The sequence below is a fragment of the Salvelinus fontinalis genome, chromosome 40 (genome assembly GCF_029448725.1).
Source record: "Salvelinus fontinalis isolate EN_2023a chromosome 40, ASM2944872v1, whole genome shotgun sequence".
Taxonomy (NCBI): domain Eukaryota; kingdom Metazoa; phylum Chordata; class Actinopteri; order Salmoniformes; family Salmonidae; genus Salvelinus; species Salvelinus fontinalis.
The window spans coordinates 19840662-19952871 of record NC_074704.1 but is presented as its reverse complement, the minus strand read 5'-3'; the positions used below and the strand labels follow the sequence as shown (position 1 = coordinate 19952871).

The following is a 112210-nucleotide window of genomic DNA, read 5'->3' as shown; positions in this document are numbered from 1 at the left end:
AAATTTATGGGTCTAACATGACTGCCAATGTGTGAAGGATGGATGTAGCTTACTAAGGTAGGTCACAGCTCAACTCTACATTTATTTTTTCTTTATAATTGCATACAAAAAGCAGTAATATCTACATATTAGGCCTACTTTATGCCTCGTTGACAGAAGGAAAGATGTTAGAATTTCAGCAAAGCAATTTTTTTTGCCACAAGCCCTAAGCATTGCATATGTTTTTCTCTGGCTGGTGCTCCAAATACTGTCTAAGAAGCTTGAAGTATGGATAGTTAATCCGATATTCTCCGGCTGTAAAATAATGTTTTGTTCTGAACATTAGAGCCAAATTGGACCTTTAATTAAGAGACAATACAATGACGTCAAACCTAGACGTCAGTCCAACGACAAAACCCAAACAAAACGAAATTTACATATGTATGATGAAAGAGGATTTCGATTAAACTGTCCTTTGTGAGGGCAGACGGCGCCATCACCGGTATAGAGGCCTCATAGCCGAGCGCTTGTAAATGTCCATTGGGATAGAGAAACGAAATGTTGAATAGTGAGGTATTTAGCGCCTCGTTTAAGTACACTAGAGTTAATTAAGGTAAGAATGATAATAGAAACTGTCAATGTTATTGCTGACAAGTTAATAAGAAAAATGCGTACATTTTATACGACGGTAATAGCTACGTCGAAAATGGATCTCAACGGCGCTCCACAAAGGCAACCCACCACCTCGTTTCACTCGAATAAAATGGCAAACGGCAAAGCCTATTTCATTTCGTATACACCTTTGACATACCGTTAATCATAGGAAAAACTCAGATGTATCAATTTCACAAAGACAACAAAGCATGTGTCGAAGAGGCCCGAGATTTAACATTTTAAAAATTGAAGACCAGTTGATACAGAATTACAACACGAGTAGCTACAATGTAACAAAATATTGTTATATGAAAATTGACACTTACTGGGATATGCTTACTCATTGAAGATTGTAGCTTAATCATACAGCCGGTTCCTAAAAATAAGTAAATATATTAAATGGTTTTGCACCATACAGTCAAGGCAATTCCTCCGTGCGGAGTCGGCGTCTACTCGACTAGTACGACGCAAGGCAAATGGGCAATCACTATTCAGAGCTCGAGCTCTCTTGAAACCCCACCCTAGAAAGCCTACAAACTGGTCATGTTCTCTGGGATCAAGTTGTAGTCCTGCGCAAAAGAAGCCAACTATTCAGTTTTATTCACCTCTGTTTGAATACTTAATAAGGATTCCTGATTATTGACTATGAAGTGCTTATCATTTAGGGTTTCCACTAGCTTTCACAGCCACAGTCTAAATAAGCAATTTTTTTGTTGCTTTTTGGTCTTAATTTAAGGGATTTATTTTTATTTTTATTTGACCTTTATTTAACTAGGCAAGTCAGTTAAGAACAAATTCTTATTTTCAATGACAGCCTAGGAAAAGTACTTTTTATCTCAAGGCTAACTACCAGGAAGTTTGAAAAGACAGGCTGAGTGGGGTGGATTTATATTCATGAGCTTGCCTTGACTGACAGCTCTTTGAAACACCTATGTCAAGCAACTTGGATGCACTGCTCACAGTGAGCAGTGTTGCAGTAAAATAATCTCAAGCTAATTTGGTGATACACAAAGCAACAACATTGAAATTGCAACAACACTGAAATTGCATCAAAGATATATATTTGTATTATCCCATGTGGCATGTCTCTTGTGATGCGGTTCACAGCAGCACTGACGGATGTGAACAGCTGCGTCAGAGTTTTGAACAACCCTCGCCCCTTTTGTTCCATGCTGGCGGAAGACCCAGCTAGCCAATAACTAGCTAACACCAGACACAGATGAAAGGGGAAACGTATACTAAACAAAAATATAAACGCAACATGTAAAGTGTTGGTCCCAGGTTTCATGAGCTGAAATAAAAGATCCCAGAAATGTTTCATACGCACAAAAAGCTTATTTCTCAAAAATTTTGTGCACACATTTGTTTGCATCCCTGTTAGTGAGCATTTCTCTTTGCCAAGATAATCCATCCACCTGACAGGTATGGCATATCGACAAGCTAATTAAACAGCATGATCATTGGACGGGTGACACCTGATGAACCTGAGGAATATTTCTGTCTGTAATAAAGCCCTTTTGTGGGGAAAAATTCATTCTGATTGACTGGTCCTGGCTCCCATGTGGGTGGGCCTACGCCCTCCCAGGCCCACCGATGACTGCGCCCCTGCCCAGTCATGTGAAATCCATAGATTAAGGCTTAATGAATTTATCTCAATTGACGGATTTCCTCATATGAACTGTAGTTCAGTAAAATCGTTGAAATTGTTGCGTTTATATTTTTGTTCAGTGTATAAGTATCTGTGCCATAGATGAATAGGGTAAACTTTTAATTATATTTGCTGACACCCTACAGTCATACTTTGGCACCAGTAGAATAGCTATCTAGCTATATAAACCATGCTCTTCTGCAAACACGCCTTCTCCATCGTTGGTTACAAAGCGGTACTTGTTTAAATTAGGTAAGAGAATATCATGTTACCGTTGGTGTACTAAAATGAGAGTTAAGGTGGTCACCTTTTCTTCTTAACAATGAATACAAGTGTTTGACATGGGTGATGGGACCTGTAATTTTATGATCAAACTTTATCAATGTAGCGGCAACAGTCATTTTTCATACTTTGGTCATCAAACTTTGATCTGGTTTCCTTCAAATATCATCCAATTTCATGAAAAACATGATTTTGACGGTTCACCTATAAAGCAGATAAATTGTATAAAAATGTTTATGACTTTGTGGCTATAGAAGCCAATAGTGTGCAACTGTAGCCCACAGTTCGGGACGTTCCTGCATGTGGGCATTCCTGCATTTGCAGGAACCCCCACCTCCCTCGAGCATTCTATTGATTTCTGCATGAACACCCCCTCGAGCATTACATCTTCATCACAGAGTTTCTAAACCCAGAGGCGCAACTTTGCAAGATTTCTGGGAACGCTTGTGAAGCAGACCAGGCCGGGGTTTGAGAAGTCAATGAAAGAAGTGAAAAATGTCTATTGGAGAAGCAGTTTCTGCCTATCTGTAACGCTCGTCGGAAGAAGTGGACCAATGTGCAGCGTGGTACGTGTTCATGATACTTTATTTACTCAGAACACCCAAACAAAACAACAAAAGAATAACGAACTTCACGTTCTGCAGGCTTCTCAGAGCTAACAGAAAACATCCCACAAAACTAAGGTGGCAAAACAGGCTGCCTAAGTATGATTCCCAATCAGAGACAACGATAGACAGCAGTCCCTGATTGGGAACCATACCCGGCCAAAACATAGAAACACAAAACATAGAATGCCCACCCCACATCACACCCTGACCTAACCAAATAGAGAAATAAAACATCTCTCTAAGATCAGGGCGTGACACTATCTTCATACTGTACTGTCTTTTGTATTCATGCTTGTGTGACTCTTCTGAATGTGGGTCAAAAGGGTCAGAAAAGTTTTTCGCCCCTGCCTCCCGGAGTCCTCCTTGCTAGCTAGCAGGACGCGGGGCGACACCGGTAGAGTGTTCTTCGCTCCTGAATGCCAAACACCTGCCCTCACCGTCATTAACAGAACTGTGGTAAAACAGTGCCCGACAGGCGGGTGGGTGAAGGACACTGTCTACCGGTCGCACCCGCCTCCCGCCTGCTGTGTTCTGGAGAAAACCGTTCCCCACAGGTGGGGGCGAAGAACACTGTCTACCGTAGCTACAACCTAGCCTCAGATCATTTCTTATTACTATGTACGTAAATCCGGGACACTCCCTTTAGTATGATATGTTACGTTTTGTATGGTATGTATTAATTTGTGGATGTCCATCATCCATTTAGTGTGATATGTTACGAATTACAATTTGTATATGTTACGAATTTGCAAAATGTACAATATGTTATGAAGAGACCCCCCAAAACATTTTTAAAATAGGCCCATCTTAGCAAAATTATGTTGAAAAGACATGTAAAATATGTATTTTCCAGACGTTAAGGTTTGGTTTAATTTAGGTTCTTATTGAGAGGTGAAAATACATATTTGCATATTTAAAAAACATTTTCCAGGACTTTGAAAATGCATCTTTTGCAGACGTTGAAAAAATACGTATTTCAGTTCTGAATGAATGTTGAAAATACACATTTTCCAGATGTTGAAAATATGTATTTCCCGATGTTGAAATCAGCCTCATTTTTGGGTCTAAATGAAAATTTAAAATATTTATTTAATTTAACACAAGTCTACCATTAATCAGTATCCCAATGACCTTACATTTATTATACAAATGGCCCTCCTATGAGGCTGATCAGACCACAAAGGAAAGCCATGATAGAGGTCAAAAGTCATACCACCCTTTTACAGCCGTGTTGCATACTATATTATACAAATTAAAGAAAAACCATCAAACATTTTCTACATGTTATATCCCAGGTTCCCAGAACATTACCCTTATCTAAAGAAATCACGTGTTTAATTAAAACTCAGAAAATAAACTAATATTCCATGTGTGTACTCCTTTAAGATATCGTCTCTAGGAAACATGGAAATCTCCTCAAACCCAAAGGCTAAAAACAAACAAAACATTTCCAGGTCTTTTCAATTTGGTAGGAACATGCCTCTCTCACTCGCTCCCTTCAAGATTACAGCCCCCAGAAAACATTCCAAAGAAAGACAATGAAGCACTCCTTTTCACAGAAAAAAAACACTTGGTCAGCATTCATTATACTACCCCGATTCAGAAACCCAAACGTTTACTACAAACGAAACCTAATGATAATGATAATTCCATTGTACTCCCTCCAATCATTAGTTTTAAATTACCTCAATGGTTCATTAAACTTAATTGAACGTGGTTACAATACTGTACTTTAAATCCATGAAATTCCCCTACTACTTGACTAGTTTAGCCCAAGCTTGCTTTGCAACATTAAATCCCATTCAGTCTGTCTGCAACAGTCTCTCAAAATGCTTGATATGAATACCCTGCCCTTAGACCCCCACAACTCTGATTAATGTGCACTGTCCCTTTAAAATAAAATTAACTCAACCTGCAATCCACTTAACTAACCTAACATTGTTCCACGTAATGGAAACAGATTATAATGTCAGAGTACATTAACTTCCTGTTCAATTTCACTGGTGTTACCTAAACAATCAAACCAAGAATCAATAACCAGAAACACAAAACTTTAACGATTCGACTATTCAGACCTGAATCTCGTACAGCCAAATATAGGCCAGTGAGCGCGGCTAACTGTCCTTTTCTTACCAGTGGACAAAAATATAACCTCTCCTCCAACAACGTTCTGCCTTACCGCTATCGTACGATTAAAACCAAACTTTACTATCCCTTCTTTCGGCTTCACCCTTATGAATTGTTCCAGCCTTAAATGTAAAATACATAGCCAAAATGTATATGCTACATCAGTCAATCCATAAGAATAAAAACACATTTCGATGGGCACAACTCTATCGCAATTCTCTCTCCGTTATTATTTAGAATTCATTAGATTTAGGTAACTGTCTCTTCTATGATTCAGTCATTTAAATACGACTCCATTCTCAATACGTTATTCCAGCAGACCATTTAGGCAAGACAACGTATTCCATCGAAATCGCCTTGCTATTATTTAGAATGGATTAGTCTTTCAATTTAACCTAAACAATCTATTAAAAAGTTAAATTTATCAATTTTCAAACACTAGCGACCGTATCTTTCCAGGCAAAACATACCAATAGTATGCTGTCCTGCCCATCCCCGGTCACAATGTTTACAGCCTTACACTCCCGGGCGAAATGCCCTGTCTCATCGCAATTGAAACAATTTCTATCGTCTGATCCTGTCAATTTTTTCCCCTTCTCTCTTAGGTCCCTTCCCCTTAAGGCCTCCTTTATGTTTGTCTACAAGTATCTCGAGGTGATCTGCTTCTTTCTTTTCTACTCCTCTGAGTCTCCAGGCATTTTAAGATCTGGCATGCATCTGCAATGTAGTCAGGGAGGAACTTGACCAAAGCCTTCCCATTGACTTCGAGGCTAGGCGTACACCACTAAACGATCCTTCTGGATAATAATGGAAGTCTCCCAAAAAACAAAGGGGCGGTTTAAGGAAAAGGACCAGTTAGAAATGCCAGTGCCGATTTCTGGTTCCAGTCCGCCAGTGGAGGTTGAGGGAAGAACGACGCAAATGGCAAACCATGGGTTTGATACCATTCCGCTGCAGTTACCACAAGCTCGGTCTCCCCAATTAAGGGGCCACCAACCTCCTGTGCAGTCCACCCATTCCTCAGACCCTTTATAGCCAGATTTCACATTGCAAGCCCAATAGCTTACATGCTCAATCAGAAACCTTGGGACAGAGTCACATTAATCCAGGATGTGATGTCTGGCTTACGCAAACACCAATACAGACCAAAGACTAAGCTAGGAAATGTCAGTTGGCCGCAACAGGCACTCACTTTAACAAATGAAGGCAATATTTCAGATTACTCTAGCATGTAGTGCATAATGGTGAAAACAGAAAGTCAGTCGAAGTAGCATTATATAATTTATTTTTCAAATAGATTAACAGGCATATCTTGAGATATCATCTGTGTTGTGGTAGTCCCTTCACTGGTTGAGTTCGCCAGGAACAGATGTGGTGCTTATGTCACTTTGTTGTAGTGTCATCCTCCTTGTGTGCTGGGACATCAGGACCAGCACCAACCTCAGTGAGTTGGAGTGTGCTGCTGCTTGGATAAAGTCTGTTATGGGCCACCACGACAACGCCTTCCAATTCTAGAAATTGGATAGTGGACTGGGAACACACCCCTTCTTTATGAAACCACATCAACAGTTCTGAAGTCAGAGGAAGATATTTAAGTGATTCTGGCAATTGCCATGTGCAGGTTGACATTTATTGAGACGGTATTGTCATGGAGGCAGAACTGAGCGATTTCCACTAGATGTGCCAGATGGAAAGTCAAAATTGGCTACATTGTAACTATGTATGCTTTTTGGTTTTAATTTATTGTTAGGCATTAGGGTTGGCAGTGAGGATAATGTTTAAAAATCCTATTTTATTACTTTGTGGCTGTGCCAGCTAGTGAACATTCTGCAGTGCCATCCCAATAAGTGCTAACCTGCTTGCCATGTGCAGTTTTTTCCCCTCTAAAATAGCAGTACCATCATTCCATACATACCCTTTCAATAGGTTCCAATCTCATACTGATCCTCAGTCAGACCCTCTTTCTCTGTGGTAACCTCAAGGTCTCCATTGGGCTCAGGTGTAGGAATCAACTCAGGGTCTGGAGTGGCCTCCAGCTCTGAGAACAGACTATTTAGCACAGAGCCTACATGCAATTATCATACATGCAAAACAGTAACGTACTGTCATGAACGCTTTGGGCGATTAGTTCTTTCTGCCTGATGAAGCCATCATTTGTTCTAGAGCTAACGAGACCGTGCTTGTTGTTGGGTCTGACCTTCAGACCCAAGGGACTAGCTGCATTTTGGGATTGGGCGAAATAAGGTCCTGGAATTAAATGTAATAGATTAACACAGCCAGTGTTGGCAGAATTGCTAGACTATAGGGATAGGAAAAGACAGGTGTCCGAAGTGGCAACCGATGACCTATAGAGTGCACTACTTTTGACCAGTGCATCGTGGTCTGGGCAATAGCCTAGACATCCTGGTTGCCTCCCACACATGATAAACTGGCTTTACACTTCTGTACGTACTAGAATGCGAATTTGGCACAGAGCAACTAAACTAAGTCTGCCTATGTCACTACCTTATCCGCTTGAATACATACAAAAGAGTAGCTAGCAAGATGGAGATCAGTTATTTTTAAAGAGTGCATTATGCCAGTGGCTAGTTTGCCTCAACTACCTTCACTAAATCCACTGCAAAGGTACTCCCTACAAAATTTGGTTTCAAATCATGACGTTCTGCTATGTCTGCCTCGTGATTTGTTGGGAGAAGTTGCCAAATGAGTCAGTCATTGAAACCAAACCCTAGTCACTACTGTTGCCTAGTTTTGGGTTATCAAGACTACCTGTTCAAAGGTAGTGCACCACATAAGGAATAAGATTACACCATGTCAGAGTCAAATTACCTCTCTTGTAGTCCATGCCACTCCAACGACTGCCAGGTGATACGGGCTTCCTGTCCCCTTTTGAGGCAGGGAAGCCAGGTACATCGAAACCTCCACTCATCCGTGGAGATACAGGTGTACTCTTCTGTTTACTTGGAAGGACCATCACAGGGCCCAATGTAGTATCCTGGTCCCATACTAAAAGGACAACACATTAATTAAACACATGCAACCGCACACTTTCAGTCAAGACACTCAATTAGTCTTCTCCAATATGGTTGAGATGGAAATTGAGGGAAGGTCCCACCCCTGCAATGTGTTTTGAGAAGTTGGTGATGGAATAGAGGGATTAAGATGTCAAATACACCTTTCTTGCCTTTCATCCCAATACTCATATTGTCACCAGAGGCTTTGTTGTGGTAGACACGAGGTTCAAGTTGGCTACCACCTAGTCTTGGACTGAGGGGACGTTGTGCTGGAGCTTGATCAACCCCCTTCTGTCTACTCAGGCTTGGACAACGCCCACATAGCAAATCATTCTCATCAGCAGACCTCCATCTGAAATGTATGAAAGATCTACTCATGGACCAACACACCCCTTTTTTAAAAAGCAATGGTTATTCCAGTGAATAGGTCACAGCCCAGTAACAATAGCTAAGGAAATGTGACTTATCCCACCTGCCATCAATGAAGGAGCATGCCTTGTTGCTAGGCTCTGCGTGGGCCATGACAGGGACTGCCATAAGGTGGCAGGTGACGTACAGCTGTAAAAACAGGATAAGCAAAACAAAGATTCAGAATCACAGTAGCCTACATAATGTCTGTAAATTATGTTACTGTATAATCATTTAACTACAGTACCCAAAATGGCCTCTACAACATCTGTTCTTTTTTTTTTTTTTTTTTTTAAATACCATCCTCACCTCTGCCCTGTCCTCCTGGTAAAACCTAAAGGCATCAATGTGGAACCCGAGCTTGTTGTCCTGGGTTCTACGCATGAAACCAGAGCGGGAACCAGGCAGCTGGGAATCCATCAAGCACCTGGAGGGAGGTAATATTAAAATACATATTGGGGCATCGTCCTTAGTAACCAATTAAGTATCAAAGCCACCAAGCACCAGTTGACTACTTTAAAAAAATGGCATATTCTATCGTTCTCTACGGGCCAGCCGGAGAATAGTCGTTCTAAGCCATTTTCCCCCCCTGCTTACCCATCACTCTCAATGAAGACATATCTGGGGACAGAGTTGCTATCAGGGTCCAGTGTGGCCACGCAGCTGCTAACAAAGACCCTGAGCCCGGCGTGGTGAGCAACCCTGACAGACGCCTCAATGTTGATGGGATCACCCAGGAAGTAGACTCCAGAAGCCCGCTCATAGAGCCAGTCACCTGGAAAGGAAATGGCAATAAAGACAGGATATCCAATAATGAACTAATGGAGCCTAACAATACGCCTTATAGTCCAAGGACCATCTGTTTAGATGTGAAGTGGCCCTGGTAGCTAAAGCGTCTATTGCAGTGTAGTTCAAGAAACAAAGCCCTCTTTCATATCACTTCACAAGTGCAACACTTCATCTGCACCATTTAGTTGTAGCCGACAGTATTTCAGTGACAACACGTTTGTGGCGTCAATCTTCCGTTTATACACAGATAACAAATTAGCACAGGTACATCTCTGTATGTTAACCATTAACAAGCACTGTCACATGGAAATATGTCCGTGTGGGAACCCTATAAAACGTGAAGTAATTGATATTTTTTGAAAATGTAGCGCTGATATGAAAGACCCTTCTGCAAGCGATGCGTTTTAAAGTTACGAACGCGAGTCGCTATGAAAACTACCCCGGCCAGAACATATTGTCAATAGTCACTCAACTATTGAGCATCAAATAATGGGTTTGTTAACAGGGCCATGTTTTAGTAGGCAAACTGTATAACGTTGCAGATAGAAGTTTCACCAATAACAGTTGTCTGATGTGATTCCGTATTTTGCATGTCAGAGGGGCATTTGTGCTACATAGTACATTTTTATCTGCCTGCGGCTATGGAACCCTGACCTGTTCACCGGACGTGCTACCTGTCCCAGACCAGCTGTTTTCAACTCTAGAGACAGCAGGAGCGGTAGAGATACTCTCAATGATCAGCTATGAAAAGCCAACTGACATTTAGTCCTGAGGTGCTGACCTGTTGCACCCTCGACAACTGCTGTGATTATTATTTGACCATGCATGAACATTTGAACGTCTTGGCCATGTTCTGTTATAATCTCCACCCGGCACAGCCAGAAGAGGACTGGCCACCCCCCATAGCCTGGTTGCTCTCTAGGTTTTGGCCTTTCTAGGGAGTTTTTCCTAGCCACCGTGCTTCTACACCTACATTGCTTGTTTTTGGGGGTTTTAGACTGGGTTTCTGTACAGCGCTTTCATATATCAGCTGATGTAAAAAGGGCTATATATTAAAAAAAAAATGTATCTGAACATTCAATTCACAGGTTTTACCAAGCTTCTGGGAGAGCGCCATTGAATCCTTTTGATTGATTATCTGAATGTTCAACAAAATTGTACCCTGCAAAATGCAGCCCAGGATTTATATACCCACTTGTCATAAGCTTCAATGAGAACTGCAGCGTGTCTTCAGCAGGCACTGTGGCGGTGAAAGGGATCCAGGTCGGCTGGAGAGGAGAGCTGTTCAAACTGTACTTCCTGAAACAGAAAGTACAGACCGGTAAATACACCAATAGGTCAACGCAGAATTCCTATGATCGTCATAACAGTATAGCCTTAACTCACCTTTCATAATGACACTCAATTGGGATTACAGCACCAGCCATTCGAATAATGCCATCTGGTGTGGTTCTGGGTGTATATCTGAGGAGGTTTGTGTAGATCAATGAGTCTTCGTTCATCTGTGGAGTCACAAAGCAGCATTTAAGAGAAAGTTGTTTCAAGAAGTCAACTACTGAAAACAAATATATATAAATATATTACCAGGTACTTGGTTCCACAGTCCGAAAGTGCTGCAAATATTCTGTACTCATCTCTGGCTGCTGAAGCTGTAGCCCTACAGTGCTCTTGGTCTTGGTACTGTTCAACTCCAAGTCGCAGGTCATCCACGTCGATTAGATTACCGAGTTTAAACAGATCAGCCTTCACGACTATCTCCATGTAGTCTGAATGGCACGTCACAGCGACAGTTTCTACTCGAACTGGCCTTGAAACTGTTTGTTGGAGTGGAGGCTGTTTAAAGCGTGGCCGATTGTCAAATTGCGGTGTTCGCCTTGGAAGTTGTTGCCATGTGTCAGTGCTATAAGTATATGACAAAGCAGGAGAGATTAAGAAGTTTTCCACAAGTAAAAACCAAACCAGTTGCTTGAACAACAACCTGAGCATGTTTGCCATCATGAGTCCCATGCCAACAACTAATGTGACTCTGTAGGTTAGAGGACAGCGTGCCTCTGCTATGCTACAATTGATGAAACTGAGGTAGCTTTTAACAACCAACCAGACTGCACACCTGGGCTGGATTACGCCCTAATTGGGCCTTGCATCTGATTAGTCAAGATCTTTAATTGGCACGCATGTTCAAATCAAGTCACATTTTATTTGTCACATACACATGGTTAGCAGATGTTAATGCGAGTGTAGCGAAATGCTTGTGCTTCTGGTTCCGACAGTGCAGTAATATCTAACAAGTAATCTAACAGTTCCCCAACAACTACAACTAATACACACAAATTTCAAAGGGGTGAATGAGAATATGTACATATAAATATAAGGATGAACGATGGCCAAGCGGCATAGGCAAGGTGCAATAGATGGTATAAAATACATTACATAAATATGATATGAGTAATGTAAGATATGTAAACATTATTAAGTGGCATTGTTTAAAGTAGCTAGTGATACATTACATCAAGATGACAAGATGCAGTAGATGGTATAGAGTACAGTATATACATATGAGATGAGTAATGTAGGGTATGAAAACATTATATGAAGTGGCATTGTTTTAAAGTGGCTAGTGATACATTACATCAAGATAGCAAGATGCAGTAGATGGTATAGCGTACAGTATTGACATATGAGATGAGTAATGTAGTGTGAACATTATATATAAAGTGGCTAGTGATAAGTTGTTTACATACATTTGTCCATTATTAAAGTGGCTGGAGTTGAGTCAGTATGTTGGCAGCATCCACTCAATGTTAGTGATGGCTGTTTAACAGTCTGATGGCCTTGAGATAGAAGCTGTTTTTCAGTCTCTCGGTCCCCGCTTTGATGCACCTGTACTGACCTCGCCTTCTGGATGATAGCAGGGTGAACAGGCAGTGGCTCGGGTGGTTGTTGTCCTTGATGATCTTTTTGGCCTTCCTGTGACATCGGGTGGTGTATGGGTCCTGGAGGGCAGGTAGTTTGCACCCGGTGATGCGTTGTGCAGACCTCACTACCCTCTGGAGAGCCTTCCGGCTATGGGCGGAGCAGCTGCCGTACCAGGCGGTGATACAGCCCGACAGGATCAAATCAAGTTTATTTTATATAGCCCTTCTTACATCGGCTAATATCTCGAAGTGCTGTACAGAAACCCAGCCTAAAACCCCAAACAGCAAGCAATGCAAGTGTAGAAGCACGGTGGCTAGGAAAAACTCCCTAGAAAGGCCAAAACCTAGGAAGAAACCTAGAGAGGAACCAGGCTATGAGGGGTGGCCAGTCCTCTTCTGGCTGTGCCGGGTGGAGATTATAACAGAACATGGCCAAGATGTTCAAAATGTTCATAAGTGACAAGCATGGTCAAATAATAATCAGGAATAAATGTCAGTTGGCTTTTCATAGCCGATCATTAAGAGTTGAAAGCAGCAGGTCTGTGACAGGTAGGGGTTCCATAACCGCAGGCAGAACAGTTGAAACTGGAACAGCAGCAAGGCCAGGTGGACTGGGGACAGCAAGGAGTCATCATGCCCGGTAGTCCTGACGTATGGTCCTAGGGCTCAGGTTCTCCGAGAGAGAGAAAGAAAGAGAGAAGGAGAGAATTAGAGAGAGCATACTTAAATTCACACAGGACACTGGATAAGACAGGAGAAGTACTCCAGATATAATCAACTGACCCTAGCCCCCCGACACAAACTACTGCACCATAAATACTGGAGGCTGAGACAGGAGGGGTCAGGAGACACTGTGGCCCCATCCGATGATACCCCCGGACAGGGCAAACAGCAAGGATATAACCCCACCCACTTTGCCAAAGCACAGCCCCCGCACCACTAGAGGGATACCTTCAACCACCAACTTACAATCCTGAGACAAGGCCGAGTATAGCCCACAAAGATCTCCACGACAGCACAAACCAAGGGGGGGGGGCGCCAACCCAGACAGGAAGATCACGTCAGTAACTCAACCCACTCAAGTGACGCACCCCTCCTAGGGACGGCATGAAAGAGCACCAGTAAGCCAGTGACTCAGCCCCTGTAATAGGGTTAGAGGCAGAGAATCCCAGTGGAGAGAGGGGAACCGGCCAGGCAGAGACAGCAAGGGCGGTTCGTTGCTCCAGAGCCTTTCCGTTCACCTTCACACTCCTGGGCCAGACTACACTCAATCATATGACCTATTGAAGAGATAAGTCTTCAGTAAAGACTTAAAGGTTGAGACCGAGTCTGCGTCTCTCACATGGGTAGGCAGACCGTTACATAAAAATGGAGATCTATAGGAGAAAGCCCTGCCTCCAGCTGTTTGCTTAGAAATTCTAGGGACAATTAGGAGGCCTGCGTCTTGTGACCGTAGCGTACGTGTAGGTATGTACGGCAGGACCAACTCGGAAAGATAGGTAGGAGCAAGCCCATGTAACGCTTTATAGGTTAACAGTAAAACTTTGAAATCAGCCCTTGCTTTAACAGGAAGCCAGTGTAGGGAAGCTAGCACTGGAGTAATATGATCAAATTTCTTGGTTCTAGTCAGGATTCTAGCAGCCGTATTTAGCACTAACTGAAGTTTATTTACATTTAAGTCATTTAGCAGACGCGACTTACGAATTGGAAAGTTCATACATATTCATCCTGGTCCCCCCGTGGGAATTGAACCCACAACCCTGGCGTTGCAAGCGCCATGCTCTACCAACTGAGCCACACGGGTAGCCGGAAAGTGGAGCATTGCAGTAGTCTAACCTAGAAGTAACAAATGCATGGATTAATTTTTCTGCATCATTTTTGGACAGAAAATTTCTGATTTTTGCAATGTTACGTAGATGGAAAAAAGCTGTCCTTGAAACAGTCTTGATATGTTCGTCAAAAGAGAGATCGGGGTCAAGAGTAACGCCGAGGTCCTTCACAGTTTTATTTGAGACGACTTTACAACCATCAAGATGAATTGTCAGATTTAACAGAAGATCTCTTTGTTTCTTGGGACCTAGAACAAGCATCTCTGTTTTGTCTGAGTTTAAAAGTAGAAAGTTTTCAGCCATCCACTTCCTTATGTCTGAAACACAGGCTTCTAGCGAGGGCAATTTTGGGGCTTCACCATGTTTCATTGAAATGTACAGCTGTGTGTCATCTGCATAGCAGTGAAAGTTAACATTATGTTTTCAAATAACATCCCCAAGAGGTAAAATATATGGTGAAAACAATAGTGGTCCTAAAACGGAACCTTGAGGAACACCGAAATGTACAGTTGATTTGTCAGAGGACAAACCATTCACAGAGACAAACATATCTTTCCGACAGATAAGATCTAAACCAGGCCAGAACTTGTCCGTGTAGGCCAATTTGGGTTTCCAGTCTCTCCAAAAGAATGTGGTGATCGATGGTGTCAAAGGCAGCACTAAGGTCTAGTAGCACGAGGACAGATGCAGAGCCTCGGTCTGACGCCATTAAAAGGTCATTTACCACCTTCACAAGTGCAGTCTCAGTGCTATGATGGGGTCTAAAACCAGACTGAAGCATTTCGTATACATTGTTTGTCTTCGGGAAGGCAGTGAGTTGCTGCGCAACAGCTTTTTCAACATTTTTTGAGAGGAATGGAAGATTCGATATAGGCCGATAGTTTTTTATATTTTCCGGGTCAAGGTTTGGCTTTTTCAAGAGAGGCTTTATTACTGCCACTTTTAGTGAGTTTGGTACACATCCGGTGGATAGAGAGCCGTTTATTATGTTCAACATAGGAGGGCCAAGCACATGAAGCAGCTCTTTCAGTAGTTTAGTTGGAATAGGATCCAGTATGCAGCTTGAAGGTTTAGAGGGCATGATTATTTTCATCATTGTGTCAAGAGATAGTACTAAAACACTTAAGTGTCTCTCCCAATCCCAGGCCCTGGCAGAGCTGTGCAGATCCAGGACAGCTAAGCCCTGGAGGAATAAGCAAATTTAAAGAGGAGTCCGTAATTTGCTTTCTAATGATCATGATCTTTTCCTCAAAGAAGTTCATGAATTTATTACTGCTGAAGTGAAAGCCATCCTCTCTTGGGGAATGCTGCTTTTTAGTTAGCTTTGCAACAGTATCAAAAATACATTTTGGATTGTTCTTATTTTCCTCAATTAAGTTGGAAAAGTAGGATGATCGGGCAGCAGTGAGGGCTCTTCGATACTGCACAGTACTGTCTTTCCAAGCTAGTCGGAAGACTTCCAGTTTGGTGTGGCGCCATTCCCGTTCCAATTTTCTGGAAGCTTGCTTCAGAGCTCGGGTATTTTCTGTATACCAGAGAGCTAGTTTCTTATGACAAATGTTTTTCGTTTTTAGGGGTGCAACTGCATCTAGGGTATTGCGCAAGGTTATATTGAGTTCCTCAGTTAGGTGGTTAACTGATTTTTGTCCTCTGACGTCCTTGGGTAGGTAGGAGTTTGGAAGGGCGTCAAGGAATTTGTGTTGTCTGGGAATTTATAGCATGACTTTTGATGCTCCTTGGTTGGGGTCTGAGCAGATTTGTTGCGATTGCAAACGTAATAAAATGGTGGTCCAATAGTCCAGGATGAGGAAAAACATTAAGATCTACAACATTTATTCCATGGGACAGAACTAGGTCCAGAGTTTGACTGTGGCAGTGAGTAGGTCCAGAGACATGTTGGACAAAACCCACTGAGTCGATGATGGCTCCGAAAGCCTTTTGGAGTGGGTCTGTGGACTATTCCATATGAATATTAAAATCACCAAAAATTAGAATATGATCTGCTATGACTACAAGGTCCGATAGGAATTCAGGGAAATCAGAGGAACGCTGTATATGGCCCAGGAGGCCTGTAAACAGTAGCTATAAAAAGTGATCGAGTAGGCTGCATATATGTCATGACTAGAAGCGCAAACGTCATTTTTGTAAATTGAAATTTGCTATCGTAAATGTTAGCAACACCTCCGCCTTTGCGGGATGCACGGGGGATATGGTCACTAGTGTAACCAAGAGGAGAGGCCTCATTTAACACAGTAAATTCATCAGGCTTAAGCCATGTTTCAGTCAGGACAATCACATCAAGATTATGATCATGTGAGGAATGTGAGGTATCACTATCTTTCAATAATGGCAGGAATTAAGGAGGTCTTTATCCTAATGAGATTTCCTGGCGGTGTTCGCCTTAGCACTTGACCAAAGCCTTCCCATTGACTTCGAGGCTAGGCGTACACCACTAAACGATCCTTCTGGATAATAAATGAAGTCTCCCAAAAAACAAAGGGGCGGTTTAAGGAAAAGGACCAGTTAGAAATGCCAGTGCCGATTTCTGGTTCCAGTCCGCCAGTGGAGGTTGAGGGAAGAACGACGCAAATGGCAAACCATGGCTTTGATACCATTCCACTGCAGTTACCACAAGCTCGGTCTCGCCAATTAAGGGGCCACCAACCTCCTGTGCAGTCCACCCATTCCTCAGACCCTTTATAGCCAGAGTTCACATTGCAAGCCCAATAGCTTACATGCTCAATCAGAAACCTTGGGACAGAGTCACATTAATCCAGGATGTGATGTCTGGCTTACGCAAACACCAATACAGACCAAAGACTAAGATAGGAAATGTCAGTTGGCCGCAACAGGCACTCACTTTAACAAATGAAGGCAATATTTCAGATTACTCTAGCATGTAGTGCATAATGGTGAAAACAGAAAGTCAGTCGAAGTAGCATTATATCATTTATTTTTCAAAGAGATTAACAGGCATATCTTGAGATATCATCTGTGTTGTGGTAGTCCCTTCACTGGTTGAGTTCGCCAGGAGCAGATGTGGTGCTTATGTCACTTTGTTGTAGTGTCATCCTCCTTGTGTGCTGGGACATCAGGACCGGCACCAACCTCAGTGAGTTGGAGTGTGCTGCTGCTTGGAGAAAGTCTGTTATGGGCCACCACAACAACGCCTTCCAATTCTAGAAATTGGATAGTGGACTGGGAACACATCCCTTCTTTATGAAACCACATCAAAAGCTCTGAAGTCAGAGGAAGATATTTAAGTGATTCTGGCAATTGCCATGTGCAGGTTGACATTTATTGAGACGGTATTGTCATGGAGGCAGAACTGAGCGATTTCCACTAGATGTGCCAGATGGAAAGTCAAAATTGGCTACATTGTAACTATGTATGCTTTTTGGTTTGAATTTATTGTTAGGCATTAGGGTTGGCAGTGAGGATAATGTTTAAAAATCCTATTTTATTACTTTGTGGCTGTGCCAGCTAGTGAACATTCTGCAGTGCCATCCCAATAAGTGCTAACCTGCTTGCCATGTGCAGTTTTTTCCCCTCTAAAATAGCAGTACCATCATTCCATACATACCCTTTCGATAGGTTCCAATCTCATACTGATCCTCAGTCAGACCCTCTTTCTCTGTGGTAACCTCAAGGTCTCCATTGGGCTCAGGTGTAGGAATCAACTCAGGGTCTGGAGTGGCCTCCAGCTCTGAGAACAGACTATTTAGCACAGAGCCTACATGCAATTATCATACATGCAAAACAGTAACGTACTGTCATCAACGCTTTGGGCGATTAGTTCTTTCTGCCTGATGAAGCCATCATTTGTTCTAGAGCTAACGAGACCGTGCTTGTTGTTGGGTCCGACCTTCAGACCCAAGGGACTAGCTGCATTTTGGGATTGGGCGAAATAAGGTCCTGGAATTAAATGTAATAGATTAACACAGCCAGTGTTGGCAGAATTGCTAGACTATAGGGATAGGAAAAGACAGGTGTCCGAAGTGGCAACCGATGACCTATAGAGTGCACTACTTTTGACCAGTGCATCGTGGTCTGGGCAATAGCCTAGACATCCTGGTTGCCTCCCACACATGATAAACTGGCTTTACACTTCTGTACGTACTAGAATGCGAATTTGGCACAGAGCAACTAAACTAAGTCTGCCTATGTCACTACCTTATCCGCTTGAATACATACAAAAGAGTAGCTAGCAAGATGGAGATCAGTTATTTTTAAAGAGTGCATTATGCCAGTGGCTAGTTTGCCTCAACTACCTTCACTAAATCCACTGCAAAGGTATTCCCTACAAAATTTGGTTTCAAATCATGACGTTCTGCTATGTCTGCCTCGTGATTTGTTGGGAGAAGTTGCCAAACGAGTCAGTCATTGAAACCAGACCCTAGTCACTACTGTTGCCTAGTTTTGGGTTATCAAGACTACCTGTTCAAAGGTAGTGCACCACATAAGGAATAAGATTACACCATGTCAGAGTCAAATTACCTCTCTTGTAGTCCATGCCACTCCAACGACTGCCAGGTGATACGGGCTTCCTGTCCCCTTTTGAGGCAGGGAAGCCAGGTACATCGAAACCTCCACTCATCCGTGGAGATACAGGTGTACTCTTCTGTTTACTTGGAAGGACCATCACAGGGCCCAATGTAGTATCCTGGTCCCATACTAAAAGGACAACACATTAATTAAACACATGCAACCGCACACTTTCAGTCAAGACACTCAATTAGTCTTCTCCAATATGGTTGAGATGGAAATTGAGGGAAGGTCCCACCCCTGCAATGTGTTTTGAGAAGTTGGTGATGGAATAGAGGGATTAAGATGTCAAATACACCTTTCTTGCCTTTCATCCCAATACTCATATTGTCACCAGAGGCTTTGTTGTGGTAGACACGAGGTTCAAGTTGGCTACCACCTAGTCTTGGACTGAGGGGATGTTGTGCTGGAGCTTGATCAACCCCCTTCTGTCTACTCAGGCTTGGACAACGCCCACATAGCAAATCATTCTCATCAGCAGACCTCCATCTGAAATGTATGAAAGTTCTACTCATGGACCAAGAACACACCCCTTTTTTAAAAAGCAATGGTTATTCCAGTGAATAGGTCACAGCCCAGTAACAGTAGCTAAGGAAATGTGACTTATCCCACCTGCCATCAATGAAGGAGCATGCCTTGTTGCTAGGCTCTGCGTGGGCCATGACAGGGACTGCCATAAGGTGGCAGGTGACGTACAGCTGTAAAAAACAGGATAAGCAAAACAAAGATTCAGAATCACAGTAGCCTACATAATGTCTGTAAATTATGTTACTGTAGAACCATTTAACTACAGTACCCATAATGGCCTCCACAACATCTGTTCTTTTTTTTTTTAAATACCATCCTCACCTCTGCCCTGTCCTCCTGGTAGAACCTAAAGGCATCAATGTGGAACCCGAGCTTGTTGTCCTGGGTTCTACGCATGAAACCAGAGCGGGAACCAGGCAGCTGGGAATCCATCAAGCACCTGGAGGGAGATAATATTAAAATACATATTGGTGCATCGTCCTTAGTAACCAATTAAGTCTCAAAGCAACCAAGCACCAGTTGACTACTTTAAAAAAATGGCATATTCTATCGTTCTCTACGGGCCAGCCGGAGAATAGTCGTTCTAAGCCATTTCCCACCCCTGCTTACCCATCACTCTCAATGAAGACATATCTGGGGACAGAGTTGCTATCAGGGTCCAGTGTGGCCACGCAGCTGCTAACAAAGACCCTGAGCCCGGTGTGGTGAGCAACCCTGACAGACGCCTCAATGTTGATGGGATCACCCAGGAAGTAGACTCCAGAAGCCCGCTCATAGAGCCAGTCACCTGGAAAGGAAATAGCAATAAAGACAGAATATCCAATAATGAACTAATGGAGCCTAACAATACGCTTTATAGTCCAAGGACCATCTGTTTAGATGTGAAGTGGCCCTGGTAGCTAAAGCGTCTATTGCAATGTAGTTCAAGAAACAAAGCCCTCTTTCATATCACTTCACAAGCGCAACACTTCATCTGCACCATTTAGTTGTAGCCGACAGTATTTCAGTGACAACACGTTTGTGGCGTCAATCTTCCGTTTATACACAGATAACAAATTAGCACAGGTACACCTGTCTTCTGTATGTTAACCATTAACAAGCACTGTCACATGGAACTATGTCCGTGTGGGAACCCTATAAACATGAAGTAATTTATCTTTTTTGAAAATGTAGCACTGATATGAAAGACCGTACTGCAAGCGATGCGTTTTAAAGTTACGAACCGAGTCGCTATGAAAACTACCCCGGCCAGAACATTGTCAATAGTCACTCAACTATTGAGCATCAAATAATGGGTTTGTTAACAGGGCCATGTTTTAGTAGGCAAACTGTATAAAGTTGCAGATAGAAGTGTGCCCAAAAAACGTTGTCTGATGTGATTCCGTATTTTGCATGTCAGAGGGGCATTTGTGCTACATAGTACATTTTTATCTGCCTGCGGCTATGGAACCCTGACCTGTTCACCGGACGTGCTACCTGTCCCAGACCAGCTGTTTTCAACTCTAGAGACAGCAGGAGCGGTAGAGATACTCTCAATGATCAGCTATGAAAAGCCAACTGACATTTAGTCCTGAGGTGCTGACCTGTTGCACCCTCGACAACTGCTGTGATTATTATTTGACCATGCATGAACATTTGAACGTCTTGGCCATGTTCTGTTATAATCTCCACCCGGCACAGCCAGAAGAGGACTGGCCACCCCCCATAGCCTGGTTGCTCTCTAGGTTTTGGCCTTTCTAGGGAGTTTTTCCTAGCCACCGTGCTTCTACACCTACATTGCTTGTTTTTGGGGGTTTTAGACTGGGTTTCTGTACAGCGCTTTCATATATCAGCTGATGTAAAAAGGGCTATATATTAAAAAAAAAATGTATCTGAACATTCAATTCACAGGTTTTACCAAGCTTCTGGGAGAGCGCCATTGAATCCTTTTGATTGATTATCTGAATGTTCAACAAAATTGTACCCTGCAAAATGCAGCCCAGGATTTATATACCCACTTGTCATAAGCTTCAATGAGAACTGCAGCGTGTCTTCAGCAGGCACTGTGGCGGTGAAAGGGATCCAGGTCGGCTGGAGAGGAGAGCTGTTCAAACTGTACTTCCTGAAACAGAAAGTACAGACCGGTAAATACACCAATAGGTCAACGCAGAATTCCTATGATCGTCATAACAGTATAGCCTTAACTCACCTTTCATAATGACACTCAATTGGGATTACAGCACCAGCCATTCGAATAATGCCATCTGGTGTGGTTCTGGGTGTATATCTGAGGAGGTTTGTGTAGATCAATGAGTCTTCGTTCATCTGTGGAGTCACAAAGCAGCATTTAAGAGAAAGTTGTTTCAAGAAGTCAACTACTGAAAACAAATATATATAAATATATTACCAGGTACTTGGTTCCACAGTCCGAAAGTGCTGCAAATATTCTGTACTCATCTCTGGCTGCTGAAGCTGTAGCCCTACAGTGCTCTTGGTCTTGGTACTGTTCAACTCCAAGTCGCAGGTCATCCACGTCGATTAGATTACCGAGTTTAAACAGATCAGCCTTCACGACTATCTCCATGTAGTCTGAATGGCACGTCACAGCGACAGTTTCTACTCGAACTGGCCTTGAAACTGTTTGTTGGAGTGGAGGCTGTTTAAAGCGTGGCCGATTGTCAAATTGCGGTGTTCGCCTTGGAAGTTGTTGCCATGTGTCAGTGCTATAAGTATATGACAAAGCAGGAGAGATTAAGAAGTTTTCCACAAGTAAAAACCAAACCAGTTGCTTGAACAACAACCTGAGCATGTTTGCCATCATGAGTCCCATGCCAACAACTAATGTGACTCTGTAGGTTAGAGGACAGCGTGCCTCTGCTATGCTACAATTGATGAAACTGAGGTAGCTTTTAACAACCAACCAGGCTGCACACCTGGGCTGGATTACGCCCTAATTGGGCCTTGCATCTGATTAGTCAAGATCTTTAATTGGCACGCATGTTCAAATCAAATCACATTTTATTTGTCACATACACATGGTTAGCAGATGTTAATGCGAGTGTAGCGAAATGCTTGTGCTTCTGGTTCCGACAGTGCAGTAATATCTAACAAGTAATCTAACAGTTCCCCAACAACTACAACTAATACACACAAATCTCAAAGGATTGAATGAGAATATGTACATATAAATATAAGGATGAACGATGGCCAAGCGGCATAGGCAAGGTGCAATAGATGGTATAAAATACATTACATAAATATGATATGAGTAATGTAAGATATGTAAACATTATTAAGTGGCATTGTTTAAAGTAGCTAGTGATACATTACATCAAGATGACAAGATGCAGTAGATGGTATAGAGTACAGTATATACATATGAGATGAGTAATGTAGGGTATGAAAACATTGTATGAAGTGGCATTGTTTTAAAGTGGCTAGTGATACATTACATCAAGATGGCAAGATGCAGTAGATGGTATAGCGTACAGTATATACATATGAGATGAGTAATGTAGTGTGAACATTATATATAAAGTGGCTAGTGATAAGTTGTTTACATACATTTGTCCATTATTAAAGTGGCTGGAGTTGAGTCAGTATGTTGGCAGCAGCCACTCAATGTTAGTGATGGCTGTTTAACAGTCTGATGGCCTTGTGATAGAAGCTGTTTTTCAGTCTCTCGGTCCCCGCTTTGATGCACCTGTACTGACCTCGCCTTCTGGATGATAGCAGGGTGAACAGGCAGTGGCTCGGGTGGTTGTTGTCCTTGATGCTCTTTTTGGCCTTCCTGTGACATTGGGTGGTGTATGGGTCCTGGAGGGCAGGTAGTTTGCACCCGGTGATGCGTTGTGCAGACCTCACTACCCTCTGGAGAGCCTTCCGGCTATGGGCGGAGCAGCTGCCGTACCAGGCGGTGATACAGCCCGACAGGATCAAATCAAATCAAGTTTATTTTATATAGCCCTTCGTACATCAGCTGATATCTCGAAGTGCTGTACAGAAACCCAGCCTAAAACCCCAAACAGCAAGCAATGCAGGTGTAGAAGCACGGTGGCTAGGAAAAACTCCCTAGAAAGGCCAAAACCTAGGAAGAAACCTAGAGAGGAACCAGGCTATGAGGGGTGGCCAGTCCTCTTCTGGCTGTGCCGGGTGGAGATTATAACAGAACATGGCCAAGATGTTGAAAATGTTCATAAGTGACAAGCATGGTCAAATAATAATCAGGAATAAATGTCAGTTGGCTTTTCATTGACGATCATTAAGAGTTGAAAACAGCAGGTCTGGGACAGGTAGGGGTTCCATAACCGCAGGTAGAACAGTTGAAACTGGAATAGCAGCAAGGCCAGGTGGACTGGGGACAGCAAGGAGTCATCATGCCCGGTAGTCCTGACGTATGGGCCTAGGGCTCAGGTCCTCCGGGAGAGAGAAAGAAAGAGAGAAGGAGAGAATTAGAGAGAGCCAAGATTTTCAAAATATTCATAAATGACAAGCATGGTCAAATAATAATCAGGAATAAATCTCAGTTGGCTTTTCATAGCCGATCATTAAGAGTTGAAAGCAGCAGGTCTGGGACAGGTAGGGGGTCCATATCCGCAGGCAGAACAGTTGAAACTGGAACAGCAGCAAGGCCAGGTGGACTGGGGACAGCAAGGAGTCATCATGCCCGGTAGTCCTGACGTATGGTCCTAGGGCTCAGGTTCTCCGAGAGAGAGAAAGAAAGAGAGAAGGAGAGAATTAGAGAGAGCATACTTAAATTCACACAGGACACTGGATAAGACAGGAGAAGTACTCCAGATATAATCAACTGACCCTAGCCCCCCGACACAAACTACTGCACCATAAATACTGGAGGATGAGACAGGAGGGGTCAGGAGACACTGTGGCCCCATCCGATGATACCCCCGGACAGGGCCAAACAACAAGGATATAACCCTACCCACTTTGCCAAAGCACAGCCCCCGCACCACTAGAGGGATATCTTCAACCACCAACTTACAATCCTGAGACAAGGCCGAGTATAGCCCACAAAGATCTCCACCACAGCACAAACCAAGGGGGGGCGCCAACCCAGACAGGAAGATCACGTCAGTAACTCAACCCACTCAAGTGACGCACCTCTCCTAGGGACGGCATGAAAGAGCACCAGTAAGCCAGTGACTCAGCCCCTGTAATAGGGTTAGAGGCAGAGAATCCCAGTGGAGAGAGGGGAACCGGCCAGGCAGAGACAGCAAGGGCGGTTCGTTGCTCCAGAGCCTTTCCGTTCACCTTCACACTCCTGGGCCAGACTACACTCAATCATATGACCTACTGAAGAGATAAGTCTTCAGTAAAGACTTAAAGGTTGAGACCGAGTCTGCGTCTCTCACATGGGTAGGCAGACCGTTACATAAAAATTAAGATCTATAGGAGAAAGCCCTGCCTCCAGCTGTTTGCTTAGAAATTCTAGGGACAATTAGGAGGCCTGCGTCTTGTGATCGTAGCGTACGTGTAGGTATGTACGGCAGGACCAACTCGGAAAGATAGGTAGGAGCAAGCCCATGTAACGCTTTATAGGTTAACAGTAAAACTTTGAAATCAGCCCTTACCTTGACAGGAAGCCAGTGTAGGGAAGCTAGCACTGGAGTAATATGATCAAATTTCTTGGTTCTAGTCAGGATTCTAGCAGCCGTATTTAGCACTAACTGAAGTTTATTTAGTGCTTTATCCGGGTAGCCGGAAAGTAGAGCATTGCAGTAGTCTAACCTAGAAGTAACAAATGCATGGATTAATTTTTCTGCATCATTTTTGGACAGAAAATTTCTGATTTTTGCAATGTTACGTAAATGGAAAAAAAGCTGTCCTTGAAACAGTCTTGATACACTGCTCAAAAAAATAAAGGGAACACTTAAACAACACAATGTAACTCCAAGTCAATCACACTTCTATGAAATCAAACTGTCCACTTAGGAAGCAACACTGATTGACAATAAATTTCACATGCTGTTGTGCAAATGGAATAGACAAAAGGTGGAAATTATAGGCAATTAGCAAGACACCCCCCAAAACAGGAGTGATTCTGCAGGTGGTGACCACAGACCACTTCTCAGTTCCTATGCTTCCTGGCTGATATTTTGGTCACTTTTGAATGCTGGCGGTGCTCTCACTCTAGTGGTAGCATGAGACGGAGTCTACAACCCACACAAGTGGCTCAGGTAGTGCAGTTCATCCAAGATGGCACATCAATGCGAACTGTGGCAAAAAGGTTTGCTGTGTCTGTCAGCGTAGTGTCCGGAGCATGGAGGCCCTACCAGGAGACAGGCCAGTACATCAGGAGACGTGGAGGAGGCCGTAGGAGGGCAATAACCCAGCAGCAGGACCGGTACCTCCGCCTTAGTGCAAGGAGGTGCACTGCCAGAGCCCTGCAAAATGACCTCCAGCAGGCCACAAATTCCGGCGCCGACCGAGATGGCCGCCTCGCTTCGCGTTCCTTGGAAAATATGCAGTATTTTGTTTTTTTATGTGTTATTTCTTACATTGGTACCCCAGGTGATCTTAGGTTTCATTACATACAGTCGGGAGGAACTACTGAATATACGATTAACGTCAACTAACCATCGTTCCTACCAGGAATATGACTTTCCCGAAACGGATCCAGTGTTTTGCCTTCCACCCAATACAATGGATCTGATCCCAGCCGGCGACCCTACGCGACGCCGTAAAAGGGGCAAACGTAGCGGTCTCCTGGTCAGGCTTCGGAGACGGGCACATCGCCCTCCACTCCCTAGCATACTACTTGCCAATGTCCAGTCTCTTGACAATAAGGTTGATGAAATCCGAGCACGGGTAACATTCCAGAGAGACATCAGGGATTGCAACGTGCTCTGCTTCACGGAAACATGGCTAACTCAAGAGACGCTAACGGAGTCGGTGCAGCCAGCTGGTTTCTTCACGCATCGCGCCGACAGAAACAAACATCTTTCTGGTAAGAAGAGGGGCGGGGGGGTATGCCTTATGATTAACGAGACGTGGTGTGATCATCATAACAACACACAGGAACTCAAGTCATTCTGTTCACCTGATCTAGAACTCCTCACAATCAAATGTCGACCGCATTATCTACCAAGGGAATTCTCTTCGATCATAATCACAGCCGTATATATTCCCCCCCAAGCAGACACATCGATGGCCCTGAACGAACTCTATCTGACTCTTTGTAAACTGGAAACCACACACCCTGAGGCTGCATTCATCGTAGCTGGGGATTTTAACAAGGCTAATCTAAAAACAAAACTCCCTAAATTCTATCAGCATATCGATTGTGCTACCAGGGCTGGTAAAACCCTGGATCATTGTTATACTAACTTCCGCGACGAATATAAGCCCCTCCCCCGCCCTCCTTTCGGAAAAGCTGACCACGACTCCATTTTGTTGATTCCAGCCTACAAACAGAAACTAAAACAACAAGCTCCCGCGCTCAGGTCTGTTCAACGCTGGTCCGACCAATCTGATTCCACGCTTCAAGACTGCTTCGATCACGCGGATTGGAATATGTTCCGCATTGCGTCCAACAACAACATTGAAGAATATGCTGATTCGGTGAGCGAGTTCATTAGGAAGTGCATTGACAATGTCGTACCCACAGCAACGATTAAAACATTCCCAAACCAGAAACCGTGGATTGACGGCAGCATTCGCGTGAAACTGAAAGCGCGAACCACTGCTTTTAACCAGGGCAAGGTGACCGGAAACATGACCGAATACACACATTGTAGCTATTCTCTCCGCAAGGCTATCAAACAGGCTAAGTCCCAGTACAGAGACAAACTAGAGTCGCAATTCAACAGCTCAGACACAAGAGGTATGTGGCAGGGTCTACAGTCTATCACGGATTACAAAAAGAAAACCAGCCCCGTCGCGGACCAGGATGTCTTGCTCCCAGACAGGCTAAATGTCACAATGGCGTGTATAAGTGGCAGAGGAAGTCAGGCGCAGGAGAGTCAAATAGAGTGTAGAATGGAGTACTTTAATTAAAGTCCCAGTAATCTGCTCCATAACACTCACGGAAAAAACATAAAACAAATCTGGGTACGAAGACCCTTCGCACACCTATACACAATCAACACAACACTTGACAACGAACAATCTCTGACAAACACATGAAGGGAAACAGAGGGTTAAATACACAACAGGTAATGAATGGGATTGACAACAGGTGTGTGGGAAGACAAGACAAAACCAATGGAAAATGAAAAGTGGATCGATGATGGCTAGAAGACCGGTGAAGTCGACCGCCGAACACCGCCCGGACAAGGAGAGGCAACGACTTCGGTAGAAGTCGTGACACTAAATAACTTTTTTGCCCGCTTTGAGGACAATACAGTGCCACTGACACGGCCCGCTACCAAAACCTGCGGGCTCTCCTTCACTGCAGCCGAGGTGAGTAAAACATTTAAACGTGTTAACCCTCGCAAGGCTGCGGGCCCAGACGGCATTCCCAGCCGCGTCCTCAGAGCATGCGCAGACCAGCTGGCTGGTGTGTTTACGGACATATTCAATCAATCCTTATCCCAGTCTGCTGTTCCCACATGCTTCAAGAGGGCCACCATTGTTCCTGTTCCCAAGAAAGCTAAGGTAACTGAGCTAAACGACTACCGCCCCGTAGCACTCACTTCCGTCATCATGAAGTGCTTTGAGAGACTAGTCAAGGACCATATCACCTCCACCCTACCGGACACCCTAGACCCACTCCAATTTGCTTACCGACCCAATAGGTCCACAGACGACGCAATCGCAACCACACTGCACACTGCCCCAACCCATCTGGACAAGAGGAATACCTATGTGAGAATGCTGTTCATCGACTACAGCTCAGCATTTAACACCATAGTACCCTCCAAATTCGGGTCTGGGTCTCGACCCCGCCCTGTGCAACTGGGTCCTGGACTTCCTGACGGGCCTCCCCCAGGTGGTGAGGGTAGGTAACAACATCTCCACCCCGCTGATCCTCAACACTGGGGCCCCACAAGGGTGCGTTCTGAGCCCTCTCCTGTACTCCCTGTTCACCCACGACTACGTGGCCATGCACGCCTCCAACTCAATCATCAAGTTTGCGGATGACACTACAGTGGTAGGCTTGATTACCAACAACGACGAGACGGCCTACAGGGAGGAGGTGAGGGCCCTCGGAGTGTGGTGTCAGGAAAATAACCTCACACTCAACGTCAACAAAACAAAGGAGATGATTGTGGACTTCAGGAAACAGCAGAGGGAGCACCCCCCTCTCCACATCGACGGGTCAGTAGTGGAGAAGGTGGAAAGTTTTAAGTTCCTCGGTGTACACATCACGGACAAACTGAATTGGTCCACCCACACAGACAGCGTTGTGAAGAAGGCGCAGCAGCGCCTCTTCAACCTCAGGAGGCTGAAGAAATTCGGCTTGTCACCAAAAGCACTCACAAACTTCTACAGATGCACAATCGAGAGCATCCTGTCGGGCTGTATCACCGCCTGGTATGGCAACTGCTCCGCCCACAACCGTAAGGCTCTCCAGAGGGTAGTGAGGTTTGCAGAACACATCACCGGGGGCAAACTACCTGCCCTCCAGGACACCTACACCACCCGATGTCACAGGAAGGCCAAAAAGAGCATCAAGGACAACAACCACCCAAGCCACTGCCTGTTCACCCCGCTATCATCCAGAAGGCGAGGTCAGTACAGGTGCATCAAAGCGGGGACCGAGAGACTGAAAAACAGCTTCTATCTCAAGGCCATCAGACTGTTAAACAGCCACCACTAACATTTAGCGGCCGCTGCCAACATACTGACTCAACTCCAGCCACTTTAAAAATGGGAATTGATGGAAATTATGTAAAAATGTACCACTAGCCACTTTAAACAATGCCACTTAATATAATGTTTACATACCCTACATTACCCATCTCATATGTATATGTATATACTGTACTCTATATCATCTTACTGCATCTTGCCATCTTTATGTAATACATGTACCACTAGCCACTTTAAACTATGCCACTTTATGTTTACATACCCTACAGTACTCATCTCATATGTCTATACCGTACTCTATACCATCTACTGCATCTAGCCTATGCCGTTCTGTACCATCACTCATTCATATATCTTTATGTACATATTCTTTATCCCTTTACACTTGCGTGTATAAGGTAGTAGTTGTGGAATTGTTAGGTTAGATTACTTGTTGTTATTACTGCATTGTCGGAACTAGAAGCACAAGCATTTCGCTACACTCGCATTAACATCTGCTAACCATGTGTATGTGACTAATAAAATTTGATTTGATTTGATTTGAATGTGCATGTGTCAGCATATGGTCTCACAAGGGGTCTGAGGATCTCATCTCGGTACCTAATGGCAGTCAGGCTACCTCTGGCGAGCACATGGAGGGCTGTGCGGCCCCACAAAGAAATGCCACCCCACACCATGACTGACCCATCGCCAAACCGGTCATGCTGGAGGATGTTGCAGGCAGCAAAACGTTCTCCACGGCGTCTCCAGACTCTGTCACGTCTGTCACATGTGCTCAGTGTAAACCTGCTTTCATCTGTGAAGAGCACAGGGCGCCAGTGGCGAATTTGCCAATCTTGGTGTTCTCTGGCAAATGCCAAACGTCCTGCACGGTGTTGGGCTGTAAGCACAACCCCCACCTGTGGACGTCGGGCCCTCATACCACCCTCATGGAGTCTGTTTCTGACCGTTTGAGCAGACACATGCACATTTGTGGCCTGCTGGAGGTCATTTTGCAGGGCGCTGGCAGTGCACCTCCTTGCACAAAGGCGGAGGTAGCGGTCCTGCTGCTGGGTTGTTGCCCTCCTACGGCCTCCTCCACGTCTCCTGATGTACTGGCCTGTCTCCTGGTAGCGCCTACATGCTCTGGACACTACGCTGACAGACACAGCAAACCTTTTTGCCACAGTTCGCATTGATGTGCCATCCTGGATGAACTGCACTACCTGAGCCACTTGTGTGGGTTGTAGACTCCGTCTCATGCTACCACTAGAGTGAGAGCACCGCCAGCATTCAAAAGTGACCAAAACATCAGCCAGGAAGCATAGGAACTGAGAAGTGGTCTGTGGTCACCACCTGCAGAATCACTCCTGTTTTGGGGGGTGTCTTGCTAATTGCCTATAATTTCCACCTTTTGTCTATTCCATTTGCACAACAGCATGTGAAATTTATTGTCAATCAGTGTTGCTTCCTAAGTGGACAGTTTGATTTCACAGAAGTGTGATTGACTTGGAGTTACATTGTGTTGTTTAAGTGTTCCCTTTATTTTTTTGAGCAGTGTATGTTCGTCAAAAGAGAGATCAGGGTCAAGAGTAACGCCGAGGTCCTTCACAGTTTTATTTGAGACGACTTTACAACCATCAAGATTAATTGTCAGATTTAACAGAAGATCTCTGTTTCTTGGGACCTAGAACAAGCATCTCTGTTTTGTCCGAGTTTAAAAGTAGAAAGTTTCAGCCATCCACTTCCTTATGTCTGAAACACAGGCTTCTAGCGAGGGCAATTTTGGGGCTTCACCATGTTTCATTGAAATGTACAGCTGTGTGTCATCTGCATAGCAGTGAAAGTTAACATTATGTTTTCGAATAACATCCCCAAGAGGTAAAATATATAGTTAAATCAATAGTGGTCCTAAAACGGAACCTTGAGGAACACCGAAATGTACAGTTGATTTGTCAGAGGACAAACCATTCACAGAGACAAACATATCTTTCCAACAGATAAGATCTAAACCAGGCCAGAACTTGTCCATGTAGGCCAATTTGGGTTTCCAGTCTCTCCAAAAGAATGTGGTGATCGATGGTGTCAAAGGCAGCACTAAGGTCTAGTAGCACGAGGACAGATGCAGAGCCTCGGTCTGACGCCATTAAAAGGTCATTTACCACCTTCACAAGTGAAGTCTCAGTGCTATGATGGGGTCTAAAACCAGACTGAAGCATTTCGTATACATTGTTTGTCTTCAGGAAGGCAGTGAGTTGCTGCGCAACAGCTTTTTCAAAATTTTTTGAGAGGAATGGAAGATTCGATATAGGCCGATAGTTTTTTATATTTTCCGGGTCAAGGTTTGGCTTTTTCAAGAGAGGCTTTATTACTGCCACTTTTAGTGAGTTTGGTACACATCCGGTGGATAGAGAGCCGTTTATTATGTTCAACATAGGAGGGCCAAGCACATGAAGCAGCTCTTTCAGTAGTTTAGTTGGAATAGGATCCAGTATGCAGCTTGAAGGTTTAGAGGCCATGATTATTTTCATCATTGTGTCAAGAGATAGTACTAAAATACTTAAGTGTCTCTCCCAATCCCAGGCCCTGGCAGAGCTGTGCAGATCCAGGACAGCTAAGCCGTGGAGGAATACGCAAATTTAAAGAGGAGTCCGTAATTTGCTTTCTAATGATCATGATCTTTTCCTCAAAGAAGTTCATGAATTTATTACTGCTGAAGTGAAAGCCATCCTCTCTTGGGGAATGCTGCTTTTTAGTTAGCTTTGCAACAGTATCAAAAATACATTTTGGATTGTTCTTATTTTCCTCAATTAAGTTGGAAAAGTAGGATGATCGGGCAGCAGTGAGGGCTCTTCGATACTGCACAGTACTGTCTTTCCAAGCTAGTCGGAAGACTTCCAGTTTGGTGTGGCGCCATTCCCGTTCCAATTTTCTGGAAGCTTGCTTCAGAGCTCGGGTATTTTCTGTATACCAGAGAGCTAGTTTCTTATGACAAATGTTTTTCGTTTTTAGGGGTGCAACTGCATCTAGGGTATTGCGCAAGGTTATATTGAGTTCCTCAGTTAGGTGGTTAACTGATTTTTGTCCTCTGACGTCCTTGGGTAGGTAGGAGTTTGGAAGGGCGTCAAGGAATTTGTGTTGTCTGGGAATTTATAGCATGACTTTTGATGCTCCTTGGTTGGGGTCTGAGCAGATGTTGCGATTGCAAAGGTAATAAAATGGTGGTCCAATAGTTCAGGATGAGGAAAAACATTAAGATCTACAACATTTATTCCATGGGACAGAACTAGGTCCAGAGTTTGACTGTGGCAGTGAGTAGGTCCAGAGACATGTTGGACAAAACCCACTGAGTCGATGATGGCTCCGAAAGCCTTTTGGAGTGGGTCTGTGGACTATTCCATATGAATATTAAAATCACCAAAAATTAGAATATGATCTGCTATGACTACAAGGTCCGATAGGAATTCAGGGAAATCAGAGAAACGCTGTATATGGCCCAGGAGGCCTGTAAACAGTAGCTATAAAAAGTGATCGAGTAGGCTGCATATATGTCATGACTAGAAGCGCAAACGGCATTTTCTTTTGTAAATTGAAATTTGCTATCGTAAATGTTAGCAACACCTCCGCCTTTGCGGGATGCACGGGGGATATGGTCACTAGTGTAACCAAGAGGAGAGGCCTCATTTAACACAGTAAATTCATCAGGCTTAAGCCATGTTTCAGTCAGGACAATCACATCAAGATTATGATCATGTGAGGAATGTGAGGTATCACTATCTCTTTCAATAATGGCAGGAATGGAGGAGGTCTTTATCCTAATGAGATTTCCTGGCGGTGTTCGCCTTAGCACTTGACCAAAGCCTTCCCATTGACTTCGAGGCTAGGCGTACACCACTAAACGATCCTTCTGGATAATAAATGAAGTCTCCCAAAAAACAAAGGGGCGGTTTAAGGAAAAGGACCAGTTAGAAATGCCAGTGCCGATTTCTGGTTCCAGTCCGCCAGTGGAGGTTGAGGGAAGAACGACGCAAATGGCAAACCATGGCTTTGATACCATTCCACTGCAGTTACCACAAGCTCGGTCTCGCCAATTAAGGGGCCACCAACCTCCTGTGCAGTCCACCCATTCCTCAGACCCTTTATAGCCAGAGTTCACATTGCAAGCCCAATAGCTTACATGCTCAATCAGAAACCTTGGGACAGAGTCACATTAATCCAGGATGTGATGTCTGGCTTACGCAAACACCAATACAGACCAAAGACTAAGATAGGAAATGTCAGTTGGCCGCAACAGGCACTCACTTTAACAAATGAAGGCAATATTTCAGATTACTCTAGCATGTAGTGCATAATGGTGAAAACAGAAAGTCAGTCGAAGTAGCATTATATCATTTATTTTTCAAAGAGATTAACAGGCATATCTTGAGATATCATCTGTGTTGTGGTAGTCCCTTCACTGGTTGAGTTCGCCAGGAGCAGATGTGGTGCTTATGTCACTTTGTTGTAGTGTCATCCTCCTTGTGTGCTGGGACATCAGGACCGGCACCAACCTCAGTGAGTTGGAGTGTGCTGCTGCTTGGAGAAAGTCTGTTATGGGCCACCACAACAACGCCTTCCAATTCTAGAAATTGGATAGTGGACTGGGAACACATCCCTTCTTTATGAAACCACATCAAAAGCTCTGAAGTCAGAGGAAGATATTTAAGTGATTCTGGCAATTGCCATGTGCAGGTTGACATTTATTGAGACGGTATTGTCATGGAGGCAGAACTGAGCGATTTCCACTAGATGTGCCAGATGGAAAGTCAAAATTGGCTACATTGTAACTATGTATGCTTTTTGGTTTGAATTTATTGTTAGGCATTAGGGTTGGCAGTGAGGATAATGTTTAAAAATCCTATTTTATTACTTTGTGGCTGTGCCAGCTAGTGAACATTCTGCAGTGCCATCCCAATAAGTGCTAACCTGCTTGCCATGTGCAGTTTTTTCCCCTCTAAAATAGCAGTACCATCATTCCATACATACCCTTTCGATAGGTTCCAATCTCATACTGATCCTCAGTCAGACCCTCTTTCTCTGTGGTAACCTCAAGGTCTCCATTGGGCTCAGGTGTAGGAATCAACTCAGGGTCTGGAGTGGCCTCCAGCTCTGAGAACAGACTATTTAGCACAGAGCCTACATGCAATTATCATACATGCAAAACAGTAACGTACTGTCATCAACGCTTTGGGCGATTAGTTCTTTCTGCCTGATGAAGCCATCATTTGTTCTAGAGCTAACGAGACCGTGCTTGTTGTTGGGTCCGACCTTCAGACCCAAGGGACTAGCTGCATTTTGGGATTGGGCGAAATAAGGTCCTGGAATTAAATGTAATAGATTAACACAGCCAGTGTTGGCAGAATTGCTAGACTATAGGGATAGGAAAAGACAGGTGTCCGAAGTGGCAACCGATGACCTATAGAGTGCACTACTTTTGACCAGTGCATCGTGGTCTGGGCAATAGCCTAGACATCCTGGTTGCCTCCCACACATGATAAACTGGCTTTACACTTCTGTACGTACTAGAATGCGAATTTGGCACAGAGCAACTAAACTAAGTCTGCCTATGTCACTACCTTATCCGCTTGAATACATACAAAAGAGTAGCTAGCAAGATGGAGATCAGTTATTTTTAAAGAGTGCATTATGCCAGTGGCTAGTTTGCCTCAACTACCTTCACTAAATCCACTGCAAAGGTATTCCCTACAAAATTTGGTTTCAAATCATGACGTTCTGCTATGTCTGCCTCGTGATTTGTTGGGAGAAGTTGCCAAACGAGTCAGTCATTGAAACCAGACCCTAGTCACTACTGTTGCCTAGTTTTGGGTTATCAAGACTACCTGTTCAAAGGTAGTGCACCACATAAGGAATAAGATTACACCATGTCAGAGTCAAATTACCTCTTGTAGTCCATGCCACTCCAACGACTGCCAGGTGATACGGGCTTCCTGTCCCCTTTTGAGGCAGGGAAGCCAGGTACATCGAAACCTCCACTCATCCGTGGAGATACAGGTGTACTCTTCTGTTTACTTGGAAGGACCATCACAGGGCCCAATGTAGTATCCTGGTCCCATACTAAAAGGACAACACATTAATTAAACACATGCAACCGCACACTTTCAGTCAAGACACTCAATTAGTCTTCTCCAATATGGTTGAGATGGAAATTGAGGGAAGGTCCCACCCCTGCAATGTGTTTTGAGAAGTTGGTGATGGAATAGAGGGATTAAGATGTCAAATACACCTTTCTTGCCTTTCATCCCAATACTCATATTGTCACCAGAGGCTTTGTTGTGGTAGACACGAGGTTCAAGTTGGCTACCACCTAGTCTTGGACTGAGGGGATGTTGTGCTGGAGCTTGATCAACCCCCTTCTGTCTACTCAGGCTTGGACAACGCCCACATAGCAAATCATTCTCATCAGCAGACCTCCATCTGAAATGTATGAAAGTTCTACTCATGGACCAAGAACACACCCCTTTTTTAAAAAGCAATGGTTATTCCAGTGAATAGGTCACAGCCCAGTAACAGTAGCTAAGGAAATGTGACTTATCCCACCTGCCATCAATGAAGGAGCATGCCTTGTTGCTAGGCTCTGCGTGGGCCATGACAGGGACTGCCATAAGGTGGCAGGTGACGTACAGCTGTAAAAAACAGGATAAGCAAAACAAAGATTCAGAATCACAGTAGCCTACATAATGTCTGTAAATTATGTTACTGTAGAACCATTTAACTACAGTACCCATAATGGCCTCCACAACATCTGTTCTTTTTTTTTTTAAATACCATCCTCACCTCTGCCCTGTCCTCCTGGTAGAACCTAAAGGCATCAATGTGGAACCCGAGCTTGTTGTCCTGGGTTCTACGCATGAAACCAGAGCGGGAACCAGGCAGCTGGGAATCCATCAAGCACCTGGAGGGAGATAATATTAAAATACATATTGGTGCATCGTCCTTAGTAACCAATTAAGTCTCAAAGCAACCAAGCACCAGTTGACTACTTTAAAAAAATGGCATATTCTATCGTTCTCTACGGGCCAGCCGGAGAATAGTTGTTCTAAGCCATTTTCCCCCCCTGCTTACCCATCACTCTCAATGAAGACATATCTGGGGACAGAGTTGCTATCAGGGTCCAGTGTGGCCACGCAGCTGCTAACAAAGACCCTGAGCCCGGCGTGGTGAGCAACCCTGACAGACGCCTCAATGTTGATGGGATCACCCAGGAAGTAGACTCCAGAAGCCCGCTCATAGAGCCAGTCACCTGGAAAGGAAATGGCAATAAAGACAGGATATCCAATAATGAACTAATGGAGCCTAACAATACACCTTATAGTCCAAGGACCATCTGTTTAGATGTGAAGTGGCCCTGGTAGCTAAAGCGTCTATTGCAGTGTAGTTCAAGAAACAAAGCCCTCTTTCATATCACTTCACAAGTGCAACACTTCATCTGCACCATTTAGTTGTAGCCGACAGTATTTCAGTGACAACACGTTTGTGGCGTCAATCTTCCGTTTATACACAGATAACAAATTAGCACAGGTACACCTGTCTTCTGAATGTTAACCATTAACAAGCACTGTCACATGGAACTATGTCCGTGTGGGAACCCTATAAACATGAAGTAATTTATCTTTTTTGAAAATGTAGCACTGATATGAAAGACCGTACTGCAAGCGATGCGTTTTAAAGTTACGAACCGAGTCGCTATGAAAACTACCCCGGCCAGAACATTGTCAATAGTCACTCAACTATTGAGCATCAAGTAATGGGTTTGTTAACAGGGCCATGTTTTAGTAGGCAAACTGTATAACGTTGCAGATAGAAGTGTCACCAATAACAGTTGTCTGATGTGATTCCGTATTTTGCATGTCAGAGGGGCATTTGTGCTACATAGTACATTTATCTGCCTGCGGCTATGGAACCCTGACCTGTTCTCCAGACGTGCTACCTGTCCCAGACCTGCTGTTTTCAACTCTCTAGAGACAGCAGGAGCAGTAGAGATACTCTCTGATCAGCTATGAAAAGCCAACTGACATTTAGTCCTGACCTGTTGCACCCTCGACAACTGCTGTGATTATTATTTGACCATGCATGAACATTTGAACGTCTTGGCCATGTTCTGTTATAATCTCCACCCGGCACAGCCAGAAGAGGACTGGCCACCCCCCATAGCCTGGTTGCTCTCTAGGTTTTGGCCTTTCTAGGGAGTTATTCCTAGCCACCGTGCTTCTACACCTACATTGCTTGTTTTTTGGGGTTTTAGGCTGAGTTTCTGTACAGCGCTTTCATATATCAGCTGATGTAAAAAGGGCTATATAAAAAAAAAAAATGTATCTGAACATTCAATTCACAGGTTTTACCAAGCTTCTGGGAGAGCGCCATTGAATCCTTTTGATTGATTATCTGAATGTTCAACAAAATTGTACCCTGCAAAATGCAGCCCAGGATTTATATACCCACTTGTCATAAGCTTCAATGAGAACTGCAGCGTGTCTTCAGCAGGCACTGTGGCGGTGAAAGGGATCCAGGTCGGCTGGAGAGGAGAGCTGTTCAAACTGTACTTCCTGAAACAGAAAGTACAGACCGGTAAATACACCAATAGGTCAACGCAGAATTCCTATGATCGTCATAACAGTATAGCCTTAACTCACCTTTCATAATGACACTCAATTGGGATTACAGCACCAGCCATTCGAATAATGCCATCTGGTGTGGTTCTGGGTGTATATCTGAGGAGGTTTGTGTAGATCAATGAGTCTTCGTTCATCTGTGGAGTCACAAAGTAGCATTTAAGAGAAGGTGGCTTCAGAAAGTCAACTACTGAAAACAAATCTATATAAATATATTACCAGGTACTTGGTTCCACAGTCCGAAAGTGCTGCAAATATTCTGTACTCATCTCTGGCTGCTGAAGCTGTAGCCCTACAGTGCTCTTGGTCGTGGTACTGTTCAACTCCAAGTCGCAGGTCATCCACGTCGATTAGATTACCGAGTTTAAACAAATCAGCCTTCACGACTATCTCCATGTAGTCTGAATGGCACGTCACAGCGACAGTTTCTACTCGAACTGGCCTTGAAACTGTTTGTTGGAGTGGAGGCTGTTTAAAGCGTGGCCGATTGTCAAATTGCGGTGTTCGCCTTGGAAGTTGTTGCCATGTGTCAGTGCTATAAGTATATGACAAAGCAGGAGAGATTAAGAAGTTTTCCACAAGTAAAAACCAAACCAGTTGCTTGAACAACAACCTGAGCATGTTTGCCATCATGAGTCCCATGCCAACAACTAATGTGACTCTGTAGGTTAGAGGACAGCGTGCCTCTGCTATGCTACAATTGATAAAACTGAGGTAGCTTTTAACAACCAACCAGACTGCACACCTGGGCTGGATTACACCCTAATTGGGCCTTGCATCTGATTAGTCAAGATCTTTAATTGGCACGCATGTTCAAATCAAATCACATTTTATTTGTCACATACACATGGTTAGCAGATGTTAATGCGAGTGTAGCGAAAGGCTTGTGCTTCTGGTTTCGACAGTGCAATAATATCTAACAAGTAATCTAACAGTTCCCCAACAACTACAACTAATACACACAAATCTCAAATGGGTGAATGAGAATATGTACATATAAATATAAGGATGAACGATGGCCAAGCAGCATAGGCAAGGTGCAATAGATGGTATAAAATACATAACATAAATATGATATGAGTAATGTAAGATATGTAAACATTATTAAGTGGCATTGTTTAAAGTGGCTAGTGATATATTACATCAAGATGGCAAGATTCAGTAGATGGTATAGCGTACAGTATATACATATGAGATGAGTAATGTAGTGTGAACATTATATATAAAGTGGCTAGTGATAAGTTGATTACATAAATTTGTCCATTATTAATGTGGCTGGAGTTGAGTCAGTATGTTGGCAGCAGCCACTCAATGTTAGTGATGGCTGTTTAACAGTGATGGCCTTGAGATAGAAGCTGTTTTTCAGTCTCTCGGTCCCCGCTTTGATGCACTTGTACTGACCTCGCCTTCTGGATGATAACGGGGTGAACAGGCAGTGGCTCGGGTGGTTGTTGTCCTTGGTGATCTTTTTGGCCTTCCTGTGACATCGGGTGGTGTACGGATCCTGGAGGGCAGGTAGTTTGCACCCGGTGATGCGTTGTGCAGACCTCACTACCCTCTGGAGAGCCTTCCGGCTATGGGCGGAGCAGCTGCCTTACCAGGCGGTGATACAGCCCGACAGGATGCTCTCAATTGTGCATTTGTAAAAGTTTGTGAGTGTTTCTGGTGACAAGCCGAATTTCTTCAGCCTCCTGAAGTTGAAGAGGCGCTGCTGCGTCTTCTTCACCACGCTGTCTGTGTGGGTGGACCATTTCAGTTTGTCCGTAATGTGTACGCCGAGGAACTTAAAACTCTCCACCCTCTCCACTACTGTCCCGTCAATGTAGATAGGGGGCTGCTCCCTCTGCTGTTTCCCGAAGTCCACGATCATCTCTTTTTTTTGTTGACGTTGAGTGAGAAGTGGTTTTCCTGACACCACATTCCGAGTGCCCTCACCTCCTCCCTGTAGGCTGTCTCGTCATTGTTGGTAATCAAGCCTACCACTGTAGTGTCGTCTGCAAACTTGATGATTGAGTTGGAGGTGTGCATGGCCACGCAGTTATCGGTGAACAGGGAGTACAGGAGAGGGCTGAGAGCGCACCCTTGTGGGGACTCAGTGTTGAGGATCAGCGGGGTGGAGATGTTGTTACCTACCCTCACCATCTGGGGGCGTTCCGTCAGGAAGTAGGGGAACCAGTTGCACAAGGCGGGGTCGAGAACCAGGGTCTCGAGCTTAATGACGAGTTTGGAGGGTACTATGGTGTTAAATGCTGAGCTGTAATCGATGAACAGCATTTTTACATAGGTATTCCTCTTGTCCAGATGGGTTAAGGCAGTGTGCAGTGTGATGGCGATCGCGTCGTCTCTGGCCCTATTGGGGCGGTAAGCAAATTGGAGTGGGTCTATGGTGTCAGGTAGGGTGGAGGTGATATGGTCCTTGACTAGTCTCTCAAAGCACTTCATGATGACGGAAGTGAGTGCTACAGGGCGATAGTCATTTTGCTCAGTTACCTTAGCTTTCTTGGGAACAGGAACAATGGTGGCCCTCTGAAGCATGTGGGGACAGCAGACTGGGATAAGGATTGATTGAATATGTCTGTAAACACACCAGCCAGCTGGTCTGCGCATACTCTGAGGATGCGGCCGGGGATGCCGTCTTGGCCTGCAGCCTTGCGAGGGTTAACACGTTTAAATGTTTTACTCACGTTAGCTATAGTGAAGGAGAGCCGGCCGGTTTTGGTAGCGGGTCGTGTCAGTGACACTGTATTATCCTCAAAACGAGCAAAAAAGTTGTTTAGTCTGTCTGAGAGCAAGGCATCATGATCCGCGATGGGGCTGGTTTTTCTTCTGTAGTCCGTGATTGACTGTAGACCCTGCCTCAAACCTCTCGTGTCTGAGCCGTTGAATTGCGACTCCACTTTGTCTCTGTACTGACGCTTAGCTTGTTTGATTGCCTTGCGGAGGGAATAGATACACTGTTTGTTCTTCGGTTATGTTTCCGGTCACCTTGTGTCACGACTTCTACCGAAGTCGATGCCTCTCCTTGTTCGGGTGGTGCTCAGCGGTCGACGTCACCGGTCTTCTAGCCATCATTGATCCATTTTTTCATTTTCCATTGGTTTTGTCTTGTCTTCCTACACACCTGGTTTCAATCCCATTCATTACCTGTTGTGTATTTAACCCTCTGTTTCCCATCATGTCTTTGTCAGAGATTGTTTTATGTTCAGTGTCGTGTTGTTTGTATTTAGCGCATGACGGGTCCTCGTACCCAATTTGTTTCATTTGTATTCATGGTTTTGGAGTAATGTTTTGTTTTATTAAAATACTCCATTTGACCAAGTTTAATTCTCCTGTGCTTGACTTCCCTGCCACCTATACACATGCATTGTAACACCTTTCCCTGATTAAAAGCAGTGGTTCGCGTTCAGTTTTGTGCAAATGCTGCCATCAATCCACGGTTTCTGGTTGGGGAATGTTTTAATAGACGCTGTGGGTACAACATCACCGATGCACTTGTTAATAAACTCGCACACCGAATCAGTGTATTCAACAATGTTATTGTTCGCCGCAATGCGGAACATATCCCAGTCCACGTGATCGAAACAATATTGAAGCGTGGAATCCGATTGGTCGGACCAGCGTTGAACAGACCTGAGCGCGGGACCTTCCTGTTTGAGTTTCTGTCTATGGACAGGGAGCAACAAAATGGAGTCGTGGTCAGCTTTTCCGAAGGGAGGGCGTGGGAGGGCCTTATATGAGTCGCGGAAGTTAGAATAATAGTGGTCTAGGGTTTTGCCAGTCCTGGTAGCACAACCGATATGCTGATAGAACTTGGGGAGCATTGTTTTCAGATTAGCCATGTTAAAATCCCCGGCTACAATAAATGCAGCCTCAGGATATGTGGTTTCCAGTTTACATAGAGTCCAATGAAGTTCTTTCAGGGCCGTCGATGTGTCTGCTTGGGGGGAATATACACGACTGTGATTATGATCGAAGACAATTCTCTTGGTAGATAATGCAATCGGCATTTGATGGTGAGGAATTCTAAGTCAGGAGAACAAAAGGACTTGAGTTCTTGTATGTTATGATCACACCATGTCTCGTTAATCATAAGGCATACACCCCCGCCCTTCTTCTTACCAGAGAGATGTTCATCTCTGTCGGCGCGATGCATGGAGGAGTCCGGTGGCTGAACCGATTCCGACAACATATCCCGAGAGAGCCATGTTTCCGTGAAACAGAGAATGTTACAATCTCTGATCTCTTTCTGAAAGGAAACCCTTTCTCGAATTTTGTCTACCTTGTTGTCAAGACACTGGACATTGGCAGGTAGTATACTCGGGAGCGGTGGGTGATGTGCACGTTTACGGAGCCTGACCAGGAGGCCGCTCCGTCTGTCCTTTCTGTGGCGCCGTTGTCTTGGGTCAGCTTCTGGGATCAGATCCATTGTCCTCGGTGGTGGTCCAAACAGAGGATCCGCTTCGGGAAAGTCATATTCCTGGTCGTAATGTTGGTAAGTTGGCGTCGCTCTTATATCCAGTAGTTCTTCCCGGCTGTATGGAATAAGACTTAAGACTTCCTGGGGTAAGAAATAATACATAAAAAAACTAAATACTGCATAGTTTCCTAAGGACTCGAAGCGAGCCGACCATCTCTGTTGATACCATCAGAGGAATGCGTTCCTGTTGGCCGCGTTCCTCTGCCCAGGCGTCGCTGATACGTGGCAGATCTTAAAACGCCTGGATAGGTATTTTACATATCAGCTTACACATCATATGTTATAGCAATCTGTAATGATGGGAAACTGAATCTTTCTGTAGGCTTCGGCGCTTTCACCAAATTGGGCCGAAAAACAGTTAATTACTCGGTGCTTCATTGTCTGTTCACAATGCACATTAGTGACATCTGCTGGTCAGCAATAAATATTTTAGATTTTAGATTCTAGCCACCCTTTGCCTTGATGACACCTTTGCACACTCTTGGCATTCTCTCAACCAGCTTCACCTGTATGCTTTTTCTTGAATAAGTCTTGAAGGAGTTCCCACATATGCTGAGCATTTGTTGGCTGCTTTTCCTTCACTCTGTGGTCCAACTCATCCCAAACCATCTCAATTGGGTTGAGGTCGGGTGATTGTTGAGGACAGGTCATCTGATGCAGCACTTCATCACTCTCCTTCTTGGTCAAATAGCCATTACACAGCCTGGAGGTGTGTTGGGTCATTGCCCTGTTGAAAAACAACTGATAGTCCCACTGAGCGCAAACCAGATGGGATGGCTTATTGCTGCAGAATGCTGTGGTAGCCATGCTGGTTAACCTCTCTTGGGTACGTGAGACGTTAGCGTCCCACCTCTTCAACAGCCAGTGAAACTGCTGGGCGCCAAATTCAAATATAGAAATACTCATTAGAAAAATTCAGAAAACAAAACATATTTTACATAGGTTTAAAGTTAACCTCTTGAAGCTAGGGGGTAGAATTTTTATGTTTGGAAAAATAACGTTCCCAATGTAAGCTGCCTATTTCTCAGGTCCAGATGCTAGAATATGCATATAATTGACAGAGTAGGATAGAAAACACTCTAAAGTTTCCAAAACGGTCAAAATATTGTCTGTGAGTATAACAGAACTGATTTTGCAGGCAAAAACCTGAGGAAATCCAACCCGGAAGTGACTCTATTTAGAAAAATCACTGTTCCATTGCCTGCCTTTCGTCCATTTAAAGCGATATCTACCAGATTCCTTTTCCTATGGGTTCCTCAGGGTGTGAACAGTCTGTCCATTAGTTCATGCGCGCAAAAGTTGTAGCTCGACATTTTCTTTATCTCTGTTATTGAATAGTTTACCGTCCGGTTGAAATATTATCGATTATTTATGTTAAAAACAACCTGAGGATGGATTATTAAAAACGTTTGACATGTTTCTACGAACTTTACGGATACTATTTGGAATTTTTTGTCAACCCTTGATGACCTGCCTAAGTCTGTGGAATACTGAACATAACGCGCCAAACAAATTGAGTTTTTTTTAATATAAAAATCATCTTTATCGAACAAAAATAAAATGTATTGTGTAACTGGGAGTCTCGTGAGTGCAAACATCCGAAGGACATCTGTAACGGTCCTGACCTGTTTTCTGTTGTTTTTGTATGTGTTTATGGTCAGGGCATGTGTTTTGGGTGGGCAGTCTATGTTTTCTGTTTCTATGTTGGTTTTGGGTTGCCTGGTATGGCTCTTAATTAGAGGCAGGTGGTTTGCGTTTTCCTCTAATTAAGAGTCATATTTAGGTAGGGTGTTCTCACTGTTTGTTTGTGGGTGATTGTCTTCCGTATCTGTGTTATGTTTGCACCATACGGGACTGTTTGGATGTTCGTTTCGTTTTGATGTAGTCTGTTCCTGTCCGTGAGTTTTACGTTTTAGTTAAGTAAGTTCATGTTCAGTTTTTCGTCTACGTCGTTTTCTTGTTTTGTAATTTGAAAGTGTTTTGTTTTCGTGTTGCCGTCGTTAATAATAAAGAGATGGCTTATTTCCCTAATGCTGCATTTTGGTCTGATGATCCTTCTCTCCTCTCCTCGTCCGAGGATGAGGAGAACGACAGCCCTAACAGAATCACCCACCAAACTAGGACCAAGCGGCAAGGGAAAACTCAACGGAGTAAGGGACAGGAAAAGAAGGAGCAATGGACATGGGACAATATATTGGACGGAAAGGGTTGCTACACATGGGAGGAGATCCTGGCTGGTAGGGATCGCCTCCCATGGGAACAGCTGGAGGCACTGAGGAGAGCAGAGGCTACCGGAGAGAGGAACCGGAGTTATGAGGGAACACGTCTGGCACGGAAGCCCAAAAAGCCCGTAAGTAACACCCAAAAATTTCTTGGGGGGGGGGGGGGGGGGGGCTAAGAGGTAGTGGGCCAAGGGCAGGTAGGAGACCTGCGCCCACTTCCCAGGCTTACCGTTGAGAGCGGGAGTACGGGCAGGCGCCGTGTTACGCAGTAGAGCGCACGGTGTCTCCTGTACGAGTGCATAGGCCAGTGCGGGTTATTCCACCTCCCCGCACTGGGAGGGCTAGATTGGGTATTGAGCCAGGTGTCATGAGGCCGGCTCAACGCGTCTGGTCTCCAGTGCGTCTCCTCGGGCCGGCATACATGGCACCTGCCTTACGCATGGTTTTCCCGGTTCGCCTACATAGGCCGGTGCGGGTTATTCCACCTCCCCGCACTGGTCGGGTGACCGGGAGCATTCAACCAGGTAGGGTTGGGCAGGCTCAATGCTCAAGAGTGCCAGTACGCCTCCACGGTCCGGTATTTCCGGCGCCACCTCCCCGCCCCAGCCTAGTACCTACAGTGCCTACACTACGCACTAGGCTACCAGTGCGTCTCCTGAGCCCAGTTCCTCCTCCACGCACTCTCTCTGTAGTGCGTGTATCCAGTTCGGTGCCTCCAGTTCCGGCACCACGCACTAAGCCTCCTGTGCGTCTCCAGAGCCCTGTACACACTGTATCTTCTCCCCCTACTAATCCTGATGTGCTTGTCCTCAGCCCGGTGTCACCAGTGCCGGTACCTCGCATCAGTTATAGAGTGGGCTTTGAGAGTACAGTGTGCCCTGTCCCTGCTCCCCGCACTAGTAGGAAGGTGCTTATCCTTAGCCCGGTGCCTCCAGTTCCGGCACCACGCACCAGGTCTACAGTGCGCCTTATCCGGCCAGAGCCATCCGTCTCACCAGCGCCATCTGAGCCATCCGTCTCCCCAGCGCCATCTGAGCCATCCGTCTCCCCAGCGCCATCTGAGCCATCCGTCTCCCCAGCGCCGTCTGAGCCATCCGTCTGCAATGAGCCTGCAAAGCCGCCCGTCTGCCATGAGCCTGCTAAGCCGCCCGTCTGCCATGAGCCTACAGAGCCGTCTGCCAGACAGGAGCCGCTAGAGCCGCACGCCAGACAGGAGCCGCTAGAGCCGCCCGCCAGACAGGATCCGCCAGAGCCGCCAACCAGACAGGATCCGCCAGAGCCGCCAACCAGACAGGATCCGCCAGAGCCGCCAACCAGACAGGATCCGCCAGAGCCGCCAACCAGACAGGATCCGCCAGAGCCGCCAACCAGACAGGGTCCGCCAGAGCCGCCAACCAGACAGGATCTGCCAGAGCCGCCAGCGAGCCATGAGCAGCCAGAGCCGTCAGAGAGCCATGAGCGTCGAGAGCCGTCAGCCTGCCATGAGCGTCGAGAGCCGTCAGCCTGCCATGAGCGTCGAGAGCCGTCAGCCTGCCATGAGCGTCGAGAGCCGTCAGCCTGCCATGAGCGTCGAGAGCCGTCAGCCTGCCATGAGCGTCGAGAGCCGTCAGCCTGCCATGAGCGTCGAGAGCCGTCAGCCTGCCATGAGCGTCGAGAGCCGTCAGCCTGCCATGAGCGTCGAGAGCCGTCAGCCTGCCATGAGCGTCGAGAGCCGTCAGCCTGCCATGAGCGTCGAGAGCCGTCAGCCTGCCATGAGCGTCGAGAGCCGTCAGCCTGCCATGAGCGTCGAGAGCCGTCAGCCTGCCATGAGCGTCGAGAGCCGTCAGCCAGCCATGAGCGTCGAGAGCCGTCAGCCAGCCATGAGCGTCGAGAGCCGTCAGCCAGCCATGAGCGTCGAGAGCCGTCAGCCAGCCATGAGCGTCGAGAGCCGTCAGCCAGCCATGAGCGTCGAGAGCCGTCAGCCAGCCATGAGCGTCGAGAGCCGTCAGCCAGCCATGAGCGTCGAGAGCCGTCAGCCAGCCATGAGCGTCGAGAGCCGTTCAGTCAGGATCTGCCTGAGTATATCAGCCGGGACCTGCCCCTTGTCCCGGTGCTGCCCCTTGTCCCGGTGCTGCCCCTTGTCCCGGTGCTGCCCCTTATCCCGGTGCTGCCCCTTGTCCCGGTGCTGCCCCTTGTCCCGGTGCTGCCCCTTGTCCCGGTGCTGCCCCTTATCCCGGTGCTGCCCCTTATCCCGGTGCTGCCCCTTATCCCGGTGCTGCCCCTTGTCCCGGTGCTGCCCCTTGTCCCGGTGCTGCCCCTTGTCCCGGTGCTGCCCCTTGTCCCGGTGCTGCCCCTTCTCCCGGTGCTGGCCGTTCATTTAGGGGATGTTAGTTTTAGGGTGGTCATTGGGAGGGGAAGACAGAAGCGGGGAGTGACTATGGTGGTGTGGGGACAGCGTCCAGAGCCTGAGCCACCACCATGGTCAACTGCCCACCCAGACCCTCCCCTGGACTTTGTGCTGGTGCGCCCGGCGTTCGCACCTTGAGGGGGGGGGTTCTGTAACGGTCCTGACCTGTTTTCTGTTGTTTTTGTATGTGTTTATGGTCAGGGCTTGTGTTTTGGGTGGGCAGTCTATGTTTTCTGTTTCTATGTTGGTTTTGGGTTGCCTGGTATGGCTCTTAATTAGAGGCAGGTGGTTTGCGTTTTCCTCTAATTAAGAGTCATATTTAGGTAGGGTGTTCTCACTGTTTGTTTGTTGGTGATTGTCTTCCGTATCTGTGTTATGTTTGCACCATACGGGACTGTTTGGATGTTCGTTTCGTTTTGATGTAGTCTGTTCCTGTCCGTGAGTTTTACGTTTTAGTTAAGTAAGTTCATGTTCAGTTTTTCGTCTACGTCGTTTTCTTGTTTTGTAATTTGAAAGTGTTTTGTTTTCGTGTTGCCGTCGTTAATAATAAAGAGATGGCTTATTTCCCTAATGCTGCATTTTGGTCTACTGATCCTTCTCTCCTCTCCTCGTCCGAGGATGAGGAGAACGACAGCCCTAACAACATCAAAGGTAAGTGATTCATTTTTGACTTTCGTGACCAATCTACATTGCTGCTAGGTGTTTGTAATGTTTTGTCTAGTGATCGATAAACTCACACAAACGCTTGGATTGCTTTCGCTGTAAAGCATATTTTCAAAATCTGACACGACAGGTGGATTAACAACAACCTAAGCTGTGTTTTGCTATATTGCACTTGTGATTTCATGAATAGAAATATTTGTAGCAATTTGTTTTGAATTTGGCGCTCTGCAATTCAGCGGTTGTTGGTGAAAATGATCCCGCTAAAGCGATCCGTGCGTCAAGAAGTTAACTTCTTGTGAATCCAACCATGGTGTCAGATTTAAAAAATGCTTTACGGCGAAAGCATACCTTACGATTATTTGAGAATAGCCCACTAGACAAATCATTACAAACAGTAACCAGCCAAGTAGAACAGTTACACAAGTCAGAAACAGAGATAAAATTAATCCCTTACCTTTGATGATCTTCATATGGTTGAACTCAGCAGACATTTATTTACTCAATAAATGTTCCTTTTGTTCGATAAAGTCTCTTTATATCCAAAAACCTCAGTTTTGTTCGCGTTTTCTTCAGTAATCCACAGGCTCAAAAGCAGTCAAAACAGGAAGACAAAAAACAAACAAATTGTATCTGTAAAGTTCATAGAAACATGTGAAACGATGTTTATATTCAATCCTCAGGTTGTTTTTAGCCTAAATAATCGATAATATTTCAACCGGACAATAACGTCGTCAATATAAAAGGTAAACAAGAAAGGCACTCTCTCGGTCTCGCGCATGAAAAAGCTCTGTGACACGTTAGGGTCCACTCATTCAGACTGCTCTTACTTCCTTATTTATCAGAATACAAGCCTGAAACAATTTCTAAAGACTGTTGACATCTAGGGGAAGGCATAAAAACTTCCATTTGAGTCCTAAGTCAATGGATACTGTAATGGCATTGAATAGAAAACTACAAAATAAAAATAAAATAAATTGTCCAGTCCGGACAATTTACGGATACAAACTTGAAACCTCTGATCATGACAATGGGGTGGAACTCCAGGACAACAGTTGTGATTGTCCATTCCATATTGTCCATTTTACTTTGAAATGTCCTGTTTTTGGAATATGTTGCTTGTTAACATGACAGTGCATTTTTTGGGGGGGAAGTTGCCTCTTTTACAATGAGGGTCAATAGGAAATAATGTTTGTTTCCCTCAATTTGTGAGCGTGGTCGAGGGGAATTCCTTATTATTACTTGAATACCGACTGAGACTATAGTTTAAAAATGTACAAATAGAAGTATAGAGAGGGTTTCCTGCAGATGCAGAAATGCCCACATCCGATTTGCAGGCTGGAATAGCGTCCTTCTCATAGAAGCTAGTGACGACCATCATTTAGGCCCTATTAGGCCTATGTGGAAACAAATAGGCTATTCTTTCAAAAGTCGAGTGACCGGAATTCTACACATCATGATGCACACATCTTAGCAGGTAAAATGCAGTATTTTGTGGGTATTTATAAGTAGGCTATACTGTACTGCAGTCTATATTACTAAAACATTTATCTTATTAGGTATTTCAGTGAAAAGTATTTTGGGATATAATATAGTTGTATTGTTGTTCTTAATAATATTGTAATTAAGTTGTTATCAAGTTGTTACAGTGTCTTGGATGAGCACTAAATTCAATCTAGGTCCTATGCCAATGTTGCGCAAGCTAATCTAAATATAAATTAATCTCACTATAGAAATTATTCTAGAAAAGAGAACATATTTGGTCCCAGTCTTGATATAAAGGTTTTGTGAAGCCATACCAAATCTATTTTTTTTTCATACAGACAGTAGCCTAATCCTTTACCATCAAAGAGTTTATATCAGCAAAAAGTTATAGTTGGAACATCTATTGTAGATGCCTGATAAATATGTTAATGTTTCTCATCATTCTAGACAAAGTACTTTTGAACGAAATGCATCTTTCTAGAAACTGCCTGAGTGTCATGATTGGAGGCACAAACAAAATAGCTGAGCTGTGTGTTTTTGTCTCCACCTCCCTTTGCAAAGACAAAGAGGGATGTTGAATTGTCAATGTTAATAGCCACTGGGGTGAAAGCAGACGTGTTTCAGTCTCTACCAGTTGTCAGTGGATACCAGTGTCCAACAGGAGTGCTCATGGGTGTGGTGAGAGAATTTTCCAATCCATCACCATTGTGCCAATTGTCCATAAAAGAAATGTGCGAGCATAGCTCTGGTTTCAAATGAAGGCACTCAAATCTCAGGTCAAAACTCACAAATGAGTATAAAAGGAATGCATGACTCAGAGGATCTCGTTCTCGAGGTAACATCTCTAGCTCTTTTACATTTTTTAGACCTGTAAATCCCAGTATGGTGTTTTGGATTTGGACACGACGTTGTTGTTGTTTCTTTGCTCATGAATATGGTAACTGAATTGAATAATCTTAAAAAACATCACTATTGAAAAATAAAATGTTTTTGTTTTAATATGGTGTAACAAATGCATTGTTCATTTAATTGTAATCTATTTGTTTTAAGTATAAAAATGTATATATATATATATATATATATATATATATATATATATATATATATATATATATATATATATATATATATATTTATTAATAAAAATATATTTTTAAAAGTACTTAAAATACTGTATATTTTTGGTGGTTGGGTGGTGTTTCCAGGAGGGCTCAAGTAAGCTCAGAGACCAGGTAGATGGCAGTGGAATGAGCCTGGGCAAGAAGAAGGGAGTGAAGGTGAGTGGGAAACACGTAGCCCCAGTGGACTGGGACAGAGGGGGGCCGTCCATAGTCCACCAATCCGACTACGTGAGCAGCCCCAGACCCTCAGAAAGCAACCCCACCATCATCTCTATCAGCCCCTCTACCCACTCCCACAGGCCCTCTGGGTCTCCAGAGAGGGACCGGCCCAGGCAGGATGAGGGCCCCCCCTCCAGGGTTGAGTGGTCCAGAGAGGGTTGCACCTACAGCCAAAGGGCGTCCAACAGCGAGGTGGGGGTCTCCAGACAGACCATGGATGAGTTGAAGAGTATCCTGAAGGATAGTTCCATGCTTGGTGCCCGGGGCAAGGAGGAGGGGAGGCGTCCTGGAAGCCCAGCCCCTTACACCTACCTGCATGGGACCAACAGGGGAGATGGACGTCCGGAGTCCCAGTCCTCCTTCACCACTTTCAAGCCCCACTCTGATGCTTCCAGGAGGGTGTCCACCAGGTCCAGGGACAGCAGCTCCCTCCAGCTTGGCTCCGGTATGGACTCGTCAGATGTGACTGGAGCAAACAGGCAATCCGGAGTTCAGTCGTCCACGTTCGAGAACAGTAGTGCCAACTGTGGAGAGACCTGGAACTCACAAACAGGTTAGTCTGGTTTGGGATTAGTTTTATCAAAAAGCTTTTATTACAGTTTTTTATAAACCTATAGCTAGTACAGTAGTTCCATCACAGGCGAACATCTTTTTTTACAGACATGGTAGTTGCTTTTGGCTCTTGTTCTCATAGATAACAGTAAAGACAACATGGATAAGTCTGGGACTCAGAGCTTCTCCGCCATGGAGCACATCAAGCAGCAGATTACCCGGGAGAATATCAACTTTGTTCGCTTCGAGGCCACAGATCTCCATGGGGTGTCCAGGTCTAAGACAGTGCCAGTCCGCTTCTTTCATGTAATCATCCCACACACAGTACACAAACATCCTGAAACGTACTAGCTATAGTGTATTGAGACAACCCACAATGTTATAATGCTATTTGTTTAAATGGTTGCTCAATGGTTATGCTTGCCTATAGGAAAAGTCCCATGATGTAAACTTTTTTTTATCTATACAGGAGAAAGCAGTATATGGGGTGCCGATGCCAAGAAGCTACCTAGAGCTGACCCTGAGCCCTAAGAGCTGTGAGGTGGACCACGCCAACAACCCTGCCAACTTCAGCAGCGACGTGTTGCTTATCCCAGACCTGTCGACCTTCAGGGTGCTGCCCTGGGCAGAGCAGACGGCCCGGGTCATCTGTGACCCCTGCATGATAACAGGCAGCCCCCTGCGCACTGCACCCCGCATCATTGCCAAGCAGCTGATGGGGCAGCTCCAGAGCATGGGTTTCTCCCTGTACTCCTCCTTCACCTACGAGTGCTGTGTCCTGGGCGCGCCCGACAGGGTGGGCCCCAAGAGCATGCTGTTCCCTGCCACCACCCTGGCCAGCAACCACGACCTGCCCTTCTTCCAGCAGCTGGTGAATGGGATGTACTGCATGGGGGCCGACGTGGACAGTTTGGCCTCAGCCATGGTGCCCGGCCAGATGGAGATCAACCTAAGGCCGGAGTTTGGCATCGCGGCCGCCGATACCGCCTTCACGTTTCGTACCGGCATCAAAGAGATGGCGAGGAAACACAGCTACATCGCCAGCTTCTTCACCGACGACAGCCTGTACAATGCCGGGGTGCTTTCCCACTCTCTCTGGGACGCCAACGGCCGCCGTAGTCTCTTCCACACCGGGGACCACGGCGGAGGGGAGCTGTCGGAGATTGGCAGGAAGTGGCTTGCGGGGCTCCTGAGCCACTCGGCCGCCCTGAGCTGCTTGCTCTCCCCTGGGCTGGGCTGCCGCAGCCACATCGCCAAAAAGGTTAAAGACCCCAAGCACAACGTGGTCTACGCCACCTACGGCTACAATGACAACAGCAGCGCCTTCAATGTAAAATGCCACGGCGGGCGGGAGATGCATATCGACAACAAGCTGGGCTCGGCCATGGCTAACCCATACGTTGTGCTGGCGGCCACCGTGGCGGCAGGACTGGACGGTATCAAACGCAACCTGGGGGCTGAGACGGGTCTGACCAGGGCCTCCACCCACACCCAGCTAGGGAAACAGCAGTTTGCCATCCCTGTGAAGCTGGAGGACGCTCTGGTGGCTTTGAGCGAAGACCATGTGATTCGCGGAGCGCTGGGAGAACCATTTGTGCAGTATTTTATTGCTCTGAAGCAATTTGAGATTGAGACTGAAGAATTGGATGCAGAGAGGAACAAATGTCTGGAATATTTCATATAGAAGTGCTCAATATTGTACAGTCGGATTCCTGTTAAACAAATGGATTGATCGAATTCACACAATGCTTTCTTTCAATATATATCTTTTTTTATTCCATATTTGACAGAAAACAATTAAAACATGATTGAAATATCAACATCTGTGTGCAGGGCCCAAATGAATTGAAAATGAATTATCACATTTAAAAGAGAGTAGGAAACATCTGGTGTTTGGGTCGGGAATGATGATGCCTTACAGTAGATAGTGGTCAGCATGGTACACAAACATAAATAACATTCTCAACCCATTACAATGCTATGGGAAAATGTATGAAAGGAAACTGGCCACTTCACACTGAATACTGACATTGAAACTTATTTTACATGTATAGCTGAACACACAACACAGGGTACCTTATATTGAAGCAATTAGTTTCCTATGCATGTATGCACTTTGAACTCAAAACAAAGGACAGTAATATACTCACGTTTGGGGTATTCAATTGACAACTAAGGGACAATCTAAATGACCATTTCACAAGTAAGGAATAAAAAGGATATTGCTTTATCAGAATTCGCACACTTGCCATATTAGAACATTCCAATATATAACAATTTTTACAATAAAATGTTTCCCATAACCATTGCAAAAAAATACATGCAAATTCCCTAAAGACTTAACAGTCTAATTTACAATACTAACCCTGTCATAGAACAGTGCTGTTATTGCCTTGATCGTAGACAACATTTACACATTCACTTCTTGCTGATGAGATTCCCCACCCGTTGTATGAATCGGCCAAGCTTATTTTCATTAGGCGTAGTTTCAGTCTGATAGCTGTGCATGGAACTAATAGAGGGATGTCTCACATATCGGTTGTCTGAATCATATCGGTTCGTAGTAGTTGTTTTCGGTTTATCAGAAGGCTTGTTGTCAAATGAAACAAAACTCTCAAACCGGCTATATGCTCGTTTCCGCCCGGTGTCTGAATTAATTGATGCTTGACTCCCCACAGTGTTTGCGGAGCTCAGGGAGTCCTGGTGCGGTTCACATTTCTTTCTGAAGCTCCTTCTAACCCAGCTAGTAGTTAACCCAGGAGATGAGGATTTACCTGCTGGGCTGAGAGAATTATGTTGTTGTTCCTTTTCGGTTTCAGTGCCAGCCGCAATGTGTGATGACCTGGAAGGGCTTGGAGAATGACCTTTGGGTGATGTAGTAAGTTGCACAGCTGACGGTTTTCCAGGAGGGTCTGAGATGGTTCTCTGCTCTGCTGAAATGTCAGCCTGCACTAAATGCTTTGGTCTTTCTGAACCTATCCTTTGAATTGTGGATCTGAATGAATTCTGCCTTTGGAGTTCTGCTCCTTCTTCCTTGTGTGACGTTTTCTCCACCATCTTCTCCACTGAAACATTGGCATGCACTATATTCATTATTGATTTCACAGAAGTTCTGGGTTTCAATGGATTCACACTTTGGCATGTTTCCTCTTTGTCTGCGGAGAGCACCAAGTCGGAGCTGTTGGCCAGCTGGTCAGTGGAGCCATGGCTCTTCCTGGTGGAGCCCTCCTTCTCCTCTGGTATTCCAATCAAAGATGTTAGGGCTTTAGAGCTCTCCACATTAAGTCCTGTTGGTCTGAAGTTGGAGGGCTTGAGCAAAGGTTCCTGTAGTTGTATTCCCAGTTGGGCTGCCGACATCGTCCTGGAGAGAGGCTCTTGCCAGTCATCAAGAGGATTCCTCTCTGTCTTTGTCGTGATATCGTATTGTGAGACAGACCTTTGTGCATCACTAAAGTTGGTTAGTTTATATTTTTGGTCTTCAATTCTGTTTTCCTCTTCCTGTTGACCTCCTGGGGTGAGTTCCTCTCTGCGGCTAGATGGCACTTGATTAGAACTGTGTTCTGAGCTGCCTGCTAGCTCTGCCGCACTGTGCCTTTTATCCAGGCCTCTCTCTGACGACCTTCCTTTAGCTCTTTCGAGAGTAGAGAAAATAGACAGCCGGAGAGAATCCTGGCTCTGCACTGGCCTTAAGTTGCTGACAGGTTCCTCATACTCATGTAAACTGAGCCTTTTTCGTCTGATCTCTTCCAATCTCGTCTGACTTTCCCTCAATCTAGCAGGGGTCAGTTGGGTTTGGAAGTTGCTTAGGCCACCTAGACTGCCCTGTGGAGATGTCACTCCTAGACTGCCCTGTGGGGATGTCACAGAGTGCTCAGACATATAGTTAGGAGTTTCAGACTGCTCTGCCAGAAGGCTGTTGAAGAGGACTGATGTTCTCATCCGGGATGATGTGGTTGGGTTCTGCGTACTGTCAGGCGGATGCAGATTCTCAACTGGCTCCCCTAGGATCGCATCACTGTTATTGAGGTACGAGTCGATCTTCCACCTGTTAAGAGAGTTCTCACTGCTGTAAGGGAGTAGATGCTGTTGGTCAATGCCGTACCTCTTCTGCGTGTAATGTAACAGTAGATCCTCGCTGTGTCTGACTCTCTCAGGCGCGCCGTGAGCGCCGCCAGCTTCATCTCTTACATTCCTCAAGTGAGTTGTGGAATTCCCTCTCCGCGGCAGCTCTCCGGCGTAGCTGTGTCCCCTCACAAGTTTCCTCGTATCGGTGCAGTGAGATTGATTCAGTCTGTCCTGAAAGCTCAGTCCTCTTTTGACCATCTGTCCATTGTTGTATCGATCGTCCTTCTGTTGACCGGTAGAGCTCATCAAGCCAAGCTGTCTCCCACGGGATCTCATGTGAATCTGGTCGAGAGAGAGTCTGCTCTCGAAGAGCCGACCGGAATAAGGGTCGTATGTGGACGTTGCCGGCTTTTTCCGGAAGTCTCTCTCCTGAGAGAGAGTGGCGGGAAGAGTGGATCGGGCGAACAGACGTCTGAACTCCTCGTCGTAGGAGCCCACCAGCTGCCCTGTGACCACCAGGACCATGCTGAGGTTGATCTTCTCAAAGGACCACATGAAGCTGGAGAAAAGGGAGACCAAAAGAAAGGTGTTATAATAAATAAATGCAGTCATCCGGTTAGTAATATATAAAACTTGATGAATACTTTAGAAAATGTTAGTATGTTATATAATGTATAATACTATATTTAACATACTGTATTTAGCAAGTATAAGGAAGAGTTTGGGAACAGATTTACGTTTTCAATGCAATAGAGGGGACATAATTGGTTGTACTAGGTTAGACAAACCTGTATGTGCCGTACAACACTGTTTTGCAGTCCACCAATAGAAACCTCTGCTCCAAAGATCCATGGAACTTTGCTCCAGATCGACACATGTACTGCTGTCCTTTCACTGTCCGAACTCGCAGGTTCTGAACAAGACAGAAGAACCGAGATAAAATCTCTCACCATTTATTTTTCGCACACACACACACACACACGCACGCACGCACGCACGCACACACACACACACACACACACACACACACACACACACACACCACTACTACAACTCTAACCGTAACAAACTTGTGACAACCATCCCCAAAACCATTGACAGGAGGCCAACCAGAACATTGGTTTGGAATGATTAAGCGTTACAGCGAGATAACAAAGACATTTCATCTTTCATCGGGAAACTTTCTTTTTGCTCAAAAACAAGTTCTCGATCTATCCAATAGAGACAAAGGGTAAAGACACTGCGTAACAGGAACAAGCCTGGCACTGTGCTATAAACCTCATGAAATAAACCCACTGATGACATCCAGCATGTTAATACACTGATGATGCTTCAGGGGAAATAGACACACCGGTAAATGACTACTGCATTTCCACCAAGGGTGTGGAGCAAATGTCATTGCTAATCCGCGAAAACTCCTGCCAATAGTTAAAAGGTCATGCCACTGACAAACTCCTGCTATGCATTTAAAGAGACCTTGGTCTCAGTATGATGCCCTGATAAAATAAAGGTTAAATAAATAAAATAAATACAATTTAATCAGGACTTTAAGCTGTTACAGTTCCTTTGTGAATATACGCTGAGTGTACAAAACATTAGGAACGCCTGCCCTTTCCATGACATAGACTGACAAGATGAATCCAGGTGAAAGCTATGATCCCTTTTTGACGTCACTTGTTAAATCCACTTCAATCAGTGTAGATTGAAGGAGAGGAGACAGGTTAAAGAATGATTTTTAAGCTTTGGGAGAATTGAGACATTGATTGTGTACTGTATGTGTGCCATTCAGAGGATGAACAGGCAAGGCAAACTATTTAAGTGCCTTTGAACAGGTTATGGTAGTAGTTGCCAGGCGCACTGGTTTAAGTGTGTCAAGAACTGCAATGCTGCTGGATTTTTTGAGCTCAACCACTTCCCATACGTATCAAGAATGGTCCACCACCCAAAGGACATCCAGCCAACGTGACTTTAACTGTGGGAAGCATTGGAGTCAACATGGGCCAGCATCCACGTGGTACGCTTTCGACACCTTGTAGAGGCCATGCCCTGACTAATTGAGGCTGTTCTGAGGGCAAAAGGGTGTGCAACTCAATATTAGGAAGGTCTTCCTATTTTTTTATACACACAGTGTAATGGGATACACAAATGATGTGTAGATAAATTGTGGTATTTCATTGGACGAAGCAGAAGTTTTTGTTGTAGTTCATTTACATTTTGCGAAGTATTTCAAATATAATTCCTTACCTTGAGATCTTGGATTTGGACACCTGCGCTCTTAGCCATATTCAGAAAGCTTTTGAATTGGAAGTCATCAAGAAGTATGTAGACTATCACTCCCCTAGTAGTCGCATTGACAATCTCCTTAAAAATATCAACGTCAGTGAAGACATCCATCGCTATAGCAATAACCTATAATAAAAAGGAATGAAGAATACACTTCATTATCAGTTGTGTGAACAGCAGAGGTTTATTGAAAGTAGAAGTCTCAGAACTTGGTCACCAAATCTGAAAAGGTGCCTCATGTCTTTTTCTGTGTAGTAATTGCTGTGTTGGGGAGTAGTGAACTACATGTAGTTCAACTAGTAATTTAATTACATTTTTCAGTAGCTTGGTGGTAGTTGAACTAAATTCAAACATTTTCAGTAGTCAAGTCCTTGTTTTGCAATGTAGTGGTGTAGCTACCTGCTGGAACTACACACTACTTTTTTTCTCAAATAAAACATGGGTGAAGTAGGCAAGAATTTCATTTCTTTTTCTGCATCAGCCCTACCTAATTCTCACAAAACACTTTTCGTGTGACTTATTCTCACTTTTTGTGTTTTTATAGGCTAAATTACACATCTGACTCCAGAACAATCTGTTCTTACAATTTGGGGTCAATGACATTTCAGATTTATATATGATCATTTTTCACAAAGTAGTGAACTACTTTTTCAAAGTAACTTTAGATAAGTAATCTATATTTTTCTTAAGGATTGCTTCAGTGTAGCTTAACTTCTTCCAGTGTGAAGTAATTGGTAGCTTGGTAAACTATATTTTCAGAGTAGCTTCCCCAACATTGAGTAATTGTAGTATTCAAAAGTGCACTTTTGTCTGCACAGCACAGTATGTGCTGTTTTGAGAAGTAACAATGACTTTTGTTATCCGCACACACCCTTTTTTAACCTTCTGCAATTACATATCCAATTGTAAGGATGATAAGTGGAAACCTTTCAGAACACAATAAGTCTGGCAAGCAGCCATGACGTGTGAAGCTAACATTTCAGTAGGCCTACGTTGAAACCGGTTCAAGTTGAGACAGGCTTAGGTGGTTGATATGCCACAGACATTTAACTGAACATAAAAAAAAATCTCATCATGGGCACTTGTGGGAAATGCTACTCTGTGAGAAAGACAATTCAAACCGGGAGGGTGAATTTGTACAAACCATAACAGTAAATAACAGACACTGCAAATGATTGATGGGAAATTATATTATTGTGCCTCCTTACCTGTCTTGCGTCTTGGATTTGTTTACGTATCATCTCTTTGATGGTCGGTGTGTTGTGTCTGGGAGGGTGGAAAAGCAGGCTGATGTTTGTCTCCACGTTCTCATTGGTGACCTCTGGCCAGCCGAGGTCAAGGTCAGGAACCTCCTCATCTGACTCAATGGGGAAGTAAGTTGAGGGAGCTATGACATTTTCTTCACTTTCACGTTTCCCTGCTTCATAATCCTCATCCTCCGGGACTGGCAACTCTGCATTGCCCAAAATGAAGATGACCTCCTCTTCAGAGAGAAAGTCACTGAGTTGTTCGGCTTTGAGGTACTCCTGGTAGGCATCTCTACCCCCACTGACCAGAGCGTAGATGGCAAGCCGGTAGGACTCCTTGTAGTGTGGCTGAATGTATTCCGCTGGAATCATGTCTTCTTTGAATGACAACTGACAGGAGAGCTTGGATTCCATTTGTACGATTTCCCCCTGAGAGGATCTCTGATTTATGTAGAATGGGGTTATTACCTTAAAAAATATACAATATATTATGTGTTATGACAGAACTGATTCAATTGTGACTTGTACTATTTTCATCTTCACTATGTATAATGCCACAACCTAATGCCAAAGCTATTTAAGTGAAACAGTTGACTCACAAACTACCACAGGTGAAACTTCCAATAACTGTTTGATTTTACCATATTTGTGTAGACATTCTTCATTCAGTACATTTGTAGAAAATACACTCCACCTGTGTGGAAATTCAAGTAGACAGTACACCACAAAGGATCTTTTCAAATCTTTCTGAAAATTTCAGGGGAGAAAGACAGAAAAGAGGCCTTGCACTCAATTGAATGTCATAATGTCAACAAACTAGACTTACTTCATGGTCAGCAATGATAGCCAGCTCTTTCGGCTTTTAAAATCCCATTGAATGTGTTAATTTGTCCAGTAAGTTGAACATTGTGAATCACAGCCAGCAAATCAACCCTGACCGGCACCGCTGTCGTATGACTGAAGTAAAAAAAGTGAGCAGTCAATGATGAGTGTGGATCTGATTTTTTTTCTGCTAATAGATCAAACCTGCTGCAGTTTCCACCCCATTCACCACTTTGACAAAACACATCACATGATAGTCCCTGCCTCTCCTTTCAGAGGTTTGGAAGAAGTCAGGCTAGTAGTATCTTGTTTGGGTGAAAGGAAACACAGTAGTATTCTTTATAGGTAGTGTTGTTACTCCAAATATGACCTCTTCTGTGGAGTGTACATTTGTATTAAGGTATAACATGTTCTTAATACATATTTGAGGAGAATATCAAAAGGATATTGTGCGACACAGAAGTCCGTATCGTCTAAAGTTATTGGTAAATGACTAAAAGGTTCTTCCTTAATAAAGGAAAGACAATTAGGAGGTGAGAGGAGACAAGTGAGGGAAATAAAAAGAAAGAATGACAGGAAAAGACAACAGAGGTGATAAATGAGGTTTATTTCTAACACAAAGCAAAGGGGGAAACGCAACACGGTGCAGACAAACGTAACTTCTCTGGTATATAGCGACTGCAGTGCAGACGGCACTGGCTGTGTGTCTTTCCGTCTGCACTCTCTGACATCTATTCACCATCCACAGAGAAATAGACACAGACATTCAGACCTGGGCTCAAATACCATTTGAATTCACTTCAAAAACTTTAGCTGTGCTTGATTGAGCTTGCCTGTTGCAATGGAAAATTCCGCCCACCTGGCACCACCTGGCACAAACCCTGCCCACCAGGCACTTTAGGCAGGCTGATCCCAGGTCTTCAGACATTCCATTATATAGTACAGTATAGTGGAAGGTGCAGCTTTTTTTATGATTAACACTTAACATCTACTCTGTTCATTTATTTTTTCAAACATTTCTTGCATGTTAAAGCTCAGTGACCAAGCTATATGACACCTAAAATGGACACCTTCATGTAACAGCTTCTGGTTTCACTCAACTCATGCTATAAATCAGTAGCAGGAAATGCCTCAAGCCTTCTCAGGCATCAATATCCCTGGTTACTTTCTAGGGGGGGTTGGTGACTTGAGAGATCTGGCAGGGCTGGGCGACTTAACATGCCTAGGGGGGGTTGGGGATTTGGCGGTTGGGGTGGGGGACCTTAGGGACGGGGTGTGGGACTTAAGGGATGGGGTGGGGGTCTGGGGGATGGGGGTTTGGGCAGGGGTAGGGGTTTGGGCAGGGGTCTTGGAGGCCAGGGGTGCAGGTGTTGCTCCTCTCCCTCCCATTTTGGGCTCGGGGGGGCTCTCGCCTTGCTTGTAGACGCTCACGGTGATCTCCACGAACTCCCCGCCATATTTGTTCCGTACGTTGATGCTGTACTTGCCGGAGTCCTCGGACGTGACGGCGGTGATGGTGAGGCTGGCGAACTTATTGGCCTCAAGCGTTATCTTGGCGTGCTCAGTGGAGACTACCTCATTTTCATTCTTGAACCAGGTGACCTCTGGACTGGGGTCACCCCAGACTGTGCAGGTCAGGCTCAGGGTCTGAAGGTGGACAGAGGGAGGTGTAGAGGAGAGATCAGACGTCAGAGAGATAGAGGTCAGAGAGAAAGATCTCTTGAATATGCACGCAATTCTCTACAAGAGACCATGTATTTTCAATACAATCACAATCTTATACAAGCATATATCATCATGATATAAAGTTTGTTCAGAGTGCATAGTATATCCCACCTTCTGCTCCATAATGGTGACCACATCCGGCAGACCACCAACCACTCTACCACGGTCTGAGGATTAGAACAGTCAATTAGCACTTGTTATCACGTAATCACTAGGATAATATGTATTGTGTAAATATAGTCTACTCACTCTTCTCAGCGAAGGCTGCAGCCCTGAAAGATAAAATAATGACATTGTTATAAATCAAGGACTTGGTGTATTACCAAAACATTTGGCAGTGTGTATACGACGAGGACAAATTTGTGCCTTATAAAACCTGTGGAACTTTTAATTATTTGACTCTTATCTTACGCGTTGCATTTTGCAAAAAGAAACAGCTTTGGACGAAAAACCATAAAAAGAAAAGCACAGCAATAAGTATCTTACTTGAGTCTCAGGTACTCCTCATAGGCATCGGTATATGCTACAAAAAGACAAATTGACATGATAAGACATCATCTACAAAGACAAGCTAAGTGCAATTTAAAACAATCCTAGTGGTCAAAACGTCTGGTTGCAATGACATGATTTCAACATTGTAACATCTTTTTACCCGCTGGGATTTTTTTCTCTCGCGATGCTAACCTTGTCCGGAGAGGTCGAATGTGCGAGTGTGGGACTTGGAGGCATCCATAATCTGGATGGAGTAGTGTCCCTTCTCCTTCTCTGATGGCTCCCTGATCTGCATCCAGGCCATCTCAGCTGTGCCGGCGATCCTCATCTTCTCAGACGACGAGATCTTGCTATCCCTAAACGGACATGGTCAGGTTTATTTGTCTAAATGAAACCCCTGCGTTACTGTCTTTCCACAGTTATATTTAAAGGGTGGATACTTTAAGTTGAGGTAAGACCAACAGACAAATCTACCCTACAGTCTAAACTTAAATAAATAAAAATAGTATCTAGAAACATCCATTGTTTGGCGTAGGTTAAAGTATGCCTTCAAATCTCATCTCCAAAATGGCTGCATACTGTGTAACCGGCCTTGCTGAGTGTGATGTAGATGATGAGATGTGCGTACTTGTGCAACCAGGCAGTCCTGATCTCCTCTGTGTAGTACTTCATGTAGCACTGGAGCCTGATGCCTTCTGGGGTACACTGAAGCACCAGCTCAGAGGCAGAAGACCCTGAGAGGAAAAGGAGAGGCAGAGACACAACCACACCAACACTAAGTACCTTCACAACCACACCAACACTAAGTACCTTCACAACCACACCAACACTAAGACCTTCACAACCACACCAACACTAAGTACCTTCACAACCACACCAACACTAAGTACCTTCACAACCACACCAACACTAAGTACCTTCACAACCACACTAAGTACCTTCACAACCACACCAACACTAAGTATCTTCACAACCACACCAACACTAAGTACCTTCACAACCACACCAACACTAAGTAGTTTCACAACCACACCAACCCTAAGTACCTTCACAATCCAACCAACACGAAGTACCACAACAATGCAAGGGAGAACATCAATATTTTTCCCAGCAGGTGTTTTGATACAAAGTACTTACCAGCAATGTGGGCAATGGCGTTGATAATATCGTCAAATACTGCAAATCAAAAACAGAATATTCGTAGAAAGAGGAATTAAATTTCAATATGTCCTGATAAAGGAAATGATATTGTATCAATAATCAGATTATAGATCATGGAGATCCTGGAGCAGGAGTGTACCTTGGCCAGAAATGTCAAAGACAGAAGAGTCTTTCCCTCTGTCATCACTGAGTTTAGCTTTGTAATGGCCCTGGTCTTTTCTGGAGAACTGAAGAAAAAAGGTACTATTTACTGAGATTATATTATCAACTCAGAAAAATCTTGCAATATTTTAGATAGTATCGTGATCTTGGGGGAAAAAACAATACTGTGGGAAATTGAAAAACAGGGTCAATATTCATATAAGAAAATGTCTGCAAAAAACAGAGTTCCCTTGAGCAGTTGAATTCCTTGTGCAGTCATTGCTTTCAAGGTTCACAGCAGTAGTTACCAAGGAGATGGGGAGAGCAACGGATCCAGACATCACGTTAGGAGGGGTCTCCAGAACAATCTCTTCCTCATCCTTGAACCAGTGGAACACAGTCTCTTTCTTCACATTGGCAACCTGAGACACGAACACATACAGAATACAATCTGTCCTGACACTTTTAAATCACTGAAGAGCTTAGGAAAAAGCATGAGCTGAAGCACACCCAAACATGTTTGTAGAGGTGCTGACTAACAGAGAGTAAACTATATCACAACGAAGTCCCCAAAAACTATATATGCTCCCAAAAAATGTAATGGGTAAACAGCAAAGCCCCAATGATTACAAATGTGTACACAGTTTCAACCTGAAGTAAATTGAAATCTGTAACCGCAACAAAAGGTCCTAGAAAACGTGTTGGTTACCTTGCAGACGAGCAGAACAGTACAGTCGTCATCCACATGGTAGGAAAGGTACTCAGCAAAGTGGGGACCTAAACACGATAAGAAATATTTCATTTTCAAAACTATTATCACAATCTACAGTCCATTTTTACATTTACGTAATTTAGCATACATTTTTCATACTGGTCCCGCGTGGAAATCAAACCAACAACCGTGGCGTTGCAAGCACCATTCTCTACCAACTGAACCACAAGGGACCCGTACAAACTTTATCTACAGCACAGTCTGAAATGTTGAAAATCAAACTAACAGACCAGCTGATTACTAATGTATGATATCAAGACAACAAAGTCTTCACTTTCTTGTTGACAAATTACACATAAACTTTCATACTAATCGATCAAATATGTGCCCATCAATCATCTGTGTACTAGGATAGAATACCTTGTTTCCTGATGTGCTCTGACCTCTGGAACTCAGCCTCCTTCAAGACAGCCTTGAACACTGAGAATAGACCACAACAACGTCAGTACTTAACCTAATACCCAGCCTCTTACACTCTAGCACCATAGCCTTATAGTAAAAAAGAAAATGCTTACTATTATCATATGTGTATATCAGACTTTGGTTCAAACACTATTTGAAATCTATCAAATCATTTTAGTGTTTGCTTTAGTCTACCTGGTTTGCCAGATGGGCTGAGTTTGTGTTTTTATTGACTATTCTATTGGTTCTATTGCGCCAGGACACTGAATCAAGCCCAGATAAAGTATTTGAAATCATTTCAAATAGTATTTGAACCCAGGTCTGACGTACTGTATATTAAATCCCCTCTCACCATCTCTCACCAGGACCAGAGAGCTCTGGTTCTTGGCTCTGCCGTCGTGGATCTGGACGGTGTAGGTGCCCTCGCTGGCCTTGGAGAAGTGATCCACAGTCATCTGGATCACCCCGGTGTTCACGTCATGGCTGAGCTTGTGGCTCTGTGGCACATACAAAACACATACCATCATTACATCAGGCATGTTTCCTAATAACTATTACCTTTATGTTTCACTGTTTATATGTTCAATGTGATTATGTCTCATGTTATTTGTTATGTATATTCACACTGCATAATTGCCCCTTGTGGGATGAATTCAATATTATTGAATTCAATTCATCAGTGAAATTCAGAGTACAGAAAAAAGGCATTGTCACGTTCTGACCTTTATTTCCTTTGTTTTGTCTTTATTTAGTATGGTCAGGGCGTGAGTTGGGGTGGGCAGTCTATGTCTGTATTTCTATGTTTTGCTATTTCTGTGTTTGGCCTGATATGGTTCTCAATCAGAAGCAGCTGTCAATCGTTGTCCCTGATTGGGAACCATATTTAGGTAGCCTGTTTTGTGTTGGGTTTTGTGGGTGGTTGTCTTCAGTCTTTGTGTGTCTGCACCAGATAGAACTGTTTCGGTTTTCACGTTTGTTGTTTTGTATTTGGAAGTGTTCAGTTTATTGTCTTTAATTAAACATTATGGACACTTACCACGCTGCGCTTTGGTCCTCCGATCCTTCTAACTTATCCTCCTCAGACGAGGAAGACGACAGCCGTTACAGGCATCATGTTTACATGCATTTTTAAATATTTTTTCTGTTGCTTTGTTAACTGTGCCATATAGCACACCTTCCTTTTCCTTGATTAAAAAGCAATGTTTGAGGTTGTCGGTTTGGCACGTACGTCACTGCTGGTGACCTCCTTGTCGTTGACAATGAACCTATAGGTGACGGCGGGTGACATCTTGAGGCACTGCAGCCAGAAACGCACGTGGCCCTTCTCTAGAACCTCATAGTTCAGTTGGTGCTTCAGTGGGACAACTGGACGAAGAAACAAACAAAGAAATGATCAATTCTCAAGGGATATTTGTTGTGGTACTGTGAAAAGATTCCTATGTGACACTTCACCACTGACAAAGATGCATATTGAAGCATAATACTCACTTGGATGTCTGATGTTGTAGCTGAGTTCGAGCATGGTGTTCAGGGCTGCAAGATTAAATTCAAGAATGAAGAATATCGGTATAAACTTTGACAAGAAACATATCTATATTTTTAAACCTGAGTCTATGGGCATATCCAAACCTACCATCCTCTGTCACGGTGTGGCTGGCAGAAACTCCATCAGTGTCAGTCACAACCACAGAGAAGGCACCCAAATCACTCACGTCTGGGTTGACGAAAGTCAGCTTAGAGCTGGAAAATAAATAAATGTTGAGACAAATGATGTTGACAAAAATATTTATTATGGTTGTGACAAAAAAAAACTTACTGTTTGCCCTTGGTTTCTATGGCGACTCTTGTACAGTCACTGATTTCTTTGTAGTTCTTAGACCAAGCAAAGTTGGAGGTCTCAGAAATCTCACAGGCCTCGAATGACAGGAAAATATCACCAGTGTCCTCATCCACTCCACACTGGATCTCCTGGGTGCCTTAACACATGAAAACAGACAAAATAATAACCTTTATTGCTGAGTGGTAGAGAGGAAATGTACATATTATGCTTCAGCAAAACTGTTCAAACCAAAAGCTAATGAAAACCCTGTTCAAAACCAATGGAGGTGTGTGTGACATATGTTCCTTTACCAAAACTGTTCAAACACAAATCCAACAGGCTATATCAGACTGATGTTGTCATACAGTAAAAGTCATACAGTTGTCATATAGCTGTCATATAAGTGTTATTACCTGGCAGAGCCTTGGCAACCACTGGCTCAGATGTCTGGGAGGCCTTTCCTATTCCCTCAGCGTTGACAGCCTTCACTTTGAACGTATACTCTGCTCCTGCCTCCAGACCAGTCACCTATACAGCGCCAACAAATCATTACATCCATTAAACATTACATTGTGAATTTGCAGACTGAATCCTAACTTGAGTTACATGAGCACAACATGAAATGTAATGAACCTTTCTATATCAACACATGATTCAAGCTACATTCTTGAGTTTTACGCACACATATTACAAGTTAAGATTCAATATACAAACTCTGCAGAGATGATGTGAATCATCATGTCTGCAGGTCTACATACAGTAGCTGCTTGTTTACCTGCAGGTAACAGTGGCCAATAGCCTCTTCATTCAAGGGGTGGTAGTGATGTCCCTTCTTGGCCATCTCCACCATGTATCCAGTGACGGCACTGGCGCCGGTGTAGACAGGGGCCTTCCACAGGATGACCAGGGAGTCACCTCTGACCTCTCTGAAGGCCAAGTCATAGGCTGGACCTAAAGGTCAAAGGTCAAACAGTAATCTTGCACAATCTCACTGCCCATAGCTGGAACATTATTCAAATTATAAATAACTTCATTTCAAATTAAATAAGTAACAGGGACATTATGCAGTACCACAATACTAATGATAAAAAAATACTCATAATAAGATGGTTACTTTACCAGGTACTGTGGTAGTCCAGGCCTCACACTTCAGAGGTGTGCTGGGAGCAGAGGGCATGCCCACACCTGCCAGGTTCCCAGCCTTGACCTTAAACTCGTAGAAGGTTCCCTCCGTCAGACCGTCGACCTGAAGAGAAGGGGACAATATTGAGACAGGGACCCAAATGTATCCAATATTTTCAACAGTGTTGCTACAAGTAGCTACATATTTGCTATTGATTTTGAATGGCAAAGTTTAATTATAGATCTAATCTATTATTTAGATGCAGAGGGAAGAGTACATACCATTCACACTATCAGCACTGCAGTTATTAAACCATTATGTATGAAGAAGCAAACCTATTTATCCTAATCAGATGCCACTTCTGACACCACGTGACGTACCGTGTAGGTCCTGGTCTTGGTAGCGGCAGAGTTGACCTCCTTCCAGGCCAGGGTGTCTGCATCACGCTTATCGACGTAGTAGGCGTTGATCTTGGAGCCACCGCAGTGCTTGGGGCTCTTCCAGGCAATGATCATGGAGGCTCCGTCACAGCTCAGCATGGTGATGCCATGAGGTGCACTGGGAGTCGCTGTGGCATAGAGTCACACAGGTAAATTCAAAATACCTTTCCAACATGTAAAATTGACCAGTTTTTCATTTCAAACTGATGTGAAAATTCATAGACATTTTTTTTTAACATGGGGTTTGTCATACAGTTGCATGAGGGTTTTTTGTTATACAGTGATATATGTAGTGGTTAAACTGTATGTACAGTATGGCGGGTGATTTGAAAGGAAACACACGATAATACTGTGATACTCTGACAAGCGTTCAGAGCACAGACACAGCAAAAGTTGGGGGAAGGGACAGTGAATAAGTCTGGTGGTGAACCTGTTCAGGAGCAAAACTGTGCATTAAAACACCCCTAGATAACAGAACAACTCAATACATACCATACTCCACTCCCCTCTCTAGATGAAACCATAAAATCTTTCATATTGGACAAAGGAAAATAGTCAAAGTTTAGTATTGATAGTAAGGCAATAGTGCTTGCTCTTTGGGGGTCTAGTTAAGGTTACCGTAAAGCACTGTATGTGACAACTGTTGGTGTAAAAAGGGTTTTATAAATACAATTGTATTAATTGATGGCAATACTGCATTTCTCATATGGCAACATTCTATTGATACTCACTGAGGGCGGGCTCCACAGCAACAGGAGTCGACTCCTGGGACTCATCACTGAGGCCATAGATGTTGACAGCCTGGACACGGAACACATAGGTCTCCCCCGGGGTCAGTCCATGGACCACAAACCTAAAACAGGGAAATGAAACATGATCATCTATACGTCTTGAATTTAAGGTATAATTGCTGACTCTAAGACCTGGACAATATACACGACCGATCAAAAGTTTGGGGTCACTTAGAAATGTCCTTGTTTTTGAAAGAAAATTTAAAAAATTGGCCTTCTTTAGACTACTTGAGTATCTGGAGCATCAGCATTTGTGGGTTCGATTACAGGCTCGAAATGGCCAGAAACAAAGGACTTTTTCTGAAACTTGTCAGTCTATCCTTGTTCTGAGAAATGAAGGCTATTCCATGAGAGAAATTGCCAAGAAACTGAAGATCTTGTACAACGCTGTGTACTACTCCCTTCACAGAACAGCGCAAACTGGCTCTCATCAGAATAGAAAGAGGAGTGGGAGGCCCCGGTGCACAACTGAGCAAAAGGACAACTACATTAGTGTCTAGTTTGAGAAACCGACGCGTCACAAGTCCTCAACTGGCAGCTTCATTAAATAGTACCCGCAAAACACCAGCCTCAAAGTCAACAGTGAAGAGGCGACTCCGGGATGCTGGCCTCCTAGCCATCTGGTTCTTGGTCACCTCCCTGACCAAGGCCCTTCTCCCCCGATTGCTCAGTTTGGCCAGGCGACCAGCTTTAGGAAGAGTCTTGGTGGTTCCAAACTTCTTCCACTTAAGAATGATGGTGGGCACTGTATTCTGGGGACCTTCAATGCTGCAGAAATGTTTCGGTACCCTTCCCCCGATCTGTGCCTCGGCACAATCCTGTCTTGTAGCTCTACGGACAATTCCTTTAACCTCATGACTTGGTTTTTGCGGTGACATGCACTGTCAACTGTGGGACCTTTTATAGACAGTTGTGTGCCTTTCCAAATCATGTCTAATCAATTGAATTTACCACAGGTGGACTCCAATCAAGTTGTAGAAACATCTCAAGGATGATCAATGGACACAGGATGGACCTGAGCTCAATTGTCGGGGGGCTAGGGTCAGTCTGTTATATCTGGAGTATTTCTCCTGTCTTATCCGGTGTCCTGTGTGAATTTAAGTATGCTCTCTCTAATTATTTCTTGCTTTCTCTCTATCGGAGGACCTGAGCCCTAGGACCATGCCCTAGGTCCTGTCCGTGCTGCTGCTCCAGTTTCAACTGTTCTGCCTGCGGCTATGGAACCCTGACCTGTTCACCGGACGTGCTACCTGTCCCAGACCTGCTGTTTTCAACTCTCTAGAGACAGCAGGAGCGGTAGAGATACTCTCAATGATCAGCTATGAAAAGCCAACTGACATTTACTCCTGAGGTGCTGACCTGTTGCACCCTCGACAACTACTGTGATTATTATTATTTGACCATGCTGGTCATTTATGAACATTTGAACATCTTGGCCATGTTCTGTTATAATCTCCACCCGGCACAGCCAGAAGAGGACTGGCCACCCCTCATAGCCTGGTTCCTCTCTAGGTTTCTTCCTAGGATTTGGCCTTTCTAGGGAGTTTTTCCTAGCCATCGTGCTTCTACACCTGCATTGCTTGCTGTTTGGGGTTTTAGGCTGGGTTTCTGTACAGCACTTTGAGATATCAGCTGATGTAAGAAGGGCTATATAAATACATTTGATTTGATTTGAATTTCCAGTCTGATAGCAAAGGGTCTGAATACTTATGAAAATACATTTTTAATACATTTGCTAAAATTTCTAAAAACCTGTTTTTGCTTTGTCATTATGGGGTATTGTGTGTAGATTGCTGAGGATTTGTTTTTATTTAACAGATTTTAGAATAAGGCTGTAATGTAACAAAATGTGGGAAAAGTCGAGGGGTCTGAATACTTTCTGAAGGCACTGTAGGTGTCAGGATTTTGCCAAATCAGTGTCTCGTTTTGCAAAGATTTTATTTCTGGATTATTCTCAAGCCAGAGGCCTGTCACACTACATTCACTGTCCCATCTCCTTTAATAACATATCTAATACTAAATCACTGCCGTAACTTGAATAGATAACTAGTAGACAAACGTATATGTTTAAATGGCTACCTGGTGTGCTTGTAGGGCTTATGGTTGCATGGGGCCCAGGTCTTTGATCCCACCAAAGAGGCGTCTATGTAGTACCCCATGAGGTGGTTGGGGTGTTTGGGGGGGTCCCACTGCACAAACACGGAGGACTTGGTGTTCCTGGTGGCAACCACCTGACCAGGAGCGGAGGGAACACCTACACAGGCAAAACACATGCATGTTGGGGACTGGAGATATTGAGTTGATGTATCATTACTACACAGTAACAGAGTAAAGGGGTTAGGAATTAGAAAAACACATACATCTTCATTATAAATCTTCAAATAAATGATTGTCATCATTTATTAATTTAAGACGTGAAAAATAAAGCATTTCTCATTATGCATAACATACCTGATGTGATGTGATATCTTGGTGCAATGTTATGAGGAGATACAGAAATATAAAGAACAATGGACACAATAACCATTCTGTAAACATGTGGACTATATTCCACAAAACATACCTTCAGCAAGGGATGACAGAGGCATTATTTTCAGTTGTGATACATGATGTCATGCGTCTTTCATGACGGGAGTTCGTGTCAGACAAGAGTGTACCATTATCAATCATGGATATTGTGGGGACGAAACGTATTTTGTGATTGTGACGTTAGGGTGAGGATACTGTAGGATTTGATGTGACTTAATCATGCCCATCATCATTGGTAGTTAGATTCTCCAAAATACGAACAGGGGTGAAAGACCGATTTGTGATTGTGACATTACAGGAGTGTGATAGTCACATTACATAAATCTCAGTATGTTTAAAATAAGGGATAAACGTTGTGCTTTATAGTGTACATACCAACAGGCCGCTCACTACCTGAAACATATGTTAAACATAGTCTCATTTATCAAAGTAGAATTGGAAGGATTCCTTGACTGTCACTGTTTGTAAATGCATGTATCATACATTTTGTGTGTGTATGTGCTCGTCTCTGTGTGTGTGTGTGTGTGTGTGTGTGTGTGTGTGTGTGTGTGTGTGTGTGTGTGTGTGTGTGTGTGTGTGTGTGTGTGTGTGTGTGTGTGTGTGTTAAACCCCACTCTTACCATGCTCATCCACCGTTTCGATGGGATCTGTAGGCTTAGAGGCCTCGCTGGCGCCGTACAAGTTCTCAGAATACACACGGAACTGGTACTTTTTCCCGGCTTCCAAATCGAAAACGGGGTAGCGAGGGGACTGCAGTTTCACTGCTGTGTTGATCCTCTGCCAAGCCCCAGTGCCTGACACGGACTAGTGGATATTTGGGACGGGAGGGCAAATGAAAGGTAAAGCCTTCTACAACATGATTGAATCACTAATCTCATTTGAAAAATGCTTTTAGCAACATACCTGCCAGCTGTTATTTCTGCCATTTTGCAAAAATATTACTGCACTTTAGACAGATTGAAAGTTGTGAAATGATAAATGGACTGTCTAATCCACTACCGTTCCTGTACTGAGAGATCTACATACTGTAGATGGGAAGGGGAAAGGAGCAGCCACACACCTTCTCGATGATGTACCACAGTGGTGCCCGTCCACGAGGGCTGGGGGGTTTCCAGCTCAGCACGATATATGATTTGAATATCTCCGAGGCATGCATATCTGTAGGCTCCCCCGGCAATGTAACGTAACCTATATTGGGATTGAATGGCATTGAACAATACTTCATAACACGTATTATTTGATCAATACTAATTACATAAACTTTAAAGAACATTTAGGGTTCATTTAGTATTTATTATTATGGAATTACATTTGGGGTTAGTTTAGATCGTTTTAGTTACAATGTTTGCGTCAAGAGTTAGATGGTGGGTTAAAAGTTATACAACGATGACGTTTGGATATGAAAAATTAAGGATATAAGTTATAAGGAAAATAAATGTAATCTACCCATGTTAAATCTAAGTTTAAAGAGATGGCTGGTTAGATGCCTATTTATTATGGTGTTCGTCTTACCGTTCGTTCCAGTGTGGTCAATGAAGTTTCTTAGAAAAGTTTTTATTCATTCTTATTATGAAGTTTTGATATTAATATGACTAGTATCATTAGAGTTGTTACTATGGCAATACCAAAGTCCAATCTAAAAGCAGAAGGTGAGCAGGAAGCGCGAGGGTTTATTGATTAATAATGATGAGACAATTAGGAGAGAAATCCTTCAACTTCTCCTTTAAGGTACTGAGAACACAAGTATTTAAGTGTACATACATTCATGTGTATATTATTGTATATTGTAAGGGCTTTCGCCGATACAATATATTCAACAGGTATTTGCTTTGATGGATATTGGTCAGTTATGGAAATGTGGTGGATATGTTGATTGTAATGCTGTGTGGAAGGTTTATTTGTTATCCAGTGTTTTTGTTTAATAGACGAGAGGAATAGAATAGACTCAACACAATATTTTGGTCTGTTACCATTGTTGGCATACTCTACCTTCCAGGTCATCATCTTTAATCACTACTTCATGTTTCCCATCCAGTTTAATCACTGTTTCAACAGAGGAAAAAACAGAAAAGTCATGTATGACACAAAGGTGCATCTGCTGGATGATATTTCACCCAAAAATCTAAATATAAAAGATGTCCTTTGAGTATGCACTCAAGTAGACATCATGAGTGGGTGTGTGGTTATGTACCTTGCAGTCTCTCTCGCTCAGCTGGGTCCAGGGCAGTCACCTTGTCAGACTCCCGGGACGGTCTGCTGATCCCGGCACTGTTGACAGCCCTGACCCGGAAGTGGTAGGCGTGACCCACGCTCAGGCCGTGCACGGGGTACTTACAGATCCGCACTGGGGCGTCGTTACACTGGGACCAGGTAGCACTACCAGACTCACGTCTGTACAGGAGGAGAAGGAATTACATCACAAACCATAGAATGCATTGACGTGTGGAAGTGCTGGTCTGAATGGACGTCAACAATGATAGTGCAGACGTTTCTAGTTCCATCAGTCATTTATCTAGAAATCTAATTCGCATGCCTTCGTCACAAGTCTTTGTTTGGCTCTGTGAGATCCGGTAGCTTCACAAAATCAATTGCTCTACCAGATTAGATCTGAAACATCATGTGAGCGTGAAGTTTCTCACAATCACTCCACTGTCTTACACTCTCAATGGCCATCCTTTATGTCTTCTACATCTTCTAACAACTACAATCATTCCACTGTCTTACACTCTCAATGGCCATCCTTTAGGTCTTCTACATCTTCTACCAACTACAATCAAATCTGCTTTTATTGACTATTGTTGGAGATTCTGGATGGGAGAGTCTAACGTAAGGTCCTAAATGACTAAAACTGACTTGTCCACAAAGTATCCGGTGATGGCAGCCTCGTTGGTGGTGTTGGGGGGTTTCCAGGCAACCAGGACGTAGTCCGAGTTGATGTCAAACGCCTTGACGCTGATTGGTGCACCAGGTGCTCCGGCCACAGAGGGAGCAGCATCTGGGGAATAAGGAAGAGAACAAGGAAGCAAGGTGGGACTGTAGAGAATAAGGAGACAAAGTGGCAACACTGTATAAGTCACTTGGGTTAACACATGCAAATATGTATGGGATTACAAACTGAATACAGTATGTAAAATGCCTAGAGCAAATCTGTGTTGAGTCAGGCCGGAAGTTTAAAGGGCCCGTTGGAACTGTGTCATTTATCACTAAATGTTTCCTAACAACAAACCTCAAACCTGGTATTGTTTCTAATGTATAGAATTATAGTAAACATTCTTTCCTTTCTAATGTATAACATTAAATAATATTTCTCAAATATAAATATGTTGTTTCTACACTCTTAGAAAAAAGGGTTCCAAAAGGGTTCTTCCACATTAGAGAACCGTTTTTGGTTCCAGGTAGAACCCTTTTGGGTTTCATGTAGAACCCTCTGTACAAAGGGCTCTACATGGAACCCATCTGCATGGAACCCAAAGGGGTTCTACCTGGAACTAAAATGGTTCTACCTGCAACCAAAAAAGACTCTTCAAAGGTTCTCCTATGGGGACAGCCAAAGCACCCTTTAAGGTTCTAGATAGATTTCTAAGAGTGTTTGCTGCTTTATTGTCAAATTATAATATTATCATTTAATTATAAGACCATATGACTTTACCTTTCACAAAGAGGTAGGCGCTGTGCTCGGTGGTGCCGTCCTTCGTCCACATGCGGAGGGTGTACAGACCCTCATCATCCTTGGCCAGGTGGAGCAAAGTCAAAGTGGCAGCGCCCCCACCAACCTTAATCTCAGCCAACTTCCCAGCCTTCAGCAGTTTATCTGATCAACAACAGAGACGGAATAACAACACTTTATCGAGTAGTTGGTTGTTGTTGAGAGTTGACCATAAGAACATGACCGTAGAATGTTTTCAAAAACTGTTCCTTCATTCTATGTCATACTGTAATATGCTGGGCTGCGCTGTACGGACATGTGCTGTGAATTAAGATGCACTGTGTTTTCTGCACGATGTACTGTATGGCTCTCCTGTGTGGTGCTGTATTGTGATGATGTACCATTGAGTAATGTTCACTCGCTCACCGTCTCTGTACCACTGGGCCAGTGGTGGTACGTTGGGCAGATCAGGGACCACCACCATGGTACACACCAGACTAATGGAACCTCCCTCTGTTCCGAACGACACTCCAAACCTATCCAGCATGGTGATCTCCAGCTTACTGTGGTGGATCACAGTCAGGTGGGGCACTGAGGAGAAGACAAGGACAACACATGCTAATATAGTAGTACATCTCAAGTATACCAATAATGCCCTATAGTACTTGCTATGATCTGTGTTAACCAAACACTTAAAACAACATATACCGATATCAGTATATAATACATACAGATATTATGCAGCTGTGGATGAAGAAATGTCAGTATGACATGTAAACAAACCAGTTTAGCACAATCCAATATTATCATGGTTGATGTGTTAGTAAAAGTTTGTTGTATTGTGACATTGTAAGGTCCTTCCAGTGTGTGTTGAATATAAGTCACCACTTGTTTTCATTCGTTGACTGTCTCAGGGCCAGAACAACACAAAGTCACGCTCACAATAGTTTCCAGTGCTTATCAGGCCACTTAGATAGAGACTGTTATTTGTGGACTCTGATCTCAAGCAAAGCCTGCCATGTCTGGGCCCCACTCCAGCAGCACTGGGCTGGTTCTCCACCCACCCTCCTCCTCAATCCACTCTTTCTTCTCACCTTGACCAAAAAGCTGGCAGGACCCATAGTCTCCTCCTGCTGGTCCTACGAGGAATACAAATCATTTTTAGAAAGGGAAGAAGGAACATTCTTTTCAAAAATGAAAACCTTCATTCAGATTCATATGCTATGGGTGTTTGTTACGTTGGAGAGTGACATTTGAGGGAACTTTTAATAGCAGTTCAAATCCTTCAGTGCAAATACTTCAAAGACAGAGAGAGAGAGAGAGAGAGAGAGAGAGAGAGAGAGAGAGAGAGAGAGAGAGAGAGAGAGAGAGAGAGAGAGAGAGAGAGAGAGAGAGAGAGAGAGAGAGGGAGCGAGAGAGAGAGAGCGCGGGAGAGGGAGAGAGAGAGCAAGAGAGAGAAAGAGAGAGAGAGAGAGAGAGAGCAAGAGAGAGAGAGAGAGAGAGAGAGAGATAGAGAAAGGGAGAGAAAGAGAAAGAGAGAGAGAGAGAGAGAGAGAGAGAGAGAGAGAGAGAGAGAGAGAAAAAAACTCACTCTTGACAGTGACAGAGGCCTTGCTGGTAGTTGATCCATGGGAGTTCGTTGCCACGGCGCTGTACTCTGCAGTATCACTCACCACGCACCTAAAATGAAGGAAATTAGATATTAGTATATTACGATTTCATTGGCTCAAATAAATGGTACATGTGTATTGTGCTGTTCATCATCACTGTTTATACAACAGGTGGGTCTAATCCTGAATTCGGATTGGTTAAAAACTGTTAATGTCATAGGGGGTTATTGGCATTGTGTTAAGTGACTTCAGGACTGTGTAACATCCAAGAAATGTATTTAGTTCATAACATCCTCCCCTTCACCTTCATGCCTTTTAAAGGACGACTTTTAATACCAGTCAAATGTTTGACGACATGAGTGAGAAGAAGGAGACATTGCGTTTTGGAAAGTGATCTCATGGCTTGAGAGCGCCGTCGAACAGAAGGCGACGTTCTGAAGCAGCAGAAGGCGTTAAGAAGGCGGGACATCGTGAGGACAGACATTCCCAAGGAGAATCCGAGGGTGAGAATAGAAGAGGAGAAATGTGACCGTCCCCCCTGGAAGTACTATTTTATTTGATTTGTTTTCCATATTCCCAGCTGGGGTGATATGGATCTCAGGCCATTTTATTCCCACTGTTACTCTCTTTCTCTTCAAATATTATCAAAGACAACTAATTGATTAAGTGAGGAAAAGAAAAGGGTATGAAAGAGAGCGTGTTGGGGCGGAGGAGGGGAGGGGGGGGGGGGGGCTACCTTAAACTGTGGTCTCCTTTTTGACCTAGTAACGTGATGACGACGTAGGAGAGATTCAGTGCAGAGAGCGAGAGAGAAAGAGGGGGGATGAGGAATGAAAGGATCGAATGACACGGAGGTCAGCACTTCGGTATGAACAGCTGAGGAGTCTTGAAGACCAGGGCCGGGCGGGCCAGCGACATGCAGGCTGTGTTTAGAGGCGGAGCTGGCTTTAGACTAAATAGGAAATGCAACAACCCCCTCCCCCCTTCAGTTTCACTGGGGTGGTATTCACTTCCACTGGCAACAGGGAACAACCAAAGGGGGACAATGGGTACCGCCTGACAACAAGTGGAAAAACAACACCTGTTCATAGAGTAGAACAAGGCAAGTGACAATTTCATTTGACGTCAGTAAGTTCAAGAAATGAAACACAATTTAATGTATGTAATAATGATTTCAAATACTACAGTATGTGAATTTAGGTTCATGTCCTTAATCAAGTTGAAATTAACCCGAACTTGACCTTGGTCAAATTGAACCAATTAACATGAAAAGAGACAGTGAATTAGAGTGAGGCACAGTACCTGCTAATAATCAGACTGTGTACTCCATACTTGTTCTCAATCTTGTACTTTCCTGCGGCACTCAGTGGGTCAACAGGTTTTCCTCCCTTATACCTGAAAAAACAAGGCATCAAATTAGTAAGTGGGTTCTTTTACACCTCAATATTGATGGAATTTTTAGTACTGAAGTGTTTTTAATACATCTGTTATGTGACATATAACTAATATTGCATAATTTTGATATAATTAATATGTTAGCATATTTGCTAGGTCACTATTTTGGTCACTATTTTGAACATTTCTAATGAGGCCGTGTTGACAGGAAACCTTTTTTTCCCTCCCCAATTTCGTGGTATCCAATTGGTAGTTACAGCCCTGTCTCATCGCTGCAACTCCCGTACGGACTCGGGAGAGGCGAAGGTCACAGGAGTCGCTAATGAGCGATGGGACAAGAACATCACTGCCGGCCAAACCCTCCCCTAGCCTGGACGACGCTAGGACAATTGTGCGCCGCCCCATGGGTCTCCTGGTCGTGGCCAGCTGCGACAGAATCTCTAGTGGCACAGCTAGCACTGCGATGCAGTGCCTTAGACCACTGTGCCACTCGGGAGGCCGTTAACAGGAAACAAACAAAATATAGTCTAAATATCTGTGAAGTCCCTCCAATAAACAGTGAAATGTGCAGAGACGTTTATAGCATTAGCCAAGACCAAGAAGCTGGCTGTTAAAGTAGAGATGGTGTAATTGGTGCTAATGTGATCATTAACATGGCGCTAATGAGACCCATAAAGTGAGGAAACCTCACTAAAAAGCTCCAATAGACACCATAATGAAGGCCAGCCAAGTACTGTCCCAGAGGACAAATCTGGTTGAAATGATGTCATTATAACCAGTTTACAACCACAACTGCAGGTAAATGATAATTAAAAGTGCATTTTAAACCATCGTAGGCAAATGTCTCTGAACTATATAAATGATATAAAGCAGATGCTAAGTTGTTGGTGAAACATGTCACATCTCAAGGACTACATGGCTAATCATAGTGGTTACCAGATGCATACCCAATATGGAAACTGATACATAATGAAGCACAACAGTAGTTCAATAAGAGGCGAGCGCTCCTAACCATTTGACAATAGGCCTGGGGTGACCGTCTACAGTGCAAAACAGCTTGACAGGAGTCTTCTCCCACATGGTGTGGGGCCTCAGAGCCACCAGGAAGTCAGGGGCCTTGTCCGTCTCCGTACTTGACGTCACCTTCTTGTGCATCATCTCCTGCACCTGAGGAGAGGCAGTATAGGTTGCATAAGCAAATGAGGGGGAACCTTTCCTCCAGCAGTGATAAGGTTAGTACAGGTAGAAATAGGATAATAGAAACTATAGGCAAAAAGCTATCAAATATGACATATCTGTTTAACTGTGGTATTTGCAAATCACAGGGTTTCATCAATGATATATGATCCTGTGTCAGCAGCACTGTATATAACATGACCCTTCCACAATCCCGTGTATTACCTCTCTCTTAATCGCAATATTCTCCACTTGGGTCTTTGTGGCCACTCTCATCCTGTGGAGCTCCTTCTGAATGGAAGCAAGTCCTTTCCCAACATGACTAGACACTCGCTGGTACTCCTCTATCTCACCGACGTCTCTACACATATTCCACAGCAGGAAAGATAGGAATTTATATACCGGTACAATATACAGTGTTTAATAAAAAACGACGAACACTTCAACGTATTGTCCAGTATTAGGTCAGATAGGTTCGTTATTAACATCTAACCAACTCATCCTGTATAACAGGGTTCCACAACTGGGGGCTTGCTTTTTGTCATCGTTTTTTTATTAATTGTTGGATTTAAAAATCGTCCCGCAGCTGAATCTGGTTGATGATCCCTGCTGTTCAATGAAATACAACACATGTACCAGGACACAATTTGGCATATTTGCTGTGTTTTTCAGTCACCATAGTAGCTCCTGCTAGTTTTTGCCTGCAGTCAGCTCTGACTGTGGTTCATATTCCCTTACACCTAAAACAGCATGACATATCGGCCCTGTCCAGAAACAACCCCTAGCCCCTTCCCCTAGGCACTTCATGTAAACCTGAAAGAATTGAATAGGTATGGTAGTAGTTCCATCTTAGTTAGGTGGAGATTTTGCCAAATTGCTTACGCCTATCGAATCCTTTCAGATCGACACAAGTGTCTAGGGGTAAGAGCTAGGGGTTGTTTTTGTACTGGGCCAATGTAGCTAGGAGACACTGTCCTATTGGACCCACCTCTGCCTGAACGCCGGCACTGTATAGGCTGGTTCAGACATAGCCTCTGTGGCGTGGGTATGCTGCACCTGGTTCACTGACTTGGAGCTTGATTTCCTGTGGAGAGAGAGCAGTCATTAGAGTCATTAGAGTCATTAGAGTCATTAGAACAGGAAGATTAACAAACACAGTGCCAGCACTGTTGTGGTGGTACTGCGGTTTTAAAATGTAAAAACAATTGCAGAATATACTTCATATCAAAAACCAAAAAGGGACATAAGAGCTAATAAAGCAATTAATTTTGTGGTTTTCACCTAGATAGTGAGGTCATTGGTATTGGACAAAAGTTCACTTTTCTACCTCATTTTCAATCTCCAGCACAATACCAGTGTCAACATATGTGAAAATTGAGCATTTCTACATCTTGTAGAAAAAAATAGAGAGTTAAAAACGTCTACCCGATGACATCATCAAAAGTGAAAAATTTTAAAAACATGGATTTTCAAACCCTATGAGATTCGCGGTGACGCGAGGAGCAAGAAAATACCATCCCCTTGGCTAGAAACTCGTTGCAGGTTTAGAAAATCACCGTGGCCTACCCTGTGATGTCACCCATTGTTTTTTGTACCTTTCTTCTTGTCTTTTTAACCACAGATCATAGAAACGTGCTGTTTTCACATATATGGACACTGGTTTGGTGCTGGATATGATGAATAGGAGGTTGAAAAGTTACAGAATTGCCCTTTAATTTCTTAGCAAATATAACTAGTAAAGAGTCCAGTAACTGGATAGTTTTTTCTTGATGGGTTGGGTTCTAGACCAGAGTTCAGCATATGTTTCAGGCACAGTGAAGCAGTGGCATGCACACTAGACATGGGTTGCATAACAACATCAACGTCACAACCTGCTATGACCCGGTCAATAGGTCCCAACACTTTGGCTTCTGCTTGCAGCGTGACAAATTCTGAGGTTGAGGCTTCATTGGGTACGGTTCCATTTGAACGCCACCACTTCAGCTCACCACAGACTCCTATAACCTTGGAATTGCAGTTTGAAGCACAGCCGACGGCGTAACCACCAAAAGGATTGTGGTGGTCTGAGGAGCGCTAAAGCAACATCTAGTGGCCTGCTATGACCCTACGACCCTAAAACAAGGCAAAAATCCATTGTCGCAAGCCGCGTAGCATCAGCATGGGGTGGTGGACATTTGAAGTTGGAGACCATCTCTTGTCCACTCCACTTCCCTCTACACCAGCACTATGTACATCCACACTACTGTGCTCCAGCTGCTGTATTGCCAAAAAACTGCTTTCTATAGTGCTGCAGGTGAGCAATAACACTAATCGCCTACCTTGAAGAGTGCTCCTTGACAACATGCTTAGTAGTGTGAGAGCTGTGATGGCTGAGGTGGCTCACATGCTTCTTCTGATTAAAATGCATGACCTTGGTAGCCATGGCTGGAACACTTCAAAAGAAACCTGGTCACAATACCAGGTAGGAGAGGGAGGAGGGAAATGGATTTGTTTACCTTTACTTCACATGCAACTGAACATTGGAGATGGTTTGCTGTGTTAACGATGTTTTCAACATTAACATCAATGTTTTTAGCATGACCAGACACAATAATGACTTCCCATTGAGCGCTTTCACGCTGCTATTGTCAACTATAGTTGTCAACTGTCTACGGTTGATGAGAATCTGCAAAGCCTTAGTACATGAATATTCCCTATTATTATCAACTTTTCACATAATTAATGACAACATAGCCTAACTGAAGCGCCCGTACTTATAGGCACACAGGTTATCTCTGTCTTGGAAGGCCTCACAAAATGGCTGTCGAAGGACTGATACGCAATGGTTATTATTTCTCCATTAAACCCCAAATACTTTGCCTGAGAATATATCTTTCACAATATCTCCCTTGCATACTAATTCTATGATATTTATCCCACAAATATACATGTTCAGGCATAAGTATATGGTTTAAGAGGGGCCATGAATGTTGCCTCCACATACCACCATATCAACAGGGGTCAGCCCCTCAAATGTTTCCCCTTACAGCGAGCACAGCTCATCTATGAATAGCTGAAAGAAGTTTGAAGGCTACTGCGCTGGAGAAATATGGTCAAAAGCTACAGAAGAAAATTAGTAGCCTGAAAGTTTGGCTGAATGTAGGCCAATTCGCATTAGACAATAAATTGGCCTAACATAAGACAGGTCATCTACATCCTGATCAATCAATACATTCATTATTCAACTGCCTCTAAATAAATTCAATACTAAACTGTTTATGTACCCTCCCTATACAGTACATTATCCAGCTTTCCAGGACGTGTCTTAGGTATACAATCATTAGTTAGGTTGCCAAAATGATGCACCCAATAAAATAGGTTCAGCGACCTCTTCATTCAAAGGCATGCCATTAGCGCACAGTGAAAGTATAACTGCCTTCAGATAAATTCCAACACAACCCTTTATCCCTCACTGGAGACAAATTATCTATCCCCAAAACAACTCGACATGTAAATCTGTCACTCATTCACTTAGCTTACATGTATGACAACATATATGACCATTATCAACGTTAATGTACTGGAAATATAAGGTTCCCCTGAAATAAAAATGTTGGATTTATAACGACCCGCTCAATGTAATTATGATAAAATAACAGATAGAAACGCGACTCACCCCTTGAGATTAAAACAGCGCAAAGCGGTAGCAGACGAGCCTGATGCCGCTTGGGAGGCACTTGCTGATGGTAACAAAAATATTACCCTCTCACTCAAGGAATGGCTTTCCCCGACCACCCCATGTATGGATGCACTTATGACTATATATAGCATTTACCAGCATTTTCTGACCCATTCAACACGTTCAGTCAAAGTTGACGAGAGCAGGTGGCTGTTGAAGTTGTCAAATAATTAACACAAATATTTGCGTCAATTTCGTTGATATTATTGTAGGATTTTTCAACAGGTTCATTTTTGGATAAATTGTTTTTCCTTGCAAAAGATTCGTGATTTTTACATTTTTTTGGTCAATAATGTAATAGGCATATAAAAATGTGTTTTAGCCTATGTTTTGTTTTCGAGAAGATGACAACCGAATGTATAGGTCGAATAGAGAGCTCTCTTGAAGGTGATTTGCTCACTCCCACTTCAACTAGTTTGACCAATTTCCTAATAATGATTTTCTCTCTACAAACTGACACCCTTAACTGTCATTATCTGCAACAGTAGTTGAATTTGACGTGATTTAATCCCTGTGTGATATTAACACTGTTAAGTTTATGAGACCTTTTTAGGGTTCTCAAGATTGCCTCCCACCCAGGACCAAACACTTGCCAGCAGCTATTTTTAACCCGAGATTAAGTTCAGAAACAGTGATACCCTCACCGTTTACAGTAAATGGACTACTGTAGCCCTACAACTATGTTGATCGACATGTTTCTATTTTGAAAATGCTACAATTAAATAGCTGGAATTAAACCTGATATGATTTAGCAGATAAACTTTCAAGCGCCCATGTGCAAAATCTACGGTCATTTTCAATATGGTGCGATTTTCATAAGTGCTTCATAAACCCAGTTGTTTCCAACTTTTTGATGGATGTTAGAGTGCAGGTGCAGTGAATTATGGGACAAGCCTACTCCTGGACTAAAAAGCATTGTCAAGGCAAATCTCCATTGAAAGTGCTTTATTAGTAAATTATGAAATATCCTTATCTGGGTCTGCAGCACATTGAACAATTACCCAGATCATGATGTAAATCAACCTCCATACAATAAACTGTAGATCAGAATGTTCCTTAAAAAGCTACGTATTATAATATGCAATGTCACGATTTGACACCTGAGCTGAGACCTGCATATGAGACTTTGAATATATCTGGAAAATGTCGGCTGTCATGAACTGAAGCTAAAATCCTTAATTGTAACAATAACAAAGCGGTTGCCCCGCCTCTGTTTTGCCAAAAACTGAGGGTTGGGCTTGGAGAAATGCAACCACTCAAATTCATAGAGCTATGGATGCAAGGCCTGACCATCCATGATATCAAAATAATAGTTACAGCCATGTCTTGAGGCTGTACAGTGATTGTTACCGTTCATGTTTTTTTTACAAAGATTGGCATAAACCAAGCTGATATTTGGGGTTCTGATGGGGTACAACAGTTAATCAAAGCTCATCAGGCATATACACTGAGTATACCAAACATTAGGAACACCTTCCTAGTACTGAGTTGACTCCAATGCTTCCCACAGTTGTATCAAGTTGGCTGGATGTCCTTTGGGTGGTGGACCATTCTGGATACACGTGGGAAGCTGTTGAGCGTGAAAAAACAATCAGCGTTGCAGTTCTTGACACAAACCGGTGAGCCTGGCACCTATTACCATACCCAGTTCAAAGGCACTTACATTTTTTTGTCTTACCCATTCACTCTCTGAATGGCACACATACACAATCTATGTCTCAATTGTCTCAAGGCCTAAAAATCATTTTTTAGTCTGTCACCTCCCCTTCATCTACACTGATTGAAGTGGATTTAACAAGTGACATCAATAAGGGATCATAGCTTTCACCTGGATTCACCTGGTCAGGCGATGTCATGGAAAGAGCAGGTGTTCTTAATGTTTAGTATAATCAGTGTATAAGTTGTATTCTTGAAGAATCAATGGGTATATATCATTCATTTATAAGTCCAAAAATGTATTCTAGCTTTACCTTACACTGCTAGAAATATTTGTACTTACATAATAACACAATTACTATTGCGTGTGGAAGCTATGAGCATCTGAGCACCTCGCCCCCTGCTCTCAACAGCAGCCCTATCAGCTGACATTTGACCCGAGCCACCGTGCCTTAGTCCTTAGCAGGGAGCAAAATACAAATGGCTGAAGATCACAAAGTCTTGGTAGTAAGAAAGATTGACTTGAGGGATATATAAAGGAATGAAGGTGGAACACATCTCAGACTCATTTAGCTTTAAACTTTTAGCAAAAGTTATTTTGTTAAATTTGAAATGGGTAGCCTAAGTTGACTGAACTCCATCTGCAAGATTCAGTGCATTAAGGTATATATTTGTTTTATACATCTTTCTGGGTATTGATCATTGATCTTCTGGGAACAGATCTGTGTAATAGGTGACTAGTAAAGTACTTATCTTCAATAGAAGATGTTTTACTGTACTTATCTTCAATAGAGACCCTGTAAAGTACTTTGAGACAGAAAGCCTTTAGCCTTCCTAAACTGCATGAGAGAGTTATTTGACCAATACATCTCAGACACCCTCAGCTATGTCCACACAGTGAAGGAATTCTGTGACAGGCATCCAAGGTGGATCCTGCAGAGAAAGGAGGAACAATCCAAGATGAAGAACATCAAGGAAATGCTAGACAGAATCAATCTTAAATTCTGCCAAGTCTTGAATGCAGAAGACAAGACCAAGGCATTAGGAGAGTTCACGAAAGACTATCTGACCCAGGTGACTGCAAACCGTATGCTTAAGAAGCTGGAGAAGGAGCTGGAAGCTGTACTGAAGGACACTCTCAAAGGGCTGGAGGAGCTGGACTACTTCATGGATGCTGTGTAGAGGCTGGTGGTCACTTCTGTGTTTGTATTTGCTGATGAAAACCGGTTGTGTCCTCTGCCTCAGGGGAGGGAACCATCAAGTGTCCGAGCTGTCATCACCTCTGCTAGAATGGCCTGTCCTCTCCTCATCCACTTTAAGAGGGACGCTTCAGCCTTCTTTTCCCCATGCCTCCTCAATGTGGAGGTGCTGTACGTGTACTTGGAAAATTACATACACATCTCTGAGCAGCTGTGTGAGAGAATGAGATTGGGAAATGTGTAAGCGGAAATCAGTTTAAATTATTTAACACAATATTGGTTTCCGACATACCAGTAAAATACTTTATATTATTATGTAACATTATAGCAACTTCTGCTGTAGCTGAAAAGTGCTTTATAAATAGTTTTTTATTATCAATATTAGAAAAACATTTTGCCGAGAGAAGAATGACAACTTGTTGATTGACACCAGCACTGAAGTGAATGAAAAGTCCATGCAGACCATGTTTAACCATTTATGCCATTTGAGTGATATCAGGTAAACCTTTACAGTTTTGTTTTGTTACATTTGCAAATACTAGCTTACTAACACTGAGGGCAAGCATTTCTGATCATTCATTCATCGATTCCAGCTACATGTTTCAATGTCTCTGATGGAAAAAGTGGAATATGTTTCCCCTGCTAGGATGAACCAGCACCTCAGACTGACGTTCCTGTTCCAGGAGTCTGCCCTGCACTTCATTGATCTGTTCAGTCAGCGCCACTCCAGAATGCTGGACTTTCTAAAAGAGCTGGAAAGGAGAGCTGTCAAACTAGAAGAGATGAAATTTGGGTCTGACATCTCCAGTGTGGCAGGCAGTGCAGTGGGGGCGACAGGAGGGGCTCTGACCATAGCAGGCCTTTGTCTTGCCCCTGTTACTGCTGGGCTGTCACTGGGGCTCACCATCGCAGGGATTGGAAAGGGTGTGACCAGTGGGGTCAACGGTGTAACCACCGGTGTTACAAAGGTGGTGTTTAAAAGCTACCAAAACAAGAAAGCCAATACAATCTTTCAATGTTTCATGGAGGACATGCAAAGACTCCATGGTAGTCTGGAGAAGGCAACATTTGCCCTTTGGAGCCGAAGGTGGTGGCATTAGTGGTTGGGAAGAATATAGACAAAGGTGGTGCGAGTTTAGGAAAGAAGATCAATGCCATAGTAAAAAATACCTCTGCAATAGAGGCCTTAAAGGGGAAAGGCGTGGTCATGGGTGCAGGCAAGGTGGGACTCGGAGAGGGCAAAAAACTTGCTGCAGATTTACCTGACATTGGGATGTTGGCACAAGGCACTCCACTCGCCCTCTCTGGAACATTAAGGAAATGTGCCGTGGCCTCAAATGCCCTATTCATTGGCCTGTACATCATCAATATCTGTAAAGACAGTGTCAGTCTCGCCAAAGGCAGCAAGAGATCCCAGCTCATCCGAGCCAGAGCAGCACTGGGGCGCACAGAGATCAACTCATGTCAGAGGATCCATGACTCACTGTGCCGAGGCATCCGGAGGTTCAGAAAGAGTCAGCGAATCCTGGAGAAACCATTTTACCTTGTAAAGGAGTTAGAAAGTCTAGAGCCGCTTGTAGAGATGGGACTCATGGACAGCCTGAGGATGATATAGAAACTCTGGGGCAGCCTATGGAGGAGATGAGACTACTGGGACAGCCTATGGAGATGAGACTCCTAGAGCAGCCTATCGAGGAGATGAGACTTTTCGGGAAGCCTATGGAGGAGATGAGACTCCTGGGTCAGCCTATGGAGGAGATGAGACTCCAGGGTCAGCCTACGGAGATGAGACTCCTGGAGCAGCCTATGGAGGAGATGACACTCCAGGGTCAGCCTACGGAGATGAGACTCCTGGAGCAGCCAATGGAGGAGATGAGACTTCTGGGGCAGCCTATGGAGGAGATGAGACTCCTGGGGCAGCCTATGGAGGAGATGAGACTCCTGAGGCAGCCTATGGAGGAGATGAGACTCCTGGAGCAGCCTATCGAGGAGATGAGACTCCTGGGGCAGCCTATGGAGGAGATGAGACTCCTGGAGCAGCCTATGGAGGAGATGAGACTCCTGGGTCAGCCTATGGAGGAGATGAGACTCCAGGGGCAGACTACGGAGATGAGACTCCTGGAGCAGCCTATCGAGGAGATGAGACTCCTGGGGCAGCCTATGGAGGAGATGAGACTCCTGGAGCAGCCTATCGAGGAGATGAGACTCCTGGGGCAGCCTATGGAGGAGATGAGACTCCTGGGTAAGCCTATGGAGGAGATGAGACTCCAGGGGCAGCCTACGGAGATGAGACTCCTGGAGCAGCCTATGGAGGAGATGAGACTCCTGGAGCAGCCTATGGAGGAGATGAGACTTCTGGGGCAGCCTATGGAGGAGATGAGACTCCTGGAGCAGCCTATGGAGGAGATGAGACTCCTGGGTCAGCCTATGAAGGAGATGAGACTCCAGGGGCAGCCTACGGAGATGAGACTCCTGGAGCAGCCTATGGAGGAGATGAGACTACTGGGGCAGCCTGTGGAGGAGATAGAAAAAGGTACAAAACTAGTTAAATTGATTTGCCCTGAAACATGTCACATACATGATGAATAATATTATGTGCATGTATTAGCAAAAATACTCAAGCTCTACTAAGTCTTTGAATTTCACCAATCTGGCATTGCCATTGGTTAATTTGCTGCGTAATTGGTTAATTAATTGCTTTTCCATTAAAAATCCTTTTCTCTAGGTTATTGCGACTGGATGTAGCATTCGGGCATGGTGGTGTTGCTGTTAGCATATGTATGGGCTGAGAACATTTATAAGTAGAAATTGAGAAAATGAAGAAGCCAAAACAATTGCTGTTTGGACTGCATTGTTTCCTGTGCATCACTTCCTGTACGACTTAATTGATTAACATGTCGATTTGAAATGATTACTGTGCATGCTTTTAAAGCTACTTGGATTTGAGAATAGAAGAGAACAGAATTTTTTATTAAATGTATACAAGATTATTAAATATTTTAGTCAAACCACCCCTTTATCTGGGCGGTGTTCTTGTTGTGGAATAGTCCAATCTAAACATTCTAAATATATTATATAGAACAAACATGCCTCTCTGACATGTAGAATATGGAATCCCTATCTTTCTGCAACATTACAAGTTGTACCAACTGAACATAGCTGTTCTACGTCAGATTCTAGAACCTGTCACTGTATATTGATGTAATGTAAAAATTTAAAAAAGAGTTTCAAAAGAGTTTAATCCACGTTATATTGTTGAGAAAATCTAATTGGCCTAAGTAGTTATTTCAGCGTGGTTATTCTACTTCAGAATTGTATAGGTATGTACTGCCCTCTAGTTTATTAGGTACACCAATCTAGTACGGGTAAAGGGGCATTCTACACGATGTTGGAAACGTTCCACAGGGTTGTTGGTCGATATTGACGTAATGGCATTACGCAGTTGCTGCAGATTGGACGGCAGTACATTCATGCAGCGAACAGCCCGTTCCATCTCGTCCCAAATATGCTCTATTGGGTAGAGGTCTGAGGACTGCGCAGGCCACTCAAGTAAACTGAACTCGCTGTCATGTTCCAGGCTATGTTTTTCCACTCAGTTGTCCAGTGTTGGTGTAACATGTAAATTTATATTGAAAATAATATAATCCAATCCTAAAATATATTATCCACCGTTTTTCCAACACATAACCTCTACATAACTATAAAGGAGTTAATAAGAAGACCAATATCTCAATACACAATAAACATATTTATCATACAAACTCCAAGTGACGTTTCAAATGTTTACTCAGGGAAGATGTCCAGCTTAATACCTACATTCAATAGAGTGCACTTATACACTGAGCTCTCGTCCTCTCCCTTCCAGAAAGATGTACTTCAGTACTTTTCCATCACCCATGATTTCTCCATGCTCCCCTGTGCATATCACATTCTCATCAGTCAGGAGGGTCCTTGAGTTATTTTGAGTACACATTCCTACAGTCCACTGCAGTCCACTAAATAATGACACTCTTCAAATACACAAAGAGCTTGAACCTAACACTACTTTCAATCTGTAAGGATATAAAAACAATCTATTCATACTAAGAGGATATCATGATATTAAACAGTAATATAAAACAGTAATTTACAATCTATCAGAGTAAAGAAAAAGTTAAAGAAAGTATCACCCTTATTGTGTGAATTACTCAGATGATTGTACTAAAAAGCAGTCTTTTAACCCTTTCACACATACCATCACAAAGGTGTGATAATTCTACAGTGGTCCCTGTAGCATACGATCACACCAGTGTGATTAGAACGCGTATTTCAAACGGCTAGTTTCGAATGACGCAACAATCAGCATTTCAAATCAAATGAAATTGTATTAGTCACATGCGCCGAATACAACAGGTAAGCATTTCACCTTACAGAGAAATGCTTACTTACGAGCCCCTAACCGACAGTGCAGTTAAAAAAATATGGATAAGAATAAGAGATAAAAGTAACAAGTAATTAAAGAGCAGCAGCAAAAAATAACAATATATACAGGGGGGTGCCGGTACAGAGTCAATGTGCGGGCGCACCCGTTAGTTGAGGTAGTATGTACATGTAGGTAGAGTTAATTAAAGTGACTATGCATAGATGACAACAGAGAGTGGCAGTGGTATGGAGAGGGGAGGGCAATGCGAACAGTCTGGGTAGCCATTTGACTAGATGTTCAGGAGTCTTATGGCTTGGGGGTAGAAGCTGTTTAGAAGCCTCTTGGACCTAGACTTGGCGCTCCGGTACCGCTTGCCGTGTGGTAGCAGACAAAATAGTCTATGACTAGGGTGGCTGGAGTCTATGACAATTTTTAGGGCCTTCCTCTGACACCGCCTGCTATAGAGGTCCTGGATGGCAGGAAGCTTGGCCCCAATGATTTACTGGGCCGTTCGCACTACCCTTTGTAGTGCCTTGCGGTCGGAGGCCGAGCAGTTGCCATACCAGGCAGTGATGCAACCCGTCAGGATGCTCTCGTTGGTGCAGCTGTAGAACCTTTTTAGGATCTGAGGACCCATGCCAAATCTTTTCAGTCTCCTGAGGGGGAATAGGTTTTGTCGTACCCGCTTCACGACTGTCATGGTGTGCTTGGACCATGTTAGTTTGTTGGTGATGTGGACACCAAGGAACTTGATGCTCTCATCCTGCTCCACTGCAGCCCCGTCGATGAGAATGGAGGCATGCTCTGTCCTTTTTCCTGTAGTCCACAATTATCTCCTTTGTCTTGATCACGTAGAGGGAGAGGTTGTTGTCCTGGCACCACACGGCCAGGTCTTTGACCTCCTCCCTATAGGCTGTCTCGTTTTTGTCGGTGATCAAGCCTACCACTGTTGTGTTATCTGTAAATTGAATGATGGTGTTGGAGTCGTGCCTGGCCATGCAGTCATGAGTGAACAGGGAGTACAGGAGGGGGCTGAGCACGCACCCCTGTGTTGAGGATTAGCGTCGAGGATCTGTTGTTACCTACCCTTACCACCTGGGGTGGCCCGTCAGGAGGTCCAGGACTCAGTTGCAGAGGGAGGAGTTTAGTCCCAGGGACCTTAGCTTAGTGATGAGCTTTGAGGGCACTATGGTGTTGAACGCTGAGCTGTAGTCAATGAATAGCATTCTCACATAGGTGTTCCTTTTGTCCAGGTGGGAAAGGGCAGTGTGGAGTGCAATAGAGACTGCATCTGTTGGGGCGGTATGCAAATTGGAATGGGTCTAGGGTTGCTGGGATAATGGTGTTGATGTGAGCCATGACCAGCCTTTCAAAGCACTTCATGGCTACAGATGTGAGTGCTACGGGTCGGTGGTCATTTAGGCAGGTTACCTTAGTGTTCTTGGGCACAGGCACTATGGTGGTCTGCTTAAAACATGTTGGTATTACAGACTCAGACAGGGAGAGGTTGAAAATGTCAGTGAAGACACTTGCTAGTTCTTCAATGCATGCTCGCAGTACACGTCCTGGTAATCCATCTGGCCCTGCGGCCTTGTGAATGTTGTCCTGTCTAAAGGTCTTACTCACGTCGGTTGCGGAGAGCCTGATCACATAGTCTTCGGTACAGCTGGTGCTCTCATGCATGTTTCAGTGTTATTTGCCTTGAAGCGAGCATATAAAAGGTTTAGCTCGTCCGGTAGGCTTGTGTCATTGGGCAGCTCTCGGCTCTGCTTCCCTTAATGGTCTGTAATGGTTTGCAGGCCCTGCCACATCTGTCGAGCGCAAGAGCCGGTGTAGTACGACTCGATCTTAGTCCTGTTTTGATGCTTTGCCTGTTTAATGGTTCGTCAGAGGGCATAGCGGGATTTCTTATAAGCCTCCGGGTTAGAGTCCTGCTTTGCTCTAGCCTTTAGCTCAGTGCGGATGCTGCCTGTAATCTATGGCTTCTGGTTGGGGTATGTACGTAAGATCACTGTGGGGACGACGTCATCGATGCACTTATTGATGAAGCCAGTGACAGATGTGGTGTACTCCTCAATGACATTGGAGGAATCCCAGAACACATCCAGTCTGTGTTAGCAAAACAGTCCTGTAGCTTAGCATCTGCTTCATCTGACCACTTTTTTATTGATCTAGTCACTAGTGCTTCCTGCTTTAATTTTTGCTTGTAAGCAGGAATCAGGAGGATGGAATTATGGTCAGATTTGCCAAATGGAGGGCGAGGGAGAGCTTTGTATGCATCTCTGTGTATGGAGTATAGGTGGTCCAGAGTTATTTTCCCTCTGGTTGCACATTTAACATGCTGATCGAAATTTGGTAAAACTAATTTAAGTTTCCCTGCATTAAAGTCCCCGGCTACTAGGAGCCCCGCCTCTGGGTGAGCGTTTTTTTGTTTGCTTATGGCGGAATACAGCTCATTCAATGCTATCTTAGTGCCTGCCTCTGACTGTGGTAGTATGTAAACAGCTACAAAGAATATAGATGAAAACTCTCTCCGTATCATTTGAGCTGGCCACACTGTTTTTTCATAAACATTTTGCACAAACACAGTCCTTACAAAGTTATGTCCAGAATGTGAGCAGTTTATTTTTGGATGCAATGTTCAGACATTCACAGAAGTATTCTACAGCATGACACAATCATCCAAACCGGGAAAATGTAGGCTACATTTGTCCTAGCGCTAACTGGGGAAAGATTGACGAAACACAAGCGGTCAAATTTGTATAACTCTCGCTGACAAACTACAATATGAATTAGCTAATAGGAATTACTATTTATAATTAATCACATCACGGGTGAGGTCACCATTGATCGAAATAATTGAGTAAAACACTCTACAAATCGAAAGTAATCCGACGATGGGTAGTTTCTGCGCGCTGCCATGATTTTTTCTCTCACAGAAACCAGTTCGCAAAAAATGAGTGAACCCTTACTTAACTCATTTTGTTATAACATCTTTGCTCCGACAGACGATTACGTAAAACCCAGAATGCATTGTATGTCAACAAACATGGCTCAACACACAGTGTTGTAATTAGCTTAGCTCATCATAATCAGTACAACCTTCAAAAAAGTATTTTACACACATAATATGTGCCCATTACAATCTATGCAAGAATCGGAATGCATGATTTGTGAATAAAACAGAAAGTATATAAATCATTACAACACAAAACATTTTCTGATAGTGATTTATTGATACAAGTAGTGCGTGCCGGCAGTCAATCACGTAACGTTAACTTCTCACTCCCACTCTGAGCCATTCAGTGTTGTTGTTTATGTATGTAGCTAGTGAGCTAAGCTGTAACATTAGCAATGTCTTTCAAAAGGAGACAACTCACAAATGCAGAAATTAAAAATTCTGACAATGAGTCTGAGTATGAAGGTCAGGAATCAGATTCTGACAGTGACAGTGAGTAGCTGTCCCCCAACCTTGTAGCCATTGAGAACCCTGAATCTGAGGGCCCCTTATCCACTGACAAAGTCCCATGTCCCTTTGAAGATGCTGGTGGTGATGGAGGCAGACAAACAGTGGATGAAGTACAGGAGTTCTGTGGTAGCTGGAAGGCCGCCAGCCATTTTACCCCTCCTGGTCCTGCTGTTTGCTTTGATGAGTCCCAGTCTGGAGTGCAACGCCCCTTGCCATTTCCATCTGCGGCAGAGTTCTTCAAGTTGTTTCTGACAGAGGTGCTGGCAGTAAAGTGGCATGACAAACGAGACGTACATGTCCTCTCCAATGTCCATACAGCAACCATGTCGGCCACAGGGAAAGTGGACCACCTGAAGGGAGAGAGAAAAATCAAACCAGACAGCGTGCTTGACTATAACCTCAAAATGGGGGCAGTGGATAAGGCAGACATGATAAACAGCTTTGTGGAATGCACTCAGAAAACAGCCAAGTGGTATAAGAAGATATTTTTCCATCTGATCGACACTGCTGCCCTCAATGGCAACATAGTTCATCACCAACTAACAGGTGAGATGATTACTGAACAAGGTATTTTTGTAATTGGATGTACAGTTCACATACAAATCACATACAGTTCCATTATGCAATTATAGTGACAATATCTCACCCACCTACCCACTGCCTCATCATCCTCTCCCTTCCCTCATCCTCCCCACACCCTCATAGGTAAAGTAATTACCTTCCAAAAGTACAGAGAGAACTCATGAGAGAGCTGCTGGAGGAGCACCACACCCCTCGGCGCCCATCCACTGGTGGTTGCCCTGCTGTGGACAATCCCCTATGACTCACTGCACGGCATTTTCCCTGCAAAGTCCCTTTAAACTGCTGCTCAAGGTAGTCGCACATGGAGGCACTGCAAAGTCTGCCTGTCTGGCACCAGAAGGAAGCAGAGGAAGTTGACAAAATACATGTGTTTAGCTTGTGATACACCTCTATGTGTTTCATCATGCTTTGGGGAGTATCATATGCTCAAGCAATATTGAGCACATCTGCAGCAATTAGTGACTGACTGATCTGACAGGTGACTTGACAGGTGACTTGACAGGTGACCTGCCATGATACTATGCCTTTAGAGGTGGGGGTGGAAATGTAGTTGTTGTTCAGTCACTGCGTGAATATTAAATATGGGTTATGCATATTCAGTTTTTTTCCCTCTAGTAAAACAAGTTGTTGTTCAACCAACCATCACCAATACTGCAATAAAATAGACGACTATTACATATTCGCCTATGTGTTTTCTTGCTGTGTTTTCATCCAGTAAAACTGTTAAGGAGTGTACGCTAGCATACAAAAGATGGCCTCAATTTTCAGCTCGAAAGATGTCCAGCTCCAGTTCTAGTTATGATATTGGCAAATACTGTTTGTGGTTTCTGAAAGTACAGAATAAAGAGGAATTATTAATTAGAATACAATACAAGGACATAGCAATAAAACAATATTACAAAGAAGTAACATAATAAACACTGCTATAAAAATAGTATATTGCATTAACAAAATCACAAATTTGAGTTATAACAGTAAGAAACTAACTTTTGAGCTCCACAAGGGGGCAAGGTAGGAGAGAACAGAGCTATGCTAAATAGGCCAAATGAAAACAAACCATGGTCATATTTCTTATTAATTTAAAATACCAAATTCCTACACTAGAGGTGCCAAACTTTGTAAAGTCCTGAAGTGCTCTCGAAGTATGACAGAAACACCTGGGTATTTGCACTCTAATGATGTTTTTTAGTTTATAAAAACAACTAACTACTTTAGTTTGTAAAATGTTTTATTTTCAATGAAAGACCTTTGGACAGCAATGGGTTATGTGGGGTGGTAATTAATATAAGTACCAGAGCCAACTACAAGTACTTATAGGGTTAATGATTGACAGCATAGAATGGAGGTAAATCACATGTTTTACTGTAAAGGAAGCGCGATAAAAATATAATTTGTCAAACCTTTGGCAGATGAGACACAAGTCATCACCCGAAGCCCTGCATTTGTATTGTAATATTTCCTTTGGACTTTACTTAAAGTTTGTAATTCTCATTTATTTTTTGATCGGTAGCCTAAGTCTGGCTGACATCCCTCTACAAGCGTCAGAGCATTTTACGGTATGTTTGTTTGGTCCCGATTTATTTGAAGTGCATCTTATGAAGGATTCATCAAACCTTAATATACATTAGGAAAGTATTCAGACCCCTAGACTTTTTCCACATTTTGTTACCTTACAGCCTTATTCTAAAATTGATTAAATATATATTTTTCCTCATCAATCTACACACGATACCCCATAATGACAAAGCAAAAACAGGTTTTTAGACATTTTTGCAAATGTATTAAAAATATAAAATGTACATAATAAGTACTATATTCAGATCCTTTACTCAGTACTTTGTTGAAGCACCTTTGGCAGCGATTACAGCCTCAAGTCTTCCTGCGTATGACGCTACAAATTTGGCACAACTGTATTTAATCCATTTCAGAATAAGGATGTAACGTAACAAAATGTGGAAAAAGTCAAGGGGTCTGAATACTTTCGGAATGCACTGTAGGCTTCATAAGCACTACATAGATGCTTCACAAATCATCTATAGACTTATATCATGCGCTATAAAGCTTCATACAGTGGCATAACTGTGTGACATAACCATACATAGATTTGTTCACATTTATTAATCCTTTATAGAGCATGAAATACGGTTATATATGATTTGTGACACATTTTGTAGTGCTTATGAAGCCTATATGAATGCTTTATGAAGGCTTCATAAGATGCACTTCAAATAAAGCGGGACCGTTTGTTTTCTAATTCCTTTTTCTTGTCTTGGGATGATATAGGGTTGTTTGGATAGTTTTTAGGTGTTTTGAGCATTGTTCTTCAAAACTTCCAGAATAAAATTGAGTAGTATATCCACAGATAGAGGACAAGACCGGCGAGAGACTAAAGATGCGGTAAGGAGCTGTTTATATTTCAGAACTGCATCTATTTTCGATACTGTTGCCAGGTCTTTTCAGGTTAAATATTATAAGGGGTAGATCAATTAAGTAAGATCCTGTGTTCTTACAGAGAGAAAATAAGAGAGTTATTTGACCAATACATCTCAGACACCCTCAGCTACATCCACACAGTAGAGGGATTCTGTGAAAGGCATCCAAGGTGGATCCTGCAGAGAAAGGAGGAACAATCCCAGATGAAGAACATCAAGGACATGGCAGAAGGAATCGACCCCAACTTTGATAAAGTCATTAAATCTGAGGATAAGGCAAAGGCATTTCAAGAGTTCACAAAGAAGTATCTGACCCAGGTAACTGCAGACAATAGACATAAGGAGCTGGAGAAGGAGCTAGAAGATGTACTGAAGGACACTCTCAAAGGGCTGGAGGAGCTGGAATACTTCATGGATGCTATGGAGAGGCTGGTGGTCACCTCTGTGTTTGTATTTGCTGATGAAAACCGGTTGTGTCCTCTGCCTCAGGGGAGGGAACCATCAAGTGTCCGAGCTGTCATCACCTCTGCTAGAATGGCCTGTCCTCTCCTCATCCACTTTAAGAGGGACGCTTCAGCCTTCTTTTCCCCATGCCTCCTCAATGTGGAGGTGCTGTACGTGTACTTGGAAAATTACATACACATCTCTGAGCAGCTGTGTGAGAGAATGAGATTGGGAAATGTGTAAGCGGAAATTATTTACCACAATATTCTAATCAAATCAAAATACTTCAGTAGTATGACACCATATACATTTTTCTAAAATATTTGTTCTCAGTATAGTTTCACACAAAATATATATTAATATAGTATTATCAAATGTATTACCTCATATAAATAATGTAATAGTCTGAAAGAGATTGAACCATGTTACATGTATGATTTATAAATAATCATTTTAAATCTAATTATCATTAGAAAATCATTATTTGGAGAGAAGTCTGACAAAATCATCATTATTAGAAATCCATTTTGCAGAGAGAATGACAACTTGATGATTGACACCAGCACTGAAGTGAATGAAAAGTCCATGCAGACCATGTTTAACCATTTGTGCCATTTGAGTGATATCAGGTAAACCTTTACAGTTTTGTTTTGTTACATTTGCAAATACTAGCTTACTAACACTGAGGGCAAGCATTTCTGATCATTCATTCATCGATTCCAGCAACATGTCTCAATGGCTCTGATGGAAAAAGTGGAATATGTTTCCCCTGCTAGGATGAACCAGCACCTTAGACTGACGTTCCTGTTCCAGGAGTCTGCCCTGCACTTCATTGATCTGTTCAGTCAGCGCCACTCCAGAATGCTGGACTTTCTAAAAGAGCTGGAAAGGAGAGCTGTCAAACTAGAAGAGATGAAATTCGGGTCTGACATCTCCAGTGTGGCAGGCAGTGCAGTGGGGGCGACAGGAGGGGCTCTGACCATAGCAGGCCTGTGTCTTGCCCCTGTGACTGTTGGGCTGTCACTATGGCTCACCATCGCAGGGCTTGGACTGGGTGTGACCAGTGGGGTCAACGGTGTAACCACCGGTGTCACAGAGATAATCGTTAACAGATACCACAGCAAGGAAGTCAATACAGTCTTTCAACATTTCATAGAGGACATGCAAATACTCCGGGGGAGTCTGGAGAAGGTGGCCAGCAGAATTCTTCCTGTTGTGGGATTTAACATGGTAGCACTAGGGGTTGGGGTGATTATGGGCAAAGGTGCTGTGAGTTTAGGAATGAAGATCAACGGCATAGTAAAAAATAACTCTGCAATAGAGGCCTTAAAGGGGAACGGCATGGTCATGGGTGCAGGCAAGGTGGGACTCGGGGGGGGCAACAAACTTGCTGCAGATTTACCTGACATTGGGATGTTGGCCCAAGGCACTCCACTCGCCCTATCTAAGACATTAAGGCGATGTAATGTGGCCTTAAATGCCCTATTCATTGGCCTGGACATCATCACTATCTATAAAGACAGTGTCAGCCTCGCCAAAGGCAGCAAGAGTGAGGACTCCCAGCTCATCCGAGCCAGAGTGGCACTGTGGCGCACGGAGATCAACTCATGTCAGAGGATCCATGACTCACTGTGCCAAGGCATCCGTAGGTTCAGACAGAGTCAGCGAATCCTGGAGAAACCATTTTACCTTGTGAAGGAGTTAGAAAGTCTAGAGCCGCTTGTAGAGATGGGACTCATGGACAGCCTGAGGATGATATAGAAACTCTGGGGCAGCCTATGGCGGAGATGAGACTACTGGGGCAGCCTATGGAGGAGATGAGACTCTTGGGGCAGCCTATGGAGGAGATAGAAAATTATTTGACCGAAAACATGTCACATACTGTGCCCAACAGATGTTGAATTATATTATTTGTGTGCATGTATTAGCAAAAATGCTCAAGCTCTATTAAGTCTTTGAATTTCACCAAGCTGGCATTGCCATTGGTTAATTCACTGCGTAATATGTTAATTGCTTTTTCATGAAAAATCCGTCTCTAGGTTTTTGCGACTGGACCTGGCATTCAAGCATGGTGCTGTTGCTGTTAGCATATGTATGGGCTGAGAAGAACATTTGTAAGTAGAAATTTTGAACATTTAGAAGTCAGGACACCTGCCGTTTGGACTCACTTCCTGTACGACTTAATTGCTTAACATGGACATTTTAAATGATTACTGTGAATGGTTTTAATAATGGATGTGTTATGATAAGTTACTTAGATTTGAGAATAGAAGAGAACAGATTTTTGCATTAAATGTATTTAAGGTTATTATACGTTTTATTAAACCACCCCTTTATCTGGGCGGTGTTCTTGTTGTGGAATAGTCCAATCTAAACATTCTAAATATATTATATAGAACAAACATGCCTCTCTGACATGTAGAATATGGAATCCCTATCTTTCTGCAACATTACAAGTTGTACCAACTGAACATAGCTGTTCTACGTCAGATTCTAGAACCTGTCACTGTATATTGATGTAATGTAAAAATTTAAAAAAGTTTCAAGAGTTTAATCCACGTTATATTGTTGAGAAAATCTAATTGGCCTAAGTAGTTATTTCAGCGTGGTTATTCTACTTCTGATTTGTATAGGCATGTACTGCCCTCTAGTGTATTTTACTCATGTGACATGTCTTGCTGTTATAGATTGCTACTCACTTCAATTAAGATATGTGCTCATAAAAGTGCATTATTTTCTACATCAGCAATGTTTAGATATCCATACAGAGTTGAATTACAGAACTCCAGAGATTTTCAGAAACAGTGATACCCTCACCGCTTACAGTAGATTAATGTAGCCCTACAACTATTTTGATTTACAACAATTTTGATATAAACTGGCCGTTGAGTGTACAGGTACACCCATCGAGTACGGGGAATTCTACACGGTGTTGGAAACGTTCCACAGGGTTGTTGGTCGATATTGACGTAATGGCATTACGCAGTTGCTGCAGATTGGACGGCAGTACATTCATGCAGCGAACAGCCCGTTCCATCTCATCCCAAATATGCTCTATTGGGTAGAGGTCTGAGGACTGCGCAGGCCACTCAAGTAAACTGAACTCGCTGTCATGTTCCAGGCTATGTTTTTCCACTCAGTTGTCCAGTGTTGGTGATCGTGTGCTCATTGGAACCGCTCCTTCTTGTTTTTAGCTGATATAGCGGAGTGGAACCCGTTGAGGTCGTCTGCGATATGTTCAATAGCATATCCGTGACAAGGATCGACGAGTTGTGCGTTCCAAGATGGCGTTCTGCACACCACTGCGCCGTTATTTGCCTGCTTGTGGCCTGCCTGTTAGCTTGCACGATTCTTGTCATTCTCCTTCGACCTCTCTCATCAACAAGCTGTTTTCACCCACAGGCCTGCCGCGGACTGGATGTTTGTTATTTGTCACACACTGAGAAGTAAACCCTAGACAGTGTCATGTGTGAAACGCCCAGGAAGGCAGACAATTCTAAAGATACTGGATCCGGCGAGCCTGGTACCGACGATCATACCACGCTCAAAGTCTCTTAGGTCACTTGTTTTGTCCATTCTAACGTTCAATCAAACGGTAACTGAAACCCTCGATTTCTGTCTGTCTGTCTGCTTTATATAGCAAGCCGCGGCCACGTGCTTCACTGTGTGTAGGAGCGATCCATTTTCATGAACGGGTGGTGTACCTAATAAACTGTCCAGTATTTATGTTACCGGTGTAATTACAGAGTTGGGAATAAAAACACTGTGACTACATTACAGTACAGTATTAAAACTTCCTCCCATTTAGAATTGTATGATAAGACAACAAATAATTATTTTATCTGAGAATGTAATTTATGTCTATTGATGTACAACAAAGATGTACTTCAGTACTTTTCCATCACCCATGATTTCTCCATGCTCCCCTGTGCATATCACATTCTCATCAGTCAGGAGGGTCCTTGAGTTATTTTGAGTACACATTCCCCCAGTCCACTAAATAATGACACTCTTCAAATACACAAAGAGCTTGAACCTAACACTACTTTCAATCTGTAAGGATATAAAAACAATCTATTCATACTAAGAGGATATCATGATATTAAACAGTAATATAAAACAGTAATTTACAATCTATCAGAGTAAAGAAAAAGTTAAAGAAAGTATCACCCTTATTATGTGAATTACTCAGATGATGGTACTAAAAAGCAGTCTTTTAAAATACCCAATTCCAACACTAGTGGTGTCAAACTTTGCATGACAGAAACGCCTGGGTATTTGCACTCTGATGATGTTTTTTAGTTTGTAAAAACAACTAACTACTTTCTTACTTTGTAAAAGGTTTTATTTTCAATGAAAGACCCTTGGCCAGCAATGGACTATGTGGCATGGTAATTAACATGATTGACAGCATAGAAGGGAGGGAAATCACATGTACTGTAAAGTCAGTGCAAGTCAGTGCAATAAAATATATAATTTGTCAAACATTTTTCAGATGGGACACAAGTCATCACCCGAAGCCCTGCATTTATATTGTAATATTTCCTTTGGACTTTACTTAAAGTTTGTCATTCTCATCTAATTTTCGATCGGTAGCCTAAGTCTGGCTGACATCCCTCTACAAGCGTCAGTGCATTAAGGTATGTTTGTTTGGTCCCGCTTTATTCGAAGTGCATCTTATGAAGGCTTCATCAAACCTTCATAGACATTAGGAAAGTATTCAGACCCCTAGACTTTTTCCACATTTTGTTACCTTACAGCCTTATTCTAAAATTGATTAAATATATATTTTTCCTCATCAATCTACACACAATACCCCATAATGACATAGCAAAAACAGGTTTTTAGACAAACTGAAGTATCACATTTAAATAATAAGTATTCAGATCCTTTACTCAGTACTTTGTTGAAGCACATTTGGCAGCGATTACAGCCTCGAGTCTTCCTGCGTATGACGCTACAAGCTTGGCACACCTGTATTTAATCCATTTCAGAGTAAGGATGTAACGTAACAGAATGTGGAAAAAGTCAAGGGGTCTGAATACTTTTGGAATGCACTGTAGGCTTCATAAGCACTACATAGATGCTTCACAAATCATCTATAGGCTTATATCATGCGCTATAAAGCTTCATACAGTGGCATAACTGTGACATAACCAAACATATAGTTGTTCACATTTATTAATCCTTTATAGAGCATGAAATATGGTTATATATGATTTGTGACACATTTTGTAGTGCTTATGAAGCCTATATGAATGCTTTATGAAGGCTTCATAAGATGCACTTCAAATAAAGCGGAACTGTTTGTTTTCTACTTCCTTTTTTCTTGTCTTGGGATGATATAGGGTTGTTTGGACAGTTGTTTGGGGTTTTGAGCATTGTTCTTCAAAACTTCCAGAATAAAATTGAGTAGTATATCCACAGATAGAGGACAAGACCGGCGAGAGACTAAAGATGCTGTAAGGAGCTGTTTATATTTCAGAACTGCATCTATTTTCGATACTGTTGCCAGGTCTTTTCAGGTTAAATATTATAAGGGGTAGATCAATTAAGTAAGATCCTGTGCCCTTACAGAGAGAAAATAAGAGAGTTATTTGACCAATACATCTCAGACACCCTCAGCTACATCCACACAGTAGAGGGATTCTGTGAAAGGCATCCAAGGTGGATCCTGCAGAGAAAGGAGGAACAATCCCAGATGAAGAACATCAAGGACATGGCAGAAGGAATCGACCCCAACTTTGATAAAGTCATTAACTCTGAGGATAAGGCAAAGGCATTTCAAGAGTTCACAAAGAAGTATCTGACCCAGGTAACTGCAGACAATAGACATAAGGAGCTGGAGAAAGAGCTGGAAGCTGTACTGAAGGACATTCTCAAGAGACTGGAGGAGCTGGAATACTTCATGGATGCTGTGGAGAGGCTGGTGGTCACTTCTGTGTTTGTATTTGCTGATGAAAACCGGTTGTGTCCTCTGCCTCAGGGGAGGGAACCATCAAGTGTCCGAGCTGTCATCACCTCTGCTAGAATGGCCTGTCCTCTCCTCATCCACTTTAAGAGGGACGCTTCAGCCTTTTTTCCCCCATGCCTCCTCAATGTGGAGGTGCTGTACGTGTACTTGGAAAATTACATACACATCTCTGAGCAGCTGTGTGAGAGAATGGGATTGGGAAAACCTAAGTGGATATCAGTTTAAATTATTTAACACAATAATCAAATCAAAATACTTCAGTATGACACCATTAACAGTGCATTCGGAAAGTATTCAGACCCCTTGACTTTTCCCACATTTTATTGTTAGACTTATTCTAAAATTGATTAAATTGTTTTTCTACCTCAATCTACACACAATATGTCACAATACAGAGGCGGATGCAAGATGCAAGCAACGATGGTTTAATGAAAATAGTTTACAGTATCCACAGGACAGACAGAATATACTCAGACAGAATCCAACCCAGGGCCTAGGGCACATCCTCTGATGATAGCGTGCTGAGAAATCCAAGGGAGTGAGTCCGGCTGGGTAGGAAGGAGCACAGCAGATAATCCCCACAAGGGCTGAGAGAGAATGAGCACTGACACACGACACAACCTCAGGGAAGAAACAACGATCTGACAACAAGAAACACAGGTTACAGAACATATAAAGGGGAAGATAATTAATTCCAGCTGGCGCAGACAATCAGGCCAAGATTGGGAACCACGCCCACACAAACACAGGAGAGAGAGAGAGAGAAAAGAGAGAGTGAGGCAGTGGATTCATGAACCGTGACAATACCCCCCCCCTAGGAACGCCTCTTGGCGTTCCCAGACAAATTTACCTGTCGATTGAAATCATCGATAAGGGAGTGATCCAGAATGTCCCTAGCGGGTACCCAACTTCTCTACTCCGGACCGTAACCCTCCCAGTCTACCAGGTACTGGAATCCGCGTCCCCTCCTTCTCGAGTTCAAAATCCGATTGACAGAAAAGGTGGTCTCCCCATCAACAAGTCGTGGCGGCGGGGGAACCGGGACCGGCGGGTTAATGCGTGCCTGAAACACCGGTTTTATCTTGGACACATGGAAGGTAGGATGAATTCTCCTATACGCCGGAGGAAGCTTGAGCCGGACCGCCACCGGACTAATGATCCTGGTGACCCTGAACGGCCCGATAAATTTGGGGGCAAGCTTGTTAGAAACGGATCGGAGTGGAATGTTCTTCGTGGAAAGCCACACTCTTTGTCCAACAACGTATACCGGAGGCTTCGACCGGTGGCGATCGGCCTTAGCCTTGGTGCGCGCCCCCACCCGGAGGAGAGTCTCACGGGCTCTGCTCCATACGTGACGGCACCTCTGGATGAAAGCGTGAGCGGAGGGAACAGTGACCTCGGACTCTGTACTGGGAAAGATAGGTGGCTGGTAACCTAAACTACACTCAAATGGAGAGAGACCCGTGGCTGCCACTGGCAACGAATTGTGAGCGTACTCAACCATAGAGAGTTGTTGACTCCAGGAAGAGGGGTTCTTAGAAACCAAACATCGCAACACTCTCTCCAAATCTTGGTTGGCCCTCTCCGTTTGACCGTTGCTCTGGGGATGAAACCCTGAAGAAAGACTGACACTTGCTCCCAGTAACCTACAAAACTCCTGCCAAAACTTGGACACAAATTGGGGCCCACGGTCAGAAACTACGTCCATCGGCAGGCCATGTAAGCGAAAGACATGATCCACGACCGTTACCGCTGTTTCCTTGGCAGATGGTAATTTAGGCAAGGGAATAAAATGAGCCGCCTTCGAGAACCGGTCCACCACAGTCAAAACAACCGTCTTGCCCTGGGAGGGCGGGAGACCGGTAACAAAATCTAGCGCGATGTGGGACCAGGGTCTCGAAGGGACCGACAGCGGTTGGAGTAACCCATCTGGGGGTCGATTAGAACTCTTCCCAGTGGCACAAACCGAGCAAGCCAAGACAAAACTGTGAATGTCACGAGCCATCAGCGGCCACCAAAAGCGTTGCTTTACTAAAAAGCTAGTACGGCTGACTCCTGGATGACACGCTACGTTGGAGCAATGCCCCCACCGAATAACATCGGACCGACACCCCTCCGGCACAAACAACCGATTAGGCGGACAACCGGGCGGAGGCGTTACCCCTTCTAAGGCCGTTCTGACCCTCGATTCAACCTCCCATATAAGTGTGGAGACCACTAGGGTCCTGGGTAGGATGCACTCGGGAGTGGATGGGCGTTCGGAATGGTCAAAAATACGAGAAAGGGAATCGGGTTTGACATTCTTGGAACCCGGGCGATACGAGAGAGAGAAGTCAAAACGTCCGAAAAAGAGTGCCCACCGCGCCTGCCTGGAGTTGAGTCTCTTGGCTGTTCTGATATATTCCAAATTCTTGTGATCGGTCCAAACTATAAAAAGGTACCCCCGAACCCTCTAACCAATGGCGCCACTCCTCCAATGCTAACTTTACTGCCAACAACTCTCTGTTGCCAATGTCGTAGTTGCGTTCCGCAGGTGATAACCGATGGGAAAGGAACGCGCAAGGGTGCATCTTGTTGTCAGATGCGGCACGTTGGGAAAGTACCGCACCTACCCCCACCTCTGAAGCGTCCACCTCCACCACGAACTGACGCGAGGGATCGGGAGCTATGAGGATGGGGGCCGAAACAAAGCGGCTCTTGAGTTTGACGAATGCAGCCTCGGCTGTATCGGTCCACCTGAACGTCACTCTGGGGGAGGTTAAGGCGGTAAGGGAAGCGACTATCTGGCTAAAGTTGCGAACAAAACGCCGGTAGAAATTGGCGAATCCCAGAAACCTCTGTAGGGCCTTACGGGAATCTGGGCTTGGCCACTCCACCACAGCCTTAATCTTGTCAGGATCCATGCGAATACCTTCAGTCGAGACGATGTAACCTAGGAATGGAACGGATTGTGCATGAAAAATGCATTTCTCCGCCTTGACAAAAAGTCCATTCTCCAACAACCTCTGGAGCACTCGTCTGACGAGCTGAACGTGTTCCTGGAGAGAAGAAGAAAAAATCAGTATGTCATCCAGGTAAACATATATGAACTGATCAATCATATCTCTCAGCACGTCATTGACGAGTGCCTGGAAAACCGCTGGGGAGTTGGATAGCCCAAAAGGCATGACCAAATATTCAAAGTGCCCTCTGGGGGTGTTAAACGCGGTCTTCCATTCGTCCCCCCTCCTTATGCGAACCAAATGATATGCATTACGTAAATCCAACTTAGTGAACACGGATGCTCCCTGTAACCTTTCAAAGGCTGAGGACATCAACGGTAAGGGATAGGTATTCTTCACTGTGATGTTATTCAACCCACGGTAATCAATGCAAGGACGCAGAGATCCGTCCTTCTTCCCCACAAAGAAGAACCCCGCCCCCGCTGGAGAAGAGGAAGGACGAATGAATCCAGATGCCAGAGAATCAGAGATGTATCTCTCCATAGCCTCCCTCTCAGGAACAGAGAGTGAATATAACTTGCCTTTAGGCGGAGACTCACCTGGCAATAATTCTATTGCACAGTCATAGGGACGATGCGGAGGAAGAGAAGCAGCACGGGACTTACTGAACACCTCCTTCAGGTCGAGGTATTCAACGGGCACGTTAGACAAATCCACTGCCTCCTCTAGAAACACAGAATCAGACACAGATGAACAAGCAGACACTAAACAGGACTCAAGACACTTGTTACTCCACATGGATATAGAGTTATGACCCCAGTCAACTCTGGGGTTGTGTTGGGTGAGCCAAGGGTGGCCGAGAACTAATGGTGCAAGGGGTGAGTCCATGAGTAGAAATGATAGTGTCTCAGTGTGATTGCCAGAAGTGATGAGTGTGATAGGTTCAGTGGTGTGAGATATGTTGGGGAGTTCTTGACCATTGAGAGCGTTGACGGATATCTTGTGCGTGAGTGAGGTGATAGGAATCTGGAGCTTGTGAGCGAGCTTGAAGTCCATGAAATTACCCTCTGCTCCTGAGTCCAGTAAAGCTTGGGTGTCGTGCGTGTGGGTGGCCCATCTTAGTCTTACCGGGAGGAGAGTAGATGATGAGGTCTTCTCTGTGGTGACACCACCCGATAGTAGCCTCATACTTACTACCGGGCCTGATCTTTTACCGGGCAGGAGTGGATAAAGTGGCCCGCTCTACCACAGTAGAGACAGAGTCCTTGTGATCTCCGCCTCTCCCTCTCCTCCCGGGAGAGGCGAGCTCTCCCCAGCTGCATGGGTTCGTGAGCGGAGGCTGAACTGACCGTGTTCCCGCCGCTGGTATGCCAGCCCTCCGTGTCGTTATACGGTCTGTTAGGGCATGCTCGGTGGCCAATACGACTCAGACGAGCATCGACCCTCAAGGCTAGTTCCACTAGTCCATTTAAACTCCTGGGAAGGTCCAGAACATAGATCTCCTTCTGGATCCGGTCCCCCAGCCCATGCAGGAAAATGTCCCACTGCGCCTCCTCGTTCCACTGACACTCTGCGGCCAGAGTGCGGAATTGGATGGAGTATTCCGATACTGAACGGTCTCCTTGGCGAAGGTCAGCGAGTAGTCTGGCCGCCTCCCTACCCGCCACGGCCCGATCGAAGACCCTTCTCATCTCCTCGGAGAGTGTCTGGAAAGAGGTGCAGCATGGGTCCTGGTTCGCCCACACCGCCGTTCCCCAAAGAGCCGCTTTGCCTGATAGCAGTGTGAGTACGAATGCTACCTTAGACTGTTCACGGTTGAAGGTCCGTGGCTGCAACGAGAAATACATTGAACATCTCGTAAGAAAAGCTCTACAATAGTCCGGATCACCTGAATAACCCTCTGGTGTCGGTAGTCGTGGCTCTAGCTGAGAATCCAGCTCTGGCGGGGCGTGTGGAACTGCCGGTGTAGGTGGCGCAGCGAGACCCTTCAGATGTTGTAATTGTTGGGTCAGCTGGGATACCTGCGTCGCCATGGCTTGTACTGCCCGACCTGTGCTGGAGATGTTCTCCTCTTGTTGGTCCATTCTCGTGATACTGCGGGAAATGAATTCGGTCAGACTCGTTGAACTCGCTGCATCCATGATATGGTCAGATCGTTCTGTCACAATACAGAGGCGGATGCAAGATGCAAGCAACGATGGTTTAATGAAAATAGTTTACAGTATCCACAGGACAGACAGAATATACTCAAACAGAATCCAACCCAGGGCCTAGGGCACATCCTCTGATGATAGCGTGCTGAGAAATCCAAGGGAGTGAGTCTGGCTGGGTAGGAAGGAGCACAGCAGATAATCCCCACAAGGGCTGAGAGAGAATGAGCACTGACACACGACACAACCTCAGGGAAGAAACAACGATCTGACAACAAGAAACACAGGTTACAGAACATATAAAGGGGAAGATAATTAATTCCAGCTGGCGCAGACAATCAGGCCAAGATTGGGAACCACGCCCACACAAACACAGGAGAGAGAGAGAGAGAAAAGAGAGAGTGAGGCAGTGGATTCATGAACCGTGACACAATACCCCATAATGACAAAGCATAAACAGGTTTTTAGACACTTTTGCAAATTTATTACAGATAAAAAAACAGAAATATCACATTTAAGTATTCAGACCCTTAGTACTTTGTTGAAGAACCTTTGGCAGCGATTACAACCTGAAGTCTTCTTGGGTATGATGCTACAAGCTTGGCACACCTGTTTTTGGGGAGTTTCTCCAATTCTTCTCTGCAGATCCTCTCAAGCTCTGTCAGGTTGGATGGGGAAAGGCAAAGAAGATCAATGGCATAGTAAAAAAAACTCTGCAATAGAGGCCTTAAAGGGGAAAGGCGTGGTCATGGGTGCAGGCAAGGTGGGCTCGGAGAGGGCAAAAAACTTGCTGCAGATTTACCGGACATTGGGATGTGGGCACAAGGCACTCCACTCGCAAACGGTGTTCCATACCTAAGACATTAAGGCGATGTAACGTGGGCTTTAATGCCCTATTCATTGGCCTGTACATCATCAATATCTGTAAAGACAGTGTCAGCCTCGCCAAAGGCAACAAGAGCAAGACATCCCAGCTCATCTGAGCCAGAGCGGTATTGTGGCGCACAGAGATCGACTCATGTCAGAGGATCCATGGCTCACTGTGCCGAGGCATCTGGAAGTTCAGAAAGAGTCAGAGAATCATGGAGAAACCATTTTACCTTGTGGGGGAGATAGAGACTCTGGAGTCACCTTTGGAGAAGATGGAACTCCTGGAGCAGCCTGTAAATGAGACAGAAAAAGGTATAAAATTAAAGTTAAATGCTTTTGCCCTCATTATATAGGGTATCAAAAACTGCCTGCGAGTGGATTTAATGCAGCCCATGTAAAAAAAAAAAATGTAAAAATGTAAATGTATGTGGGGGGGATGAGCGCAATGATGATAATGACAATGGACTTACAGTTGAAGTCGGAAGTTTATAGTGAGGACCAGAAGGGATCTTAAAAGGGTTTTTGCTGGTCTCACTGGCTCAGTTGGCTTTTATGTCTAGTGGGGTCTATATACTGCATATCTAAAATCACCTTCAAGGTGGGAAGTTGGAAACAAAAAATTCTATGTTCTCCTGACCATAGAGAGCCCTCGGGGTTCTCTATAGTGTGTTAGGTCAGGGCATGACTAGGGGGTGTTCTAGTCGATTTCTATGTTTGGGTTTGAGTATGGTTCCCAATTAGAGGCAGCTGATTATCGTTGTCGCTAATTGGGGATCATACTTAAGGTGTCCCTGTTCCCACCTGCATTGTTTTGTGTTTGTGCATGTTGCACCACTGATGTCACATTTCGTCGTTGGTTTATTGTTTTTTTGGAAGTTTCACTGCAAATAAGGATGTGGAACTCAACACACGCTGCGCCTTGGTCCGTCCATTATCACGACCGTGACAAAATATCCCACCAATGCAGGACCAAGCAGCGTGTTATGGAGGTAAAGGAGTTTTGGACATGGGAGGAAATAATGGGTGGATGTGAGACCCTTCCTTGGAACAAGACACCAAGGAATTTGGAAGGACAGGACAGCGACGACGCTGGGGTCCGCGGCCACAGAAACACCAAGATTTTTTTGGGGACCAAGCAGCGTGAAAGGAGGGAACATCGCTTTGTGGAGGAATGGACCCGGGAAAAGGATGTGTGGAGAACAACCTGGGAAGAGAGACAGGTGGGCGATCGATCCAGAGAAAGTGCCGGAGCCCGCCTGGGATTCGCTGGAGCAGTGCGAGGAGGGTTACAGGATAATGGAGTTGGAGAAAGGAGCACGACGGCGCGGTAGGAAGCCCTCGAGGAAACACCAAAAGTTTCTTGGGGAGGGGCACATGGGGAGTGTGGCGAGTTCAGATAGGAGACCTGCGCCAACTTCCCGTGCTTACCGTGAGGAGCTGAAGAAGGAACCAGAGCCAGTCGGGCTGATATTGGAGGTGAGCAATGGGAATGATACAGAGACTGTGAAGGATTTAATGGGGAGTTTGGAGGAGAGTGAAATGAGGGAGCTGCTGTGTTGGTGCTTGAGGCACAACATCCACCCAATAGAGCGTGTGCGGGATGTGATGTTACCTGAGTCAGCTCTCCATACTCGTCCTGAGGTACGTGCTAACCGTCGGGGAATGACAGTGCCAGTCCCACGAACCAGGCCTCCTGTGCGCCTCCCTAGTCCTGCACATCCTGTAGCAGCCCCACGTACTGGCTCTCCTGTGGCAGCCCCTCGTACCAGTCCTCCGGTTCTGGTACCACGCACCAGGCCTATAGTGCACCTCGACAGTCCAATACGCCATGTTCCTCTTCCCCGCACTAACCTTAAGGTGCGTGTCCCCAGCCCGGTACCACCAGTTCCGGCACCACGTACCAGGCCTATAGTGCGCCTCGGCAGCCCAGTACGCCCTGTTCCTCTTCCCCGCACTCGCCCTGAGGTGCGTGTCCTCGGCCCAGTACCACCAGTGCCAACACCACGCACCAAGCTTCCTGTGCGTCTCCAGAGTCCAGTACGCCCTGTTCCTCCTCCCCACACTAGCCCTGAGATGCGTGTCCCCAGCCCGGTACCACCAGTTCCGGCACCACACACTAGGCCTAATGTGCGTCTCCAGGGTCCAGTATGCCCTGTTCCTCCTCCCCGCACTAGCCTTGATGTGCGTTTCCTTAGTCCGGTACCACCAGTTCCGGCATCACGCACCAGGCCTACTGTGCGCATCAGCCGGCCAGAGTCTGCCGTCTGAGCTACCCGTCTGCCCAGCGCCGCCTGCGCTGCCCGTCTGCCAAGCGCCACCTGAGCTGTCCGTCTGCCCAGCGCCACCTGCGCTGCCCGTCTGCCCAGCGCCGTCTGAGCCGCCCGTCTGTCCTGAGTCGTCAAAGCCGCCTGTCTGTCCTGAGCCACAAGAGCCGTACGTCAGTCAGGAGCCGCCAGAGCCGTCTGTCAGTCAGGAGCCGCCAGAGCCGCCCGCCAGTCAGGAGCCGCCAGTGCCGCCCGCCAGTCAGGACCTGCCAGAGCCGCCAGTCAGCCAGGAGCCGCCAGAGCCGCCAGTCAGCCAGGAGCCGCCAGTCAGCCAGGACCTGCCAGAGTCGCCAGTCAGCCAGGACCTGCCAGAGTCGCCAGTCAGCCAGGACCTGCCAGAGTCGCCAGTCAGCCAGGACCTGCCAGAGTCGCCAGTCAGCCAGGACCTGCCAGAGCCGCCAGTCAGCCAGGACCTGCCAGAGCCGCCAGTCAGCCAGGAGCTGCCAAAGCCGCCATCCAGTCAGGAGCTGCCAGAGCCGCCCGCCAGTCATGAGCTGCCTTCCAGTCATGAGATGCCTTCCAGTCATGAGCTGCCTTCCAGTCATGAGCTGCCCTCCAGTCATGAGCTGCCCTCCAGTCATGAGCTGCCCTCCAGTCATGAGCTGCCCTCCAGTCATGAGCTGCCCTCCAGTCATGAGCTGCCATTCAGTCCGGAGCTGCCCCTCAGTCCCCTCAGTCCGGAGCTGCCCCTCAGTCCGGAGCTGCCCCTCAGTCCGGAGCTGCCCCTCCGTCCAGTGGCGCCCTCTAGGATGGTCTTCAGTCCGGGACTCGCTGTAAGGGTCCTCGCTCCAGAGGCGCCACCAAAGCGGGTATTGACTATGGTGGAGTGGGGGCCACGTCCCGCACCCGAGCCGCCGCCGTAAGAAGGCCCACCCGGACCCTCCCCTTCTATGTCAGGTTTTGCGGCCGGAGTCCACACCTTTGGGGGGCGGGGTACTGTCACACCCTGGCCTTAGTTATCTTTGTTTTCTTTATTATTTTAGTTAGGTCAGGGTGTGACATGGGGGATGTATGTGTTTTGTATTGTCTAGGGGGTTTTGTATGTTGATGGGGCAATGTTTAGTCTAGGTGTATGTATGTATGTCTATGGTTGCCTAGATTGGTTCTCAATTAGAGACAGCTGTCTATCGTTGTCTCTGATTGGGAGCCATATTTAGGCAACCATAGTCATTGGGTAGTTTGTGGGTGATTGTCTATGTCTATGTTGCATGTTAGCACTTAGTTTGTATAGCTTCACGTTCGTCAGTTTGTTGTTTTGTTTAGTTTGTAAGTGTTCTTCGTCTACGTTGATGAAATATGTGTTCATTTCACGCTGCGCCTTGGTCCTCCTCTCTTTCACGTAACGACGATCGTGACAGATGGACATCAACTTAACAAAAGTCATCTGCTCGAATGCGCCCATTGAGACAAGCATGATGCAAGACTCACGCTCACACAATCACACAGAGTCTTTGCGCATGTGCACGGGTGCAATTCACGCTACTACAATGAGGGTAGATACAGTACCACAACAGCAGAGAAGTTTAGCCTCATGCTTCAATGACTCTAATTGTTGCAGAAATT

At 44.4% G+C, this 112210-nt stretch overlaps 7 protein-coding genes and 1 pseudogene across 14 annotated transcripts; 3 read left to right on the top strand and 5 right to left on the bottom strand.

The window, feature by feature from the left end:
* Positions 1–6560: 6560 nt before the first annotated feature.
* LOC129839506 (zona pellucida sperm-binding protein 3-like) lies at positions 6561–11574 on the bottom strand. 4 transcript variants are annotated; one of them, XM_055907001.1, is made up of 10 exons: positions 11094–11574; positions 10896–11011; positions 10705–10808; positions 9318–9495; positions 9030–9147; positions 8785–8870; positions 8474–8664; positions 8128–8304; positions 7214–7336; positions 6561–6869 (listed from the first exon to the last, which is right to left on the bottom strand). In XM_055907001.1, the coding sequence occupies exons 1-9, from the start codon at positions 11514–11516 to the stop codon at positions 7218–7220; spliced, it is 1512 nt and encodes a 503-aa protein (XP_055762976.1). In that variant the 5' UTR covers positions 11517–11574; the 3' UTR covers positions 6561–6869; positions 7214–7217. The 4 variants fall into 4 exon arrangements, with proteins under 4 accessions (XP_055762976.1, XP_055762974.1, XP_055762977.1 ...); XM_055906999.1 differs by having other exon boundaries at positions 6561–6828; XM_055907002.1 differs by having other exon boundaries at positions 6561–6760.
* Positions 11575–17197: 5623 nt separating this feature from the next.
* On the bottom strand, positions 17198–22210 carry LOC129839530 (zona pellucida sperm-binding protein 3-like). Of its 3 annotated transcripts, none has more exons than XM_055907041.1 (10): positions 21713–22210; positions 21515–21630; positions 21324–21427; positions 19936–20113; positions 19648–19765; positions 19411–19496; positions 19097–19287; positions 18751–18927; positions 17837–17959; positions 17198–17383 (listed from the first exon to the last, which is right to left on the bottom strand). In XM_055907041.1, the coding sequence occupies exons 1-10, from the start codon at positions 22133–22135 to the stop codon at positions 17265–17267; spliced, it is 1635 nt and encodes a 544-aa protein (XP_055763016.1). In that variant the 5' UTR covers positions 22136–22210; the 3' UTR covers positions 17198–17264. The 3 variants fall into 3 exon arrangements, with proteins under 3 accessions (XP_055763016.1, XP_055763017.1, XP_055763018.1); XM_055907042.1 differs by having other exon boundaries at positions 19106–19287; XM_055907043.1 differs by having other exon boundaries at positions 17293–17451.
* A 12780-nt stretch (positions 22211–34990) lies between these two features.
* Positions 34991–38408, bottom strand: LOC129839596 (zona pellucida sperm-binding protein 3-like). The gene is made up of 8 exons (XM_055907136.1): positions 37944–38408; positions 37746–37861; positions 37555–37658; positions 36178–36355; positions 35890–36007; positions 35653–35738; positions 35348–35529; positions 34991–35169 (listed from the first exon to the last, which is right to left on the bottom strand). Exons 1-8 carry the CDS (start codon positions 38364–38366, stop codon positions 34991–34993), a joined length of 1386 nt encoding a protein of 461 aa, XP_055763111.1. The 5' UTR covers positions 38367–38408.
* Positions 38409–49759: 11351 nt separating this feature from the next.
* On the top strand, positions 49760–52568 carry LOC129839595 (lengsin-like). Its single transcript, XM_055907135.1, has 4 exons — positions 49760–49789; positions 50160–50847; positions 50989–51152; positions 51316–52568. The coding sequence occupies exons 1-4, from the start codon at positions 49760–49762 to the stop codon at positions 52528–52530; spliced, it is 2097 nt and encodes a 698-aa protein (XP_055763110.1). The 3' UTR covers positions 52531–52568.
* A 696-nt stretch (positions 52569–53264) lies between these two features.
* Positions 53265–58855, bottom strand: LOC129839124 (protein FAM83B-like). Its single transcript, XM_055906398.1, has 4 exons — positions 58403–58855; positions 57156–57320; positions 55700–55824; positions 53265–55470 (listed from the first exon to the last, which is right to left on the bottom strand). Exons 1-4 carry the CDS (start codon positions 58853–58855, stop codon positions 53265–53267), a joined length of 2949 nt encoding a protein of 982 aa, XP_055762373.1.
* A 996-nt stretch (positions 58856–59851) lies between these two features.
* On the bottom strand, positions 59852–82310 carry LOC129839629 (myomesin-2-like). Of its 3 annotated transcripts, XM_055907158.1 has the most exons (38): positions 82141–82221; positions 80804–80930; positions 79474–79569; positions 78711–78846; positions 78322–78476; positions 77217–77309; positions 75896–75984; positions 75399–75443; positions 74731–74895; positions 74308–74469; positions 73512–73653; positions 72850–73049; positions 72648–72701; positions 71719–71846; positions 71279–71462; positions 71034–71051; positions 70209–70383; positions 68070–68191; positions 67279–67466; positions 66895–67021; positions 66551–66726; positions 66189–66303; positions 65773–65932; positions 65590–65696; positions 65445–65489; positions 65185–65321; positions 64309–64453; positions 63915–63974; positions 63492–63559; positions 63091–63204; positions 62781–62868; positions 62618–62656; positions 62109–62214; positions 61673–61836; positions 61475–61511; positions 61238–61260; positions 61100–61155; positions 59852–60910 (listed from the first exon to the last, which is right to left on the bottom strand). In XM_055907158.1, the coding sequence occupies exons 2-38, from the start codon at positions 80905–80907 to the stop codon at positions 60425–60427; spliced, it is 4509 nt and encodes a 1502-aa protein (XP_055763133.1). In that variant the 5' UTR covers positions 80908–80930; positions 82141–82221; the 3' UTR covers positions 59852–60424. The 3 variants fall into 3 exon arrangements, with proteins under 3 accessions (XP_055763133.1, XP_055763132.1, XP_055763130.1); XM_055907157.1 differs by lacking the exons at positions 71034–71051; positions 71279–71462; positions 71719–71846; XM_055907155.1 differs by lacking the exons at positions 71034–71051; positions 71279–71462; positions 71719–71846; positions 80804–80930 and having other exon boundaries at positions 82141–82310.
* Positions 82311–84702: 2392 nt separating this feature from the next.
* Positions 84703–86158, top strand: LOC129839594 (uncharacterized; annotated as a pseudogene).
* An 8129-nt stretch (positions 86159–94287) lies between these two features.
* Positions 94288–101383, top strand: LOC129839289 (uncharacterized). The gene is made up of 3 exons (XM_055906599.1): positions 94288–94327; positions 95993–96626; positions 97164–101383. Exons 1-3 carry the CDS (start codon positions 94288–94290, stop codon positions 98146–98148), a joined length of 1659 nt encoding a protein of 552 aa, XP_055762574.1. The 3' UTR covers positions 98149–101383.
* The last annotated feature ends 10827 nt before the right edge of the window (positions 101384–112210 follow it).

Bases quoted from the DNA above. Each gene is read 5' to 3' on its own strand.
- LOC129839629 (XM_055907158.1), bottom strand. From the start codon at position 80,907: ATGGCTACCAAGGTCATGCATTTTAATCAGAAGAAGCATGTGAGCCAC. The intron at 73,050-73,511 runs GTCAGTTTTAGT...CCTCCTGTACAG, and splicing joins ACCGGATACTTTGTGGACAA to ACGTGAGTCTGGTAGTGCTA. The intron at 62,215-62,617 runs GTAAGTACTTTG...TTTTCCTCTCAG, and splicing joins CGCCATTGCCCACATTGCTG to GGTCTTCTGCCTCTGAGCTG.
- LOC129839289 (XM_055906599.1), top strand. From the start codon at position 94,288: ATGTCCAGCTCCAGTTCTAGTTATGATATTGGCAAATACT. The intron at 94,328-95,992 runs GTTTGTGGTTTC...TATAAGGGGTAG, and splicing joins TTATGATATTGGCAAATACT to ATCAATTAAGTAAGATCCTG. The intron at 96,627-97,163 runs GTAAGCGGAAAT...TTCCCCTGCTAG, and splicing joins AGAATGAGATTGGGAAATGT to GATGAACCAGCACCTTAGAC.
- LOC129839124 (XM_055906398.1), bottom strand. From the start codon at position 58,855: ATGGAATCCAAGCTCTCCTGTCAGTTGTCATTCAAAGAAGACATGATT. The intron at 57,321-58,402 runs GTAAGGAGGCAC...TTTTTATTATAG, and splicing joins AAATCCAAGACGCAAGACAG to GTTATTGCTATAGCGATGGA. The intron at 55,825-57,155 runs GTAAGGAATTAT...TGTCTTGTTCAG, and splicing joins TCCAAATCCAAGATCTCAAG to AACCTGCGAGTTCGGACAGT.
- LOC129839595 (XM_055907135.1), top strand. From the start codon at position 49,760: ATGCATGACTCAGAGGATCTCGTTCTCGAG. The intron at 49,790-50,159 runs GTAACATCTCTA...TGGTGTTTCCAG, and splicing joins CAGAGGATCTCGTTCTCGAG to GAGGGCTCAAGTAAGCTCAG. The intron at 50,848-50,988 runs GTTAGTCTGGTT...TTGTTCTCATAG, and splicing joins GACCTGGAACTCACAAACAG to ATAACAGTAAAGACAACATG.
- LOC129839530 (XM_055907041.1), bottom strand. From the start codon at position 22,135: ATGGGACTCATGATGGCAAACATGCTCAGGTTGTTGTTCAAGCAACTG. The intron at 20,114-21,323 runs GTGGGTATATAA...TTTCCTTTCCAG, and splicing joins CTCATTGAAGCTTATGACAA to GTGACTGGCTCTATGAGCGG. The intron at 19,288-19,410 runs GTGGGATAAGTC...CATACATTTCAG, and splicing joins TGCTCCTTCATTGATGGCAG to ATGGAGGTCTGCTGATGAGA.
- LOC129839596 (XM_055907136.1), bottom strand. From the start codon at position 38,366: ATGGGACTCATGATGGCAAACATGCTCAGGTTGTTGTTCAAGCAACTG. The intron at 36,008-36,177 runs GTAAGCAGGGGG...ATCTCCCTCCAG, and splicing joins GTCTTCATTGAGAGTGATGG to GTGCTTGATGGATTCCCAGC. The intron at 35,170-35,347 runs GCAAGAAAGGTG...TTGTCCTTTTAG, and splicing joins TATGAGTATTGGGATGAAAG to TATGGGACCAGGATACTACA.
- LOC129839506 (XM_055907001.1), bottom strand. From the start codon at position 11,516: ATGGGACTCATGATGGCAAACATGCTCAGGTTGTTGTTCAAGCAACTG. The intron at 11,012-11,093 runs GTAATATATTTA...GTGACTCCACAG, and splicing joins ACTGTGGAACCAAGTACCTG to ATGAACGAAGACTCATTGAT. The intron at 8,665-8,784 runs GTGGGATAAGTC...CATACATTTCAG, and splicing joins TGCTCCTTCATTGATGGCAG to ATGGAGGTCTGCTGATGAGA.